The following is a 112556-nucleotide window of genomic DNA, read 5'->3' on the forward strand; positions in this document are numbered from 1 at the left end:
ATATGATACCGATTATATTAGTTGTTGAAAACGGCTCCTATTCGTCTACGTGCTTGAAGACAAGAGCAGCAGCTCCACCTATGACATATAGTAGTTCCTTTGTGGATTGGATCCATATAAACATTTCACGCTGATAATTAATAGAACGTGACACCTCTCTGATGCCAAATGTGAACCGATTAGGATGCTCACAAGGGTGCGCATGGGAGTATCATGAACTACCCACCACTACCATATGTGGCAATCTCTATCCTATTAATCCTACAAGTGATAAATTATTGAAATTGATTAAAAATTTTAATTAAAGTCAATAATTAGGTTAAATCTTATTTATTATTTATTGAACGAGTTAAACTCGTTTTAAAATTTAAAAATTAGCCATTAGAAATTTATTTCAATTTAAAATCATTACTGATTGAATTCCCCTACATAATTTCGGTCACTGTCGATCATTCATTAAATGAGCTACTAGATCATATTTTTAAATTTAAACTCTCTACTTGAATGATCGCTGCCGAGTCCAACTTGGACTCGTTGGCACCATTTCCCAAATCTCTCTATAAATATCTTCTCTTTCGTGTGTTATTTAGAAAAACCATAAATCTCCGTAAATGCAACGGCCGAACTCAAGATACCTAGTTTAGCATTGTGTGTGTCCCCAGTTTACAACACCAATAGCTGATTGCCTCACTCCTCTCACAGCATCCTTCATGTTTTCTCTCTCATTCTCTTTCACGTTTGTATTCTCACAAGATCTCGATTAATCTATTTATCTCTCTAGCCAGCGCCAAGCCCATGAATATCTTCTCTTTCGTGTGTTATTTGGAAAAACCATAAATCTCCGTAAATGCAACGACCGAACTCAAGATACCTAGTTTAGCATTGTGTGTGTCCCCAGTTTACAACACTAATAGCTGATTGCCTCACTCCTCTCACAGCATCCCTCATGTTTTCTCTCTCATTCTCTTTCACGTTTGTATTCTCATAAGATCTCGATTAATCTATTTATCTCTCTAGCCAGCGCCAAGCCCATGAAAGGAAATCAATAGCGCCCCAAAAATATTAGATTAGCACTACAATGTAAGTAATTTGATCATAAGTTAGGATTAACATACGCTAGCTAGTTATATATATTATTATTAAATTTAGTTCTTTGAAAGCCAGTGTTTATGTACCACGCATGTCATGATATTTGCAAGCATGCCATTTATCATGTTTTATTCTGCATAGTATAATTATATATGTATTATGTATTTCATGCATCTCACCATAAGTTTTCATAAAATCAAGTGTAAGATAAGAACAATTTGATAAGATGATCATTTAGATACATGGTACCAATACAATTTATGAGTGATCATGTGAAAGCTAGTTATATATATTATTATTAAAGGTCAGTTTTTTGAAAACCAGTTTTTATGTACCACGTATGCCATGATATTTGCAAACATGTCATTCATCATGTTTTATTCTGCATATTATAATTATGTATATATTATGCATCTCATATATCTTATGTTGTATAAGACACGTAAGTTTTCATAAGATCAAGTGTAAGATAAGAACTGTTTGATAAGATAGTCATTTAGATGCAAGGTACCAATGCAATTTATAGGTGGATGTGCAAGTCATAGAGCTAAGCGTGGTCCACCATAGTATGTTATGATACTATTAGCGACTCCCATTGCAACCGTGAAATGTGGAGCCAGTGCACAACCTTGCGCATAGGGTTAAATGTGTGGGTCTGTATAATAAATCTGATAAGTCAAGAAAAGTCATGCATGTCATAGCATACATATGATCACTCATGATTTTAAGTTTTCAGAATGAAATATTTTATGAAAAACTTTATGTTAATTATATTTAAATTATGATGGGTTTCTTACTGAGTCATCAACTCAATTTAGTTGTTTTATATTTTTAAACCTTCCCAAGTCATAATATTTATGAATGTAGATTTGTATAACAAGACTTAGTTCAATGAGGAGTGATAATGACTTAGATCATGTACAAAAATTTTAAGTTATAATTTTTTTGGCACAAACTTTAAGAAATTTTAATAAATATTTTCGCATATTCTCATTTATAATTTCAATATTTGTAAGGAATCTTTGTATTTGCCGCTTTCTTTAAAATAAAAAAAAATATATATTTTTATATAAAAATCAATAGTAAGACTCCGGCTCTCCAAATCTTATAAAAAATAACTTTATTATTAGCAATTGAGAGCTGGGAGTTACAAATAACAACGTGGAAAATCTGTGTACAATGTGTTGACTTTGTCTGGAAAATACGCACACAAAGATATACGTGAGCTGTGCAAAAGTGGTAGAAACGGGTGGCAGATAAGTGTTGACAATGTCAACTATCCATCAGATTGGAGAGTTTCCTGGAGCATGTGCATACCACGACTGAGTCAGACCACCTTGACTTCGTCAAAACCAATTAACGTAAATTGATTATGAAATACTCGGTTCCTAAATTTCCTTCCTCGAAAATATCATCCAATTTCTTTGGTCTTTCCTTTTCTCTATTCAGGACTTAAATGCGGAGTCCCCTGTAATAATAGTCCAATGGTTCTGTCTATACCAAGAACAAATGAAATATAATTTATAATTTATTAAATATAATTATATATTTATAATTATCTATTAAATAGGATTTATATTAAAATTATCTGAATTTAATTTAATATTCTATGATTTAGTTTTAAAAATAATAATATAGATAATTGTGTAAAATTTGTACAGTAGTTATCTACCTCTCAATTCTCATGTGTATATTAGACTTACATATACCTTTTGTTCTCTTATATTTTATATATGAAAGGAGAAAAGAGATTTAAGGGGGCAAATCGCCTATGGCTAGACTAAAAATATATGAAAAAAGTTTTTAAACAATAAGATTAATGTGCTGATCAAGGTAATTTGGAGCAAAAAATCAAACGTTTATTTGCCCCTCTCCTATTTCAAGCATTGCTTTTTTTGAAAACAAAACTTTCAGATATATATTTTTTTAAAATGTTATCTATATTTACAATTTTAAGCACATAATTATACACACACGTGTTAGTTATAGACATGGTTAAGATTTTCAAACTCAAATTCGGAATTTTTGAGCTAAAAAAATTGAAAAAATGGGACGGATATTCAATTCGTATTATTGTGCATAATACTTTACGTACATATAGCAATATTACTACTCTTTTTTCTTTTTAATTAGAGTAATACTACTATTTATATTAGACTTTTTCATCTCTAGTTTTATACATTGATAGGACGTAGTTCAAGTAAATTTATAATAAAGAATAAAGTTATCTATTTAAAAGATTGAGAAATTATACTTACAGTCGTGAGTGTGCAAATGCCGTGCGGTCGCTTTGAAAAAATGAATAAATATGAGACCCACATGAAAAGAAATTAATTTTTTAATAGTAGACCCTATTCTTTTTCAAAGTGACTACACGACACTTGCACACTCTATGACTGTATGTAGCATTACTCAAAAAGATTCTAACACTTATGAATTCTACAAATAAAAAGAAGTGTTTCAAGCATAAAAAGATCGAGAAAATATATTTATAATTGTGAATTGTGCAACCACTGCGTAATCGTTTTAAAAAAAAGTGAATAAAACATGAGATTACATAAAAAAATTAATTTTTTAATAGTAAACCTTACTTTTTTTTTAAAAACGTTTACGTACTTTACGGTTGTATGTAGAATTATTTTTTTTTTTATTATTTTTTTGCAAATATTTATATTGACTAGTTTAGAAATTTTATTGGGCTAAGTCAGTTGCATCATCCTATTGAGACATATGATTACGCAAGCAATCTAGAGGGGCGGATCCGTATTTATCACACATCATTATTTTTTAACGTAATGCAAGAAAATCAGAATATTTCCAACAAGCAACGACAAAAACACTAGTTTAATTTACGCAATTCGCTTACGTTGCTATATTATAGATATTTCCAATTCATTACTTCAGCAAGGTAGGCAATTCCAATCATGCATTCCTTGCTGGTAATTCCCAGTCATGTAGCTCTCCAAAAATTCCAATTGTATTTGGACCTGCTAATTTGGATTTTGGAGTTTTCTTAATAACTCATTTGAATACAGAAATATTCTCAATCTATTTCATTTTATTATTACAACTTTCTCAAATTCATATACAAAATATAATATATAATTTAACTTGTTCAAATCTCAAAATAATAATAATTTTAAAAAATAATATTTTAACAATATTTTATTTAACTCATCTAAAATCATTTTATCTCACTATCCAAACGAGCCCTTAAGTTAAAAAAAGAAACAAAAGTAACTCCGTAACCTAATTTCCATTAATTTCCATCTAGCTTTATATTCTCGTGTTAAAATATAGAGTAATTCTATATATAATTATAAAATACATAACTACAATGTAATCGCTTTGAAAAAAATTAGAGTTTACTATTAAAAAATTAATTTTTTTCATGTGGATCTCGTGTCTTATTCATTTTTTTCAAAATGATTACGTGATGATTACATAATTCACGATTATAAATATATTTTCTCTAATATATAACCGGACCTTGTTTATACAAACATCTTTTGCGTCTTAGATTTTAATAGATCCAAATCTTTTTTATAGTATGCGGATTTATTTGCATATTATGTGATGGTTTTTTTTAATTATTATTATTATTATTATTTTGTGAAATAAATATGAGGCTCTAGTTTTTTCTTTTTTTAAGGTACACGTGGGCTCTGCGAAAGAAGAAAGAAGGGCTTGGTAGAGAAATGTTGAGTCGTTGACAGTGTCAACTATGTATCTATCCGTAAGGATAATTTCCACGATCCGATTGGTACTTGTGATGGATTCCTCTAGTCGTCACCCTAATTATGTCAGCCTTGTGACATCTTAGTTATGCCCTATGGAAAAAAGATCTCCCCCACTAGTCATTTTATCAAGATAAGTACTATAGTTATAAAAAAAGTATATATATATATATATATATATATGATACATTAGTTTTAATTTATAATAAAAATAATTTTATAATTTAACATATGAAGATCACGTCAATTTATAAATTTATTTTTATAAAATATCTTTATAACTAAAATATTTTTCTTTTATAAATGAATGAAACATTAATATTTGTTAGATTATCAAGAGATACAACCCATCATGAGCACTGCTTTTTATATAACAATCTATATTTGTATTAAATCTCGTAATATAATCTATATATATATATGTTTCTTTAGTTTTATGGTGACGATAAATATAGGTGAAAGAAAGAGAAAAAATTATTCATTCCGGCGATTCTTACTACACAAATTTGTGCCAAACATGACGAAACTTGTAAATCCTACATTTTAAACCTATTGGCTTTCTTATGCTATGAACAACATGTGCATATTCATTTGATTTTGTTTTTCTTGAGTTGTGCAAAAGCGTGGAAAAACCCAACAAAACCAAAACAAAATTGACTTGACGATCTGATATTTTTAATTTTTTTTCTAGAAAAATGCTGACCATTAACTTTTCATGGACAACAAATGGCAAGTTTTTCTTGGGCCTTAGTAGTGGTGACATCATCGTCTCTCGTCATCTAATGACGTAACTCTCTCTGCAAGGCAAACATTTTTCCACCACTTTAATTTGTTTGTCACCAAGGAAAATTCTGCAGCACTGCAAAATCACCTAATATATGTTTTTTTTATTGTTTTTATATGGATTTTTTTAAATATTTAAAAATATATGAAAAAAAATTATTTAACCTTATCGGATCACACTCTTTACTCAGTGAGTATAGAACGACTTTTCTGATCAATAAGATAAGGGTGCGGCTACTCTGCCGCCCCAATTTGACCGCTGGGCGGTATGCCCAGCGTAAATTTTTTTTTTTTTTTAAATATTTTTTTAATATATTTAAATACATTTAAAAAATAAAAAAAATACATCAATACATTCAAAATCACTTCTTTAATCACTAAGTTAAAAAAAAAAAAAATTGACCAATAGTTAAATAGAAGAGTCAAATAAAATAGATATAATAGTATTTTCTATAAGATAAGGGAAATGCTTTGGGTCCCGAATCCCAAAGTGTGTCCCAAATATATATATATATATTTTTTTAACTGAATGATTAAAAAAATATTTTTTAATAATATTGTAATTTTTTTATCTTTTTTAAAAATATTTATGATGATTAAAAAAATATATAAAAAATAAATAAAAAAATAAAAAAACTATTCGAGACACAAAATGGGTCCCGAATTCGGGACCCGTAGCAGTGCCCATATGATAAATATCCACCTCACCTGAAATGACAAATGACAATTGTCTGTCCTGTCCTGTCCTGACAGCTCTCTAATTGTTGTCGATTGGACACTCTCATTTAATTGGATATCATGGATCGAGATAAGCAAAATCATGGAAAATGCGTTTTTGTCTCCTTCTAGAATATATATTATCAGTGTGTTTATGTCTGTATAATTGTAGAGAATTTTGTTATATTAAGAAATCATAAAATATATTTTGAGACGAGATTTCACTCTTAAGAATATTTAGAATTTTTATTAAATATGTATTTATAATGTTATATTGTAAAAATTTTAATTTTAATTTTTCTATACTATCTGCTCGCACGGTATATTGAGCGTGCATCGAACGAATTATTTGTCAGAACTTCATTCAAATGAAGTGTTGAGCACGCGTCGATCAAACTTTTAATCTAAATTTCACTCGAACGAGTGCTGAGCAAATTTTCTATCTCGTACTTTTTATTATTGTAAAAATCCTTCAAAAAAATCATAACTCATTCTTATCTGATCATCAATTCATATTGCCGTACCAATAAAATTAATTTCTACAAACCCAATAATTTGGAATATAAAATTTACTATAAATAAAAATAATAATTACTCATTAATGTTAATCGGGAAAATCTGTGTGCAATCTGTTGACTTTGTCCAGGAAAAAAAAAAACATACATATATATATATATATAATTCAGACATGCATGTTGGGCAGGCGTGAGCTTTGCCAAAGTGGAAGAAACAGTGTCCACTAGCGTCCAGAAATGAAAAAGAAAAAACGGAAAGCAGAAGAAACGATGGGAGAGTAAAGTATTGGCAACGTCAAGTACTATGGACCGGATTGGATAGTGTCCAGGAGCATGATGAGCGTGCGACGTCGGAGTCAGACCACCTTGTCTTTGTCATCGTCAACCCAATTATTTTAATTAGCGCGTAAATTGATTTGATCTTATCAAATACTCGGTACCCATATTTATTATTTCCACGAAAATATCATCCAATTTCTTTTATCTTTCCTTTTCTCTATTCAGCGCTTAAATTTAAACGTGTAGTCCCTCTAATAATAGTCCAATATTTCTTTTCCTAGAACAAGAAAAAATGAAATGATAGGTAGACAAACCTTATACAAGTTTTACATAATTATCTATTAAAATATTAATTTATATTAAATAAAAAATCTGATTCAGGCTGGGTAGCTAACCTCTCTGACCCCTGCCCTCGCCCAGCCCCACCCCGCCCCTCCCCTCCCCCACCCGTATTCATTGAGCAGGGGGGTAGGTTGCCGGTCCAATGGCTGCGGCGCTTATTAGGGTTTCAAATTTTCGGGTTATGAAACCCAATTTCACAAAGTCAGTTCCACCAATTCAACACTCGTTCAGAAACCCAATTCCAAAAATTCAATTTCATTGAAACCAAACACAATTCCAAATGCTAATTCTAAACACACATACATTAGTATTATGAGCCTCATCTGAGAGAGCTTGTGTGAGCTTTTGTTTGTCTCTTGTAATCCACATTGAACAGTCACATAGATTAGGACTGTTAAACAGGGACAGAGCCTGAGTTGATCAGATGGAGATGGCGAGAGGACGAGATAGAGGCACTAGATACAGCAAGAGGTAGAGACAGAGAAATAGTAGGGAAATAGAGGAGGAGATGAGGGAGAAAGGATTGGACATGACCCCTAGCATGCCTTGGCTGTGAGCCACAAAAAGCTGTGCCATGCCCACCTAAGTTCTACATTTTTTGAACTCCATAACCATGGAAAGAAGAGTCTACCATTCCTGTTCTCATAACCACCAGCTTAGTAGCTGACTTTCATGATACGTATAAAAAAGACTAGCACTAGTAAAATTGGATCCAGTAGATATTTTATTGAAAAAAATCAAAATATCGCTTACTTCAGAACAGTCAGTCATGTAGCTGTACAAATTATCATTGTTGCCCACTATTGGGGAGGTGTTATTTGTTCTTTCATTGAGTTGGCTGCACAAATCCTATCCCATCAGTCCATGCCAGAGGTGTATCGAAATTGAACATGTACACAAATTGATAATTCATCTGCAAGAAATGAAGGCATTATATATCTGTGGTAATCTTCTCAGGTTCTGGATATTTTATATATATACATATATATTTTATATTTTTTCTGTTGACTATTTTCAACTGGTTCATAATTAGTTATATTATATACGGAGAGCACAAATGAAGGCACCCAAGCCACAGATTGGTAAAAGTGCAGGGAAGTGAACATGCAATGGGAAACAAAAGATTGGCAAAAGTAACTCACCAATTTCATATCAACATGTTTCAGCTCGTCTCCTCATCGACCTTGAATTCTTGAAAGAAACCTTTCTGCCAGACTCTTGAACAATCCACCAATCTTGACCACAATTGGCACTAGAATAATCATTGGCAACTGATGTTCTATTTAATGTTGGTAGATGCCCACTCAGAATCAAATGCATGTTCCAGGCATTTTTCTATAGATTTTACAGCAGCAGAACTTCCAAGCTTCTGAGACTTTGGAGGAGGCAGGAAAAGTTGCTTCTCATTGGATGGAACACCATTGTTATCATGTCTGTCACATGATAACAAGTGGTGACTATTGTCCGAGTTATCTCTGTTTTCTTCCAGTGAACAAACACCATCCTTCTGATTTAGATTGTCAAATTTCCTGGAAATTTTGAGTCTTCGTTTTCTAATGATAGATGGTGTATTTATAAAACTCCGTGCAGCGCTCCTCAATATAGATTCTGGACTGCTACCATCAACAGTTATTCCTGTATTGTGGCTTGATGGCGTATTAAAAGAAACTGGACTTGAAGCTGTTTGAATATAGCTATCTGTACTTGGAAATGTACCAGTTTTCAAAAGTGAATTTAAATCCTTTTGGAAGAGTGGTTTATAGCACAATGAACTGTATGAATCCTCCAAGTTTGCAGGGGCTCGAAAAACTGTACTTTCCTCATAAGTTTCACATGCCATCCTAGATGAAAGAGGATCCTTATTTTGGCCACATAGTTTTGAGTTCCTATTTTCAAAGTAGTCCGCATAACAAACATTGTGTTGTGGCACATAAGAAGATTCATGCAATCTCCTTGCAGCGGCAGGAAAAGCTAACCCATGAAGAAAATTAGAAGTTAATATGTTACACCCTGAAACATCTGAACGTGTACACAAAGAGAGTTGCAAGGGTCGAGAAAGTCCTCCAGAAGGCAATGGATTGACAGATTTATCAGGCTCATGGACTTGTTCATCTAGACATTTAAACTTTACTTGATGACTAGAGGAAGTATAACATAATTCATTGGTCTTGATAGCTGCATGATAGGGCTCTCTGAATGTGTTGCCATTATTAGCACGCTCCTGGCATTGTTTGCCACTCAGACCACAAGAAGCTGCATCCCCATCATGCAAATTTGTTCTACATCGGGGTTTTGTCAAGTCATTTTCTCCTCCTTTCAAAGACCTGCAATCCACTTTATTTGAAGGTTGCAAATTACTTTCCCTCATGTCAAGAATCAAATCCAGTGAACAAGTGTCTGCACTTCCCTCAAAGTTCAATTTCTGATCACAGCTTTCTTTAACCTCTTCAGACTTTATGCATTCAGCTTTTGCTTTATGACTGTAAGGACCAGAACCACTGGCTAAATTTATAGATTCTAATTTCTTCCTCACCGAGCAGTTCCAGTGATTTTTTATTGAATTTTCTGTCCTGTTCATATTAAATGATATACAAGTTATAAGAAGTTCCTCCTCAACTAAAAGAAAAAATACTCTCCACCAATGTATTCAATTCAGCTGATTTCAGAGGGAATAATTTCATAATGTAAATATTCAATTTTATGGATCCATTAAATTGAAAAGGTTAGATTAATATTAATGCATCCTGAGTAAAATCTCTAAAGACTAGCCCTGCATATAATTGCCTTTATCAAAGCTTATACTAATGCAGCATGCTCCCTGTAAGAATCATAACAGGCCAACAATTAACTCAAATCCATACTTAATAAGGAAATACAGAATGTCAAATTTAGCCATCTAAACAACAAGAGCATGCATCTCCAAACAGTGCTTGGTGCATGTGAAAAACACATTATGATCTAAAGCTCATACCCGTCACTGCAGTAATTTACTATCAACCCCAAAAAAAAAAGAGAGAGAGAGAGAGAGGATAGATGACAATAAATCAGATAAGAAACTACATGCATCAAGGTCAAATAACTATGTGAAACAGTAAATAATGATTATAAGAAAAACCTGGTATGTTTTGTCCAGGTGCCTAACCCTGAACAAAAAAAAGTTGTCTAAACCAATACAGCTTCTTTTTTAATCGGTGTCTGGTTTATCCTGAAACTATCTGCATTATGAGAGAATAAACAGCACCTGTTTGATTCAATCAGACAAACCAGCTACACCAAATTTCATTTTTTTGGAGAGAGAAATCTTAATTTCCACTGTCTTATATAACCTTTCAGTTATATGGTTTTCATTTAATACTTTCAGAGTCATATACCTTCCATCCAGAAACTTCGCTATTTCAGCCCACTTGTTCCCATATGTTTGGTGGGTCTTAATGAGAATCAATTCCTCTTCTTTGGTCCATGCTGTTTTTTTTATATCCGGATTTAAATGGTTGTGCCACCTAAACAAAGAAAGAAGAAAATAGCAGTTTGATTTAGATTTATTTATTTTATCTCTTCAACGGAAAGGAAATATAAATGGGGCTTCCTTTAAACAGAAAAAGAAAAATTCATAGGTGAAGCTAAAGCAGTTACTGCATATAGAGACATACACAAATGTGTCTGCCACACATGCACTCAGTTGTGTGTCTGTGTGTAGATAATGTGCATGCACACTACATATATGACAATGAGTAAATGAATAAATAAAATTATGCAAAAGAGAAACTGGATAAATTGTACTTATTAATCAGAGTGCATCTACCTTTCTCTACATTGCTTGCCTATCCGGCCTGGCAAGAATTTTGCTATCTCAGACCATTTCTTTTTCCCCTGCTTTGCAACCAGCTCAATGATGAGATCATCTTCCTGGAAGTTGCAGATAAGAAAATCAGAATCACATAGCAAACTTGAAAACAAGACCTTCTTGAAAGAACCGATGTGAATGTTATTTGCACCTCCTTATTCCAAGGCCCTTTAACAAGATCGGGATTGAGAACCTTCTGCCAGCGATGCAGGCACTGAACATCAGTTCTATCAGGAACGCATTCAGCTGTAAAGGATATCAAATCAACATCACTTTGTGGTATATTCTATTTTTGGGATGGGAAAAAGGCTTGGAACTCTCTGTCTCTTGTTTCAGAGATTTTTGACTCGCAAACCATTGGTTCAAGCCAAAAGCTATTGTATTCTTTATTACCAACACCACTAATCAGAGCGAAATCAGACCTACTATCAGAAAGGTATAAAAAATAAGTTAGGTCACAGGTTGATACGCACCAATCTTTTTCCAGTTCTTGCCATTGAACTTTTGAACGGCAACAGCTAATATCTTATCCTGTTCACAACAAGGGATATACAGTCATCGCCCCAAGCTTAGCCAATTAGCAAAGTGAAGTCTCAAGACTGAGGTAGACACATAAAATTCTCCCTCCCACTCTGGGCCCTAGACTTCGGGTAGAAAATCTAGGGGATCCAAGGGGCCATACATCTAATCCCAACTAAGTTATCCGATAAGCAATAAGAAGCTATAAAGCATACAATACCAACTAGATACTAACCTCCTCCTCTGTCCATCCTCCCTTCGTTGATCGTCTTGTAGGGCCTGTTATCCGCCTAAAAATACATCCCACTCTAACATTACAACTCGTGCCACAACAAGTAGCAAAACAATTCAGATTCAAAAATAAAAAAGGAAAATATGGGATAGTGACATCGAGGGTTCTTTATCGTTTGCAACTCCATAGGAAGTTATTAACAATAGAACAACACAGATATTTCCGGTTGCTCCCTCACTCAATTGAGACTAATAGAGCTATATGGTTTGGAAAAGTTCAAATGCCTCAATATTTGGATAATAGAAACGCATAACACCCAGAATTGCTCTTTTTCCCGTCAGTTTTCTAAGCATCCAAACGGGGTTTAACAGAATCTTGACAAGATATTAAGCAATGCAATTTCAGTATATCACCATCAACCCATTGTGAGAGGGTAGTAAACCAAGACAAGCTTTCATCTTATATATTTAAGAAAAATCATAAGCGATTAATAGAGTGATAAAAAAAAAGATAAGAAAAACAAACAAACCCTTGAAAGGAGACTGGCTTGGGAACCGCATCATCACAGCTGCTAGAAGACAACGGAGGAGTTGTAGAAACCATACCCTCCGACTTCTACATCAAGTAAAAAATTAAATTCCATAAACCCACAAAGGGAGCATTTCAGCTTTCACGTCTGTCGTAATAAAAGCCTTGAAAATCTTAACCCGAACCCAAAGTCACATCCTTTATATAAAACCAATCAATGAATTATTAATTTTTTTACCAAAAATTGTCAATTCGAGTAATCAACAATAAAAACACACAACGGAGTAAACGAAACAGAGATAGAAATCTAAATCAACTGAACCGTTATGGGTTTGAAGGAACCTCTCTCTCAAAACGCTTTGTTTTTCGTAACGGCTTAAAAAAGGCAGAAGGAAACATAGAGTAATATGCGAATGTGGAGGATCAAAAAGGGTTGGAGAATAGAGAAGACTTTGAATCTGGTGATTTGAAGTAAAAGATTAGATTTTACCGAGAGAATAGGTGACAGAGTTTGGCGGGAAAGTGTGATAATAGAATGAATAATATAACTATAAGATGAGAGGTAAGAGTTTAAAGAGAGTGTCTTTCGGAATTTTATAGTGAAAATTTCATTATCTTTTATATTCTAGATTTTTAAGCTTTCTTGTACTTAAGATTATGATATTTAACCATAAAAATTATTTTTTAATTTTTAAAATTTTGCATTTTGATTTTTCAAGTGACATATCTAACAATTTTATAATTCTTATTTGAAAATATTATCAATACTTATAAGAGAAATATTTTAATCATATCAATTTGTAGATTTATTTTTATAAAATTTCTTTATAAATATGACTATAAGATGAGAGGTAAGAGTTCAAAGAGAGTGTCTTTTGAGATGTTATGGTGAAAATTTCATTCTCTTTTGTACTCTAGACTTTTAAGCTTTCTTATACTTCAGATTATGATATTTCACCATAAAAATTATTTTTTTAATTTTTAAAATTTTACATTTTGATTTTTCAAGTGACATTTCTAGCAATTTTATAATTCTTATTTGAAAATGTTATCAATACTTATAAGAGAAATATTTTAATCACATCAATTTGTAGATTTATTTTTATAAAATTTCTTTATAAATATTTTGTATTTATAATTTTACTTACATAATCATCCATGCTATTATGTCAACTACTAAAAATGATAAACAGATTGTCACGAGCCTGATGACATATGACTTAGTTCTCCAAATAAAAAATCTGAGTTTTATACTCCTAGCCCCTTGTGTTGAAGACGAGTCAAGTTTTTACGTGAATGGATGTATATTTGTAAATATGGTAATGGTAATGACACTTGTAATATGAGATTAATGACACTTTTGTAATATCTCAATAATGGCAAAATTATAATTATGTAGTTTGTATATAAAGACAAGTGCCCTTCGTATATGTAAAAAAAGCTGAAACGCAATTCACTTTACCATTTTGGAGGCTGCGACTCTAGGAGAGAAACAGAAGGAATTTTTCAAACCCCAATCTTACCAAGATCAAATTGAAGTTTGAGGAGATGATTAAGTGTGTTTTTATGGTGTGGTTTCGTTAGAGGATAAAACGAGAAAGTCATTCCATATTTTGTGCGGTGATTAATGATTGTAAGTGATTGTAAACTCAAGTTTTGATGAATTCTTCAATAATAAAGACTTCTAGACTGTTCATGTCGTGGATGTAGACCATTAGGGTCGAATTACATAATTTATTGTATTGATTTCGCATTTTTTTTGTTATTTTTACTTTTAATTTTTATCTTACATGAGTATATATTGTGATTCCGGGTTTCTAACAAATTTAAATAGAAAACTAAATCGATCACGTTAATCATATATTTTCATAGGATTTGGTTGTCTATTAATCATTATTAATTGCATATTATAACCAGTTACGTTAATTTGATTTTTTTGAGTATTTATTTTTGGAATGGCTGAAATTATAACATCTTGTATAAAAAAAATGATAAACAAATTAATCATAAACTATACTTAATCTTTATCTTGTTTCTAAAAAGAAATGTGTTCGGTTATTAGTGGACTTATCATCATCCTTGATTGGAATATAATGAAGCATATATAAAGCAAAGCATGCATTGACCTATTCTCATATTGATTTCACTTTTCAACACCATCTAACGGAGTCAATTTCAAATATATGTAGGACAAACAAGGTTGGTAATTACTTAACAGTAATTTTACTTTTATATTATCTTTTCCTCTAAATTATATTGACATTTTGAGAAAGAAAGTAAAATAGAAGAGGTACTACTAGTATCTCATTTTTTTTTGCAGAGAACGAGTGATAAGAACATGACTTAGGCAAAAATATACTTAAAACTAAATTTATATTGTATAGTAATGGGCATGAGATTAATTAGTTGTGTTATATTAACCTATAGATATGATCAACATTGTTAATGTTAGATACAATTTTCGAGTATATAATCTCTAAATTTTTTTTTTTTATGTATATCTCATAATTACTCATTAAAAAAAACAAATGAGCAAAACTTACCCCCTCTAAAAATATATATGTAAAAATCATTTTCTCATAAATATGTAATTAAGATAAGATAGAAACTCGCGTACAAACCCTGGCCTTGTGATGTGTGAATGTTGAACTTTTAAACGTTACCGGCGAAGATATAAATGAAAAGACATGCATTCAAAAAATAAATAAAAATAAAAGAGAATAGGGCACACATGCATAAGTTGGCAATGAAATAAGAGAATTTATTATACATCAGTCATTCATTCTCACACCTCATCAATAACTTTTTTATAGAGTATAGGTGTATTTTCTATAAGGTATAGAGATATTTTTTATAAGATGTAAGATGTGAGATATGAATAATAGCTGATGAGAATATTTTTTCATAAAGCAAAACCCACATGAATGATAAGTTGAGAATTAACAATGACCAATAAATCAATTAAGTTAATTCCATAAAAGTTGACGAAATTAGCCAGAACCATTCCAAGTTTCAACTCCAACTCAAACCAGTTACAAAATACCATAAATATGTTGTAAAATTAAAGAAAAGTAGTAAGAGAATTCAAAAACCATAATATCTAGAATTAGTTCTTCAGGAACTAAATATTATTTCTCTCAACTTCTTTGTTGTAAGTCTACTACAAATGCTCCTCAAGACACCCTTTTACATGAACTTAGGAAATGACAATATATGAATCAAATGGATACATGAATATGGAAGAATACTAATGGTCATCCATCAAATACATTACAAGAATTTACAACACTTCTCATTGGATGTCCATAAACAAAGAAAAACCTTGTCAAAGAAAACTCGATCGGAAAAACTTGTGGCGAAGGAAAAATAGTACAACATTCTAATGTGTCTTTAAATGCTTTAGGATTGCCTCATTAAAACCTTGCAAAGTAAAACCCTACGGAAAAAATTCTAGTGAAATAATAAAGAGTACAATCTAGATAATACTTGACTTTCCCTTGTAGATATACAAATCTTCAATTGTTCATGATGAAAGATCCTTGAGATGTTGCATTCCAATATTGTGTACTAACTTTTTGAATGTTGTAGATGGTAAAGTTTTAGGAAATAAGTCTACAAAATTATGACTTGGTTGTATTTTCTTGACATCAATGTCACCACCCTTTTGAAACTCTTATGTATAAAAAAACTTCTGTAAAATATGTTTGATCCTATCGCCTTTGATGTAGCCACTTCTTATTTCCATAATGCATGCCGCATTTGATTATCGGTAAACCATACTTTTCTTAAATATGTTGAATTACCGATCTTAACCAAATGTATTCATAGCTTGCTTTATGCATTGCAATAATTTATGAGTGATTGAAAAAGGTAGCTACTATTGTTTGTTTGACAGACTTCCATGAAATAGTTGTACCTCCACATGTAAATAGGTATCCTGTTTGAGAACGTCCTTTATGCGGATCAGATAAATAACCTGCATTTACATATCCAATTAATTGTGTACTTGATTCTTTTGGATAAAATAATCTCATGTTGATCGTACCACGAAGGTAAAATAGGACATGTTTGACTCCATTCCAATGTCTTCGAGTTGATGTAGAACTATATCTTGCTAATAAGTTGACTGAAAATGCAATATCAAATCTTGTAGAATTTGCAAGATACATTAAAACACCAATTGTACTAAGATATGATACTTCAGGACCAAAAATTTATTCATCTTCCCCTCGAGGACGAAAATAGTCATTCTCAATATCAAGCGATCGAACAACCATTGAAGTACTCAAAGGGTGAGTTTTATCCATATAAAAGTGCTTCAGGACTTTTTCTGTATATGTAGACTGACGAACTAAAATTCCATTTGAAAGATGTTCAATTTGTAAACCAAGATAAAATCTAATTTTTCCAAGATCTTTCATTTCAAATTCATTTTTCAAACAAGTTGTAATTTTCATGAGCCCTTCTGGAGTCTTAACAAGATTTAAATCATTTACATATACTACAATAATTACAAATTTAGACCTTAACTTCTTACTTAATAAAAACACATGGACAAATTGGATTATTCTCAAATCTTTTTTTCAATAGATATTAGCTAAGATGATTATACCATATGCGTCCGGATTGTTTTAAACTATATAATGATTTTTGCAACTTGATAGAATAAATACTTCTGAATTTTGAATTATATGCTTTGAGTAGTTTATATTCTTTTGGAATTTTCTTGTATATATCATTATCTAATGATCCATATAAATATGCGGTATCCACATCCCTTAAACGTATATCCAAACTTTTCATTACTACCAAGCTAATAAAAAATCTGAATGTAATTGAATCCATTATAACGGAATATGTTTCTTAAAAATCAATACCAGGTTTCTGCAATAAACCTTGTGCAGTAAGTCGTACTTTATATCTCATGATTTCATTTTTCTCATTACATTTTCGTACATTACATTTTCGTACAAATACTCACTTATATTCAATAGGTGTAACACCTTTAGGTGTTTGGATGATAGGTCCAAATACTTCACGTATTGTAAGCGAATTCAATTTTGCATTAATTTCATTTTTTCATTTTGGCCAATCGTTTTTACGTCGACATTCTACGACGGTTTGTGGTTCAATTTCATAATTACTTCTGATAATGTCAATTGCAACTTTAAATAAAAATATATCGTCAACAGTAATTTTATTTCTATACCATAATTTTCCTGTACTTACATAATTTATTGAGATATTGTTATTTTCAAGTACATGTTCCTCTTCGGGGGATTCTTTTTTAAGTGAATTTGATGTTGAAAGTTTGGATGGATCAATTGATTTTGTTACTTGTTTTATCGATATGGTTTCTTCAAAAATGTCAATTTCTTTTTCTTTTCTCTTCAAGAGAACCTTATTATTTGTATCAATAGGTCTTCTACACTTCAGGCATGTCTTAAATTTATTTACTTTTTAATTTATTAATTATCTTACAAGGACTTCAATTCGCACATGAATATTAGAAGTTAAAATATAAGATTTTATTATTTTCTTACTATTAGTAAATGCATCCGGTAATTGATTTGCAATATCTTGTAAATGAATAATCATCTGAACTTTCAATTCACATTATTTGTATGAGGATCAATATGAGATAATTTCGATGCATTCCATGTTATTTATTTCTGTGCTCTAGGCATATTTTCTTTTCCTAATGGTGAAAAATTTGTTTCATCAAAATGACAGTTTTTAAAATGTGCCTTAAAAATATCACTAGTTAGTGCGTTTGATAGGTACAATCGGAACATAGACAGCATAACAGAAGATATGAACATGAAAAATATTTGGTAGTTAACCAAAAACAAGTTGCAATGGAGAGTATTTATTATGGGTTGTTGGTCTAATCCGAACTAATGATGCAGCATGTAAAATTGCATGTCCCCAAACAAAAACAGGTAGCTTTGTTCTATAAGCAAAGATCTAGCAATTAATTGAATTCATTTAATAAATGATTCGGCTAAACCGTTCTGAGTATGTGCTTGGGCAACTGAATATTCAACATGAATTCCTATTGACATGCAATATGCATAATCATCAAAAGTTTGAGCTGTAAATTCTGCTGCATTATTCAATCTAATAGACTTGATTGGATAATCAGGAAATTGGATTTGTAATCTAATAATTTGTGCAAAATTTTTAGCAAATGCAACATTACGAGTAGAGAGTAGACAAATATGTGACCATCTATTTTATACATATGTTAAAACCATAAAATATCTAAATGATGTATTAGTCTACATATGTCCCCATGAATTATTTCTAAAAATGATAGAGAAAACTTTGAATTTATTGGAGGGTGATTTGACGTAAAAGATTAGGTTTTACTGAGAGAATATGTGCGAGAGTTTGAAGGAAAAGTGTGATAATGCATAGAATGAATAATACAATTATAAGATGAGAGATAAGAGTCCAAAGAGAGTGTCCTTCGGGATGTTATGGTGAATGTTTCATTCTTTTTTGTACTCTAGGCTTTTAAGCTTCCTTGCACTTCAAGAAGATTATGAAATTTCACCATAAAATTTATTTTTTTATTTTTTTAATTTTTGAAATTTTGCATTTTGATTTTTCAACTTTTCTAGCAATTTTATAATTCTTATTTGAAAATGTTATTAAAATTTATAAGGAAAATATTTTAATCACATCAATGTGTAGATTTATTTTTATAAAATTTCTTGATAAATATTTTGTATTTATAATTTTAGTTACATAATCATCCGTGCTATTATGTCAACTACTAAAAATGATAAACAGATTGCTAAGATCTTGATAGCGTATGGCTTAGTTTTCCAAATAAAAAATTTGGGTTCTATACTCCTAACTCTTTGTATTGAAGACTGTCAAGCTTTTACATGAATGTATACATACTTGTAAATATGATAATGGTAATGACACTTTTGTAATATGTGATTAATGACACTTTTGTAATATCTCAGTAATGGCAAACTTGTAATTATGTAGTGTGTATATAAGACAAGTGCCTTTCGTGTATATAAAAAAAACTGAAGCGCAATTCACTTTACCATTTTGGAGGCCACAACTTTGGGAGAGAAACGGAAGGGGTTTTCCAAACCCTAGTCTTACCAAGATCAAATTGAAACTTTAGGAGATTATCAAGTGTGTTTTTATGGTATAATTTCTTTAGAGGATAATATGAGGAAGTCAATCCATATTTTATGCGGTGACCAATAGTTGTAAGTAATTGTAAACTTAAGTTTTAATGCATTCTTCAATAATAAAGACTCCTAGACTATTCTTGCCGTAGATATAGATCATTAGGGTCGAACCACGTAATTTCTTGTATTGATTTCACATTTCTTTTATTATTCTTGCTCTTATTTTTTATTTTGCGTGAGTATATACTGTGATTTCAGATTTCTAACGAATTTAAATAGCAAACTAAACGATCATGTTAATCATATATTTTCTTAGGATTTGGTTGTTTGTTGATCATTATTAATTGTATATTATAACCAGTTACGTTAATTTGATTTTTTTGAATCTTTGTTTGTGAGATGGTTGAAATTATAATACCTTGTATAAAAAAAATGATAAATGGATTAATCATGAGTTACACTTAATCCTTATCTTGTTTCTAAAAGAAAATGTGTTCAGTTATCAGTGGACTTATCATTATCTTTGATTGGAATATAATGAAGCATATATAAAACGAATCATTTTTTGACCTATTCTAATATTGATTTCACTTTTCAGCACCACTCTAACGGAGTCAGTTTCAAATATATGTAAGAAAAAAAAGGTTGATAATTGTTTGGTAATAATTTTACTTTTATATTATCTTTTCCTCTAAATTATATTGATATTTTGAGGAATAAAGTAAAAGATAAGATGTACTATTAGTAGCTCTTTTTTTTTGCAAAGAAAGAGTTCTAAGAACATGATTTGGGCAAAAATATACTCAAAACTAAATTTATATTTTATAGTAATAGGTATGAGATTAATTAGTTGTGCTTCCCACATTGACATAATATGAAATGGGTATTACAGTACTTAATTGGAACTCATTGTCTAGGTTTGAGATTTGGAGGGGATGTGCAACAGGGAGTGAGTTAGAGATATTTGTGGATTCTGATTATGCTGCTAATTTAAATACCAGAATGTCTTTGATTATGTATGTATTTATAGCATTTGGATAGGCTATTAATTAGAAAGCTAATTTACAATCTGTAGTTGTTTTATCAATATTTGAAGCTGAATATATTGCTATGACACAAGCAATAAAGGAGGGTATGTGGTTAAATGGTTTTTCACATGAGTTAAAAATATTTAAAGTGGTTATCAAACCAAAGAACTATACATCTTGCCAAAAATTCAGTAGACCACGAAGATCTAAACACATAGACATTCGACTTCATTTTGTGAGAGATGTAATAGCATCTTGAGAGGTTAAAGTAGAAAATGTTTCAACTGAGCAAAACTCTTCTGATATGATAACAAAATCCCTACCAGTTACCAAGTTTAAGCATTGCCTAAATTTGATTAGTATGGGGAGCTATTAGAGTATAGATTACTTTGCATGAACAGTCTAGAGGAAGAAAAATATCACTTTGCAAGGATAAAAGATTTTTCAAGGTGGAGATTTATTGAAGATGTCTGAAATTTTTACGTAAATAGATGTATACTTATAACTATAGTAATGGTAATAGTACTTTTGTAATATGTGATTAATGTCACTTTTGTAATATCTCAATAATAGCAAACTTGTAATTATGTAGTTTGTATATAAGGACAAGTGCATTTCGTGTATGTAAAAAAACTGAAATGCAATTCACTTTACCATTTTAGAGGCCGCGACTCTGGGAGAGAAACGGAAGAGGTTTTCCAAGCCCTAGTCCTACTAAGATCAAATTGAGATTTGAGGAGATGATCAAGTGTGTTTTTGTAGTGTAGTTTCATTAGAGGATAATACGAGGAAATCTATCCATATTGTGTATGGTGATCAGTGGCTGTAAGTGATTATAAACTCAAGTTTTGATGCATTCTTCATTAATAAAAACTCTTAGACTATTCCTGCCATGGATGTAGACCATTAGGATCGAACTACCTAATTCTTATATTGATCATTTCTTTTATTATTCTTGCTTTTATTTTATTTTTTTAATCTTAAATGAGTATATACTGTGATTTCGGGTTTCTAACGAATTTAAATAGAAAATTAAACCGATCACGTTAATCATATATTTTCTTAGGATTTGATTGTCTTTTGATCATTATTAATTGCATATTACAACCAGTTATATTAATTTTATTTTTTGAGTATTTTTTTTTTAGAAGGCTCATATCATAGCACTCTGTATAACAAAAAATAATAAACAGATTAATCACGAGTAACACTTAATCCTTATCTTGTTTCTAAAAAGAAATGTGTTCAGTTATTAGCGGACTTATCATCATCCTTTACTGGAATATAATGAAGCATATATAAACCGGAGCATGCATTGACCTATTATAATATTGGTTTCACTTTTCAACACCACCTAATAGAGTCAATTTCAAATATATGTAGGACAAAAAAGGTTGGTAATTGCTTGAAAGTAATTTTACTTTCATATTATTTTTTCCTCTAAATAATGTTGACATTTTGAGAAAGAAAGCAAAATGCAATAGGTATTACTAGTATCTCATTTTTGTTTTGCAGAGAAAGAGTGCTAAGAACATGACTTGGGCAAAAATATATTTAAAACTAAATTTATATTTTATAGTAATGGGTATGAGATTAATTAGTTGTGTTATACTAACATATAGATATGATCAACAATGTTAATGTTAGATACAATTTTTGGGTATATAATCTTTGTATTTTTTTTTTTTTTACATATATCTCATAATTACTCATTTAAAAAAAACAAATGAGCAAAACTTACCCCCTTTAAAAATATATATGTAAAAATCATTTTTTTCATAAATATATAATTAAGATAAGATGGAAACTTGCGTATAAATCATGGCTTTGTGATGTGTGACTGTTGGACTTTTAAGCGTTACCGGCAAATGTATAAATGAAGAAAAATGCATATCAAAAAAGAAAAGAAAATAAAAGAGAAGAGGGCACATATGCATGAGTTGGCAATGAAGCAAGGAGATTTACTATATATCAGTCACTATTCATTTTCACACCTCATATTTATAACTTTTTTATAGAGTGTAGAGATATTTCTCATAAGGTATGGAGAAATTTTTCATAAAATGTAAGATGTGGGATATGAATAGTAGTTTATGAGAATATTTTTCTATGAAGCAAGACCCACATGAATTATGAGTTGAGAATTGATAATGACCAATAAATCAATTAAGTTAATTCCATAAAAGTTGATAAAATTAGCTAGAACCATTCCAAACTTCAACTCCAACTCAAACTAGCTACAAAATAACATATATATATGCTGTAAAATTAAAGAAAAGTAACAAGAGAATTGAAAGACCACAATATGTAGAATTAGTTCTTCAAGAACTAAATATTTATCCCAACTTCCTTGTTGTAAGTTTACTACAAATGCTCCTCAGACAACCTTTTATAAGCATGGAAGATACATGACATTAGATGAGTACATGAATTTCGAGAATAACAATACATGAATAAAATGGATACAAGAATATGAGAAATAGAGATACATGAATATGGAATAATACTAATGGTCATCCATCAAATACATTACATGAATTTACAACACTTCCCCTTTGATGTCCATAAACAAAGAATATGCCTAGTTAAAACCTTGCCAAAGAAAACCCGATGGAAAAAACTTGTGGCAAAGGAAAAAGAGTATAATATTCTAATGTGTTTTTGAATGCTTTAGGATTGACTCATTAAAACCTTGCAAAATAAAACCATATGGGAAAAACCTTAGCGAAGGTAAAAATAGTACAATCTAGATGATAATTGGCTTTCCCTCATATGTATGCAAATCTTTAATTGCTTATGATAAAATATCCTTGAGACGTCACATTTGAATATTGTGTACCAACTTTTTGAATGTTGTAGATGATAAAGTTTTAGTGAATAAGTCTGCTAATATTGTGCACCAACTTGTTTGTTTGACAGACTTTCATGAAATAGTTATACTTCTATATGTCAATAGGTATCCTGTTTGAGAACGCCATTTATGCGAATCAGATAAATAACATGTATCTGTATATCCAATTAATTGTGTACTTGATTCTTTTGGATAAAATAATCTAATGTCGATTGTACCACGAAGGTAATGTAGGACATGTTTGACTCCATTCTAATGTATTTGAGTTGGTGCAGAACTATATCTTGCTAGTAAATTGACTGAAAATGCAATATCAGGTCTTGTAAAATTTGCAAGATACATTAAAGCACCAATTGCACTAAAATATGGTACTTCAGGACTTAGACTTTTTTCATCTTTCCCTTGAGGACAAAAAGCGTAATTCTCAATATCAAGTGATCGAATAACTATTGAAGTGCTTAAAGGGTGAGCTTTATCCATATAAAAATGCTTCCGAACTTTTTCTGTATATGTAGAATAATGAACTAAAATTCCATTTGAAAGATGTTCAATTTGTAAATCAAGACAAAATCTAATTTTTTTCAAGATCTTTTATTTCAAATTCATTTTTCAAATAAGTTCCTATTTTCATGAGCTATTCTGGAGTCTTAACAAGATTTAAATTATCCATATATACTGCAATAATTGTGAATCCATATCCTAACTTCTTAATAAAAACACATTGACAAATTGGATTATTTTCAAATCTTTTTTTCAATAGATATTAGCTAAAACGATTGTACCACATGCGTTCCGATTGTTTTAAACCATATAAAGATTTTTGTAACTTGATAGAATAAATACTTATGGATTTTAAGTTGTATGCTTCGAATAGTTTATATTCTTTTGAGATTTTCATGTATATATCATTATTTAATGATTCATATAAATATGTGGTATCTACATCCCTTAAACACACATTCAAAACTTTTAATTACTACCAAGGTAATAAAAAATCTCAATATAATGAAATTCATTATAAGAGAATATGTTTCTTGAAAATCAATACCAAGTTTTTGCGAGAAATTTTATGCAACAAGTCGTGCTTTATATCTCACGATTTCATTTTTCTCATTACGTTTTTGTACAAATATCCACTTATATTCAACAAGTGTAACACCTTTAGGTATTTGGACCTATGTCCAAATACTTCGCATATTACAAGTGAATTCAATTCTGCATTAATTGCATTTTTCCATATTGGCCAATCGTTTTTACGTCGACATTATGCGACGGTTTGTGGTTCAATTTCATTATTACTTCTGGTAATGTCAATTGCAAATTTAAATAAAAATATATTGTCGACAATAATTTTATTTCTATACCATAATTCTCTTATACTTACATAATTTATTGAGATCTCGTTATTTTCAGGTACATGTTCATCATCTAGAGATATCTCTTCAAGAGATTCATCTTCAGATGATTCTTTTTCAGGAGAATTTGATGTTGAAAGTTTGGATGGATCACCTGATTTTGTTGCTTGTTTTGTGGGTATGATTTCTTCGAGAATGCCAATTTCTTTTCCTTTTCTCTTTCGGGAAATCTTATCATTTGTACCAATAGGTCCTTTACACTTTAGGCATGTCTTAAATTCATTTGCTGCTTGATTTCTTGATTGTCCTATAGGGAGTTCAATCTGCGCAGGAATATTAGCAGCTGAAATATGAGAGATTTTATTATTTTCTTACTATCAGTAAATGCATCCGATAATTGATTTGCAATATCTTGTAAATGAATAATCTTCTGAACTTTCAGTTCACATTATTTGTATGAGGATTAATATGAGATAATGTCGATGCATTTCATGTTATCTGTTTATGTGTTCTAGACACATTTTCTTTTCCTAATAGTGAAAAAATTGTTTCATCAAAATAACAATCTTCAAAATGTGTCTTAAAAATATCACAAGTTAAAAGTTCAATATATATAATAATAGAAAGAGAATTAAAACCAGTACAATTGAAACATAGACAACATAACCAAAAATACGAAGATGAAAAATATTTGATGGTTGACCAAAAGCAAGTTGCAATAGAGAGTATTTATTATGGGCAATTGGTCTAATCTGAACTAATGATGCAACATGTAAAATTGCATGTCCCTAAGTAAAAACATGTAGTTTTGTTCTCATAAGCAAATGTCTAGCAATTAATTGAAGTCGTTCGATAAACAATTCGGCTAAACCGTTCTGAGTATGTACATGAGCAACTAAATGTTCAACATGAATTCCTATTGACATGCAATAATCATCAAATGTTTGAGATGTAAATTATGCTGCATTATCCAATCTGATTGACTTGATTAGATAATCAGAAATTAGGCTCATAATCTAATAATTTGTGCAACAAGTCTAATAAATGCAACATTACGAGTAGAGAGTAGACAAATATGTGACCATTTAATTGATGTATCTATTAAAACCATAAAATATCTAAATGATGTATTAGCCCACATATGTATTAGCCTACATATGTCCCATGAATTCTTTCTAAAAATGATGGAGATTCAATTACTACCTTAGGAGGAGATGGTATGATAATAAGTTTTCTTTGAGAATATGATACACATGGATAATCACTTGGTAAAAGAATTTTCAGATTCTTTAGAGGATGTCCATGTGAGTTATCAATTATTCATCACATCATAATTGATATCGGATGTCCAAGGTGATAATGTCAAAACATAAAAAAATTTTGGATCAGAACACTTCCGGTACATTACAATATTTTATTCAATTTTACTCATAGTTGTATAATATAAGCTCAAAGAGAGAGCTGTCAGTTTTTCTAATATGAGTTTCTGGCCCAAAATCATAGAAGTAATGTAAAGATATTCATTACTGCATTCATTGATTGTTTCAACATGATAATCATTACGACTAATATCTTTAAAACTTAGCAAATTTCTTTTAGATTTTGAAAAATATAAAGTATCGTCAATACAAAATTTCGTTCATTCTGCTAACATTATATTTGCTCTTTCAGAGTCTTCAATTAGGTTTGAAGAACTAGATATGGTATTGACATTAGCTCTATTCAATGTTAAACATTGAAAATATTTCTTATATTTAAGAATTGTATGTGTGGTACAACTGTCTGTGAGACATACATCTCTATCAATTTTCTTCAAATTAATCAATTCATCAATAAAATTCATGCTTCCTTAATAAAAGAAAAAAAAACATATAAAACTTTATTAATATAAAGGAAAATTACAATGTATTCGAAGATAATAATTGAAATATAATATGATTATAAGGCAAAGAAAGAAAATTAATTATTGTATCCAAAATCATCACTAATAAAAAAGATATGTATTTTCTTTGGGGTTCACAAAGAAATCAGAAACATCTAGATGAGTGAGATCCATTCAATCTGGGGTATAAATTGAATCTACTGGATTCTTGTGGTCATCAAAATTCATTTTGACCCCATTTTCCTTTTCTTTAATGGAGGCCTGATATAGGTCAATTAAATATTTTGGTGTACAACATGTACGTGATCAATGTCCATTTATACTACATCTAAAATATTTATCCTCATAGTTTTTCATAGGCTTATTTTGTGAGCCTTTATTATCATCATTTTTTGTCTCAGTGTTGTTCCACTTCTGGTGGTATACTGAGTTTCTCTTTGAATAATTTTGAGCACGGTCTCTTTGATTTTTATAGTTTTTCTTACCACGACCACATCCCTGATCACGTCCACGATTTCCTTTATGATTATGAAATCAAGTTTCATTTGCTTCAGGGAATAGAGTATAACCAGTTGGACGAGATTGATGATTTTTCATTAAAACTTTATTATTCTGTTTAGCCACTAACAGACAAGATATTAGTTCATAATATTTTGTGAACTTGCGCTCTCAATATTGCTGCTGTAAGAGCACATTCAAGGCATGGAAAGTGATATATGTTTTTTCTAACATATCTTCATCAGTGACTTTCTCACCACATAAATTCAATTGTGAGCTTATTTTGAAAAGTACAGAGTTGTACTTAGACACTATTTTAAAATCTTGCAACCTCAAGTGCATTTAATCATAGCGAGCTTTTGGAAGGATAACAGTCTTCTGGTGCTCGTATCTCTCTCTTAGACTATCCAATAAATCAAGGATAACAGTCATACGAATTGCATTGACAATATAATATTTTACTTCAAAGAGTATTGCATAAAATATATGTTATAGCGTCATTCGAAAATATGAACATACCATGATGATTATAAAATGATATTATAAAATTGTGGAATGACTTACAGTGATCAGAGCAATTTCACAGATAGCTTTTAATGTCAAATACCACGACAATTGGCTAGAGTCTCGTGCTAATAACGTGTTGTAAAATTAAAGAAAAGTAGCAAGAGATTTGAAAGACCACAATATCTAGAATTAGTTCTCCAAGAACTAAGTATTATTTCTCTTAACTTCCTTGTTGTAAGTCTACTACAAATGCTCCTCAAGACACCTATTTATAGGCATGGAGGATACATGATATTAAATGAGTACATAAATTTAGGGAATGACAATACATGAATCAAAGAGATACATGAACATGAGAAATAGAGATATATGAATATAGAAGAATACTAATGGTCATCCATCAAATACATTCCATGAATTTACAACAATATATATATATATATCTACTCTATTATAATAAGTGTCTATCTAACTGTGAATAGTAACATTTGTTTTTTTCATTTAACTTTTTTTATTTTTCCGTTGAGTTCGTTAAGTCATTTTTTATCAAAAGGCCTTTAAAACTCTTGACCAGCGTGTAGCCCTCTTGTAGAATTTAATTAATAATCATGTTTTACCAAAATGTCTTCTTAAGACCCTTGACCATTTGACGTGTAGCTCAATTATAGAATTTAATGAAGGATCATGTTTTACCAAAAGGCACTTAATAGCCCCGCAACACACATGAATTAACGTCTCTTTTTCATGTCATTTTTATTCTGACAGTGTACTCATTTTTCTTTCTTTTTGTTTCAATTTTTTTAAAATAAAAAATTAATAATATTTTATTATTATATAAAAAGTAAATAAATAATCCAATATAGATGCAGATCAATACTCATACTAACGCACCTGGAGTCGTTCCATAGTATATATAATATATATATACATACACAACTTAAATGGAAGATATGCAATGTCAGGAAACCGTTCAACCGCAACCTAAACCATCTAGAAAAGTAAAATTTATTACATAGGTTGTCACTTGTTTTTCTCCTGCATTTAGATTCCTCAGACGGCCATGTACTCCATCAACTGATACAAAAACATCAAAGTGCATAGGAAAATTCCTCGGAAGTCGAGTTTCTGATCGACTGGGTATATAAATAGCTTGATTTGCAGTTTTCCTGAGTTCTCTCCAATTAATATGCCAGAAGGAACACTTGAAGTTCTTCTCGTTTGTGCCGAAGGCCTCGAGAACTCCGATTTTTTCTGTCCGTAAAACCATATCTTTCTCTCTGTGTTGTATATATATGCGCTCATGTGTGCGCATATGCAAATATAGATCAATATAATGCTTAATTTCTGCAAGTGTTTCATTGATCCTTTACATGGATATATATACCTTTGGATCTGTGGATCTGAACTGTGTTATCTCCATATATATTATATACAATACATTTTTTTGATATATCGGTTTTTTTTTTTTTTTAATCCGGTTGTTATGAAATTCTAAGATTATGATACAGCGGTTGCTAATGATTTATAGATATGATCACTTTATAATCTTCCTATTTGTTTCCCTTTTTTAAGGCTTGGATTTAATTTATAGAAATAGATATGATTTTCTCTCAACTACTTTTTTTTTTTCCAGCTAGGAATAGATAGCTTTTAAATATATGACAAAAGGAGCAAATGAATTAATTTGTCTAGTCCCATGAATGATTTCTTGGAGATCAACTTCAACAAATTAAGAACTAGGGCATCCTAAAGATCATTATTTGCTATAGACATAGGGCTCTAGTACTTCACGATTTGTATGGAAATCAGACGATTGATTGCAGTGATTGTGTTTATCTGATGGATCAAGTGTTTATGAGTAGCAAACATGGACGCCTATGTTCTTCTCACTTGCTGGACCCAGGAGCAGAGAAGCAGTGTTGCATCAGGTACATTAATTTCCAGCTATATATATATATATATATCTTTCACGTACATTACTTCATTATTGTTTTACCTGCGTCTTTTTGCATGAACAACATAGTAATCGGCATTTAGAGTATGTACCCTTTTAGGTTCACTACTCATGATATTGATCAGAGTCTGATCACATTGATAGTAATTTGTGATTGGTAACTCAGTACTCAATTACTTTCAACGTGCATTATTTTCAAGAAGGTTGAATATAATCGGACGTAGTGGCTTCAGGCAATATTAGATTGCTGGGTTATATACAGTAATCAATATTGATGTTGTTACATGCAGGTCAAGGATCTGAACCACAATGGAATGAGACATTTGTTTTCACAGTCATGATTGATTAAGCTTCGAAGCTCAATCCGAAGATAATGGATAAAGATTGTTTCACCAACGATGATTTTGTTGGAGAAGCCACGTGAGTTATCATGTTTGGATTGAGAGATGATATAAGATGAGTTGAGATAATTTATGAATATGAGTGAGGTTTGTGAGTTGAAATTTATGAATAGTAGTGAAATTAGTTGAGATGATCTCTCAATCCAAACCGACACTCAGAAAGAAAAAAAAAAAAAAAAAAGATAATTGCTGCTTTTCATCTTAGATCTTGTCATCTTCAATCACATATGTTGATATGATGCAATTTAAATGATTTTGAATGTCAATTAGTTAAATAATTAACTATTTAAAAACGTATGATTTCAATAAATATAATTTGGATACATTATTTAAATAACTTAATATAATTCCCAACCTTACATTCATGACTTAAATAATATTTCAGCTTATTTGCACTGACTGGATATAGAAATGGTTTCATCTCATCTTTTTTTATCATATTTCATCATTACAACTTTCTCAAATTCTTACACAAACTATAATAAACAATTCAATTTTTTCAAATCACAAAATAATAATAATATTAAAAAATAAAATTCTAACAATATTTTATTCAATTAATCTAAAATCATCTCATATCATCTAATCTTACTATCCAAACGATTATAGTTTACATTATTATTATGTAAATGAAGTTGACCTCTTAGATTTGTCTGCAACATATAGAAAATTTACTGAAAATCAATTTTTTTTATATTTATTTATTTATTATGAATAATGAACCTGCAGAATTCCTTTAGAGGCGTTGTTCATAGAAGGGAGCTTGCCGCCCACTATATACAGAGTTGTCAAGAATGAGGAATATCGACGAGAAATCAGAGTTGGCATGACTTTCACTCCTAAGGTATCGCTTATTAATTGTATGCTTAGAGTATTGTGTACAGTCATTTCAATTTGTTTAAGTAATCTAGTAGAGTTTAATTTGTCAAAAAGAAGAGTACCATACCACTTTATTGGGTAGTAGGCATAGAGTTACATTAGATTTTCAAAATTTTAGTAAAGATTAACTTAATCTATAATATAAATTATAATGAGAAATTTTTTGTCTACACACAGATTTTATAAAAGTAGACTTGCGAACTAATGCGTTTTGATATGGTACATCAAATTATAAAACACTTTTTATTGTGCATGTAAAATAGATCTAATGTAATATATCAAATCATATTGTGTAAGTTTACTTTTGTAAAGTCTTTGTGTATATCTAACATTTCTCTAATAGAAGAATGCTTATCCTTTCTCATGCTTGTGTTGGTAGTGCATGCCTAAGACTCATACTTTTGTTAGCACTTATCAGAGCGGCGGCAGTCGGGGGTGCTGTGCGGAGAAGGCCGTGAACTATGGTGGGGTGATAGAATCGTCAAGAGAAGAGGAAAGCTTGGTGGATGGAAAGAATCATCTTACTAGGATTAACCTTGCCTTCTGTTTTGCATGGTGTGAAGTTAGGCTATTCATGATAAGTTATGTACCTGTTATATACGGGACTAAATAATTATACTAGTTTGAGTTTTGCTATTAACAAGTCAATGGATAAACACATTACTTATCGTGACATTCATTACATTTATAAAAAAAAAAAAAAAAACCAAAATACTATTTATTAATTGTTGTGGCATGCTTTTATAAGCTCCACATCACTGGTGTGTCTTGATGTATAAAAAGAGTTTAACTTCAAACAGGTTATGGTGTAAACACCCTTTTTACACTGTCTAATAAGAAACTGTCACGTCCTAGTTCCATGGAAAAAAATTCTCTCTCTCTCTCTCTCTCTCTCTCTCTCTCTCAAGTTGAAATACACTAGTGAGCTTGTTTACCAAGTTCGTTAATTCACGAAAGAGATATTTAGGGGTTATTTTTGTATCCTTCATTTTAGTTCTTGTTAAGTTTTTGTTTTTGGATTTTTTTCTACTCCACTCGGTTGTGAATGTGGTTGTGTATTTCAGAGAGAGAGAGAGAGTGAGAATCACAGTACGCAGGGAGGGAGGGGGGTGTATTTTACTCGTGTGAGGCAGGTTGTAAATTTTTTTTCATGGAACTACGAGGTGACAATTTATGGTGTAAAAAGGGTGTTTACACTCTACCTGTTTGCTAGCTTCTCTAATATAAAAAATGAGCTTACAAATAGATTCTCTTTATTAGTTTTGATTGAAACATTCAAACAAGGCTCAAGCAAAGATTAGTATTTTCAAGCTAGATTGATGGGTGCCCCGCAGGGTCAGGATTAGGTGTGTTCATCCGGATGCACCCGGGTTTCCAGGTTTCGGACCGGACCGGAAAAAAAAAATCCGATCCGGATGCACACCCCTAGTCAGGATGTCGGGGGTAGATTGGCCCCTAGAGCCGTCCACCCACTGCCCACGATGAAAGAGAGATTGAGAGACCAACAACGTCATTTTATTAAAAAAAAGTTATTATATATATTTATATTAAGACGAGGAGACTGGTGAAAATGATGCCGAGGCCCGCCACCAAGCCCCAGGGTAAACTAAGCTACTCCTCTACTCTAACATTCACAACACGACAATAAAATGGTACATCATCTCGCCCAATTGATTGGACCAGTGGTGAATATATTAACCATCATAAAAACGAATTTTTTTAGAGCATTCAGAAAATGCTTTCTCCTCCGTGTAATCAGGATCCATCATCCAAGTGCTACAAATCTTATATAATGGAAACTAGTTCTCATAATATGATGACCTGATATGGCTATTATAATCAATCACAAGACCATTTGCTTGAATGGAACTAAGAAAGGTTCAACTTTGTAATTGGTCATAGTGGCTTCTCAGCACCAATTATTTTATATCATCACCAATGTTCTCTGCCTTGCTGAAGTTTCTACACCATGTTATAGTCAGAACATGCGTAAGAAAAAAAGTAGAATTTATCACAAGGAGCAAAGTAGGTGTGGACCATAATGCATAATTATACAGCAATTACATAGAAAGCTAGCAGCCCCCTAAGCAATCACTTGATGACGTGGAAACATGCTTCATATACCATTCTCAATATCAGGCAACCAAAGAATATAGAGAAGAACAAGAGAAATGCTTTACACCTGTATCTTTTCATAGAATCATTTTCTTGAGCCTCGCTTTGCTGCAGGAATGGCTAACCCTAGTTCTTTGCATTGTTGTTCATTTGGTTGCAAGCTCCCGGGAATTGCACCAAACACTTTTCGTGATGCTTCAGACCCAGAAGCCACATAATGCACATATGCTGATGCATCCTCCATGTTCTTCCGAAAATTGAAAGACGTAGACATAAAGTTCTTTTGAGGAATATTTGACGGCTTACTAGTAGGAACCTGGTCCAGTTCAGTAACCTTCAGGAACCGTTCTGTGGCTGCCTCCCATGATAGCTCATGCCTCTGTGCATCAGTCAGCTGTGCAGGCTCTTCGGCTAATGCCTTGCATGTGGCTTCAACAAATCCATTGCTGTCATCATAGGTCCAGCAATTGGGGAACTGCTTGAAGAATTCGTTTGAGGGATGATTGGCACAGACAACAATTTTGCCCATAGCCAGTGCTTCAGCTGTAGTGGTACAAACCACATCCGTGGTGCTAGGATTCAGAAACACTTTAAAACTGAAACAGACAAGTAAAAATAATTAATATGAAGCAACACCAGATGGCTAACAATCTCTGCAGAGAAATCTCATGAGGCTCTACGTGTGGGGTGTGGTGGTGCATGGATTCAGAAACACATTATTACTGAAAGAAAACTGGGGAAAAAGGAATCTGATCCAACCACATTGAACATCTCAAAAGGAGAAATCTCATTACACTAGGAATGTACTAGATGAGTCCCTGCAGAGGATAAGGATCACAAGGGAAACATAAAAGAATAATTTGTATGCTAGAGCACACCACATCCATGGCAGAAAACAAAAATGTTGATGGACCACCAGCTACTGGAATTCTGCTTTTGGGTGGGGAGAGATCTTGCCCACTGCACATAGGGATACTCCTAAAACACTTACCAAATACTTTTGATAAGTAAAACACTTACCAAATACTTTGTGGCGCTATGGTAAACAAAAAAAAAATACCTCCACAAAAGGCATGCAACAAATTAAAGCCGTATGAAAGATGATCCCTATATGCATTATGTGGTGTATATGGCAGGAACGGAATGACAGGACATTTGAAGACAAGAAGAGATCGCAGGAGGAGCAGAAAGTTTTTTCCTTTAGAACACTTTGTACTTGGGCCATTGCATTAACTTCAATGGCATGGACCCACATGATTTTCTTGTCTATAATGTGTCTACGTAGCTTAAGGCATTTTTTCTGTTTTAGACCTATGTATATGGCTTTGCCAATTCTTTGATCAATAAAATTTGTTTACTTATAAAAAAAAAAAAAAATACTTTTTAAGATGCTACAATAACCAAAAAAAAAAAAATTTCTTGAAAACAATTATCAAACAGAACCTTACTCATGGAATAGAGGATCAGCATGATCACGCCCAGGGTGAACTCTAACAGCTAGTTCCAGCTTTTTAGCAGCTTCCTGAACTTGATCAGAGTCTTCTCCATTACCATATAAATCAACCTCAATCCCAGCTAGTTCCGTTTGGTGATCATGAAGAAGTTTTAGTAGCTCCTTGTAGCCTTTGTTCCATACCATCTTCCCAATGTAGTAGGCACCTTTAGTGAAGACTTGTTTCCCATTTTGTTGTTGCTCTATCTTTTCCTTGTATATCTCGAGGAACTTGGGATTGACTCCATGAACATTGCAGATGATTGACTTGGGATAATCCTGTGTTGCAGCAGATAATCTAATTACCTGCAATCCCAGCACAAATATCTGGTAAGCAAGCTATTCCTCTGGGAATATAATTACGCATAAAGGTCTCTTCTCCATAATTAGTAATGAATAGTCATTACCATGATCTTGCATTACATCACCACATGCAACCGCACACTTACTACTCTACATGCAGATTTAGGGTAGGTTTGGGACCTCAAACAAAACACAAAATTTTCATCTCATCTCATCTCATCATTACACCTTTTTCAAATCTCCATACAAAATATAATAAACAATTCAACTTTTTTAAATCCCAATACACCTTTTTCAAATCCCAAAACAATAATAATATTAAAACTTAATATTTTAAACTTCAAAACAAAACACAAAATTCTCATCTCACCCCCCAAACCTACCCTTACTCAACAGAGAAAATCCTAAATGCCTCAAAATCCACACACAAAACTTACTTCACCAAAACAGCCACATTTAAATGCCTAAACCGCCCCTGACATCCCAGAAATGCAAAAAAAAGAATGATGCCCTGGAATAGATACTCCATGTCAAGTGCTGCATCAGCAAATTACTACCCTGAAAATTAGATCACCCTCACTCACTGTGCGACACATCACTGTCAATGATGCCAAATAGAATGGTTAATTGGGTAATTAATCCTACCAGGGTCTCTTGTGGCGTGTTGTAGACAATTGTGATGAAGCAGAGTTAGGAATTTAAACCTGCCCTTGGGTAAAGTATTATCTTCTTAACTAATGAGTATGAGGTATGTAAGTTTCCTTTATCGATAAATACTGGATGACCCAAAGGAAAAACCCCATCCTAAGCAGTTGATGCAGGCCCCAACTCATATGGGATAGAAATAAATAACCAAACTCTAACCAAAATGATGTGGCAGCCAGCCACAGCAGGAAGCCAAGAAGCAACAGCAGTCAGCATAAATGCCCCCACTCCAGAGACTATTTCTTGAAACTTCGTGTAGAAAAGTCAAAATTAGGATAATACAGCCCGAGGGTTTTTGTTAGCATATTTTAGCCAAGTATTTAATTTTTTTATGTTAATTGTTTCCTAGATTTAAATAAAGTGGTAGATGGTTACAGGATGAAAGCATTTTTCTGTGATGAGCTTTAGGGTGAAGAAAGCTAGTAGCTTTAACAGGAAGCTGTTATTATTTAAAATGTCATAGCAGCTAGTGAGCTGTACTAGTTAAACCTTCATAGACAGACTGTATGGTTACTTGCTTATGGTTGCCAGAAAAGTATGTTAACCTGTTATCAATTGGTAGTGATGGAATGAACTGAAATTGAATTTGTATGAGCCTACTTGAATAGTCAACTGGTATCCCCTCCCTTCCCCCTCTCTCCTCTTTCTAACTTTTATGTGTTCTCTCTTACTGCAACACCAAGTCCCATATTGGGAATATTAGAAACCCACATAGAGTGGGTAGGTTATAAAGATAGTCATGAGAGCTAAGGCATGGCTACTTACTACTTCCTAGGTGAAACTAGGTTTTATAAGTGATTCTAGGGAAGCTTCAAATTGACTAGTCTTTTCAGGATTATAGCACAGATATGGCTAGCACTTTCCCTGGGTCGTTACATTACTTGCTGATATTTTCAGCTGCTCTTCGTCCCTGTCTTGCAGACATTCTCAGCTATTGGTTCCCTTTCCCTTGCCGAATTCTCAACCGGTCTCCATTCCCTTCTTGCTGAAATGTTCAGCAATCTCACCTCATAAAACATTAAAACCTCCCTAAAGCTTATATTCCTCCTCTAAATCCTACCAACTTCCTTTTTTTTTATAAGTAATAATTTTTATTCAAAGATATAGGCATAAGCCCAAGTACACGGGCCATATACAAAGGAAATACCTACAACTTCCAGAAACAAAAAGAAAACTAACACCAGAAACTAAATCCTACCCACTTCGTTCTTGCACTCTTGCCAACTTCCTAGCTTTTTTCTTTTTGGAAGAGGCTTGAAACCCCAATTTTATTAATTAACCCTCACTTTAAGCAGAGGAAGGCCTTCTACACTATTGAGCTCAGGGGTTGGATCCCAAAACTAAGCTCATAAAAACTAAGTAAAACTATACCCTATTCTAATTACATGTCAATGCTGAAAACTAGGTATTCCTGATAATTGGTGACTTCATAAAAAGTTGGGGGGGTGGGGGGCAGGGACTGCCAGTTCCATTCTTGTGCTCTTGCCAACTTACTAGCTAGACAGCCCCTTAATCCCAGAGTGTATCCAGTAGGAAAGGCCAACTGATATTAGAAAAACCAATCATTATCAATAGCCAGCCCGCCATTATGTAAGATTAGGAAGGTCCACCACCAGAAAGCAAAGAATATACAGCCCCACTCTTGAAAGAAAAAGGATTACAGGGACAAACAAAACCAAGCACCAATATGGGAGCTTTTTCTCATATTCTATAAAAGTTGGATGTGAACTGCATCATCACCTGCAAACTTGATACTTATACCCAATAATAAAACAGCCTTTCCTGTTTCCATATATAGCAGAAATATCACTGCATTCTAAGATATAGAAGATTTAACTAAGAATAGCAATAAACAAACATCATATATAACAAAACAAACCAGACTCAAAAACAACTGATTGCACTATTTCACTAAATGTGGTACGAAGTCAAAATGCCAAAATAAAGTAGACACAGGACATCATTAATATTTAACCATCCAAAAATAGAAACATATTTCATGAAAACCAACTGTTATCTAGAAACATACCTTGTGGCAATAGATACCAACAACCCAGCTATTTATGATTTTGAGAAGAAACGCTTGCATTCCTTTCTTCTCTCTCTTCACATATTCCAAATAGTTAGTGTGAATAATTCCTATAACCATGCGGAATTTAATCTTCCATCGCTTTCCATGATGATACCATGTAAGATGCTCAGGCTCCTCGAGAACAGCAATGTCTGCCTCTTCATCGGGGATGATTTCTGAGATATCTCCAGCTGCAAGAATGCTCCTTTTATCTTTAGAAAACTGCACTACAAGTGATGTCATGGATTATTATCATTCTCTAAAATTGAAAAAAAGGAGGAAAATAACAGAAGAACGTGTTCTTAATAATGTGCCTGATGTTTGTTCTATAAAAAGAACAGAGAACTCTGCACAGAGCAAAAGGCCAATAATTTACCCTAAACACCCATCAAAATTAACTCAATCCCAATAAAGGCTTAGTTATAGCTGAGTTGATATCATGTTTGAATTAGACAGGTAAGTCAGGGGGAACAAAATGGTATAAACCCTTTATAGTTCATGGAGAGCTTGTTTAGATGTAAGATTTTCTTGAAATTTTTTTAACTCAATATAAAAATGCTTAAAGATAGGTTTTTGTTGCGTTGTGAAAGTGCCATGCCCATAGAAAGCATGCTTGGATTGAGGAAGTTTTTGAGAAATATCTTTATTGGAGATTGGAAAAATGGTGTGGTCCACCAAAATGATGTTTGGAGAGAGAAGTTTTTGTAATGCAAATAACTAGATGAAAAAATTTTAAGAGATAAAAAGAAAATTGATTTGTAAAATATTCTTGGATTGAAGATGTCAATTTTTTCAAAAACAAAAATGAGATCTTTTGAGAAATTTCTTGTTGCCATACAAGGCGGAGTCTCCAAAGGATGAGGAAAACGTTTTGCGTGGTAGACAACATCCATACTCAAGTAAATAACTAGATATTAAACTGTCCAATAAAATTTCCCACTTCCAAAAGTGATTAATTTGGTGCAAATGCCTGAATCAGGATTGTACAAAGTTACAGATGTTACTACCCTTCCAGGATAAAAACGTATACTGAAACCAAATGTGAATCCAGTCCTCTCCTCAAGCCACCGACGGACATATTTCTCCTGCTCTGATGGTGAGATGAATGTGATGTTGCTGGGATATACTAATCCTTGATCTTTCAAAGATAACCACGGAATCACCAAGGTGACCTTTCTCTCTCCATCTTTCGAAAGATAGGCTGCACGAAACAGAGGGTTGACAGCAGTTCCAGTCATCCATGGAAGGCTGGCAGTTGTGAAAATTGCTATATGCTGCTTTTTATCCATTAGTTCAACAGTGAAATCTAACCATCTCCCGAGGCTCTCTTACAGCTTATGTCATACCACTTAAAGTTAAGAAGCACACTGTGCAAGAATCACAAATCAATGTCCTTGACTGCACAAGGGATGGAAGTAAATTATCACCCAAACTATCTAGTTGCCACGCAAATTCATAACAAAATTATGAAAGAAGCATCCATTATAAAGAATCGAACTTAACTCAATTAAAAGCATGTTTATATACATATATATATGCATGAATGTCGGATATAGATGTACATATACATAACAAAATATATATATATATATAGATAGATAGAGGAACTACTCTTGGTAATCTTACTGACCTTAAATTACAAAAACATCAAGGTTTATTAGTCAAATATTTTTCTTTTCTTTTTTTGTAAGTAATAAGAAATTTATTAATGCAAGTAGATAGGCATAGCTCAAGTACACAGGAAGTATACAAGCGGAAACACCTAAATACAAGCTATGAAACTAGGAACTAGCAAAGTCTAAAATGGAAATAGTCAAATATTTTTCTTTCAGGAAAGGGGTTATTACAGATGAAGACCTTTCAATAGGTGATGTTGCCAAGCCATATAGGTACTACTCTTGGTAATCTTGCTGATCTTAAACTACAAATCTAACCACCCTCCTCCCCCCCCCCAAAAAAAAAAATAAAAATAAATAAAATAACCCGCCTAACTACTGAAAAATCTGTATAATTTTAGATAATCTAACAGACACATATATATTTAGGTTTCTATTAAAAATCAAAATCTTATAAAAAAAATGAACTTTTCTTAAAAACTAAAAACTTTGGACCTAAAAAACTTTCTTAAAGTCATGACTTGCAATCTTTCTCTATTCTCCATTAAGTTCCTTTTAAGTTCTTCCTTGTTATCATGCGTATAAAAGAGAACAAAGTAAAGTTTGAAGGGTAGTCAAAGTAGAATAGAGAAGTATTACAATTTATTTTCCCTCAAGTCCCCTTTTAACATTTTTTCTTCTTAACCCTAAACATATTAAATTTTGTTTTGTCAAATAGGAAAAACTCTTATCTCTAATTTGTTTATTACCATAAACGTGTGTCATGACACCATCAATCCCTGTATTGATTATATTTTTGTATCTTAAATTATGTTCATAATAATTTTTATATTCTATATAGCACAAATGACTTATCAAAAATATATAGAACAATGAAAAATATATAAAAGAACGATTATAATGATATAAAAAATGTTCTCTAATATTCACAATTCAAACTAAAAGATTAACAAAATCCCAAAATTAAACCAATATAAATCCAATTTATGCGAACTTCTACTCGGAATTTCTCCAATTCAAACTCAAGAACCGAATATTTTTAACAAAATATTCAAAACCGAAAAACAAATCGCATGCGAAAAGGGAAAAATAGGAAGAAAACAAGATTCTTCACAATAACCATGTGTAAGAGAAATTAGGAAACAAAAGAAAGAAACTAATTTCGAACCCCGAATGTTGCAAGCCGTGCAAGAACGATAGCGTTAAGGAATTTAGGATCAGATACAGTCCTAAATACAACTTAAACAGGAAAAAAATTATAAAATAAAAGAGTAAACCAGAGAAGAATCAAGAAACATAGATTTGTACTATAATTAAAACTTGAAAAACAAAAGAAGGCAAAAAACCGTACCTTCAATTATTTCTAGATATATTCAGACAAGGAGAAAGGGAAACGGAGCTGAAAGGAAACTTGGTGGAAAAATAAACTTGGCGCAGGGAGAAAATGAAGGAGCGTTGGAATTTGGAGACGTGAGAAAGGGAAGCTGAATATAGAACGTTGGCATATCTGGTAGTTTCGCACATGATTGGGCGAAGCCTCTCTCTCTCTCTCTCAACAAGCCTCTCTCCTCTCTCTCTCTCTCTCTCTCTCTCTCTCAACAAGCCTCTCTCCTCTCTCTCTCTCTCTCTCTCTCAACAAGTCTCGTCTCGACGTCTTCTGATCTATTGGACAGAACAATTGGATATGGGCCCAGAACATTGATTGAGGGCTTTTTTGTAGTGCTCGACGAAGGATTTGCGTCATTTTCCTTTTGAGCTTGTCCACGTAATGCCCTATAGTCGTACTTTTCACTTTTTTCCGTTTAATAATCTTAATTGATGAATGTTAATTTTTATATAAAAAAAAAAAACTAAATGTACAACTCTTTTTACAATTTTTTAAATAATTATATTAAAAATATATTTTTTTATATAATAATTTATAAAAGTATTATTATTTTATAAAAATATCTTTATTTTTAAAATATAATTATTTGAAAAGTTATAAAAGGAATCGTGGATTTATCATTACTTAATCTTATCATACTTAATCATATTTATGATGTGCCACACGTCAACTGGATATCATTTAAATGGTTGATTATTAAGAAGATACTTGAAATGTGATACACTACCACGTGCGAATGAAGGCGATGGTTCAATGTAGATTGGTATGGAATTTATGATTGTTTGGTTAAATATTGGCATCTCAAAAGAGTGTTGAGATGAGAATGAGTTGATCTCAACTTATCTCATTTCATCTCATATAGGTTATATTTGGGTAGTGTGAAGATTTCAAATTATCTGTTAATAGAAGTAAAAAAATAGTAAAAAAATAATAATAAAATATTAAATAGTTGTAAATAGTAGTAAAAATTAATAAAAAGTATGTGGAAAATAATGATAAAATATTGAATAGTAGTTTACTATTCAAATATAACCACAATTTTTTCAAAATTTTAAATAAAATATAATAAATATTTCTAATAATATTTTATTTAATTTTTAACTTTCATCTCATCTCATCTCTTAATAAAGTAGAACCTGAAACTAATTACATAAAAATTCTTACAAGGACAAACAATGATCATTTATAAAGAACAAAAGCCAAGGACAGAAGAAATAATTTTCATTAAAGTTAAGATTAAATATTTTGCCCATTCTATACAAGAGAGATTCCGCTTTGAATTATATATCTCTCTATTAGATAAAATAATAATAAAATATTATTAATTTATTAATTTTTATTTAATTTATTTTTTCATATTTTGCAATTGAGATCCATTGTAAATTGTATCAACGCAAGCAACTATATATAAATAATAATTAGAAGTGCAAATTTTATGTAGCAACAAAATATGAGTGAAATTAATATAAATTATTCAATTGAGATGAGATGACTTGACATAAACTGATAAAAGTTTAAAATTGAATAAAATATTATTAGAATTTTTTTTTTAATATTATTTTTGTTTTGGAATTTGAAAATGTTGAATTGTTTATTTTATTTTGTGTGAAAATTTTAAAAAATTGTAATGATTAGATGAGATAAGATGAGTTGTGAAATATTATGAAAACAGATAAGACCTAATAAAGTATGAAATATGGAAAACTCTACTTGAAGGCAATTTCGCGCACCAATCGTGCAACAAAGATGACATGGAATGCAACCGGATTAATAAAACAGTGTGTGTTAAAGAAGCGGGTGACAAAATTCTATAGGAAAACTCTACTTGAAGGCAGTTTCGAGCATCAACCTCTCAAGGCGGTTTCGCGCATCAACCTCTCAAGCTCAAACTCCTAAGGCCTTCTCGATCCTCGTCATCAAGAATATTCGTCGACCCCATCATCAAGATGTCGGTGGACAGATCAAGAGGTGGGGCCAATTCAGAAAGTCTCATGTGTCTGTTCCATGCAGCAGTCACTGCCTCAAACTCTGTCTACAACACCCGACAGTGCAGGGTCATGTTGTTAGGGTTCCAGCATAAGAGACGAAAATTACAAGGGAGATGAAAACAGAGATCTGAACTAGAGTGGGATTATGCGAAGTAAAGTAGAACCTAAGTAGTTTGAAGAAGAAACGATGTCGTATCAAGAGTTGAAAGCAGATGTGGAAGATCAAGAAAACAGGAAGTAGAGTCTGTTGCTGGTTAGACACTATTTAATGTTAGTGGTGCTACGCACAATTTAGTATAGTGGTGTTGCGCACCATTTTTATTTAAGTTGTTATGTGGTTGAGTCTGAGTTGAATACGTAGTGTTTTATATAAAACAGTGCGTATGGTCAATGATTTTACTTTAGTGTGGTACATGTCAATTTATAGTTTTTTACCCAGTCTGTTACAAGGAGTATGTCGTCTTTAAGGAAAGAGTGAGGTGCAGAGGAGATTATTCTGGAATTTGCTAGTTGAATATTGTCAGGAGGTTGGAAATCCTTAGAAGATTTCCTTATCTAATATACGTATGGCCATCTGAGGCATTCCTTAAAAAATTTATATTCATTCTCATTTCCTTTCCTGCAACATCCCAACCGTAATTACTTCATTCCCTATTTAGTATTTACATCCAATCATCACAACAGGGTCCTAATAGTGGTATCAGCACACACCAATCCTATGGCAGAAAATACCAGATCCAGGCTTCAACAACAAGAAAATATCCAGCAACAGTTACATGAAGTCCAACAACAACATGACCAGCAACAACAAACTATGCAAAATTTGAAAAATAATGTAGACACCCTAAATGATATGATGTGCACAATCATCCAGCAACATCAACAGAATCATCAGCAACACTAGCATAACCAGCAGTAGTTTCATGAGCATCAGCAGCAATATGAGGACCAAGAAGCACTAGATCTGAGAAGAGCTAACTTCAGGGAGGTGAAATTGGAGTTTCCTCATTTTCAAGGAGAGAACCCAGCGGCTTGGATCTTCAAGGTCAATCAGTACTTCGAATTCCATCAAACTCTTATGCCTCATCACATGCTCATGGCTTCATACCACATGCACGAGAAAGATCTTGTGTGGTACCAAGAGTCTTTTGAGGTGGGGCGATTTCCATGACTGGGAGGCCTTCACCAGGTCCATGATCTTTTGTTTTGAGCCGACGACCTACAACAATCTCATGGAAGTGTTAACGAGGTTGAAACAAACCAGTACCCTCTCAGCTTACAAAGCACAATTTGAAGCCCTTTCCAATCATTTGAGAGGACTTTCCGAAGAGCATAAACTAAGTTGTTTCATCAGTGGACTGAAAGATGAAATCCGTATTCCCATTAAAATGTTCAACCTTGTAAATAAGAATGCAACATATGGTTTAGCAAGAATTCAAAAGGAATACCTCTTAAGTGCAAGAAAATCCAACAATCACACAGCAGAAAAGAGTGGTGAAATATTAGGGGGGTTTTCCCGAGTCTTACTCGGGTAACAGCACCAGTAGATAGAATGAACCTACAGGTAATACTAAACCAGTATCCTCAACCCAAATAGATGAGAAACACAAGAAATGGTTGTGTACCACTGTTATGAGAAGTATAGTCTGGCCCATAACTGCAAAAAACCAAGGATTTACTTCCTACAAGCTGATGAAGAAAAAGTAGTGACGGAAGGGGACAGCCTTACAGAGTATAAGGTAGAAATGGCTGAGGATAACAAGGTTGAAGATAACGTGGAGAAGCCTGAAATTTCACTAGCTGCGATGGCTGGAACTCCTACAGTCAGTACAATGAGGCTGGTGGGCAACATTAAAAGGGACAAATTAGTGATTTTAGTGGATTCGGGCAGCTCACATAATTTCATAGATTACACTTTGGTTCCTAAATTGAAGTTGGTAGTGGACCCTTTGATTGCTTTAAAAGTCAAGGTAGCGAATGATCAATGCTTAAGGAGTGTGGGAGTGTGCAATGCAGTAAATTTGAAGGTGCAACATACTTTGTTTAAACCCTTCATTTATTTACTTGATCTTACTGGTTATGATGTGGTGTTATGAGTCAATAGCTAGAGATTGGGACCTATAACCTAGGATTTTTTCCAAATTGTTAATGAGTTTTGCACATGAGGGGCAAATGGTAGAGTTGAAGGGGCTGAAATTAAAACCATCGGTAGTGGAAGATGGTCATAAGTTGCTCAAGACTACTATGGCTAAGGGCAAGAGAATTTGCTGCAAATTGTTGGCCAATAAGAGAAAGCTCTAAATCTGAGAGATGTGGGGGATGACTTTACTAAATTCTGAATGAATTTGTAGATTTATTTTTATAAAATTTATTTATAAGTATTTTTGTATTTATAATTTTACTTACATAATCATCCGTGCTACTATGCCAACTACTAAAAATGATAAACAGATTGTCAAGAGCCTGATGACATATGACACTGGTTTCCAAATTAAAAAAACATGGGTTCTATATCCCACCCCTTTTATAAAAATAAAAAAAAATAAATGATAAACAAATTAATCATTAGTTACACTTAATCTTTATCTTGTTTCTAAAAAGAAATGTGTTTGGTTATTAGTGGACTTATCATCATCCTTGATTGGAATATAATGAAGCATATATAAAGCAGAACATGCATTGACCTATTCTCATATTGATTTTAATTTTTAACAACACCTAATGGACTCAATTTCAAATATATGTAGGACAAATAATGTAATTGGTAATTGCTTGACAGTAATTTTACTTTCATATTATCTATTCCTCGAAATTATGTTGACATTTTAAGGAAGAAAGCAGAAGGCAAAAGGTATTAGTACTAGTAGCTCATTTTGTTTTTGCAGAGAAAGAGTACTGTGCAAGCAAATGACTTGGGCAAACATATTCTTAAAACTAAATTTATTTATATTTTATAGTATTGAGTATGAGATTAATTAGTTGTGTTATAATAATATATAGATATGATCAACAAACACACAGCAGAAAAGAGTTGTGAAATAGTAGGGGTTTTTCCCGAGAGTCTTACTCAGGTAACAACAGCCGTAGATGGAATGGACTTACAAGTAATACGAAACCAGTATCATCAACCCAAATGGATGAGAAATGCAAGAAAGGGATGTGCTACCATTGTGATTAGAAGTATAGCCCAGCCCATAAATGCAGAAAACCAAGGATTTACTTCCTACAAGCTGAAGAAGAAGAGTAGTGGAGGAAGGGAACAACTTTACAGAGTATAAGGTGGAAATGGCTGATGATAACAAGGTTGAAGATAACGAGGAGGAGCCTGAAATTTCACTAGCTGCGATGGCTGGAACTCCTACACTCAATACAATGAGGCTGTGGGCAACATTAAAGGGGAGAAATTACTGATTTTAGTGGATTCGGGCAGCTCACATAATTTCATAGATTCCGCTTTGGTTCCTAAATTGAAGTTGGTAGTGGACCCTTCGATTGTGTTAAAAGTTAAGATAGCGAATGATTAATGCTTGAGGAGTGGGGGAGTGTGCAATGCAGTAAATTTGAAGGTGCAACGTACTTTGTTTAAACCCTTCATTTATTTACTTGATCTTATTGTTTATGATGTGGTGTTAGGAGTTCAATAGCTATAGATTGAGAACTATAATGTGAGATCTTTTCCAAATTGTTAATGAGTTTTGCACATGGGGGGAAAATGGTAGAGTTGAAGGGGTTGAAATTAAAACCATCGGTAATGGAAGATGGTTACAAGTTGCTCAAGGTTACCATAGCTAAGGGCAAGGAAATTTTACTGCAAATTGTTGGCCAAGAAGAGAAAGTTCAAAATCCGAGAGATGTGGGGATGACTTTACTAAATTCTTGGATGAATTTGTAGATTTATTTTTATAAAATTTCTTTATAAATATTTTTTATTTATAATTTTACTTACATAATCATCCGTACTATTATGTCAACTACTAAAAATGATAACAGATTGTCAAGAGCCTGATGACATATGACACTGGTTTCCAAATTAAAAAAAACATGGGTTCTATATCCCCACCCCTTTAATAAAAATAAATAAATGATAAACAAATTAATCATTAGATGCACTTAATTTTTATCTTGTTTCTAAAAAGAAATGTGTTTGGTTATCAGTGGACTTATCATTATCCTTGATTGGAATATAATGAAGCATATATAAAGCGGAACATGCATTGACCTATTCTCATATTGATTTCAATTTTCAACAACACATAATGGACTCAATTTCAAATATATGTAGGACAAAGAAGGTAATTGGTAATTGTTTGACAGTAATTTTACTTTCATATTATCTTTTCCTCTAAATTATGTTGACATTTTGAAGAAGAAAGCAAAAGGCAAGAGGTACTAGTACTAGTAGCTCATTTTGTTTTTGCAGAGAAAGAGTATTGTGCAAGCAAATGACTTGGACAAACATAACCTTAAAACTAAATTTATTTATATTTTATAGTATTGGGTATGAGATTAATATTTGTGTTATACTAATATATAGATATGATCAATAAACATATAGCAGAAAAGAGTGATGAAATAGAAAGGGGTTTTTCTCGAGGGTCTTACTTGGGTAACAACAGCAGTAGATGGAATGGACCTACAGGTAATACTAAACCAATATCCTCAACCCAAATGGATAAGAAACGGAAGAAAGGGTTGTACTACCACTGTAAAGAGAAGTATAGCCCAGCCCATAACTACAGAAAACCAAGGATTTACGTCTTACGAGCTGATGAAGAAGAAGTAATGGAGGAAGGGGACAAACTTACAGAGTATAAGGTGGAAATGGCTGAGGATAACAAGGTTGAAGATAACGTGGAGGAGCTTGGAATTTCACTAGCTGCGATGGCTAGAACTCCTACAGTTAGTACAATGAGGCTGGTGGGCAGCATTAAAGGGCAGAAATTGATGATTTTAGTGGATTTGGGCAACTCACATAATTTCATAGATTCCCATTTGGTTACTAAATTGAAGTTGGTAGTGGACCATTCAATTGCTTTAAAAGTCAAGGTAGCGAATGATTAATGCTTGATGAGTGGGGGAGTGTGCAATGCAGTAAATTTGAATGTGCAACGTATTTTGTTTAAACCCTTCATTTATTTACTTGATCTTATTGTTTATGATGTGGTGTTAGGAGTTCAATAGCTAGAGACATTGGGACTTATAGCCTAGAATTTTTTTCAAATTGTTAATGAGTTTTGCACATGGGTGGAAAATGATAGTGTTGAAGGGGTTGAAATTAAAACCATTGGTAATGGAGGATGGTCATAAGTTGCTCAAGGTTAATATGGCTAAGGGCAAGGGAATTTTACTGCAAATTGTTGGCCAAGAAGAGAAAGCTCTAAATCCGAGAGATGTGAGGGATGACTTTACTAAATTTTTGGATGAATTTGAAGGGGTGTTCAATGAACCTAAGGGGTTGCCCTCACCCCGTGCACATGACAAACAAATTTTCCTCAAAAAATGCACTCAAACCATTGCCAATATGCCATACCAATACCCCTATTATCAGAAAATAGAGATAGAAAAAATCGTTGCTGAGTTACTCAAATCTGGTGTGGTGAGGTTGAGTACTAGTTTTTTTTTCGGCACCTGTTTTAATAGTTCGTAAGGCTGACGGAAGTTGGAGGTTGTGTGTTGACAATCGGACTTTAAATAAGAAGACAGGGAAGGTGAAATTCCTCATTCTAATAATCAATGAATTATTGGATGAATTGTTTGGCTTGTTTGTTTTTTCTAAACTAGATTTGAGATCCAGTTATCACCAAGTCAGGATTGTAACTAATGACATCCCTAAAATTGTTTGTCATTATGAGTTCTTGATAATGTCATTTAGCCTAACTAATGTCTCGGCCACCTTCCAAGGGTTGATGAATGACGTATTTAATCCTTTTATAAGAAAATTTATGTTAGTAAGTCAAAGGGGGAACGTTAGGAGAATCTAAAACAAGTTTAAATCAAACGGCGTCGTTGCGATCATCGCGTCTTCTTTCTCGCGTCTCAATTCTCATCTTCACTCTCTCTCTCTCTTTGCTGCAACTCTCTCTCTCTCTAGTCTCTACTCTCTCATATGAAACTCGATCTGAGAACCGACCGTGAACCGTCACAAAAATGAAGCATCGACCGGTGTCGACGTTTCTCCTCCCCATCGACCGGTTTTGGCCCCCCAAAATTTAAGCATTGGTCGACATCGATTTTGCCCAAAAACCACGCCGAATAGGTCGGTTTTCACCCTTAATATTGCTGTCCAAACGAACCTTAATCTAAACATCAAAAGTGATTAACTACTTTTTTTTCTCATATGAGAGAGACTAACTTGTAATGTATAGCTTTCAAATTGTCAGGCCTACAAGTATCCAATTCAAGTACTATGTTAGTTCTTCAGCCATTCTCTCACTCACTATTTGATTTGATAATGAACAATAGTTCTCCATAGAGTATCGACCAAAGGTTAGAGGAAGAGATTTGGGATGAGATGTAAGAGAGATGAAGGGATCTGAAGACTGAAAGGCCTGCATTGAGAAATGGAGATGAAGCTGAGGGTCTTCTTCTTCTTTCTATTCTCTTCGTCTTTTTCTTATCTTTTTTTTATTATTATTTTTAAATAGCATAAGCAATTGGTACGTGGTGCACCAAAATACCTGTACCTAGAAGAACTTAATAATATATTTATTTTTACCTCTTCCAATATAGACCATTTTAAAAGATTGTTAATCAAATTTTAGTTTGCATTTTCATTTAATTAAGTTAATGAGAATGCTATATTATCTAAATAAAAAATAATATTTCATAGAGTGCAAAAATACCAAGCAATTCATTTAAAAAATTAAATAAACACAAGATTTATATAAAAATAATGGTGGATCATACTCTTTTTAAAAATAATTATACACACTTTCATACTCCACAACATTTAAAAATAATTATACACACTTTCATACTCCACAATAGTATCTAGCATCATTATTGTTTTCAGATAATGTGAAATATAGTTCTAATTTTAAAAAATATTGTCAAAGGAAAAAATATCTATACAGCTATCAAATATCTATCTGGGATGTGTCAACTAAACTCCAATTACAAAAACAGGTTAGATGCTTCTCAGCAAGAAAATAAACTTGCATATTATGCTCAGAAACATGAATGTTATCTCATAGATCTCTTCCCCTATGAAAGAGGAAAAATCTCTGAAGTCTGACATGTGAGTAGTTTCATGATTCATCACAGCAAATACATAGGAACGAAACCCAAACAAAAGATTTTTCTTCTTAAACAAACAGGACCAAATAATCAAGGAATTCTAAACTCCCAACTGATTTATAAGCTTCAACCATAAGTCAAACTGTTTTTAAGAGTAACAGCTCTCATAAATGATCTTATATTCAGCACATGTAGAGCTCAGAATAGCGTATAAATCTCCCAGAAAACTGGGCATACAATCATTGAGCCAAAATAGAAAGATCTACGGGGATGCGAAAAATAAATTAAAAAAAGAATTAAAAGAATGATAGAGATCAGAGTGTGCTATTAGGGTTTATCGGTCACGGTTTAATCAGAAACACGGACCAAAATTTTCTCATCATATCTCCCGAATTTGCATCCATCACTGGCAAAAGAAAACAGAGAAAATAACAAAAGCATTCAAATCCAAAAAAGATTAAAGGAAAGAGAAAGAAACAAAGGAAATTTGAGAGAGAATGGCTGGGACGAAAAAAATCATCAGAGACTTAAATACAAGTAATCAAGAAACGAATCTATCATTTTGTTGCAGTTTTTCGCTCATCATCTGATCTCACTTCGTCCCCTAAGATATCCATTGCAACAACAACAATAACAACAGCATCAAAAAGAAATAAACAAGAAAAGAGGACTGGATGAAAAGGATGATTCCAGGGTACACAAAAGGGAAAGAGGGAAGAGTAGGTGACGAGTTGGACGGTTTCAGTGCAAATTTATAGGATGCGAGAGGCGTTGCCCTAGATAGAGGTTTACTCATCCTTCAATTTACACCGTCGGATTATCGGATCAAGGAGAAAGCTATTTCGTACTTTTTGGTTTATAATTTACAAGCCCGTAACCCGGTCGATGCGGACATTATTATGTACGAGGGAGATAGATATAGAGAGAGATTGGATTTTATAATAGAGAAATTCGAAATTATTTATAGAACGTTTTATTTGATAAAAAAATATAACTATTAAAATAGTATATTTGTGTGGAATTTTGAATTAATTTATATATTTATATATAAGAAATGAAATTAAATTTAAAAATTATAACAGTTTATAATAAAATATTATTTTTAAAATAATTACCACTCTATAAATATAACACTTTAAGTTTAATAGGTAGAATGCCTACTATTATAGATAGAATTCCACATGGCAATCATATAACTCTACTTAAAATACAAAACAATATAAATGTTGAATTAGTACTTTTGGGTGGAGTCTTGAATCAATTTATATTTTTCTATGTAAGAAAAGAAATAAAACTTAAAAATTACAATGATTCATAATAAAATATTACTTTTAAAAAGTTTACCGTTTCATAAATATAACACTTCAAATTTAATTGATAAAATACTTATTTTTATAGGTAGAATGTCATGTTATAATTATATAACTCCACTTTTATATATAGTAATAGATACGGGGAGAAGTGAGCGTGGGCTTTCAATATTGGGGCCATGATTGGACTGAATATCTATATTTAGATGTTGAGATTAGTCGAGTTGAGTTGTGAATAATAATTTTTTATAGATTTTATTGAAATGAATTTAACTTTTTTAATTGAAATGAATTTAATTTTATAGGTTGAAATGAGCTTAACTTTTTCATAAAAAGTTCAAAAAATAGTAGATCTCACTAATAATTAATTTAAGATGAGTTGAATTTATTTCAACAATTAAATACAACTTAAATGTGTCGATCCATGTTTTCGAAATGGCCCATCAAAGGCTAGGAAAATAGGATTTTAGCTCATTAAACGTGAATTTCTCCTTCTAATAGTATTCTCAATGATATTTTTTTTTATCTTATTTATTAAAATATATCATCAAAATACATCATCAAAATTTATTTTTTCTATTTTACATACTAACTTTTATAATATATCATACATTAATTTATTTATTTGTTCTCAATATCATTTAAATATTATATATTTTTAATATTTTGTGGAAGAAAAAGTACAAGAAGAGAGGGAAAATATATATTTTCAACACTGTAAAAAACTATTTTTTAATCTCCAAAGCAAGGTGCTTTAATTGGATAAATAATTAGGCATTACAATACTTTTCCTTCGATCCTAAAAGAATTATTTACATAGGCTCATCTTCAACCCACATCGTTTCACCCGACATTGATTTAGCAAGTTTTGTTAGCATATGGGCATTAATTCCCTCAAGGCTATTTGATCCTCCTGAATAAAAGTGAATTCCTTTCACCCGAATTTGTTAACAACTGCCTTAAGTATTTAAACTTGTTTTCAAATAAAAGTGAATTCCTTCTAAACCAAATCATCACCATTGTATGAGCTACCAATTCAATATATTCTCTATTTAATTTGTCATTAATCCCTTTCATAGTTTCAAGAAATGTAACTCCTGGACCATTTTTTAACTGGGCTATTTATTCCAGCCCAGACATCATTTGATGTAGGGCAACTCCATAGTGCATGAATTGTAGATTCTATCTCCCTCTCACAAAGTGGGCACAAATATGTAAAATTATCACTATAACTAATTTTAAAAACGCTTTAAGGGCACATTTATCAAACAATAAAAAGTTTTTTTTATAGTTATTGAGAAATAATCTCACATTGCATGTGGATAAGAGCTTGAACATGTTTATAAAGAATGAACAATTATCTTTTGTAGAACCAGTATTATGAGATGAGTTAAGCCCATGAATTTATTCAATAGTAAAACTAATTTTTAGTAAAGTTTTACAATTCAAAACGCTGCCATGAAAATCTTTATTTCCTCTTGCAATCTCAAAAAATCATAAAAATAAGAATAAAAACAAAAATCAAGTTTTAAACGTTACAAATTGTCAATGTACTCAATTTATATTGCTCCCAAACACTATCGTCTTTGCTACGAGCAACAGTTATTTTGTAATTTTTTTTTTTTTTTTTTTGTATTTTGTCTAATTGTTTGAAAGCTTAAGGTATAATCGACTTAGGGATGTTCATTGTTCAATTCTCCCAACTTGCTTTTTGAAATCTACTGTTAATTTTCTTTGTCAAGTGGTTTTTATCTATGAAAAATTCTATATATCATCTCCACAACACACACCATACATAATATTATTTTTTTTCTTTTACTAAATGTTTGGTGCGACGCCCCCAAATTCCTCTTGGAATTGGACGGATATTTTGAAACGTCGAGAAATACAACACAAAGTTACCTGCTCATGTTCATGATATATAAGATGCAATATTTCAAACATATATCTAGCATTATGCAATATTCGTAGTAGATAATTTTTTTCTTTAGCAATAATGTGCACCAAACTCAAAATATCTCAAATACTTAAAACATACTTATATATAAAGACATACTAAATATCAGAGATCACAACATTAATCCAAAATGGTGGTGATCATAAGTGTGCTGGAGATTCAACTCCATAAGTATAAGTAGTAATTGAGTTAACTACTATACTATCATTGACGTCGTACCGTTGCTTAGTCGACTGTGTCTAGTTGATTCTTTCCTAGTTCTCCTTCAAATCCTGTAACAAAATATACTATTCGGAGGGAAAATGATAGTTGAGACTACCACAGTGAGATTTGATTACAAATCTCAGCAACTTAACAAAAAACGTTCACACCGATTAATGATGCATGCATGTCAATAAAATCATGAATGCATTATCAAAGTCATAAGTAATCATAGCATAACTTGACATACAACATAACATAACTGATATAACTTAAACTGAAACATGAATTGAAACTTAACTTGACATAGCATAAACGTGAACTTGAAATGTAATATGGACTTGAAACATGACATACCATGAACGTGAATATAACATGAACTTGGACTTAAAACATAGCATGCACATGAATATTACATAACATGAACGTGAACTTGAACATAATATGAATTTGGAATCTTTTTCATTTAACTCGATAAATGTGAACATGTGGGTGCTACATGGGTCACCTAGAGTCATGTGTGCCTACTGATTACCACATCACAACACAAGTACCTGCACCAGCTGTGAGTGCATTAATATATAATCCACAATTGTTGTGGCCCCATGTATTCTACGTGTTACAATTGCTGTGTTTTACTTAGTGTATGTATCACAATTGTTGTGACCCCATACTTCATGCTCTACAGTTGTTGTGGCCTCATGAACTGTTTAAATGAAATTTGGCTCCATCGGTGTTAGTGTCTGGCGTGCTCTGGTGACCAACTAGTTATGCCTCATTTGCAACCTGTTGACTGTATTTTTTCAATCCAGGAAATTTTACATCTATTCAGACACTTCAGCATGAACAAAATAGTTTCATTATGATATTTTTCCATCTTAGCACTTAGGAGCATGATTAACATGAATAACTTGACATGATTTTTCTCGAAATACACAAACTGTATTTGAAACAAAACGTGACTTTAATACGAAATGACAGAAACCGTAACGTAACACAACATGAATTGAACGTAACTCATAAGACATGACTTATTTGAGATAGAAACATTTTATAACATGACATAATATATAACAAATAATATTTCGGAACATGACATAACATGTAACAAACAACATACTTAACATAACATACTTGAAATAATGAATATTACATTACATAACATACATGACATTCAGTTTCTTCTTGACATTGTCTTGATAAATTTTACCGTAAAAATGAATAATACTCACTAAATAAGTTTTCAAGAAAAACTCTTCTTTCGTAGACAGAACTTCAAGATTCCTAAAAAAGATTGGAGAGTCACATCGGTCCACTTAAGTACCAATCTCCTAGGCAGAACTTCCATAGATTGCACGTATCCACACTACTTGCAATATATAACAATACATGACATAATATCTTGTGTAACAAATGAATAATTCGTGATAGAATATCTTGTGTAACAGATGAAACAATAGAATAAATTCTATGTAACATATAAATATGTAATGACTTGACATGACACATATGATAACATACAAATATTGTAGTTCTTTTACTTATCACACATACACAGTAAACTGCTAGTACGTTCAAAGCTAATATATCTTGGTTTTCACGTTTCTAGAAAAAACTTAAGCGCGACCATGATGAACTGAAAGTAATGATTTTTAAAATTTATAACTTAATCACTAACAATTAGAAATATGGAAAAATATCAATTTAGAGTAAAATTACCATTTTACCATCTACATATGAAAAAATGATCATTTTACTCATAACTTAAGGATTTTGTATCGTAACTCCAAAAACCACAAAAATTTACATATTTCATGTAAATTTTGTTTTAAACTCAAATATCAATTTAGAAAAATTTAAAACTAAACACAACCACTAAAACTATATAGAGGCCAAAACTTACACATGTTATTTCTCTTAATTTTTGTTGTAATTTTTTCAAATTTTAAAATTCATGATTAAACTAAAATTTTTCTCCTCATAATATATTCCTCAGAATAATCATATTTTGAATCATGAACAAAAGTCATCAAAATCACTAAAACCATACTTGAACTTTTCAGTTTTTCTTCTAAGTTCGAAAACATATTTTTATTTCTAACTTGCTTAGATCAACCTCTTGATCCATGACTTAAAAATTTGTGATATTCAAACTAAAATATCACATGGTTTAAAAATGTGTCCTAAAACAGGAATAAACTTTAAATTCAAGATCACATGGTTAAAAATCAACCAAAACATAAATTTAGCCAATAACATCATCACTTGGCCTATCTGAATATCTCCTTGCATAAAATTTTATATCTTTGGAACTAACATCAAATATATTCAAAAAAATATTCTAACATGTATATAAGAGACTTAGGATCCTCAAATAAAAATATCAAAGTCATTGGAATAAGATTAGACCATAAAAGGTTTAAACTTTCTCAAAAAAGAAACTATCTTTCCTCTTCTAGATTTGAAGTTTCTAAATCTAGGAAAGTCTTTCACCAATATTTTTAATCATGCAACAAATCCTCAACCAATACACCCATGTTAACAATAATCCATAAAAATTTTGGACCAAAATCTATCCATTAGCTTGGTCAAAAACTCTAAAATATAACATACTCTAAAATGACCTTTATGGGGTTTAAAAAACTTTTGATCAATAAAAAGATCTCTAAATAGAACAAATAAGGTATTCAAATAAACTAGACTAAAAAAGAATCAACTTGCATGAAGGCAAGTTTGTGAGAAAATACTTAAAAAAAACTTTTAATCAGGCATACAAAAGAGCTCAGAAAAACTGCCTGAGAGTATCTTTTGTGTTCTAACATAGCCAAATGTAAATGAGAGATAATTTTTGTTCGAAGGGGCTGGAGAGCTTTTTATACAAGTTATGAAAGATGATAAGTTTGGAATGAAGTTTGTGTGTTGATATTTTCTTCCAATAAAATATACAAAAATCAGCTCAAGATATATTTTTCTAGGTGGAGTGTAAAATTGAAGGAGTGAGGTGACCCTTTAGCCATTCATTTCAAGAACCTTCTAGGTCCTCTTAAGCAAATCTGATCAGCAATGTGTAGGGTGAAATATCTTAATCAAAATCAATGCTAAGGTGGCCAAATTCGTGGGCCTTAATGGGCCTAAATCGAATGTGCCTCAATTTTGGATTTTAAGAGGGTTTTGGTTGCTATCAAGCCCAAATTAGATTTCTCTTGGTCCAATCAAATATAAAAAGTTAACAAGATTGGATAATGATGTTTTAACAAATTTAAAAGATTAATAGCATGTGGAAGTAATTTAATCAAGCGATTAAACACAATTCTAGAAACTGATTCATTAAAGTTTTGGAGGTCAACTTTATGATTTGGATAAAACTGTTTATGATTTCAGTTTCCACCATGCTTTTGAGTTCTCAGTTGGATTCCAACCATTTATGATTTACTAGGGTGGAAATCCTCTTCGGTTTAGCATAATTTGATTAGTCGGATGGAATAGGATTTGCTTAGGTGGCAATGTCTCACACCTTGATTCCATCTGTCAAATGTTCCACATGATGCTAAGTGTTTAATGAAGAGCATGCTCTTGCATTTCTTAAAGTTCAGAGAGACTTGAGGTCTAGTTATTTAACGTTGTAAATATTCATTATGTTGATGAGAGCCACCTCAATAGGGAGTTTTAAAGTTGAATGTTGATGGCGCCATCTTTAGTGACCAAAAAACAACAGGTGTTAGTATGATACTAAGAGATGAAGAGGGAAGTGTGCATATTGCTACAAGTAAAAATGAAAAGGAGGGATCTTGTCCATAGGAGATTAAGGTTTGAGCAATATTTAGAGATCTACAATTATGTTTGAATATGGACATTTATGATCTAATAGTGGAGAGTGATTTATTATTAATTGTAAAACAGATACAAGAGGAAGAAGATTTATGATCCCTATTGGGAAATCTTATAAAGGAAACTCAAGAACTGATGAAGAGATTCAGGAATTGCAAGGTTAAACGTGTCAGTCGGTTAGGCAATGAAGCTGCACATAAATTAACAAAATATGCTTGGAATGTGGATGACATTTGTTTTGAGTGTGAGTCTTTTTTAGATGTAATTTCTCATATCATCTGGGTTGAAAAACGTTTGTAATCTTATTTTCAATAAATAAATGAAATTTGTTATTAAAAAAAAAAATTTGGGATGCCCATTACCCTAACCATCTTGTAGGTGTCACGGGCGAATTTATGTTACCTTTAAATCCAATCGATGTGTTATTTTATCTCAACATTTAGGACTCGTTTGAATACAGAGGTGGTATAATTATCTCATTTTGTTTTATCTCATTTTACTATCAAAACAATCTTTAGGCTTCGTTTGGATTCCAAACTCATCTCAACTCATCATTATAATTTTTTCAAATCTCAATATAAAATATAATAAACAATTCAACTTTTTCAAATCTCAAAATAATAATAATATTAAAAAATAATATTCTAACAATATTTTATTATCTCAATTCAACTCACTTTAACATCCAAACACAATCTTAAACGAGACTAATAGTTATACTGATCTATGTCAAAAGAACCCAAGAACCCGAGTCCAAACTCGGAATAGACACATTCCCGATCCGACTTGTCCATTCCTGTGCCTGGTCACTTCTATTCCCATTACTGTCGTTAACCTCTGTTTTCACTTTTCCGGATGCATGAGAAACAGCGGGTAGTGACTGTCCTCTGAATGAAAATGAAAACAGAATCTTCGTAAGGTACCCCAGTCTTAAAAAATTGCTAACAGAGCCCGTCCATTTATCGAAAGCAGACAATCTTAGAACTGCATCCTATAGAGAACTCCTTCCCTGCTCAGAGATCTCCCACGACAAACTCAAAAGAAAAAATTCACTCTTAAACGCCCCCCACCATTTCCAGAGAAGGAGATACAGAGAAGATGGTTAAGAAGAGAGTTTTGGTGGTGGGAGGCACGGGATACTTGGGACAACACCTATTGCAAGGCTTTTCAGAGATCCAAGGTGACCCATTTGATCTGGCATTCACGTACCACTCAAATCTCCCTCAGGCTTTGCTTGATGCCCTTCCTTATTTGCTCGCTTTCCATGTTGATCTCAAAACCGGACAAGGGTTTGAAGCCATTTCACAAACATTTGGCCAGGTCTGTTTTCACCCAGAATAACAAATTGTAATTTTGATTGGTGAATTTGCTAAGCAGAATCTATATGTTAAAAGAAAAGAATAAAAATATCTCTGGGCTTTGAACGATTGATTAAATTCGATTGCTGCATTTTGTGTTCGAAAGGGCCCGTGAAAAGAAAAACACTCTTAAGTTCCTGTAACTGCGAACTGTATTATGGGTTCTATCGATTTATACTTTTCTTCTTCCCCATCAGAAGCTGCTTGGAAACTAGGATAAGGTCCTTGAATTTATAAGAGGATTGCTATCTTCCTTTCATTTTGTTGTTGAGAATAATCAAGTCTTTCGTTATGGCATATGGAGTAACTAGGTATTACTGCCTATCCAGAACTTAGAAAATCTGAAATGCTTGAAAGTTTCGTCCGCTGCCAATTATCATAGATGTTGAATAATCCAATATACTGTTTCTTAAAAAAAAGAGAAAAATATTTTATTCAGTGTTGGTATGCGCTGACAAGTGTATCATATTTGAAATGCCAGCCTGATGTGGTTGTGAATTGTGCTGCACTCTCTGCACCTCGTGCCTGTGAAATGGATCCATCTGCTGCCATGTCCATTAATGTGCCATCTTCTCTTGTGACTTGGTTATCAAATTTTAAAGAGACTAGTACCCTTCTAATTCAATTGTCAACTGATCAAGGTAAGCACTCCTGCATTACTAGAATGAAACGCCCATGAGTTTTAAACCCACGATCTTACCCTTCACCAGATCCTTGTGGAGGAGGGAGTGCCTTTTGAGCTACAGCTCATGGGCCTTTTCTATTTTGTGTTTTGCTTGAATGGCAACAATGCTCAGATTCTCATTCATTTATCTTTCCATTGTGCATTTACACTTGGCTTTGTGGCTAGATTGTATATGATATAAGTTCTCGAACAGTTTATGAAGGGGTGAAGTCCTTCTACAAGGAAGAAGATGAAACTGTGCCTGTGAATGTTTATGGGGAATCTAAGGTGGCAGCAGAGAAGTATGTTTCTGAAAAATGCTTGAACTTTGCAATACTGAGAAGCAGTATCATTTTTGGGCCGCAGACAATCTCACCTGTTCCAAAATCTCTTCCAATTCAGGTGTGTACACGCAATTCAGACCTTATATTGTATATCTGCAAGTTTATTGGATAACCAATGCATCTGATAAGAGACTTGTACATGTAGCCTAACTATAAATAAGAGGAAGAATAAAATCTGCCTTTTCACTCCAGCTTGTTGCAAACTGCTATGTTCTAAGCAAGTGCCTGTGTTTTAAGGTTCTTTCATTGTTCTTTTCACTAAATAGTTTTTGACATATAGGTTTGAAACCTGCTTCATTCTTTCTTCAAGTATGGACTTTGTTATTTATGGCAGTGAAATCTACTCATAATAGTTGTCATTGTATACATAAACTGTGCATGTTGGAACCTCATACGTCTTTGTGGTTTATAGTTATGGAGATGTCAGAATTATCCAAAATAATAGTTCACTGTCCTAAACAATTGATGGAAGTTTTTGAACAGAATAGTGCTGTATTTACAATTTTACTTATACTTTGACTTACAAGACTCATATAATCAGTTTTCTTTTCAAATTCAAATTTTGAATTTCAAATTTCATAATCTTTAGCATATCAATAGTTGACATGTGGAAAATTAAGGTGTATTTTTTTTTCTACATATAAAAAAATAATAATTAAGTTTTTATAAGTTTTTCTTAAGTACATTTAGGATTTCTCTTTTGAAAAATTGCTTTCTGAGGTAACATGATCAGTTTATCTCGGTTGCATGGATGCTAGAACAAGTTGTGTTTAATGCTTTAATAGTTATGACTTTTTTAAGTTTATTTTTGGGTATTCTTTGACTTTTATAAAATTTAGTGTTTAATACTAAATTTCACCGTCTACTATTTGGTAAGATTTTTGTGGCTGAGATGACAACGCGATAAGTTTCAGGTATAGGATTAATTATTTGATAGAAAGTTCTTATAACTTACCAGTGAAAAAGTAACAAAACATGAGAGGTAAATATGGTAGAACTGATTGTATGGATACAGGTATAATAACAATTTAAACATTGGTTACTGTTCATATAATATAGCTTAAGAGTTATATCTTGTAATTGCCTTTTCAAGCAACTGGTTTTATTGTGGCGGTGAGAAAGAGGAGCTGTTTTTTTTTTTTTTTTTCTAGGAGGGGGTGGTATTGGTCATTAGGGATGGAAATTTTTATTGGGAAGAATTGGCAAGTTCATCCTTTGTATACCATCTCATGTACTTGGACTTTGCCTATCCTTTATTAATACTATTGTTTACTTATTAAAAAAAACAAAAAAGTTAAAAGAACAGAATTAATAATTTGGAAACTATTATTATCTTGTATTTAACTGATGAGTTGACACCTAATACCCAATTAATGCAGTGGATTGATGGTGTTCTCTCCAAAGGAGAAAAAATGGAGTTCTTTCATGATGAGTTTCGCTGCCCAGTTTATGTCAAGGACGTTGTGACAATTATACAAGTTTTGACGAGCAGATGGATGTCAGGTACGATTTTATGGTATTCGAGCTAAATACTGGTGGTGATATAGATGGTAAGCAACATCAAAGTTGCTCTCTAAAGTTGCCAATGAAAAGAACCCAATACCAATACATTGTCAATGAAAAGAACTTGGTCAACATTTTTTGTAAAGTACGTCCTCCATCAAGGCATCACAATACCAAAGTTGCCCTCTAGTACACTGTCTATGAAAAGAACCCAATAATAGTGGAATCTTTATGCGTTATGACTCAGTGCACACACATCATGAATTTTCACATATTGTCCCCTGGATCCAGGAATAGCGACAAGGACTAAATGTCCAGTCCCATTGCCAAACTTATGGCACTTGCGGATGTTGCCAGCCTTCTGCTTTTATGTATTTGCTCTGATGCCTGTACTCTGTATTCTCTGTACATGCCGTATCTCACATCTTTGATGATGACTTCAACATTCATGATGTTTCTACCAGAGGCGAAGCAAATGCAATTGCTACTAAATGTTGGCGGACCCGATAGGGTATCCCGTTTACAAATGGCCGAGGCTGTGGCACATATCAGAGGATACGACATCTCCTTGATCAAGCCAGTGTCTGCATCATCGGTTTGTATATCTTCATTGCCCATCAGCTCTTCATTTGATACAACATTCTCTAGCTCATGATAATTTCTGTCAATGGGATCATGCAATCACATTTAAGCGAAATTCTTTCTGTTCATTTTTCTAAGCAACAGCTTCCTTTCGATGTCTTACTTTATGGGAATTTGTTATCCTTGTACCAGTCGATGTTAACATTTTTTTTTTCCTCTAAATAATTCTTCAGGTTGATCGAGGCGTCAAGTCCCCATCTGACATATCCATGAACATAGACAAGCTAGTTCAGACCCTAACTATTTCCCCCATTTCATTCATAGATGGTGTCAGATTGACACTCACTACTGAAGCTAAATCTTGAGGCCACCAAGATCTTGTAAATTGCATCCTCAGTGTTGTACAACTGCTACTACCAAGGGTATAGCATGAACGATGATTCTCAATGACCCAGTTCCCTCCAATCGAAGCCATCAAGTGTTGTAAATTGCTTTCTAGAATAAAAGGACATGATTTTGTTGTTCTTGGTTATTTGTTAGATGAATTGGAGACTTGAGTCCAAGAAGAATGACCAGTTTTCGTAAAATTAGTAATTTTAGTTATACTTTAAATGTACAAGTTCGGCATTCTTATTAAAAAAAAGCGAGACATATTATTAAAAAATAGATTTTTTTTTTACGTGTGTTTCGAATTTATTAATTTTTTTAAAAGAAATTGTGCAGAAATTTGAACAGTTTAAACTTTAAGGGCTCGTACATTAGATGAGCTAAGATTAAAGTTAAAAAATTGAATAAAATATTGTTAGAATATATTTTGTAATATTATTTTTATTTTGAGATTTGAAAAAATTGAATTATTTATTTTATGTATAAAAATTTAAAAAAATTATAATGATAAAGTGAGATTTGATAAGATTTTCTTGAAAATAAACTAGGCATAAAAGTATATAAACAAGAAACGATTGAAGTGATACTCAAATACGAGGCAGTAAGAAGCTTATAAAGTGATTTTTTTTTGGCCTTTTTATAATCATTAGAGTTTCTCTTTAGTAATTTTATCTTGAACCTTTTTTTTTTTCTTTTTTTTTTTTTTTAAATTTTTTGAAAAAGAGAAAAACTAACTACCGCACTGTCAAACACTGGTCTGAATCGGTCCATTCTTCCTCAGGTAACCCAACCAAATCATCGGCCATAACCTTCCCAATATGCATAACTGTGCTCATGTATCTCGGGTTATCATCTGCTAATTAGGGTTTTGGTTGCAGTTCAAGACGAAGGAGACAGACAGACAGAGAGAGGTAAAGCGTGGTGATCAATGGGGGGTGGAGCAGACCATGGACATGGGGAGGCGACCCATCACCATGGAGATTTTCGAGCCAAGGTTTGGAGCATGACGGGTGGCCCGTACTGCAGGCCCAAGCACTGGCGCCGGAATACCGCTATCGCCATGGCCGGCGTCTTCCTCATCTGCATCCCCATCGCCATAAGTCCGCCGAGCTCGAGGTCCTCTCCTATCTGATCTCCTTTTTCCCTCGCTTGGTAGATTTCTGTTTGGTCTCCGAAGGAAATTGGCTTTTGGTCGTATAATTCGACGTGTCGCCGACCTTTTTACCATATATCGTGTAATCTTTTTCCTGAAAATTTAGGAAACTCAGGGAAACTGAAATTTATGGATCTTAGTTATTCACCATCTAGGATCTGATTAACTAGTTCTTGCGCGTGAAATACATGTCTACCAGCTTATTTTTGGTGGTTGTCATAAATGCAAACGAATTGAGGTTGACAATTCAATTCTGTTTCTAGTTGTGGATTTTGTTAACTACTATCTTGTGGGTTCTGAGAGTTTCTTGAGTAGTTTCCGTTTGTATGCATCCTTCTACTAGGCTTTTAGGGGCTGAAATGAGTAATGCTTCCCCAGTTGACATTGTGGCCACGAGTTTGAATCTATGAAATTTGTTTTTGTTTCAGGATATAAACTCAAATATTTGCTTTTGGAATGGTATTTTCGTTTAGGTGTTTTGTTGACTTTGAAATGGTTTCACAATTTTATAATTTTTATAAACTTAATTGCTGAAAGACTTTGTATGTCAAGTGACTGTATTTTTCTGAGTTAGCACGTTGCATTTACTTAACTGAGAAGTGAAAGGAACAATTCCTCTAGCTTGTTCTTAGATAGAATAATTTGGATTTGGATTTCAAATCAATGCCAAGATTTCAAATTCCTTCCCTTTTAATGTAATTTGAAATTCAAGATTTTGAAAGGTTAAAATCCGGTCAAAATCTAAATTTTAATGTATCATCCAAATAGAGTATTTGGATTTTAAGTACCCAAATCCAAATCCTCTCCCTAAATCCAACCATCCAAATGCACCACAAATGATTTCATAGTGTCTTCAGTCACCCGCTTTAGTCGGGAATTTTAATGTGCACTCGGTATTTTGTATCAAGCTTTACCTTAATGGCCATTTATGCTGTTTAAAGACTCCCACTTTATTAATGTACCTTTTCGCTGAGACACTGATGGCTGAAGCTAAGGTTGCGTAGAGAGCCCCTCTTTATTACAGATTGGTAGTCTTCCACATTCTAATGACAGGCATAGACACAGACACAGACACGCATTCATTAACCATTTGTCTTCGAATTTTTTTTTTTTTGATAAGTAAAAAGGATTTGTCTTCAAAATTTTGGTGTATGCATGGCCCCCTTTGTATTTTTTTATTAGCATTCGTTATCAGTCAGCCTCATCCATATTGTGGTCTTCCAGTTTTCTGCTCCTGACAATATAGGTTTAGGTCTATAAAATAATTTGGATGATGTCCCACATGAATGGAAGAATTGCTTCGAAATTTCAAATTTTCGGGTTGGGTGTGGTGTCATCTTATATGGATTGGGTATTTTATGCCACAGTTAGGCTGTGGTTATGGTAGACAGTGGCATGAATTTTTCGCAATGGCCTACATTTCCTTCAATGCTTATCATAGGAGACGAGAAACTATTGTAGTACTTGAATAAGTGCTAATAGGGGGAAATCTATCTTATCAAAATGAATTGCACACCGGATTCAATTGTCTTCACACAATTGATATTAAACCTCCTTTTTGATAAGTAGTTGGTATTAAATCTCTTTTGATGTTGCCGTGGGGTGGTTCCCCGTCGTTAGAAAAAAAAAAAAAATCTCTTTTGATGAATATGGCTAAGATGGCTTTTTTTTTTTTTCTTGCAGCAACGGCCACATCACCCTGTTCGCCCGATTCCTTCACAGCTATGGTGCAAAAACTTTGGAACTAAAGACTAATAAAATATCCTGGACCTTCAAGTGAAGCAGCAATAGTGGAGGTTGGGTATCCAGTTCTTGTTGTTTGATAGCAATCCTTGTATAGAAAATTGGCAGTCTTCTGAGACTTGCTTCTGTGATGTTTAATAAGAGAGTTGGATGTAGAAGTCACAGTGTGCGTTTCCATCTTACTAGATTATGATTATCTATAACAAAAACAAGGTGGTGACTATTTTGTTTTCTTTCAGTAAGAAAACAATAAGATGGTTGTGCAAGTTGTGATATTGATTCATGTCTCAATCTTGTTGGTTTTTTTTTTTGGCTTTAGAATTTCCAATAGTTGAAATGGAGAGGATAGCATTAGTCGAAAACAAATAATAATTGATGAGAACTGAATTGATTTGACTAAAGAACGACACCTAGGGATTCTACTTTATGATGGCCTTTTTAAGTTATCAAATCACGTGAGTGCTTATGCCCCTCTTCCATTCAAAAGCGTGGGAAAGAGAAAGAGAAAGAGAAAGAGAAAGAGGTCACCTCAAGTTTGGAATAAGATAAAGAAAAAGGAGAGAAGCAGAAACAACCTCAGTTTACCGCAGCAGAGATAAGCTGAAAAGATTTTTGTTCCCGACAGTAGCTCGGGTAAGACTCCGTCCCTTGCACTCAAAAAATAGAATCATATTCCAATTGATTGATTTTAATAGTCTTTTAGAATGGATCTCCGCAGGCCAATTCTGACTTGGGAGTTGGGGGGACTCAACCGCCTCCCCTTTTCCATCCCACCCAATGAATGCTGGAATTTCCTTTTTCAAATAGAGTCTACATATAGGGCTCGGACAATGTGATGTGGCTATTCTATTCCCTTGTGCTTTTTCTTTCATCTAATAAGGTAAAAATGGACCATCTTCCTATTAGTAAAAACAAAAGAATCAGATTTTGAAATATCCCCTTGTAAGCATCATCATCTTAAATGGTATGTCTCTAGATTGCATGAATGGAATATATTCAATCCAATTACGGAATATATTTATTTTAGTGCTAAAAAGGAGCAAATGGTAGCTTATTCTGTAGATCACACATAGTCGGTCCTAATACTCTTCTTCACTCCTGCTTGCTGTAATGAGGAATAATTAAAGTGCACACGGTAAACCTTTCTGGGGCTCACAATTAACGCGGTTTCTCAACTTGCCCATACATGGGGCGAAAAGGACTGTTTCACGAGAGAGATATTCATATACCTACCTTTACCTTTATATGTTGTTTGTAAATAGGAGGCATACAATCTCTGTTAGAATAATGCTAGAGCTCCCGTTGGGGGCTCTCGCTGGAGTTCTAGCATGTGTTTTTAATAGGGATGTAAAACAGTCGGTCCGGACCGGAGAAACCGATCAGACTGACCGGTTTGATCCGGACCTAAAAAATGCATGGTCAGTTTCAATCCAATAAGTAGAGGAATTTCGGTCCAGTCTCGGGATGTATATTTCTCGGACCGGACCGGACCAGACCGGACCGACCAAATAAAAAATATTATATATATTATTTATATAATAATTGTACAATTAACAATATAAAAATTTTTCATGTGTTTTTTTTTAAATTATTTTTTATATAGATTTTTTTAACACTTTTAAATATTTAAAAAAATAAAAAAATTCACAATATTATTAAAAAATACTTTCTTAATCATGAATTTTATTTTACTTCATGATTAAGGAAGTATTTTTTAATGATTTTTTTTTTACTTTATAATTAAGGAAGTATTTTTAATGATGTTCTAAATTTATTTTATTTTTTAAAAATATTTGAAAGTATTAAAAAAATCTATATAAAAAATAACTTAAAAAAAAAATATATATATATATATAAATACATGCTAGAGCGACGGCGGAAACTGTAGCAGTCCTATCTCTGTTTTTATAATTTGGTTACTGGTTTATTCCCTTTCTTTTTCTCCATGTCTTGTATGCATGCATTAGAAAAAGCTTATGGTATGAAGTCAAATAATGGAATTTACATAATCTATTTTTACGAGCATCAACCAGTTCGGTCAGAGGCATGTCACTTGCTGGCCTGTCTTTCCAAGTTTACGAAAATATTTATTTCTAAATCTGTTTATTAACATATTATCACTGAAACGAATCTTTTAATGATAAAAAAAATTTGGTGCTTTAATATTTTTATAATTATGATAATTTTCATAATAATTGTTGCTTTCTAGTTATGTTATAAAACTCCAAATATCTATCTATATACACAAGTCGTGAACAAAATGGTTACACGTGGCAACATATAATAGGTGGTTAAGTCAATGTTTCTCAATGGTCCCGAACCAACCGAAGCTTTAACTCCAACCAGGCCACCACGTGCTTGACTTGACTCGTATTAGGAAACACTGCGCCGAAGAGAATAAAAGGCCTTGTTTGTTTTCTAAAAACATCTCATCTCATCTCACCTTATCATTACAACTTTCTCAAATCTCCACACAAAATAAAATAAACAATTCAACTTTTTCAAATCCCAAAACAACAATAATATTAAAAAATATATTTTAACAATATTTTATTCAATTTTTTAACTTTAATCTCAACTCATCTCATCTCATCTCATCTCATCTCTGAAAACAAACGGACCCGAGTCCTGCTACAGCCCCCGCTCCCTCTCCCGCTCTCGGTCCCGCTCAGTGTAAAATGTAGTGTTTTTTTATTTTATTTTTTTATACATGTATTTTTTAACATTATAAAATATTTAAAAAAAAAATAAAAAAAATTATAATATCATTAAAAAACACTTACTTAATCATTAAGTAAAAAAAAATATATTAAAAAAATAATTTTACACTGAGCGGGACCAAGAGCGGGACCGAGAGTGATGAGAGTATCATTATTCGTAAACTAAACAAAAAGGAAAAGCTCCTATTCTTATTTATTATTATTTAAGTAATAACAGTCTCATAATCTATAACTTTTACCCACTTTATTTGAAAATAAGTAAAATTTATTATTAAAAAATAACTTATTTTTTTAAAAAGGTATATTAACTTTTTTTTCTTAAAAAAACATACGAAATTTAAATATTCTAAAACAGTAAATATTATTTATTTTATTATTATTAAGCTCTCCAACTAAATTCTTCTATAATAAGTATACTTATTCAATATAATTAATTAGAAAGTAAATTTTATTAAAAATAATATTAATTTAAATTTAAAATATAAAAATAAAAATAAAAATATTAATATATAAATTTACTTATATATAATAAAACTCTTTACATATTATACCACTTGCGTGCCCGTTCCTTGTCCGGGCAAGAGAGGGTAGGTACTACCTAGGCTTTTCATCATCCGTCGAATTCTCCCACGTTCCTTCCTTGCCCGAAAATGCTGGGCAGATATAATTAATTAATAGTGGGGTTCCTCTAAGCTTTTCCATACTTACTCAACAGCTTCAGCATTCAACTGCCTCTTTCTTCCAGCACAGTACACAGTGCACACGACCAAAGTAGTATAGATGCAAAAACTCGTCCTGAAATTAAATAAAATATAATATGTATAAAAATAAGAAATAAAAAGTCGCGTGCCTATAAAACGAGCTACCTCTCAGTTTGTTGTTGAGATCAGGCGTAGGTGCTTTCTGACCTACCACTTTACTGAAATTTTCTCGAGAAAATCTGCCGACAGAGTGGGAAACGCGGAGCGTAGTTGGTCGGGTTTGAGCCTGTGCTCCCGCCTTTGGGAGATTAGCGGCAGCTTTATTTTTGTTTTTTTGGCTTTTTAGAGCGTAGAATGTGGAAGCTTGCACGAATCGCCGCGTCGAATCTGAGCAGATCGAGGAGGTTCTCGACGGCGATTCCTGGTCCGTGTATTGTTCACAAGCGTGGCGCTGATATTCTCCACGATCCCTGGTTTAACAAGGTCATTTTATTTTTAATTTTTAAAAAGAATTTATTATTTGGTTGTTGATAAACTTGCTTCTTTTTTTGGTACTCGTCATCCCTCGTAGTTTCACAATTTTTGTAATTGATTCTGCTGTGGTTGTTATGAATTTGTTCTAAGTTATGACGTTTGTTTGCTTCTTAGTGCCTTGAAGCTGAAAGTTACATTTTGTTTTCTGCATTTAAAAAATCAAGAGTCGTACTTTTCAAAGTGGTATTTAAGCTGTACTTCTGAAATAAGTTGATTTATTCGGACATATGGATTTTCCTTTTAAGTTGTGTGGTGGTGATACTCGTCGTGAAGGATGAATCTCAGTAAGTATGAATTCGATTTATTTTGATGGTATACTTAAAAAAACACCGAATGGTCACTATTTGAGTGTAGATTATAGAAGATGCACAACTTATGGTGTAGTTGTTTCTACTTTTTAAATCGTAGTGGAGTTTTTTCCATTTCTTCATTTTGTTTGTATTACACATTTTGAGCATAAATTTTACAAGCTGCGGATGTTGTAGTAGAGTTTTCTTTATAATATTACTAGGGAAGTGATATGTAGCAGTTGATGTGCAAATGGATATATACATGGCATAAAGTGGCATTGGCTAGAATAGTGAAATAAAAAGGACTATTCAACTTTGGTTAAAAAATTCCACGTCTTTCACCCACGGGTTACTCTGACTGGAGGAGTGAATAACAAGGTGTGGCAGATCAGGTTTCTTAACTCTGACCATTTGGCTTGATGATTTAGACTAGATCAGGATAAATTTAGTGCTTCAAGAGTCGGCGTTTTGACTCTCTTTTGGAAGAATGCATGAGAGCTGCTTGAGTGATGATACTTTTGATAAGTAAAATGCACTGTTGTAATTTGCATGCTTAGTTGTTTTAGTTCCATGTTAGCAAATGTTTGTAATACATTTTATTTGTTTATTTATTTAATTTTCATTAGCTTGTGTGAATGGAGCAAATGTGCAATTTTTTTCGAAGTATTGTAAGTACTTTTGTTTTTTATCATTTATAAATTAAACAACAATAAACTCTACAACAGGTATAGTTAATGCAATTTCTTTGAAGCTGTCTTTTGTGGGATGTGAGGGTTGATGAAATTACGGGAACTTACTTAGTTGTTGTGCCTCATTTTCCAAGAGCAGGATACTGGATTCCCTTTGACTGAAAGGGATCGGCTAGGGCTTCGTGGCCTCCTTCCTCCTCGCGTGATATCGTTTGAGCATCAGTATGCTCGTTTCAGTATGTCTGGGTTCTGTTTTTTCTGTCAATTGCATTTATAACTAATTCTGTAAGGATTTTCTGTGGGGGCTTTCTAATTGCTTTCTGTTCTTAAAACTATTAGTGGAGTCATATCGGTCGTTAGAGAAAAATACTCAGGGCCAATCAGAAGGTATTGTTTCCTTAGCAAAATGGCGGATCTTAAATAGACTGCATGATAGGAACGAGACTTTATATTACCGAGTAAGTATGGTTACAGGTTTCCAGCTTACAGAAGTTAAAGTAATCATTTGTTCTACTGCAACTTAATATGCATATATTGACTTTGCCTTCAGGTCCTTATTGACAACATAAAAAATTTCGCTCCGATAATATACACTCCTACGGTAGGGTTAGTATGTCAGAATTATTCAGGGTTGTTTAGACGCCCACGAGGAATGTATTTCAGTGCAAAAGATAAAGGAGAGATGATGTCGATGATCTATAATTGGCCAGCTCAACAGGTAATAAGTGAATCTTGTTAGATGATGCATCCTAGTCACTGTCCCTTCTTAAATGTTGTAATCATCTTTAATTTTTTATTTTGTTACTATGCTCTCAATAAAATTAGAAAATTTAAACTAAGTCTATGCATTGATATTTCAAGTCTCTGATAGTAAGTTAAGATGCTCTTTTTATCTAAATTTCTCACTACATGTAATATTTTAAGATGAAAAACATTCTGAATCTGGATCCATAACATAATCTCGCTGTCTTAGTTATAACTTATTTTGTAATAAGTATGATTTTGTTGGTTCATAGATCCGCTTTTCTCTGAATGAATTGGTTCTTTTTTTTTTTGATTGGTGCCAAGGCCTTTTATTTGGCTTTGATCGTGAAAGAAACTATTAATGTGCGTATCGTGTTATCTTATCTCGATGTTAATGCATATGCCAATATTATTTTCTTTTTAGCTGTAAATTAATACAGTGATCTAATTTTTTATAGACATGGATTATACTTGCCGATATCTGATTTTTTCATAATTATATGGCTGCTGGATTGTATATCTTATGATTCTTTCCATAAATCTATATCCTTCTCTTTTCTAAAAGCTTCCTTGCTTTCCACATTTCTTTTCAAGATTTATGCTACATAAATCATTGTGTTATATTTTGCTAAAACTTTTACAGTGGTAGATTTTAAGGTGGGTAAATTCATTTTTGAATCTCCTGCTAAAATCATTTGAAGTATATTGATATGTTTATGACTTGGAGAATCTTTGTTCACCAAGTATTGAAAATGATTACATCCAACATTTTGCAGCTCATGGTTAGGTCTTTGTTTTTAATTGAATATGTACTAATAAAAAAAGGGAAAAACATTTCATACACTTTTGTGATTCGATACTTTTGGGTCTTGAGATCTCAGTTTATAAAGGTGAGCATTTGAGACGTTAGTTTTTGAACTTCTAATTTTAAAAGCCTTTTGGACAGTTTTTCAACAAAAAACTGAAATTACATTCATACCCTCCAATGAAAAAGAAAAAAAGAAATTCTACTAAAGAGCCACTGCTCATTACAGGGTATAAAACTAGTTCATTTTTTCCTAGTTTAAAACCGTCAGAAGGCTTTCACAATTAAAAGCTTAAAAGTTGGGTCTCAAAAGCTCCCCTTTTGAAACTATATTCTTGAAACCCAAAATTGTTAGCCCACGAGGGAATATAACCTTTTTTTGCCTTTTCTAAATAAGTAAAAACTACATTGAGAAGCAAAGAAGGTGCAACCTGGGTATATGTGGAGACTGCAAAAGGGTGCCTCGAAAGGATCTCTCCCCCTCCCGAAGAGAAAAGCAAAAAAACCTGATCCTGAAATGCAAAGCATTTCTAAAATTATATAAATGAACTTGAATATCCAGAAGAAGAATAAGTCTGAAAAAAGTAGTTAAGAGCTTGAGAAAACCCTTATTGATCTTGGTGTATGGTTAGACTTCTCAATATGCTTGTCATGTTCATATTTCCTTCTATGTTTCAGGTAGACATGATAGTCTTGACGGATGGCAGTCGTATCCTTGGCTTAGGTGACCTTGGAGTTCAGGGGATTGGTATCCCTATTGGAAAACTTGATATGTATGTTGCTGCTGCTGGCATCAATCCACAGAGAGTATGCTCTCTCTCTTTCTGGTGTACCAATGCTTGCCAATGTTTGACATGATGCGGGAGGATGTTTTCTGTGCTTGCTTATTAGCTAGCTCTTAGTATATTCCCATATCAGTTTTAGCTATCATATTTATTATCTGACTTTATCTTCAAAATATTCTAATTATTTGGAGGGTAATCCAGTTTTGGAGATCACAATATATTTTTCTACTATCTTTCTTTGACACATTTCCTCTTTATAAAGTTGGTAATTCTGCTATCACTTATATTATTCAAACTATGCTAATCTCTTACAGATACTCCCGGTCATGCTTGATGTTGGCACTAATAATCAAAGGCTTCTTGAAGATCCTCTTTGTGAGTAACAATATGTACATGGAATCTTTTTCCCGGCCTCATTAAAATTCATTGATACTGAGAATAGGCATCAGAAACCAGTTGTATATTGACAGTTCCTCAATTCATTTCTTGCTATACCATCAATCAATTTATTCTTGGGGTTCTTCTCATCTTCACACCATTTAAAATGCTTGTGAACCAATTCGTTCTAGTAAATATCATGTGGACATCATTTCACATGATTTTAGTTTGACAGATTTAGGACTTAGACAACCTAGGTTGGAAGGAGAAGAGTATCTTTCAATTGTTGATGAATTCATGGAAGCTGTTTTCACACGTTGGCCCAAGGCTATCGTACAGGTTTTATTTCTTTTAGAAGTATAACTTTTAATCAATGCTTATTTTCTACCATTTTGACGTGATGGTTGGCCTAATTTTCTCAGTTTGAGGATTTTCAAATGAAGTGGGCTTTTGAAACACTGCAACGATATCGTAAAAGGTTTTGCATGTTCAATGATGACATACAGGTGAGTACTTGGTGTGATATCCCGTTATTTTTATAGACTTAAGAGGGCATATAATGCAAGGCAGAGTGCCATAGGAATATTATGGGTGATTCTTGACTCACAGCATGCTGACTTGATGTTATAGGGGACTGCCGGAGTTGCACTTGCAGGACTATTGGGAGCTGTGAGAGCCCAAGGTCGACCGTTGGCTGACTTTGTGCACCAAAAGATAGTTGTGGTGGGAGCTGGGAGGTACTTGCAAAACTAACTTTATTGATCTCTACATTTTGGCTTATGCTTAATGTTTTGTTCTTTGCATGCGTTTTTTCTCCTAGCGTTGTCTTGCTTCAATTCCCCTTTTGTTTTGACAAGTAGGGTTTTTTTGGGTTCTATTTTTCCTTCTGGCTTTCAGTGCAGGGCTTGGTGTTCTTAACATGGTTGTACAAGCTGCTTCAAGAATGTCAGGAAATAGCGAAACAGCGGCAAAGAATCAGTTTTTTCTAGTTGATAAAGATGTATAGTCCTATGTTTCCCTCTTAATATGGGCATCTTGCTTTTATAAAATTGCGTGGCCGTAAATGTGTTATTTAAAATATATGAGGGTGTGGCATGTCCTCAGTTATTTTAATTACATATTCGTGTTGAATTAATAACGACCTTCTAGTTTTATTGATTATTGATTAAATTCACGGGGTTTCTTTTCTTTCTGATGTAATTATAAAACGAGTGTTCTGTAAACGTTTTGGTAAATCAATGGTTCAGAAAAATAAAACAAGAATAAAAATAAGGACATGGCTATGAATGATGGCCATCCATATCTATAGATAGATGTGGAATGAGATAATATAATTTCTAATGTTTGGATGCAGGGCCTCGTCACAACAGAGAGGAAGGGGCTTGATCCTGCTGCAGCACCATTTGCCAAAGACTCAAGAGAGATTCTGGGACTTGGGGAGGGAGCTAGTCTAATTGAAGTGGTATGTCTTACAAATTGATAGGCCTTTATCCATAGAAATGCTATGCATTATATTATGTCAAAAGATATTGATACAAGAGAGTTGAACCACTCTTCATTTCAGTATTTGCATTCTAAAGTCAGAGATACTCTTTTAAACTGTAATGTCTGTAATTCCTGATAGCTTTATGTTCTCTCAGGTAAAAAAGGTCAAGCCCCATGTGCTTCTTGGTTTGTCTGGAGTTGGTGGTATCTTTAATGAGGAGGTGAATACCTTCTTTATCTTGTTTTGTTGTTTCCAGTCATATCTAACAACTTAGGGATTATATTGAACTAATGAAGTTAACTAAGTTTGGTTAGAAATGTGTGTTGTTCCTATGACAGGCGTGCTTTGTATATTTTGGTTTATTGTTAATAACAATACAGGATGATGCATGGAATGTCTATATGTGACATTAATTATTGATGCTTTAATAAATCCATCTATTGCAGCAGTTGATATTGGTTTGATTCCATGGAATTGTCATTTGTAAAACCCATGACTTTATTGGTTTATTCTCTAGAGACTTTTGTGGTCGTTTCTGATTTGGGTTATTGCTTTGCTTTTACTGCAATTGGGTTTCTTATTGGGTATTGGTTGGAATTGGAATTAGGTGCTTAAGGCAATGCGAGAATCTGACTCAAGTAAACCTTCCATTTTTGCAATGTCAAATCCCACAAAGAATGGTTTGTTTTTTATGACTTTCATCATGCATTCGCTTTTTCCTCATATGTTTGGGCATGCTGAGGTTCACTTATATGTTCTCTTTGTGTGTTTCATGACAGCTGAATGCACTGCTGCTGAAGCTTTTGTACATGCTGGAGAAAATATAGTCTTTGCAAGTGGAAGCCCTTTTGAAAATGTTGATCTTGGTATCTCCCTGGGCCCTTATTGACTTTTACATTGTTTTTAAGTATTTTGGCACCATAAAGTTAAAGCAATGGGTTCCAACTAGTAATATGCAGTCATTGTGAACTATAGTGTCGTATATAATTCCAGTCTTTTTGTTCATTTTTTTGGTTATTATGACCTTAAAAAATGCGTGAATGTATTCGCAGGGAACGGAAAAGTTGGCCATGTAAATCAAGCAAATAACATGTACCTGTTTCCCGGGTTAGAGTTCTTTCTTTGGCCATTTTTTTTCTTACTAATTATTGTTAAATATTTAATTGATCTAAAATTTGTGTTGCCTGCAATTCAGGATTGGTTTGGGAACACTTCTCTCAGGTGCTCACTTTATAACAGATGGAATGTTACAAGCAGCTGCTGAATGGTATGGAATTGCTTTCTTGGTCAACCCAACATTATTTTCTTTTATTTTATTTTTTTGTACTGGAGAAGCCGAATTTACTCTTAAAGAAGGCTAATAAAAAGAAAAGTTTGAATAGACTTCTGTAGCATCCAAGTGCTTATGTTATACTTGAATTTGAATATTTCGTTGGGCCTTTGTTCTTCACCACCGATTATATTCAGTCATATTTTTATTTGAAAATTTTAAGGCTTACCGAGCATTGTGCATTCTTATTTTCTAGTTTCATTGGTGTTGTGTCTCCCTAGGATTAGTTGGGACTTTGTTCTCAGACACCTGGTGCCAATAAAAAAAAAGTTTCATTGGTTTTGTGTCTGTGGCTATTCACAATATCGTTGCATGTGCCCATAATGGTCTTAGAGATTGTTTAATGACTTGGTTTACAACCGAGTGATTGAACAAGCGATTGAAGGCCAATGGCAGGGAAGGAAAGAAGTCTTTCGAGGACCTGGCTTCTTTGAGGAGAAAGCTCTATCTATTTTCAGAGCCTTTTTTGGCCTGAAGAAGGATATTTTCAGAGCTTTAAGAAGACCTCCTGGAGTCAATGCCAGTTTAGTGTCATGCGACTCATGTCAGTTATGGAATTATGTACAGACCATTTTGGTTTCCTCTTACACATGCCATATTTGGCTTTATGTCTGTTCATCATTATACTTCCCACCTTAATTTTGGCATGGCATGTGGTAAGAATTCATGGCAATCTAGTGTGTTTGTGATGTTTTGTCATTCTGGGCAGAAAAGTTAGTAAGTGCTAACTATTTTATAAACAGAAATTCATTGTACAAATCCGTTCTGTGTATCATATGGTTGTAAAAGTAATATGATATTATCGCATTCACCAATGGACTAATGTTCAGGTTAAAATGACTTCTAGAAACACAAATTAGGTTGAATTATGTAGTTTTTTCTCCCACAAATGCGGCACGAGGGTTTGTTGGTTTGGCATAAATTACTAACATGACAGTATACATGCAGCCTCGCATCTTACATGACTGATGAAGAAATCCAACAGGGCATCTTGTATCCATCTATCAATAGGTATTTTATTCTTGGCTCTTTCTGGAATCACACGTTTCATTTGCCTACTTTACAATATCTCTTTCTGGAATCACACGGAGAGTTGATGCTAGTTTTTTTAATAGATCAAGGTGTTATGTTAATAATATTTCTGACTGCATTTATCTAGCTTTTATGCTGTATGCATATTTAGAATGAGAGCCTCCAATGTCATTAGCAAGATTAGTTATAAGAAAACCCATCCAACATTAGTGGAGACTATATGCTTTAGTCTATTACGTGCAGTGATTTTAGTATTGTGATATTATCGAATAATACTTAGGTATAGGGATGGTTTTCTGTTTGGTTGTCGAAGTTGGAATTCATTATGTAATTCACGAGTCAATGTTTTGGTCTTTGTTATTGCTCTTCATTGTCATGTAGCATTCGGGATATTACGGCCGAGGTTGGAGCTGCTGTTCTGCAAGCAGCTGTAGCAGAAGACCTGGCAGAAGGACACGGTGATGTGGGGCCTAGAGAGCTCAAGCAAATGTCCAAAGTATGAGTATTTTCAACTTGCTATCTTACTGGAAACAACAATGTTTTTAGTATAGCAGCCATTGATTGATAAAACACATTAAACTTTAAAAATGACCTTCGGTATAGAATTATCATGTTAATCTTCTAGATATAAACAAACAGAATGAATTCAACTAAGATAAATATAAATAAAAAGCCCCATATGTGAATAGCATATGCATAAGAATCCCATAAGAATCATATGCCTATGAATCGCAGTTGTGAAAAAGCATATACTAAAATCATATGCATGAGAATCATACTTATAAAAAAAGCATATGCATAAGAATCGCAGTTATGAAACTTATGAAATGTAGAAGGTGATGATGTGACTATTAGTCATAAAGGTTTCTTGTACAAGGTGAAGCTTGTACAGCACTTCTATAAGTTATATATAGCTTTGAAGCTTCTTGAATCTCCTAATTGTGAATTATAATTTTGGTGCAGGAGAAGACAGTGGAATATGTCAGAAGCAACATGTGGTACCCTATTTACAGCCCTCTTGTTCACGAGAAATAAGGCTCTGATTCTTGGAGGCGGTTTTCCTGTGACTTGCAAACTCAAGGTGCCGCACCCAAACATCATCGTACTCTTGGTTTCTTTTCCCGAATTCATAATTTAGAAGCTTGGTTTAGAGAAGGGTAAAGGATAAAAACACAATGAAACCCCTCCCCAATTCTGCCAAAACCCATTAGCTTGATTTGCGCATTCTTAATTAATCTAATAAGTTTTGTATAGTTTCTTGTTCGACATTATTAGGAAATACTATTTTTTGGCTTGACGGGTGTCCACAAGCATTTTTTTCTAAATGCACTACAAACATCTCCGAAAAGGCATTGATGATTTATTGTGATGTGGGCGCGTTATATGGATTCAAGGATTACTCGAGTACAATATATGTTGTGGTTCTTATGGCTTTTGGAATGTGTAATGTGGGTACAAGTTCCAAATAAATGAGTTTCATGCAAGACTCCAGTTTTTTTACACTTTTTGAGGTGGGTCTTATTTTTTACAAACTTTTAAAAATCATCAATCTTTTGGAATTCCCTCTCCATAAAAAGAAACAGGTGATAATCAAACCGTCAGGTTAGGTAGTCACCAGGAGTGCTCTAGGTGCTTCCGCACTCTCACTCTCTTACCTTGGTATGTGTACCTTGCTCTTTGCTCCTGCATTGAAAGGCAACTCAGCTGTCTTCTGATCTTGAAACTTACAGATGCCATACTATGCTAATTAGTAAAACCATGTAGGCAATGCCATGAAAATAACATTGGAATTGCAAGATAAGAATGAAACCAACTTCTACACAACACCCCAATTTTTTTTCTTTTTTATATCATTTTTCAAATGAAACAATTCCCAGGAGATGAAAAAGAATGATGATTACAAGCTTAATGAACAGAACTTTCATCCACATGTATGTGTGCACGCATGCTTTTGTAGTATGGAACAACTTTGAATGCCTAAACACAATTTTTAGTAGAGATACACGAGTATCTGCATCAATTGCATTTGCTCTGGTGGTGCGCATTAACTGAGGTTGGCGTTGTTGGCCAATGGTGAATCTTAGGGGGTGTAAATTGGTTTGGTCCGGTCCGATCCTGTGAATGACCGATTCATAATTGATAATATATATTATTTTATATATTATGTGGTCAATAATAACAAATTAGATTAAAATTATATCATTAATTTATATAATTACTATATAAAAACAATATATTAAATTATTAAAAATATTTTTAAAAAATATATATAAGAATTCGGTCTAGTCTAAAATTTGTAGACCCTAGGACCAGATCAAATTTCATTGGTCCACATATAATTTTAGGACCGATCGATCGAGAATTTCGGTACGGTCAATTTTGCTAGTCCGGACCGAATTATTTACAGCCCTAGCTGATCCTTTTGGCCCATTCTTTGTTCAATAAGAAAGTCATTTATTTTAATTGAAGATAATTTTATTTATTGCCACGCGACAACCTCGTCATTAGTCTGTTGAATGTATTATATTAAGGTTCTAGTTACAAAACTTTGAAAGAGAGAATGATGTACGTTTGATTTTTGCAGATCAGGATTTTTCCTCATGGAACATTGGAAAAATAGCAATTCCAAATTTCCAAATCACGATGGCAAAAGATTTTCCTCCTGCATGTACCCTCACCTCTTTCTAATATCTTCTAAAAATTATACTCAACAGTCTAATACCATACTTTCTGAGAGGAAAAAAAAAATAAAAAAAATAAAGATCTATATCAACAAGTATGTCGTATAAGACTGCTAAGTAAAATAACTTTTATATATTTCCTTTTTGGCCCTCGGTTAGTCACTCAAATGTTCTTCATCTTCCCACCATTTTTCCTCCACCGCTTTTCTTATATTCCAGGGATTCCTTGTCTGAATTGTTATTCCCTATTTCTTTGCTTTCTGATCCCTCAATTGGCCCTCTGCCTATCTGGGCCGACTACCTTCTTGAAATGCTAAATGATGTTGTTCATCATTAATTTTGTTTTTGTTTTCAATTACACTTCACGTGACATATTTTAAGTGATTATTATTTAAGTAGCTTTTATATGAAATTATTTAAAAATATGTCACATTAAATATAATTAAAGATGACAAAATTTAAAATAAAAAAATAATATTACTCTTTTGAGATTTATCTTAAATTCAGATTACGTTTAGATGTTGAATTGAGTTGAATTGAGTTGAGTTGAGATGATAAAATATTATTAAAATATTATTTTATAATATTATTATTATTTTGAGATTTAAAAAAGTTGAATTGTTTATTATATTTTGTGTTGAAATTTGAAAAAATTGTAATGATGAATTGAGATGAGTTGAGATGATTTTAAATTCTAAATATACCAATCAATGGAATGGAGCTCATAGAGAAGAAATGTCGATGAAACTTCTCATTGTTTGGCAGAGGAAGAGGCTCTCGCTATGAAAGATGTACTATATGTGGAAGAAACTACATTGTGTTCAAAGATAATGTCAAGTCAGCAATATTAGATTATATGGGTTAATCTAAACACAATCGGTTTAATTAAACGAGTCAGACTCTAAAATCTTAACACAACTCATATAAATAATGGATGACACAACTCATATAAATAACGGATGATACGATACAAACTGTTTAACTTTTTTAAAAATAAACTTCTATTAGATTAACCTGGAACGACTTTTTTTAATCCGTTTCAACTCGTATCATATAAACTCGATCATATTTTCATAGGGTTAATGTGAGAGGTACTACTAACCCCGTTTTCCAGGCTAGTGGGCCGCACTCATCCATGTTACGAACCAATAACTGGCTCTTTGTCAACGATACTCTCATAATTGCTATGTTTCTTTTTTAAATTGAATTGGGTCTGGACAAGGTTGTGAAATGCTTCAATGCAAGCACGCACGTCTGATTTTTTTTTGAGAAGGTATATCCATGTACATCTTGAGTAATGATCGACGATGGTTAGGAAATATTTGGAGCCGTCGTAGGCTTCGGTGGGGTTGGGTCCCCAAATGTCGACGTGGATCAATTTGAAAATGCGGTTGGCTTTATAGTTGCTGTTCGAGAAAGGCAGTTTATGTTGTTTGGCCATGGGACATATGCAGTAGGGACTATCATTGATGGATGAGATTTGCGCTTTAACAGTAGGATCTGTGATTAAATTCAGCTTGGATAAGGGTGTGTGGCCAAGTCTATAATGCCAAATATTTGATACAATGAAATTGCCGCTGGAAGCGGTCAAGACATGGATGTTTTTGTGTAGAAAAAGAGAGAAATGATCAACCAAGGCTGTCAGAGGCACTGCAGTAATGCTTAAGTGGTATAAGCCGTTTCTCAGTTCACCCATTCCAATCGTCATCCAAGATGAAAGGTCCTGCAAAAAACAAGAGTGTGAGAAGAAAATGAGGCAGCAAACAAGTGAACTGGCAATTTGTTTGGCAGAGATGAGGTTGAAATTGAAGGATGGCACACATAGGACATTTGTCAATGTTAGGGTGTTCATGATTCTAACTGTGCCTATGTGAGTGGCTGGTGCAGTGTTCCCGTCTGGAAGTTTGATAGTGTGTGCTACTTGAGCAGTGATTGAGTGGAAAAAGGAGGTGTTGCAGATCATGTGATCTGTGGCACCGGTATCTATGATCCAAGGCACTTCGGGCGAATGTGTTTGGGCTTTTGCTGAAGTACGGGAGCAGAGTGATATACCAGACATGGTTGTAGCTTTGTGGGCGTTCTGAGATGGAGTGTTGGTTGTTTGGACCTGATTGGCGGAATGATTATTGGTGAGGATGTCTTTGTGTTGAAGTAGGGACAGGATCTGTTGGTATTGGTCATTCGTGAGGGACATTCTCTCCCTTGATTCTTCTTCTTGTCCTGCAGAGGCCTAGTTAGCGAGGAACACAGATTGTTTGTTCTTATTGTGCAGTTTGTGTCCTGCAGGATAGCCGTGGATTTTGTAGCACTTCTCAGCAGTGTGCCCAGTCATTTGGTAGTGGTTGCATGTGGGAGGTTCGGCGTTGCTAGCTTTGAAGCAGTTGTCCAGAGTGTGTCCCTGGATTTTGCAGTGATTGCAGAAGGGGCGTTTTGGATTGGTGTTTGATTTGGTGTTTGATCTGAAGGGTGTGTATCCTTTCTTGGCAGCTAGAGCCATGGAGTCGGTAGATGGGATGTTGGAGAGCATGGTGTGTTGCATCTCTTGTTGTTGGATCATGGAGAAAACTCGGTTCATGGGAGGAAGGGGGTCCAACATCATGATTTGATCTCTGGTGTTTGAGTAGGAATCATTTAGACCCATTAGAAACTGTATTACGCAGTCTTGTTGGTACCTGTCAACAAGGACCTTCAGTTTTCCGCAGTCACAGTTGGGAATAGGATCGTATATCCCCAGTTCGTCCCATAGGGATTTTAGTTTTCCGAAGTAAATGCTTACGGGGTCTTGTTCCTGTTGCGATCCTGCCAATGCTTTCTTCAGCTGAAAGATCCGTGGTCCGTTTTGTTGTGTGAACTTGTCTTTTAGTTCTTCCCAGATCATGGGGGCGTCGTCAACTAGTGCGATGCTAGATTTGAGGTTTTGGCTGATCGAGTTTTGCAACCATGAGACCACGAGGTCGTTGCAGCGTTCCCATGCTCCAAGTAGTAGATCTTCTGGGTCCGTCGGTTTGGATATTATGCCGTTGATGAAGCCGATTTTATTTTTGGCTCACAGTGCACGGCACATTGCTCTGGACCAGATGGTGTAGTTGTTTGTGGTGAGTAATTCTGGAACCAGTGAAATGGAGGGGTTGTCTCCATGGTCCAGACGGTAAGGGTTGGTTATGTTGTTGAAGTCGAGAAAGATGTATGGTTTGGTTCTTTGGTCTTCCATGGAAAGTTTTCAGGAGAACCTTGCTCTATGATACCATGAAAGAAAGTGAGAAGTCTGGAAAAAGAATTGGAGAACGTTGAAAGAATTCTTATTCCACGTAAAGAAGAAAAGAATAACAATACAATGTAATAAGGGGAAATATTCCCGCTGGTTAAATAGGCCTAAGTTACGTAGCTATCTAACGGAATGGGGAAAGAGAATATACACATGTCGGGTTGTTAGCTAACAAACTAAAGGATCGTGGGGATTAATGGAGAATCCGTGGCTTGTAGCAGAGTAGTTTGTTATCCGTTTTCTGCATGTGGCTTGGCTGCTTCATGAGTGCGTGGATTTCCGTCATGCATGATATCGGTTGCATGCTCTGAGTCATGGGGATGGACGTCATGTTCCAATAAATTAGATATAATTTGAATAATGCAAGTATTATAAACGAGGAGTATAAAAAGTGGCATGGCACAGTGCCACGTTAGTTAAGCTTTCGTTTCCTTTCATTACCCCACACCTAGTTTTCCCTCCCCCAACTTTCCTAACTCGAGCCCCTTAAACAGAGAGCCATTCTGTTTACGGGATTAATTTGTGTCTCTAGAAGCCCTCTTTATTGTTTTAGGTATGCAATTATTACGAGGAAAATAAGGGAATTGAATTTGAAACAAGTCGTCAGACCACTGGCTTCAGAAGGGATTGTAGTGGTGCTGACAACAAGAGATGAGAAGAGTGGCCTTGATTCATAATACTGTTCATGCGAGCTGGAAAAAATCTGGCCCGGCCTGAAACCCAGGTAATCGGGTTTACCAGAACATATATCAACTTGGATTTTATACAGTCCGATAATCGAACGTCTCTACTCGCATATATTTAGGTAGGTACGGTACAATATCCAGATTCCAGGTTTAAACCTGGAACTCGGTTTAGTTTTGACATTTTAAAGTAAAACTTTTAGACACTAAATCAACATGCATTTTTTCGTGTTTTTGGTTGAAAATAATAATCTGTTATTGTGTTTGTGTATATATGATCTGTATTGGCATAAGGTTTTATTTTTTTAAACATTTTTTTTGTTTTGTTAAAAGGACTAGAATTTTACTTAAAGCATGATAATAACTACACTGCAGCCCATGAGTTCAATGTAAGATGGTCATTGAATATCGCACTCTAATGCCACTTCTTTCTATAAAATTCTAGAAATTACCCCTAAAACGTGCAAGAAAGCTAAAACATATAGTTTTAGTTATGCTAGCTGATTATACCTTTGATGAGAAAGGAAAAAAGAAAATAACAACATTGCTGAAAGAGAAATGCTACATATACCTTATCTTTAATATTTTGAGTAGTTTTCATTATTTAAACGGTTTACATAGAAAATCGCTTAAAATGCATAAAATATCTGGCTAGTGTGACTAAAGACGACAAATTCAGAATGTCGATTAACATTGCTCTTATTGAAAATAATAGGAGCTGAGTGCATTCACACAGGTGAACAATGCAACATTAATTATTGCTTTTTGAGTGATGTGACTAGTGATCTACTTATCCCCAATGTTAAGTGATGTAGATAACTCTTTCTCACTAGTTTGTGATTGACTGGAACACTTCAACTCAGGTTGGCAAGATGACTTTATCTCCAAGCACAATAGTGTAGTAGGCATGGACTTCTATTGTGTTGTTCCTTTAACAGCCCCTCTCAAACTCATAAAAGGGGCTATGACCATGAGTTTGTCTCGAAGGAATAAGAATCTGGTAAAGGTGAGCCCTTCTGTTAAAATATATGCACATTGCTCATATCTAGAGTAGATGTATTTAGTAACAATATCTTTGTGTAAATTTTTTTTTCTAATAAAGTGATAATCAACTTCAATATGCTTAGTTCTTGCATAAAAGATTGGGTTAGATGCTAAAACAAGTGCTCCAAGATTGTCACACCAAATGCAAGGAGGTGACAAGAGAGTAACCTCAAGTTTCTTGAACAACAATCTTAGCCAATATAATTCTCCAATTACTATTGCCATAGATCTAGATACAACAAGTTGTTTCTTAGCTTTCCAGGAAATTAAGCTAGGACCAAGAAATACTACAAAGCCACGTGTAGACCTATGGTCAAGAGGGTCACTAGCCCAATCATAATCACAACATGCTTGAAGTTGTATAGATCCCATTGTGAAACATAAGCCAAAATCTGGAGTCCCCTTGGGTATCGTAGTACCCATTTTACTACCTTGAAATGAGATGTAGTAGGAGAGGCTAGGAATTGAAAAAGTTGATTTATTGAGTATGAAATGTCAAGCCTAGAGGGTACAATACTGTAGTGCCCCAACTATATGTTTGTAGGTTGTTAGATCTGGTAAGGAATCTCCATCAAGCTTGGACAACATTTTTCCATATACACAAGGTGGTGAGTATGGCTTGGTCCATATCATGTCAACATGATCTAGCAGGTCAATTGTGAGGATAAAAAGGGGACATACCACTTCCTAAGGACAAAGGGAAGACGAAGAAGGGAGCCATTCCTTGGCAAGGTGGAAGATTAGGCAGCGAGACTAGCAAAGTGCAGCTAGTCTAGATAGAGCGAGCGACACTATGTAGAAAGTTTGGCTGACACATTCCAGCCCATGGTGAAACAAAGGACTTTTCACCTATAACGGGTCAAGCGAGAAAATGTGCCAACCGTATGAATGTGAGAACGAACAACTGAAGAGGTTGGTAGCTTGGGCGAAGGGCGAGTTACGAGCATAAGGTGAGCAACAGTCAATGACAAGACCCATAAGGATGTAAGGGCTTTCCGGGATAACATGGAAGTGCTCAGAAGGCAACAATGTCGTATGCATAGGTCCATACTCTACCTGAAAGGTCATATAGAGTGAATCTGTAGAAAAAAAATTACGACTTTACAGGCCATATCGTCTAAACTCAGAGGTATGATTTAGCCCATGTGGGAGATCCTTATTTGGGAAATGATTGCCGATTGGACTAAAGGCAAGTGATAGAAATGTGCGTGCCTTGTCCCATCAGTTTGTCTATGCCATCCTGCAGATGGAAGGCTAATATCAAATGGCTCCTATTCAAGCATGCCAGGAGTTAGAAGTATGTAAGAAGGACACCAGACAATCCCGTCTTATAAAAGGGATTGAACAAGGGACACAATCTCACTTTTGAGATCACAGTGTTTGAGCTTCTTTGAAGTCGAAGTCTTCAAAGAATCAAAGGGAGCAAAGGGAGGAGGAGCATCAGCACTGACGTAGTATTTTAAATATCATTGACGTAGGTTAGCTTTAAGATAGTATTGAGAATGTAAGGTTAATGTTGTGGGTATTTTGTAAGATTTGGCTTTGCATATTTTGTAACTTTCCTACTTGTTTTTTATTTAGAGGGTGGTTCCTTGTCATAACTATGAATACTTGTATTTTATTAAGAGGGTGGTCTCTTATCATAAATATATGCCTTCATAGATGTTTTACATGAAACAACGCATTGCTTCTTCACTTGCATTGTCTCTCGTTAGCAATCTTCTCATAGCTGTTTAACCTACCATAACTTATGGTTTCGTTTATTGGAACCGTAGACTTTGATGTAGACGTAGTCCTAGAAGAGGTTCTTGAGGAAGGACAGACCCTGCCCGAGTGATAGTAATGGAGGCCTGTCTCCGTTAATAGTTCTTTTATATTCCTAGAGATGTATTATGTAGTCAAGTGACAAATCATGTCTGGTTTGTTGAATTTGGATGTAAGCAATGAACAACTGGTACTATGTAATATTATTTGGGAAGTGACAGTGACATGAATATTTACATTTAATGGATGAACCTTTTTTCGATTTAGATCTTTGGTACAAATAGCATTTACTCTCTGACTAAACCTTTACTTATTTCGTTGCAATACATGGCCCAAAGGGTGCAACCCTAGGTGGGTGAGTGGATGATAGAGCCCCCATTGACATGACCACACACTGTCGGACAAGGGAGGGGACATGCTCGACGTCAGCCTGGCCCTGTACCAGATCTTGTACCTCCGACCCAGTCTGGGCCCGGTGTTGCTCCCCATATTGGGAGTATTAATCAGTCGCCAACGGGTACATCTATGGGAGATGCGCGGCTTGCTTGAGTTGATGTGATGGTCTCAGATATTACTGCGCACATTGATCAACAAATCGCGTCAGTAGAATAGAGTGTCACCGATTTTGTCACCGATGTTGGCCATCAGATATATATCCTAAACGAAAAGGTCAACACATCGATTGAAAATTTTAATAAATATGTAAACAACTCGTACTGAGTATTTTTCACATTTATCACGTTGTTTACAAAATTTTATCATATTTTATACTTTATTTTTATCATATGTAATGAACAATATTTTAATATATATACTGTTTTTGAATTTCAATTTTTAATTTTTTTTAATGTTAGCTTATCCAACTTTAATATTAAATCAATTAACGTTTGAACGTTGGCGCCAAACATTTCTACGTTCGCACGTAAATAGTCTCAACGTTCAAATGTCCAGAGCACGTTCTAACATGAATATGTATACGTTAGAATGTAATGCACTTTCTTGGCTGCCTTCAGTGAGGGTTTCCACAAACCGTCACAGAAAATACTTTTTTGCGACGGTTTGGGCATTGTCACAATTGCCAAACAATCACAAAAACTCATTTATGTTGTAGTGCATGTCTCATTCTAATTAGTTGCTCTACTTCCACTGTACAAAGCTATTTTTCCAATATGGTATCAGAGTATATTTAGCTCTTCCGTCAAAGGTATTAGAGCATACATACATATATATATATATATATATATATATATAATTGTGTGTGTGTGTATGTATTGCTAAAAATCTTAAAGCAAGATGAAGTGTAAATGGCTTGTTTACACCCTTCATCTAGAGGTTGACATCTCAACTTTTGTAAATTTACATTGAAGGAATGGAATGGACTCACCAATACAGGATTGTAGCAAAGTTTTATTAAAAATATTTAAATTAAAAAAACTAAAACTCCAGTCAATTGGGTGGTGTGGCCACCCAAGGTACACGGTTGACCTCTCAATTAGGGGTGCAACTGGCCACCTTGGAGGCCAGAACCACCTCGGGGTGGTCCCGCGTAAAGTTGTCGACCTAGTTAGTTCCATAACAACGTTGGTGGTTTTCTCTTGTGGTGTCAGTAATTTCTGGACAAATTCAGTACTCTGGCATGGGTGGTTGGCTGCCACCCAGCGTTGAAGTGACTTTTACGACCGCTTTCGAGGTTGAAGGTCACGACTGAAGCTCTCTTACCTTGAATACTACTGCACTAGATCATTCAAAAAAGAAATTGAAGGAAAATAAAGTTCAAATTTCAAAATTAAGGAGGTAGGTTTTTCCACCCCAAGTTTAATTTGCGAGGAAATGTTTAAATAAAATAGAATTGGAAATTGTCGCTGGTGGTTATGATGAGAATCGAGATTATTGATATTGATACGGAGATAGTGGCTATATATGGCAAGGGTACTGCTAGTACATACTATATTTCTATCTCTCTTTTATCTATTACATAAAACATGACAATTTTATCACATCTGAATCATTATTTATTATCTTAAAGAAAAATTTAAAAATTGATAGATAATGCAAATGTGTTTTTTATTCTATTTAAAAATTTATTATCACATCTTTTTTTTTCCTGTGTCTTTTCGCTCCCCCTTTCTCTATTTCTCTCGTTTTCGTAGTGCCCCTTTTCTCTAGTTTTAGTAGTGCCCCGATTCTTCATCTCTTCGATTCTTCACACAGAAACACAGCAGAGCCACACTGGTTTCTCTCCTTTCAGGTTTGTGCAAGCTTCTTCTCCTTTCATGTACTATTTGTCTCCTTTCTTTTCTCCTTCAACCCTAGTTTCAAGAAGAAAGGGAATTGGACAGCCACGATGGGGGCTTTTGCTCTCGGTGAATGTCTGGAAACTTCATCTATTAGACCCAACGTACATTTTACTGCCTTTGGTTTCATTGTTTTTGGCTGATTTTCTCACACATTAAGTGTTGTAGATTGTCAAGCAACCACTTGGAAAAGGGTATTGTGTTTTTTCTTTCTGTAATGTATTGTTGATATATTTCACGATTTGATGAACGCCTGTGAGTTGGTTTGTTGGTATATTCTGCGTTTCATAAAAAATCGTTTCCATTAAAAAAGAAAACATGACAACAACATTATTGGATTTGTTTCTTTAATTAGTTTTTTTCATGAATAATGAGAGGGAACAATTTACTCATGGAGGAAAGCTCATTTTGATGCATAACATGATATTGAGACTGCCTTCTTATGAAGAATAAGAATATTAAGACCAGATTAAGAATCTTTCCTTTAATCTTCACTTATTCATTAAAGTTGGTGCAAAAAATCAAGCCAGCTAGTTTTGGTACAAATGCTGCTAATTTCTCATGAAGCAAAAACATCCATATTTTGCTTTGCTTCTGTTTGATGGGAAACTAGTAGTTTTCTAAGACTCTGAGATGTTCAAGAACCATAATAGGCATGTATACGAGATAAACTGCTACAAGAGGCTGATGAGTTGGGGGTACTATTAACAAATGAATTAATATTGGGAGCTAGGGTTATATATAGAAATCCATAAGCTCAAGGATTTATATTCAACATAAAATAAAATAGTGGATACAATATATGTATCCATGTGGTTTAGTGCACTAATAGATGATACTAAACGTCTGAAAACTTGGAATGGAGATATTTTTTCCAGGTCCATAGGCCGAGTTACCTAGATCTAAGAGCAATGAGATACATATTTAGGTATACTAGAATGAACTAGCGCCTGCTCTGAATGGTTTGATTTCATTCACCTTCAGCAGTTGTCTGGTGATAATATTTAAAAGAATAATATTTAAAAGGTTATGACTCGCATTTGATCTATTATTTAAAAGAATAAAAAGGGAAAACAAAGTACGAAACGAGGGGGGAGAGAGAGTTTCCTCAAAATCTCTATTTTTCTGAAATCTTTATTGGCTAATTATTATTATTTTGATAGGGAGAGAGATTTTTCTCAAAATCTCATCTTTTTGGTTAATTATTTATCATGTTTGTTTATGCAAAGTAAGCATAAATTCTACTAAAATGTTGTACCTTAATAAACTTTATCCCAAAACTTCGTTGAAAATAATTTTGGGAATTGTTAAAAAAAATTCTTCGTACTTTCTTTACCTCACTTCACCCGTGAAACAAACAGTGATAGCTAGGACAAATCCTGTCGTCTGTCATTTCTCCTCTTCCATTCTCTTCTTCCTAGACAGATTTTGAACCTTCTTTATGATAATGGAATAGTACGGGTACTTGTTGAAGAATAATTATCGGCAGCAAGGATCACAACATTACTAATTAGTTTTGTTACTTGGTTTTGTAAGTTGGTTTTGTATTATACAGTACTACCTGCTGTGTCTGCTCCATTTTCCTAATGTAACTGTGATTGGAAAACCCACTGCATATGTATTTTAGCTTTCATTATATTAGGACATAAATATAAGTTGGTTTTGTGTATGTAAGTTGGTTTTTTGTAAGTTGGTTTTGCGTATGTATGTGCTACCTTTGTCTATTATCTGTCTTGTATGTGTTGCCTTTTTTAACAACTTAAACAGTACGATTCTTCAAGGATGGATACTCCATTTGAGGATGACCCCTTCTTCACCACTCTCTTACAAAGTAGAGGAGAAGGTTGTAATAGCACTCTAACATACACACAATATTCTAATGTTGTGGTCCAAACAACCTCTTTCACGGTGAAAAGAGGCATTAGATAAAAAAAGTTTAAAGATGTGCATCTTTCACTGTAGATGATGATAACTTACTTATCTCCGGTTGGCTCAACATTAGCATTGATGCTATACGTGGTACTGACAAAAAATCCACTCAAATGTAAGACAGAATTTTTGAGTTTTATCATGAGTATAAAACACCAAATACCGTGAACCGTTCGATAGGGTCATTGATCAATCGTTGGTCCATGATCCAGAAATGCACAAACAAGTTTTGTGCATTTCTAGCATAGGTAGAATCATTGCACCCGAGTTGTGTGATCGAGCAAGACAATGTATGTACCATTTTCTTTTAATAATGTGTTTATTTATCTAAGATTTATTTTCTAACAATATTCCTTCACTTTTTCAGATTGAAAATGCAAAAATAATGTATATAAAGATATGGAGAAGGGGAACTTCACTCTGGAGCATTGTTGGTGTCTTTTGAGACACCAACCCAAATGACAGCAACACATGATTTCACTGAATAGGAGGAGAAGGCCACATGATAAACATCAAGCCAATGAGTAGTCAAGTGAAGTTGCCGATGACGTTGTGGAGGAGAATGTTAAGAGACCTCTAGGCAAAAAAGCTAAGAAAGGTAATTTGAGGAAGCAGAAGGCCCAAGAATTATGTGATGCTGAGTTCAACATAGCATTAGAAAAAACGACCGAGGATAGATGGTTGTTCATGGTAGAGAGGAGATCATGGGTTACGAAGGCAGATGACGATAGAGGTGCACAACTAGAACTTGATAAGAGAAAGTTCGAGGCATAGATCATAAACAAGGATCTTTCTGGCATGAATACCATGCATGCAGCAAGCTTACTTCCTTAATATTCAGAGGAAAATTTATAAGGACTCCTTGAATAATTTCGAAGGTACATCTGAGAAATCTCCATCCACACTTCATGGAGGTGTGTAACCGTTGGCTATGATTTCAAATTTCCAGCTTTTAGTGGCTGGGCAGCCACTAAGAGATCTGATTTTTTTTTATTACGGATACCATAATTGATCAATCTTATTTAATGAAATATATAGCGATGAGTCTATATGGAGTTATGTCATATTTTTTTTTACAAGCTTTTACATACACCTCGGCTCCCCTTAAATTAGATTCCTAACTTCGTCCCTTCATATAATTTGTATCATTAGTCTATACAAAGTTGGGAAGTTCTTGGTGGAAGAAAAGTCAACGAAGCTCTTGATCATGATCCTCATTGTTTGGCAACGGAGCCTCTCATGCATGCTAAAAGATGCTCATGCATTGTATTATATGGAAGAAACTTCCTGTATTACGCAATAAGCATATTGTATGTGTTGACCGAATAGTAATTGATGACTTCGTTGGAAAAAAATAATGATCGACTATCAGAGTATGATCTCATTAGAATGTTTTATTAGCAGAAAATCAACTTTTCAATGTTTTCAGTGCCAAGTGCATACGTTTCAACTCCAAGGATGGAGATTACTTGTGATTATACTCATGATTATGCGCACTCTGTCAACAATAATATGCTGATAATTGCTACATATATGCTAGTTGAATGATGTAAGCCAGCTCATATATAAACGCCTAAGGTCAAAAATTGGAAGCTGCCTTTTCTATTATTATTATTATTTTTTTAAAAAAAAGAAGCTTCCAAACTAGTAAATAAAGACCCAACCTCCATTAGCCCGCATTTTGTCAATCTGTATCCCAAGTCTAACCATCAATGGCTGCAGCATTAACAAAGAGGTACAACTTCCCTTTCATGGCGTTTTAATTTGCTCCTCCCATCAGTACAGATGGCTACCAACCACAAATATAAATCTCTCTCTCTCTCTGTCTCTCTCTCATGCATGCACGTCTATTGTTTTAGGTATGCAGTTGTCACGGGGGCAAATAAGGGGATTGGATTTGAAACAGTCAGACAACTGGCTTCGAAAGGGATCGTAGTGGTGCTAACAGCAAGAGATGAGAAGAGAGGCCTTGAAGCTCTCCAGAAATTGCAACACATCGGTCTCTCAGATCACGTGGTTTTTCATCAGCTTGATGTTTCTGATCCTGCTAGCATTACTTCTTTTGCAGACTTCATCAAAACCCAGTTCGGGAAACTTGATATCTTGGTAAGCAAAGCTCATTAAACTTACATAATATTGTTTCTATCTCCTTTGATCTTATAATCTTATTCATAATAAATTTGAGACATGTGAAATTATTACTTGTCTCAAAAGTTTAAAGTGATGGGAATAAATAAATTTATTTATGTATTATATTGTTAAAAAGAATAAAGTGTAGAGTCAATATTCGAATTCAGAACTTTACTCTAATATAGGTTTAGTAGATGACATGGGTTCAATGGATGGATGACATGCGTTCAAGTGGTGCAAAAGGGCTAGAATATGTGTTAGTGTGTGTGGTGTCCACAGGAAGGAAAAGTGGGAGAATGAGTGGTAACAATACATTTTTTTAAAATTATTTTTAGAAGAGCCGGTAGCCACCCACATAGCAATCCTGTCCCAATTTTATTAATAAGCTTTCACTTGTGGCGGAGGAATACCGTGATAACAAAAAGACACTTGGGTATTAAGAATATCAAATAAAAAAACCTCTTGCATCAAAACAAACAAAAAAGAAAACCAACCTATATCAAGGCCAACAAAAAATACAAAATAAAGTTAATCTCTTAAAGACGGAAGACCAATCTTGTCAAGTCAAATCATGCCTCTCACCCCCTATGGTAATAACTCACAACCTCCATACGTCCTAGTGATCCCAAATTTCCCTTGACGAGCAAAGAAATCTGCAATTTTGTTACCCTCTCTATAAATATGTGAAGAAGAATAAAACATGCCTTCAAGACCTTCAAGTAGTTGCTCCCAAAAGTCCCATAAATACCACACATTATAGACCTTAGAAGACAACCAGTGAACAAGTAATGACGAGTCACATTCGATCTCCACTTGCAAAAACCCGAATTCTTTGCAAACAACCACACCTCTGGAAAGAGCCCTTAGTTCAGCAGCATTATTCGTCCCAGCACCCAGATATTCCGAAAAAGCAACTCTAACATTTCCAAAATGATCCCTAATCACCCCACCCCCTCCACAAGTTTCCGGATTTCCCCTGCTACTCTCATCAACATTCAACTTCACCCATCCTTCCCTTGGTTTACACCACACCACTGTACGAGGGCGTCTATTAGAAACCTGCGAAATTGGCAAATTAATAGCTCTTAGAATATCACAATCACTCGGTGAAAGCCTGCTGCATTTGATAATATTCTTAGAGATTTGCCCAAGCCAAAACCTTATCATAAGCCAAATAGAATCTGCTGCTCCATAAATCGACTCCATTCGTGCCTTATAGCGACAAGCCCACAACCTCTAGGTTATTAGACACGGAACTAAGCCTACAAGAATACCACGCTATGAGGAGCCTTTAGCACAATTGAACCAAGATGCCAAACGTGAACGACATGTTGAAAAGTCCATGCATCGCACACCTAACTCCGTCGATGCTCTTCTCCACACTGCCATAGCAATATCACCAGAGCATAAAACATGATCCATAGTTTCAAAGTTACCAATTGTGCATCAGTCACAACGGGATGCAAGAGCTATGCCCATTTCACGTATACGGGCATCCACAGGGAGGCACATAAACCATGCCTTCCAAGCACAAACGGCCACTCTTTTTGGCAAGAGCTTATGCTAGAGCTAGTCCTTCCATGGAAAAACCTCCTCACACCGAACCTGAATAAGATCCCAACCTGAGGCAGTGGAAAACTTGCCATCCTGAGTTGGTTCCCAGATGTAAACATTCGCTTACCTATCGCCACAGACTGCATCACCTCTAGAGCTCTAGTATCCCCAAGTAATTCCACTAGAGCCGTCTCATCCCATACATTACCAACCCAGAAGTCCCAAACTTGAAGATTGTGATTGCCAATATTTTGAACATAGCCACTAAGAGGCCCACTCGAAAGCCATCTATCATGCCAAAATGAGATTTTACCTTCCCTGGATCGCACCTTTGTATGATCATAAACCTCTGGAAAAACCTGCATAATAGATCTCCAAAATCTCGAACCGCTTGTACATGATACTGCCATAACAAGATTGCCGTCTTTCACATACTTCGCTCGGAAGAAATGCATCCAAAGATTATCTAAGAACAAAACACGCCACGCAAACTTTATGTGCAGGGATCACTACACTTCAGTGAAATTTCGGAGACCTAAGCCTCCTTCCTCGATCGGTTTACAAATAGTAGACCAAGAAACCCACTTCTTTTTAGCTTTACCATTAAACTCCCCCCCAAAAAAGTTGAGAGGATAGAGTTTAGTTTGAGAAGAACAACCTTCAGAACATTAAGAACTGCCAACAAATGAGTCGCCATACAAGTCAAAACATGTCTAAGCAAAGTGAGTCAGCCTCCTTGCAAAAGAATTTTATAATTTTCCACCCCGCTGCCTTATTACGAATTTTAGTTACCAAAGGCTCCAATGCTCTTGTCGTAAGACGCCCCGTCATTAAAGGTACCCCCAAATAAGTAGTAGGAAAAGATTCCTCCATAGATCCTGTCATTCTGAGAAGACCACACTTCCTTGAGTAATTTATCTTCTTGGATAGGAAAAGAGCCGACTTATCCTTATTAATTAACTGACCAGACCATAGCGCATAAGTATCTAGTGCCCAAAGCAGCATTTTAATTGACCTCTTCTCCCCACTGGCAAATATAAGTAGATCATCAGGATAAAGGAGATGAGACACCAAGGGCGCCCCTCTAGGATGATAATAGGAGCCAATTCTACCTTCCTCAAAATTATTTCACAAAACCTGAGTAAGAACTTCCTGCATAATAATAAACAAATAAGGAGAAAGGGGGTCACCTTGCCGCAACCCACAAGATGGTTTAAAAAAACCTTTTTAGGTTCCATTCATCATTATCGAGAACCATGGGGACGTCACACAGGCCTCCACCAAACCATAAAAGCGTTCTGACAAGCCAAAACCCTTCAAAACCAAACATAAAAAGGACCAGTCAACCCGATCATAAACATTTGCTATATCAATCTTCAACATAACATTACCTCCATTACTATTGTGATGAAGCGACTGAACCATTTCTTACACTAGGGTGATGTTCTAAAAAATACTACACCTCGGGACAAAAGCACCTTGCTCCCAAGAGATCATGCGAGGCAGCAAATAAGCCAAGTGATTCGCAATGATCTTTGAAAAAATTTTATAGGCAACACTACACAGGCTAATCGGCCTGAACTTGTCAAAGCTTTGAGGATTCTGCACCTTAGGAATGAGAACAATATAAGAAGCAAAATAAAATCTTGGCAAAGGGGTACTTTTGAAAAAATCTCGGGCAGCTTCTATCACATCCTTTTTAACAATATCCCAACATGCTAAGTAAAACACCGAACCAAAGCCATCGGGTCCGGGACTACTATTCTTAGGAATAGATGATAAAGCAGCCCAAACCTCCTCCTCAGATGGATCTTGAGAGAGTCCCAGGTTCTCTTCATCAGTCACCACTGAAGAAATAATGTCTTGCAAATCTGGGTGCACAGTAGGCCACTCCCTCATGATAAATGATTGAAAATAAAGCACAACTGCATTATGCACTTCCCCACGATTCTCCAAAACCTCTCCATTAGACATGGCCATTTTTGAAATAGCCGAAGTTTTCCTGCGTTGATTTACAAACACATGAAAAAACTTCGTATTGCGATCACCTTCCTCTAGCAATTTCCTTTTTGCCTGCGGAGCTAACCGTAGCTCTTCTTTGTTTTCCCATACCTCCAATTCAGCCTTGGTACGTAAATAATCACTCTCCACATTAGAATGAAAGCCATCTTGCAGTGAACACTCAAGGAACTTCATGCGTTCTTCTAAGGCCTTAATAGACTGATCTAAACGGCCAAAAACCTCTTTATTCCAAGCTCTCAAAATCTGTTTAAGATTTTTTAAGCTTGGCTGCCAAATGGACTAACCCCGTACCTTGAACCTTTTCCCTCCAAGCATCCTCCACACACTTCTTAAATTCTCATGCGTGCACCACATGCTTTGGAAATGGAATGGGAAGGGTCCATAACTAGTCACGTCCTTGTCAAAACGAATCAACATAAGACCATGATCTGAAGACTTCTGGCTTAAGTATTCAAGATGAACTTTCGGAAATTTTTGAAGCAAAACAAGATTCATGAGAGCTCGATTTAATCGCGCCCAACTCCTGGACATCCCTTTTTTACCATTACACCACGACATTATGCATTGAGTAAAACTCACCTCCATGAGTCCACAGTTATGAATGCACGAGTTAAAATCCGCCATAGCCGATAATGGCCTTGGATTACCTCCTACCTGATCTCCATCCTCACGGATACATTTAAAATCGCCAACCACACGCTAGGGAACATCATATCTTTGAACATCCTCTATATCCTGCCAGAGCTCCCTTCGTTCCATTTGAGTGCACTTAGCATAAACAAATGAGACATAGAGACACTTATCAACCTTAGTAAAGAAACTAGAAATAAATTGATCAGACATGCCCTGCACTTCAAAATTCAACTCTGCATTCCAAAACACCCAAAGTTCCCCCCCCCCCATTGCTTCATTGGAACAAAAAGAAAAAACCAAGAAATTTTGCCCAGACATCCATAGCTTTCTCATCAACAAAAGGTTCAGATATCGACAACACTGACAGATTAAAATATCTAATCAAATGATTTAATCTTCGTTTGGACATGCCTAATCCTTACACACATTCCATACCACTATGATTCCAATCATAGTGGTATTGTTCAAATCCAAATCTGAACCATAACCCTTCTCTTTTGCCAGCGTTTGAAGACTTCCATTTTCTTCCTGCTCAAACTTGTTTCTGTCATCTTCTGCAGCCACTATGAGTTTATTCTCCAACTCCAGAATTTCAGAAACCATAACTTGGTGATCCTCTGTTCTATGTCGATCAAAGGAAAAACCTTCTTGCATGGCCATATCACCCATAAGCCCCATGTCTCCTAGATTGCCGTCTTGCACCAAAACCCACTCCTCCTCACATAGCACTGACACAGATCCATCAATCTCCTTCCCCTTATAAACAGGGAGAACCTCCACTACCCTGACCAACTCAAGCGAAGCAACGGCGATAGAATCCTCCCTTACTTGCACTGCCTGGTCACTGTTCTGATCATCATCAGGCTTCTCTACTATCACATTTTCCATCATATCTGTCGGCTTCTCCACAAGCCGTTGCTATTCCATCTCCTCATTAGATCCTGCTTTCTTGACTTTCCATACTTCCGTTCTTTTAACTTGGTTATCTTGCGTCAGATTCACACGATCATCCCTGTGCACTTTCTTCACCCCTGCATGACATACAACCTCCGTGTGTCCTTGACGACAACACCGTCTGCAATAAGACCCTTGCTTCTCATAGCGCACCTCCTGCCAGATCTTCTTAGTAGCCAAGATGAGTATGGGGAAGCCCTGAATTTGTTCTTCAGGAAGATCAACCTCCACACATAACCTTGCACCCGAGGCTCGAGTCTTGTTAATGGTCCCATTGTCAATACCCAGGAACCTATCGAATCTCGATGCCAAAATCCGCAGGTAATCAGTCCTATATAGATGCAGCAGAAGGCCTGGTAAAAAGATCCACTGGGGTGTCGAGGTTGGTTCCTTCTTAAGATCAAAGTCCTTCGTCCAACGAAACAAACGAAACATGCACGCATCAATAACTTGCCCTTCTCGTGCCTATGCATGGACAAAATCCCTTTTAGAATTTAACTTGATAAAAATATGATGAGCATCCATGAAACTGATGGTAGGGATCTCCAACAAACCCCAAGTTTTAACCACTGCAAGCCGAATAACATCAATAGACGGACGAGAACGTTAAAACTTCAAGACCAGGGCATAACTGAAATTTTCCGCAGCCTTGGTCATCTCTGCCTCTAAAAAAATAAAACCCAATTGGCCATCAACATTGACTGGATAACGCATATGCATTTTGAAATTGGAAGATGAAGAAGGCTTCGACACTACCTGGGCATAGGACAAGGATGTATCAGGATTCCCCACTGGTGAGGAAGACACTAGAGGGGCGGCGGCAGCAACCATAGCCAGAAAGTGATAAAAACCCAGAAAAGGAAATCCCGAGAATTGTGGTGAGTGGTAACAGTACATGGTGCATGGGATGAAGGTGTAAATGTGTCTATGATAGCCACGGGTAACATCTTCTTGGGTAGATTAGTATGCCATATCCACTGAGTCCAGGGTAAAGGGGGCACCCGAACCTTTATACAGTCCCAGACGCTCTTAGTAGTAAAATTGCCCTCCTTATCCTTTAGCCAAACAAGCGCATCTTCACCCTCCTTCCGTCTAGCCAAAAAATCATATAGTTCATTGGCTTTCTGATGGCCTACTAATCTGTTCAGGAGAGAAATATCCCACCCATTCTCAATGCGGCACTCTTTTATCTTAATCAATGGGTGCTCAGTCACAGGAAATTGAGCATAGAGCGGACCTTCGTTGTCCCAATTGTCATACCAGAAGGAGATATTACCTTCCTTCACAATCTATTTGGAGCTATTTATCACCTCTGGGATACTACGGACAATAGATTTCTAAAAGCGGGTCCCTTTAGTAGGCTCTAGGAGGGATAAGTGATTTCTTTTAACATATTTACCTCTAAAAAATTATGCCCAAAGAGAGTTGCTTTTAATAAGATTCCAGGCAAGTTTCATGTGTAAGGCTCTCTGAACATCCCCAAAGTCCCTAATACCCAAACCACCTTCGTCCATAGGCGTACATATATGCTTCCAGGAAATCCATTTCCTCCTACTCTTGCCTCCCGATTCACCCCAAAAGAAAGAGATTTGTAGCTTATTCAGGCTACGTATCACCACTTTGGGGACATCTAAAACAGCCAGCAGGTGGGTGGCCATGCTAGATAAGACGTGACGCAACATAATAGTTCTTCCACCAACAGAGAGAATCTTCATCTTCCATCCTGCAATCTTCTTATTCACTTTGCCCAGTAAATCGCCAAAATCGCAAGCCTTCAGCCTACCATCCACAATAGGCACCCCCAGGTACTTAAAAGGAAACGAACCCTCGGTAAACCCAGTAGAGTAGAGAAGAGCATGTTTCATAGAGACTGAAATTTTCTTAGAGAAAAAAATAGCACTCTTCTTTTTACTGAGCACATGACCAGTCCACTCCTCATATTTGTTCAAAACTTCCATCAAACATCTCATACTTCTTTTTCCACCATTTGCAAAGATAACTATATCATCTGCATACATAAGGTGAGAGATAATCGGGGTCCCTCTAGCTTGAACAAATTGACCAATTTTACCTGTTTCAAAGGAATTCTTAAGGAGACGAGAGAACACCTCCTGCATTATAATGAAAAGGTAAGGCGATAAGGGGTCACCTTGCCTTAGGCCTCGCTTTCCCTTAAAGAAACCCATGGGGGTCCCATTCATCATGACTGAGTACCACGGCGAGGATATACAAGAGTTAATCAGGTCACAAACATTAGGAGAGAACCCAAAACTAAACAAAACATGTAATAAAAAATTCCAATCTACTCGATTATAAGCCTTAGACATGTCAAGCTTAACCAAAACGTTGCCCCTAATGGATTTCCTATGAATAGAATGGACCATTTCCTGAGTTAAACTGATATTCTCAAAAATACTGCGGCCGAGAATAAAAGCCCCTTGCTCCTTCGATATCATTTTAGGGAGCAAACTAATCATACGAGCCACAATGATTTTTGAACAAATCTTATAGACCACGGAGCAAAGGCTAATAGGCCGAAATTTATCAAAGCCAGAGGGCTTATCCACCTTCGGAATTAGCACAATATAAGATGCAGTGAAATTTTTTGGGAGCATATGGCTATGGAAAAATTCAACAATGGTTGAGAGTAGATCATCTTTAACCAAGTCCCAACAAACTCTGAAAAAACCTGAACCAAAACCATCTGGCCCTGGGCTACTATCAATGGTAATAGAGAATAAAGCATCATTTACTTCCTCTATGGAAGGATCTCTACCAATAGTCAAGTTATCCTCATTAGTAATAATGGGAGAGATCAAGTCACTCAAATTCGGAAGAGCACGGGAACTACTCTGACTCAAAAATTCCTGAAAATGATCAACATTGTCTTTATGAATGTCAAGAGGGGACTATAAGACCCTACCATCTGACATACTCATCTCCTGAACTCTTTTATGCAGTTTGGCCTTTAAGTAAGCATGAAAGAATTTAGAGTTCTGGTCCCCATCTTTCAGCCAGCTTTTCTTGGCCATATGAGCAAGCCTAGTGTCCTCTCTATCCAACCATGTTAAAAGTTCCAGCTTGGATGCTAATCGGTCTGAGTCGTCCTCGGCATTAAAGGAGACTTGAAGACGGCTTTCCAGATTATCAATACGAGCCTTTAGACCCTTGATTATGATGTTAGTCCTACCAAAGACACTCTTATTCCACTCTTTTAAAGCCACCTTAACCCTTTGTAATTTAGAGGACATGTTGATTAATCCATGCCCTAGGCCGTCACGCTTCCACACTAACTCCACAAAACTATAGAAATCCAAATGATCAGTCCACATATATTGAAAGCGGAAAGGACTAGGACCATACCTGAATAAATTCTCCCCCATCTGAATAACCAACGGGGAGTGATCCGAAGTAGAGCGCGCCAAAACCTGGTAAGACACATTAGAAAAAGAATTAAGAAAATTAGTATCAATAAATCATCTGTCTAACCTGGCCCAGCTGCGCGCTTGTCCTCCTTGACCATTGCACCAGGTCATATTCGGGCCTTTGGAACACATCTCTAAAAGACCACAGGTTTGAATGCACTGGTTGAATTCTTCCATGGCTACAAAAGGACGAGGACGCCCACCTCTTCTTTCTGAATCGTCCTTAATGATATTAAAGTCCCCGCAGAGAACCTATGGAATTCTGGCAGTCCCCATATTCTCCAAATCCGCCCAAAGCTCTCTTCTATCATTTCGGTTGCACTTCGCATATATAATAGATAGTAGAAACATATGACCATTCTCCTTTACTTTAACAGTAATAAACTGATTAGACCTCGCCACCCACTGTATCGAAACCAATGAATTCCACATAAACCAAATTTTACCACCATGCACCTCATTTGTGACAAAACAATTGCAGCTAAATCTTCCTAAGAATGACGAGATTCTATCCTCTAACAAAAAGGGCTCAGCTAAAGCTATAATATTAGGACTAAATTGCTTAATAATTTTCCTCAACCTCCTATAAGAAGTGCCTACTCCCTTAATATTCCAAAAAATAATAGGACTGATCATAATTTAAATTTGGAAGGACGAATTACCACCCTGGTAGAGCCCATTTTCAGGCCTGTTTTTCTGGGGTTGTTGGAGCCCTAAGAATCTGTACAGTATTCCTTGCGCATATCGTCCTTAATTTTGTCTCTCTCACTCTCGTGATCAGAATGGGAAAATAGTATCTCATCCGTTCTTTCCTCTTCATATGCAACCATAAACGTCTCATTAACACTGACTGCTATGGATCTTGCCTTTTTATTCTTCGATTTCCTCTTTAGGCTTATCAGAGGATTCTCCCATTCTTCACCCGAATCAGTTACTCTGCTCACAACTAGATTAATGGCTTCTGTGCTAACCTCTTGTGGGTCTGGTAGGGAAAAGGTAGATTTAACGATTTGCAGGCTCTCTTGCTCAATTAAAACTTTCCTTGTGTCCTCAACAACTCGCTCTTCTATTGATTGTGTGGAGGGGGCAGGAAACTTCTCTGGTAGATCATCATTCAGCTGGACCACAATACTGGTGTTGTCCTAACCTTGATCTGTAGCTACAGTGTGCCTTGTTGTTCCACTAAGCTCCTGGTTATTTACTCTATTCGCCCCTTTAAGCTCTTTACGTTCTTCTTCTTCTTCTACTTCATGCAGGTCGTGTGTGGCATGCTGCACTTTTTCTTGTTCTCCTCCCTTCTTCTGAAAAACTAGTTGGCCCCCTGTTCCCTTGTTTGTATTATTCTCATTTTTCGAAGACCCTCCTGCATCATTCTCATCCATCTGATTTTTCCCAGCTTCTAATTCTGTCTTGGATTCTGCTAAAGATCTTTTCTTGACCCAAACTTGGTTCCCAGTCCCTTTCCTGGAATGGTCTTTACCATTACGTCATGTTTTAGAATTATGGCCCTGTTGGTGACAATTGCAGCAGTAAGCAGGTAATGTTTCATAGACCACCTCTTGTCTCCTACTGTGAGGCAGCCCTGGACATCCAAGCCAGAAGTGAGTAATCGGATCTCGGGGGGCATCGACCTCTAAACAAATCCTTGCTCCATCAGTTCTTGTAGTGCATGTGGTCGGATTGTTTCTCTGAATGAACTTTCCAATCGGCGCCGTTATCATTTTCAATACCGAAGCATGGTAAAAATGAGGGGGGAGTCCAGGCAAGAAAACCCACACAAGCACGCATGGTGACTCATATTCCTCTGTGTAATCTGGAGACCATGCAAAAGGCCTATAGTAGACGCCATTAATCTCACAGGACTCTCTGGACAGAGCTTTATTAAAATCATCTTCTTTCGACATCCTGATGAACACGTTTCTTGGACTTTGCATCGCCGAGACTACAGGACAGCAGGATAAACCCCATCGGCTACGGATGAAAGACCTTATAGAGTCAAGTGAGGGTCTCTGACGGAGGAACTTCAGAATAATGGAAAATCGAAATGGCCTTGCAGTGGCCTCTGTTTCCTCTGTAGAGAATATAAAGCATATTTCACCTTCTATTATCTTCGGTGGCCTAAGCACAACCTCCACTTCAGGCAATGGTTGAGGTGCTGCGGAAACATCAGCAAAGGTGCGGCGACTTGCCACAGTGTTGACGAGAATATTAGTATGGTGGGTGTATCAATGGCCTCTAAATGTAATTGCTGTCAAAAGGGTCATACTGAGGACTTGAACCATGTGCTCTGCACGGGGGATTTCTCTAGACACATTTGGCGTCTAGCAGCAACTCATCTAGGGGTTCATATGGCCACTTTCTGCACTTGGAAGGATCAAATTAATTTTTGGTTTCGTCGTGCAGGTAAATCTTCACAAGTTAGAACCATCTTTGGCCTTCTGCCCTCCATTATTTCCTGGAAACTTTTGGAAAGGCGTTGTAAAGCCCGGTATGAAGAGAAGGCTCACTCAAAAGAGTCGGTATGGCACGCTATTAAACTTTGGCTCCGGCGCATCATGGACCAGATCATGAAAGTGATTTCTCTTTCCACCCAGGACATGGATATTTTGAATAGACTGGATATCCCAGTCTTGTTTCCTAAGCCCAAGAGGGTTCGGGTGGTAAAATGGCACCGGCCCCTTCAGGGCTGGGTAAAACTCAATACCGATGGTAGTAGTTTCGGGAACCCTGGAACCTCTGGTGCTGGGGGCGTTATTCGGGATGAGGATGAGAGATTACTTCTGGCTTACTCTGTTCCCTTGGGTTTGGGTACCAATAATTTTGCAGAACTCAGTAGCTTATTGGAAGGTGTTCGCAGATGTCACGTGCTTGGATTTTATCGTGTTCAAATAGAGACTGACTCTCAACTGATGGTCAATTGGATTGTAAAGAATAAGTGTCCCATTTGGTATTTAGAAGACTTTTGGGAGGATTTACAAGAACATCTTAATAGCCTGGAGTATACAGTGAATCACATTTTTCGTGAAGGCAATGTTGTGGCTGACTTTCTAGCTAAGTGTGGGGCTGAAGGTTTGAACTCTGATTGTTCTGATATTCACATGCTGCCTAGCCTGTTGAGGGGTCTTCTCCGCATGGACAAATTGGGTATGCCCTACCTGAGGATATCATAAGCCTCTTGCCAGGTTTGTTTTGCGTTATTTGCTTGTCTAATTTTGCTATCTCGGTATTTGCGTCTCTTTGTTCTTGTGTACTTGGCTTTTTGCAGGTTCCCCTCTTTGGCTTTCTCGGAAGTAGGTTATGTATCTTTCTTAAGGCTTGTACTCTATATGGTTATACTGGTTTTGATGCCTGGGTGTTCTTTTTCTAGATTTAATTTTTTGTACATCCCAGGTGTCGTGATTGTAACCACGGTTTTCCTCTGCCAAAAGTGAGGGCAATCAATAAAATTGGAGTTCCGTCCTCTTTAAAAAAAAAAAAAAAGTAGGATTGAATGGTGGGGTGTCGTCAGTGGGGGCAGGTTGTGAAGTGTGTGAAGTGGATTGGGGGGCATTGTGGTTTTCATACGTGTGTCACTAGAGGTATATGTCAATGAGTGAGAGTGAGTAGAACTGTGAAGGAAAATAAGGTCCGAAAAAATTGAAATCGTATGTGGTTGAGTACAAGGGCAATAATGGAGGTTAGCAGGGTGTTTGAAAGAAAAAAGTTTCCTCATCAAAGATAACATACCAGGAGATATACATGTGTCTAGCGGGAGGATAAAAATATTTATAACCTTTGTGCTTGTAATTATATCCAATGGAGACATAGGGAAATGAATTAGGGCCAAATTTATTGGTAGTATTGTTCCATAGGTATGGAAAACACTTGGAACCAAAGGCATTAAGGATGAGTAATTCGGGTGGTGCTCATAAAGTTAAAAAGAAGATTCATTTCCAAGGCTCACAGAAGGAGGACAATTTATAAATAAACCGCTATTGAGAAGGCCTCAACCCAAAAACATTTGGCATATTGCTATGATATGACATAGCTAGGCCTAATTCCCGGATAGGTCGATTGTGTCATTTAGCAATGCCATTTTGTCCCAAGTTGTTCGGGCAAGAAATATGGTGAGTAATACCATTGTCTAGTAAAAAACTTGTGAATGCATTACTTGTGAATTCTTCACCACCACCATATTGAAAGATTTTAAATAGTTTGGGAAATTAGTGGTCGATAAAATTAATAAAAACATGAAATGTAAGAAAAAAATCAAATTTATTTTTCAAATGAATTAATCACATGTATTGACTAAAATCATCAACAAAAATTACATAATAAGAAAATTTATTAAGAGAATTAATGGGGTAGGGCCCCAAAAATCATTATCACAAATAGTCGGGGACTTGGTAATGCCAATGACTTTTATTAAACCAAGGGATTGAAAAGTTTGGATGGTCGTAGATTGGGGATGTCCCAACCGTTGATGTCAAAGACTCTTATTTGCTACCTGAAAGTGGAAATATAGAAAAATGAGCTTCCGACTGATGGTATAAAGCTTAACCCCCTTGTGGCCTCTCAATAGGATTTTGTTGGTGCTCCCGTCCTTTAGAGTTAATCCACCATAAAAAAATCACAGTTAATAGGATAATTAGTGCTTTATTGCCTAATAAAGAGTAAATTTTTTTCAATATCAGGGACTAACAAAACTTGATCTATTTTAGGAAAAGACTATAGACACAAATCAATCCCACAACGAGATCCCACACACTGATGAGTGTGCCACGTCTCCCCTTATTTTTTTTTCTCTTTCTTTCTCCCCTCCCTCTGTGCCGCCACCCTTGCCCTCTCCCTGTGCCTCTCTCCGTGCAGGGTGGACAGATCAAGACACCGACAGTCCAAGCGGCACTGCCAGCATAGAGCTCACGGCAGCTCGCATTGCACGTTGGTGGTTGGAGACCACATTTCACACACTGTGTGCATAGTTGACTGCGCGCTGCTAGGTGTCTGGGGGATTTGAGCCGATGAATTGTCCTTTGGCAGTTTGTGGTGGTCGAGAACTATCCCGGGAGGGCACACAACATAGGCAAGGAGGGAAAAGGGGGGGAGGCCAGGGGGGAAGAGAGAGAAAGAGAGAGAGGGGAAGAAGAAGAAGAAGAAGAAGAAGAAGAAGAAGGGAGCGGTGACAAACTGTTAGTATGCTACATCAGTGTGTGAGATCCTTTTGTGGGATTCCTTTGTGTCTCTAGCATCCCTCTCTATTTTAATGGATTTGGGAAGGTTACCAACATGTGCATCACCCATGTGAGTAATTGGGAGGATGGTACCATTCCCATCCATGACATGATCATGACCATGATAGGGATGTAAGTTTTGCAAAATACTTGACTAGGGTGTCATATGTGCCAAAGCCCCCGTATCTACCATCCATTCTTCATCGACTTCATTAGATATAGTCAATGCGGCTTGAGTTTGAGGGATGTCAGTGTCTTGATAGGCTTTGTCAAAATGGTGCCAACATCGAAGAGCTTCATGTCCTTTTTTCTCACAAATTGACAAGTTGGGACACGAGCAACACTGGAGTTTTGTGGAGGAGCACTAGGACCTGTCCTTGACTTGCTGAGTGCGATTGTTGGAGCCTTGTGGTCTAGTGCTTCGCTTAAAGCGGTGAGTTTTGTTGGAGTAGAAAGCATCCTGATCAGTAGTGCTCTCGGTATCATGTAGAGCAAGCTGGGTTTCATAACTTTGAAGAAAGGGATAAGTTCTATATACGAAGGCATGGGCGGTTTGAGCATGACTTTAATAAAAGATTTGTATTTTGGGCCAAGGCTATTAAGGAGAGAGATTAATGCATTATTTTTGTCATGGACTGGGACGCAAATATTTTCTAAACTATCACAAATGCTCTGAAATTTTCTCAAATAATCAATGAGAGATGTCAACAGTCTTATAGGATCGCAGATAGCAAAATAGTCATTGACAGGGACACATATAGTAAAATTGTTTCTGTAGCTGGCATCGACGCTCTTGGGAGGGTTGGGCATGTGCTTCCTTAGACTTGTGCTGTGGTGTCTAGCCCAATGACTAGACCCAAGGCTTCCTCTATTAAAGTACCGATGATCCATCATCTGAGTAGTCTATCTAATTGTCGGCACTTGGTATACTCTGAATTAACTCTTAGCTTACGTTTCAATGTTGAGTTGAACTGAAATGAGTTAAGTTCTTTATGAATATTAGTAAATTAAGATGGTGAAGTGAGCTTTATAGAGCCCACCTAAGATCAGTTTAGATATGTTTAGTTGTTAAGATGAATTTAAATGTATTTATGAAAAGTTAAAAAAGGTTGTGGATCCCGCGTATAAAGAGGTATTGAGTTGAAAATAATTATAGATTCCACGTGTAAAGAGGTCTTGAGTTAAGTGATGTTTAGTAATTTGAGAGTTGTGTATTTAGATGTTGGGCTATGCTTAAATTTGAACTTAACTCAGATAAACTTAGGGCTTATTTGTTTTTAGAGATGAGATGAGATTAAAGTTAAAAAATTGAATAAAGTATTGTTAAAATATATTTTTTAATATTATTTTTGTTTTGAGATTTAAAAAAGTTGAATTGTTTATTTTATTTTGTATTGGAAGTTGGAAAAATTGTAATGATTATATGAGATGAGATGAGATGAGATGAGATGAGATGTTTTTTGAAAACAAACGAGAAGAGTCCATGTGAGCAGGTGATCTTGGCTCTTGGCCAAGCCTAAAATTTGTTCTCACCATAAAGGGTAGTTGTCTTGCTTGAGACCCAATGTGACATAGTTTCTCATATTAATAGATGGGAAGGCCATATTAGGAAGCAGATTGAAGCAGGAAAAAAAAAAAAAAACAAGGATAGAAAGATGGCGTAAGCCACTAAGACTTTAATATCATGTGAAATCATCACTTATTTCTAAAACTTAAATTGATGGAAAGATGTGAGTTATATATTTGTATTATATTTTTAATATGCTAGACGTACTAAATGCTTGTGATCGTTATTTGAACGATTTTAATATTTTCTTCAACATTTCCTTTTACAATTATAGAAACTCTCACTAAAATGTGAAAGCACAAACAGATGTATGTAGTTTATTTACGGTAATATATTTGATTATGAGAAAAAAAGATCAAAGAACATAGACTAAAGATCAAATATACTATAGAGTAATGCTACTATGGTCTTTTAATTTATATCACTCACTTTGCCCCTTTGACGTGTGGTGCCATGTGGCTTATTAAAAAAGTTAAAAACACAAACATAAAAGAATAGCAAAAATTTAAGATTTTAGTCTTTATCTTTTTGTGTTCTCGGTTGTTATTTTATTTTTAATATATATATTTTAAATTTTTGTAATTTTTTTAAGTCACGTGGCACTAGGGTACAACGTCAAAAGATAAAATGAGTGGTATAAATTAGGGAAGATAGTAACATTACTCTATACTATAACATCTTGATATTGTCACTTCGGTTGATGTGTCGACGCATTTTAAGTGGCTATTGTCATTTATTAGTTATAAAAAAATCACTTCAACACAATATATTTGGGTGTTATTATTTTTGAAAATAATAAGAGCTCGGTGCATGCATGCAGGTGAACAATGCAGGCATTACGGGAGCCGTTATAGACTTTTACGCTTTAATTTCAACCATTCCAGATGCAGAGGTAAGTCTTTTACGTATGGTAATTTAATCCGCTGCAAGCTTCTGTTCAAGACCAAAGTTTAAATTAATTTTCGCCATTATTTGATAGATAGCTAGGCTAGCTTCATGATCAGGTTAGAGCTGATTGATCGACGTTGTTGACGCCGATTGACCAGATCGGTGAATATTCAACCCATGCATGTTCCTTAGTCTGGCAGAAGAGCCATTACTTCATGCTGGTCTGAATTTAGAGAAAAGATAAAATGTGATGATTTTAAATAAAAGTTAAAAGATAAAAAAATATTGTTAGAATATTATTTTTTAATATTATTATTATTTTAAGATTTAAAAAAAATTGAATTATGATTTGAAAAAATTGAATGATTTATTATATTTTGTGTGAAAATTTGAAAAAACTGTTGAGATGAAATAAGATGAGATAAAATGCTTTTTGAATCCAAACGGAGCCTTAGACATAAAACTAAGGCAAAGAAGGATCAAAATTCTCAAAAACTCTCATAATTTTATTTTTAAATATTATTTAGACATAAAACAGTACTTTTCAAATCAACTGTTTAACTTTTTCATCTAATTATTATCCAAACTTTAAAATAAAACACAAAAATCAATAGAACTTTTACAAACTTTAAAATAAAAATTATATTAAAAAATTAACTAAAAACAATTTTTAATTTTATAATATTTTTACTCAACATTTTCTCTCTTATTTTTCAAAACCTAATAAAACATCTTCACCCAAACTATTTTATTACTATTCATAAAATTTTGAAATGCTACAAATATCCAAATTAAAGATGCCGGCCTTAATCATTAATTAGTAGTACAACTGTATGTAGTTGCATGAATTAAGTAGCGAGCATAAGATAATTAATTAGCTGCATGCATGCTCCTTGGCCAGAGCTTAGTCCATACATATATGCAATGCTAAATCCATGACCATTACTCAGGATATAGGTGAAATGCATTGATCCTACTCTGATCATATATATTATTTGACAACTCAACTTGATTGAATGAATCAAAATTAATTATTTTCTAATTAATTATTATTAAAAATCTTAATATTTTCAGGAAAGGTTTTAGTCTAGAGAAGTCACTTTATTTAAGAAAATGCAAAAATTTGGGGAAGAAAACTCAAAAAATAATTTTTATTCAATTCCGTCATTTAGTTAAATTGTCAAATGGTATATATATCATGCCAACAGCTACCATACTCCTACAACATGCAATTGAACTGGATATAAAAATGATCTTATTCTTTTAGCTAGCTACCATCTTGTTGATCATGTACGGACAACGTCATCCAACCAATCCGAGTGAAGTATTTAGACAGACTTATGAGTCGACAGAAGAATGCATTCGAACCAACTACTATGGTGCTAAAAGAATGGCAGATTCGCTTATCCCACTCCTCCAATTATCTGACTCACCAAGAATTGTCAACGTTTCCTCCTCTGCAGGGAAGTTAGGGGTATGAAACAAGATCAAATTCTCTATATATGGTATAGTTATTTTTAATGCATATATATATATATATATATGTATGTTTGAATAGATCGATGATAGAGAAATTTACTAATTAATCTATTTTCATAAGAATATAATATATTTAGACAGAACAAATTTGATTTCAAGCACTCCCAATTAATGGTCGACTAGCTAGCTGTTGAGTAATCATGCATGGTACTAGTTTTGTTGAGTTTGAAAATATTAGTACTGATTGAAGCCACATAGATTATAGATATATACTTGGTATTGATATAATATATATATATATATATATCTTCTGATATAAAAATAAATAAAATAGTTCCTACGACTTCAATTTCTAGCAGCTCCAAGCATTACCTCTCATTTTTAATTAAACATTTCACTTGTTGAGCAAGCTGATCATTAATGCGATGTGTCTAGCGGCCCATACATGAGGCCGGGAGTGTAAGAATATAAAACAAAATGATTAACATTAATTTTGTGTTACTTAAAAGAAAGAACAGTTTTTCTAATTATAAGGTTTCTTAATTGTCTTGTTGATTCAGAACATACCAAACAGATGGGCTAATGGTGTAGTTACTGATGACAACAACCTTACAGAAGAGAGAGTGGATGAAGTAGTGCATGAGTTTCTAAAAGATTTTAAGGAGGGTTCCTTGGAAACTAAAGGCTGGCCTCCTCATATGTCTGCTTATGTAGTCTCCAAAACAGCTTTGAACGCCTACACAAGAATTTTAGCCAAGAGGTACCCGAGTTTCTGCATCAATTGCGTTTGTCCAGGTTTCGTGAAAACTGATATGAACGATAACACCGGTGTCTTATCTCTTGAGGAAGGTGCTGCACATCTTGTGAGGTTAGCGTTGCTACCCAATGGCGGTCCTTCCGGCCTCTTCTTTGTTCAGCAAGAAGTGTCACCTTTCTAGCTAATTGAAGACAATTCATTATATATTTCAATAATAACAGCATCCATTGCTTAGTTTCCCTTATTTAGTTTCTTTGTCTAAGACTCCGAATAAGCATTCTCCATTTGGAAAATCTTGTTTTGGAGACGTACTTGCATGTTATGCCAAAAATATGTAATTAGCTTTTGGCTTTTTATTCCTGTGGTAAGAAACACTGTTTTCATGATGAATATTCGATCAACGCTGAAGCCACCATTGTGGTCCGTTCAATCGCATCGTTGGACTCTGGCCACGCCGAAAAATGCATCAACATCTCGAAAAAAAATTCTCAAAACCGGTTGCCTCCCTTTCGTGACCATCATCGGACAGTGGACCGCTTCCTCTCTCCCCAATCTCGTCGGCCATCCAAGACACTCACCCTCTCCTTTTTTTCAAGATCTTCGTATATATATATTTTGGCTTATGATCTCTCACTCTTGTAGGGTGATTTTTTAATCGTCACTCGATCTTTGTCTTTATTATACTTGTACGTAATGGACTATTTTGGAAACACCACGTGTAAGTACATTCGCGTCATATAGTTGATGTAGAAGTGTTTTCACGTCAAATATTAATATATGCTGCTATATATAGGCCAGTGTACTTAATTAGCATGCTCTTGGAAGTTCTTGTGAATTCAAAACTAAGGAACCAAAAGAAGGTAGAGGTAGGGTTGGTGAAGAGTCTTGTTCATGAGTTAATAATTAAAATTGTTCTGCTACGAGAAACACGAATCAGGTTAGATTTTCTGCATGCATGATAACTTGTTGCTACATACATATATACATGCATGCATGAATGGATAGCCTGGCCTCCCAGTTTTAAATTCTATTAGCTCCAGCTCCTTGAAGCCTCCCAGTTTCTAAATGAATGGATAGCCTCTTAATTAAGATCATACACTGTAAAAATAGTTATAAAGTAGTAGTTTGTAATTGCAGCTTCTAAATACGTTGTTTTGAGCAAATTATGGGAAACACCGATTGTATATTATTATAAAATTTAATAGACTGGCTTGTTTACTAATCATTGTTATTCTAAGGGGTGTGATTAACAAACGGTGTACCCCTTAGAATGACACCCTCTAACATGGTGATGGTTCCCATGAGGGGTGATATTAAAGGAAGTGTCAAGAGACTCAACCTTTGATTTAGTCAAAGGGTTGTGTCACTTCTTAAGGTTGTGACCTTTGGATTACCATTGGTTTACCAATGGTTGTGCCCTTTCATAATAGGAGGTGTCACTCCTTAAGGTTGTGACTTTTGGGTTACCATTGGTTAACCAATAGATGTGCCATTTACCAACTGGTGCATGATAGCCTATAAATAGGGGTCATTGGTGCACGAATAAAAACACTCAATTCCCTTTGTTCATCACCAACTTGTGAGACAAATACTCTCACAGAAGTGTCACCATATTGTTGTAATTTCCGCTTCCATTTGTTATTTATTTATCTACAGTGGTATTAAGAGCCTGGTCATGTCAGATGGAATTTTATTGCGCATTACAAAGACGATAAATAGGCAAGTGCTTGGTTTGGCAAC

General features: G+C 34.5%; 5 protein-coding genes, 4 non-coding genes and 2 pseudogenes across 10 annotated transcripts; 5 read left to right on the forward strand and 6 right to left on the reverse strand.

Moving 5' to 3' along the window:
• Nucleotides 1–7671: 7671 nt before the first annotated feature.
• On the reverse strand, nt 7672–13056 carry LOC108985880. Its single transcript, XM_018958340.2, has 8 exons — nt 12587–13056; nt 12061–12115; nt 11780–11837; nt 11458–11552; nt 11265–11368; nt 10834–10962; nt 8605–10032; nt 7672–8375 (listed from the first exon to the last, which is right to left on the reverse strand). The coding sequence occupies exons 1-7, from the start codon at nt 12658–12660 to the stop codon at nt 8742–8744; spliced, it is 1806 nt and encodes a 601-aa protein (XP_018813885.2). The 5' UTR covers nt 12661–13056; the 3' UTR covers nt 7672–8375; nt 8605–8741.
• A 15996-nt stretch (nt 13057–29052) lies between these two features.
• Nucleotides 29053–31713, forward strand: LOC108985885 (annotated as a pseudogene).
• Nucleotides 31714–32936: 1223 nt separating this feature from the next.
• On the reverse strand, nt 32937–41090 carry LOC108985884 (digalactosyldiacylglycerol synthase 2, chloroplastic-like). Of its 2 annotated transcripts, none has more exons than XM_018958344.2 (5): nt 40754–41090; nt 38794–39184; nt 37745–38008; nt 34664–35013; nt 32937–33811 (listed from the first exon to the last, which is right to left on the reverse strand). In XM_018958344.2, the coding sequence occupies exons 2-5, from the start codon at nt 39073–39075 to the stop codon at nt 33301–33303; spliced, it is 1407 nt and encodes a 468-aa protein (XP_018813889.1). In that variant the 5' UTR covers nt 39076–39184; nt 40754–41090; the 3' UTR covers nt 32937–33300. The 2 variants fall into 2 exon arrangements, with proteins under 2 accessions (XP_018813889.1, XP_018813890.1); XM_018958345.2 differs by having other exon boundaries at nt 38794–39153; nt 40754–41007.
• Nucleotides 41091–49937: 8847 nt separating this feature from the next.
• Nucleotides 49938–50045, reverse strand: LOC118349094. The gene has a single exon (XR_004802087.1). It is a non-coding gene; the product is annotated as a small nucleolar RNA R64/Z200 family (small nucleolar RNA).
• A 127-nt stretch (nt 50046–50172) lies between these two features.
• On the reverse strand, nt 50173–50262 carry LOC118349093. The gene has a single exon (XR_004802086.1). It is a non-coding gene; the product is annotated as a small nucleolar RNA U54 (small nucleolar RNA).
• A 61-nt stretch (nt 50263–50323) lies between these two features.
• On the reverse strand, nt 50324–50401 carry LOC118349137. The gene has a single exon (XR_004802127.1). It is a non-coding gene; the product is annotated as a small nucleolar RNA SNORD18 (small nucleolar RNA).
• Nucleotides 50402–50527: 126 nt separating this feature from the next.
• Nucleotides 50528–50606, reverse strand: LOC118349092. Its single transcript, XR_004802085.1, has one exon. It is a non-coding gene; the product is annotated as a small nucleolar RNA Z199 (small nucleolar RNA).
• A 7551-nt stretch (nt 50607–58157) lies between these two features.
• LOC109021559 (methionine adenosyltransferase 2 subunit beta) lies at nt 58158–62332 on the forward strand. Its single transcript, XM_035692385.1, has 6 exons — nt 58158–58629; nt 59149–59308; nt 59546–59733; nt 61055–61178; nt 61643–61773; nt 61994–62332. Exons 1-6 carry the CDS (start codon nt 58408–58410, stop codon nt 62123–62125), a joined length of 957 nt encoding a protein of 318 aa, XP_035548278.1. The 5' UTR covers nt 58158–58407; the 3' UTR covers nt 62126–62332.
• A 602-nt stretch (nt 62333–62934) lies between these two features.
• Nucleotides 62935–65330, forward strand: LOC108985878 (annotated as a pseudogene).
• A 3150-nt stretch (nt 65331–68480) lies between these two features.
• On the forward strand, nt 68481–77970 carry LOC108999352 (NAD-dependent malic enzyme 59 kDa isoform, mitochondrial). Its single transcript, XM_018976241.2, has 19 exons — nt 68481–68947; nt 70117–70213; nt 70317–70435; nt 70528–70695; nt 72205–72333; nt 72626–72686; nt 72925–73028; nt 73112–73195; nt 73320–73426; nt 73587–73689; nt 74044–74151; nt 74330–74395; nt 74783–74855; nt 74955–75041; nt 75228–75282; nt 75371–75442; nt 76454–76516; nt 76919–77033; nt 77501–77970. Exons 1-19 carry the CDS (start codon nt 68819–68821, stop codon nt 77570–77572), a joined length of 1812 nt encoding a protein of 603 aa, XP_018831786.1. The 5' UTR covers nt 68481–68818; the 3' UTR covers nt 77573–77970.
• A 14316-nt stretch (nt 77971–92286) lies between these two features.
• On the forward strand, nt 92287–110997 carry LOC108999350 ((+)-neomenthol dehydrogenase-like). The gene is made up of 4 exons (XM_035692386.1): nt 92287–92303; nt 108513–108584; nt 109848–110054; nt 110620–110997. The coding sequence occupies exons 3-4, from the start codon at nt 109869–109871 to the stop codon at nt 110995–110997; spliced, it is 564 nt and encodes a 187-aa protein (XP_035548279.1). The 5' UTR covers nt 92287–92303; nt 108513–108584; nt 109848–109868.
• Nucleotides 110998–112556: the final 1559 nt, after the last annotated feature.

Source organism: Juglans regia, chromosome 7 (assembly GCF_001411555.2).
Source record: "Juglans regia cultivar Chandler chromosome 7, Walnut 2.0, whole genome shotgun sequence".
Taxonomy (NCBI): Eukaryota; Viridiplantae; Streptophyta; class Magnoliopsida; order Fagales; family Juglandaceae; genus Juglans; species Juglans regia.

Bases quoted from the DNA above. Each gene is read 5' to 3' on its own strand.
- LOC108985880 (XM_018958340.2), bottom strand. From the start codon at position 12,660: ATGGTTTCTACAACTCCTCCGTTGTCTTCTAGCAGCTGTGATGATGCG. The intron at 12,116-12,586 runs GTTTGTTTGTTT...ATGTATTTTTAG, and splicing joins AAGCCAGTCTCCTTTCAAGG to GCGGATAACAGGCCCTACAA. The intron at 11,553-11,779 runs GTGCGTATCAAC...TATCCTTTACAG, and splicing joins CAAGAACTGGAAAAAGATTG to CTGAATGCGTTCCTGATAGA.
- LOC108999350 (XM_035692386.1), top strand. From the start codon at position 109,869: ATGTACGGACAACGTCATCCAACCAATCCGAGTGAAGTATTTAGACAG. The intron at 110,055-110,619 runs GTATGAAACAAG...TTGTTGATTCAG, and splicing joins CCTCTGCAGGGAAGTTAGGG to AACATACCAAACAGATGGGC.
- LOC108999352 (XM_018976241.2), top strand. From the start codon at position 68,819: ATGTGGAAGCTTGCACGAATCGCCGCGTCGAATCTGAGCAGATCGAGG. The intron at 72,687-72,924 runs GTGAGTAACAAT...TTAGTTTGACAG, and splicing joins GCTTCTTGAAGATCCTCTTT to ATTTAGGACTTAGACAACCT. The intron at 73,690-74,043 runs GTATAGTCCTAT...GTTTGGATGCAG, and splicing joins TTTTTCTAGTTGATAAAGAT to GGCCTCGTCACAACAGAGAG.
- LOC108985884 (XM_018958344.2), bottom strand. From the start codon at position 39,075: ATGGATAAAAAGCAGCATATAGCAATTTTCACAACTGCCAGCCTTCCA. The intron at 38,009-38,793 runs GTAGTAACATCT...CTTGTAGTGCAG, and splicing joins TACGTTTTTATCCTGGAAGG to TTTTCTAAAGATAAAAGGAG. The intron at 33,812-34,663 runs GTAAGGTTCTGT...TGTCTGTTTCAG, and splicing joins GCTGATCCTCTATTCCATGA to TTTTAAAGTGTTTCTGAATC.
- LOC109021559 (XM_035692385.1), top strand. From the start codon at position 58,408: ATGGTTAAGAAGAGAGTTTTGGTGGTGGGAGGCACGGGATACTTGGGA. The intron at 61,179-61,642 runs GTACGATTTTAT...TGTTTCTACCAG, and splicing joins GACGAGCAGATGGATGTCAG to AGGCGAAGCAAATGCAATTG. The intron at 61,774-61,993 runs GTTTGTATATCT...ATAATTCTTCAG, and splicing joins AGCCAGTGTCTGCATCATCG to GTTGATCGAGGCGTCAAGTC.